A 129,907-nucleotide genomic window follows, 5' to 3' on the forward strand; every position below is an offset into this window, starting at 1 on the left:
TAGGGATATATATTATATGGGTTAGGGTTATACATTATATAAGATAGGGTTAGGGTTATACATTATATAGGATAGGGTTAGGGTTATACATTATATAGGATAGGGTTAGGGTTATACATTATATATGATAGGGTTAGGATTATACATTATATAGGATAGGGATATATATTATATGGGTTAGGGTTATACATTATATAAGATAGGGTTAGGGTTATACATTATATAGGATAGGGTTAGGGTTATACATTATATATGATAGGGTTAGGATTATACATTATATAGGATAGGGATATATATTATATGGGTTAGGGTTATACATTATATAAGATAGGGTTAGGGTTATATATTATATAGGATAGGGTTAGGGTTATATATTATATAGGATAGGGTTAGGATTAGGGTTATAGTCATAGTATATGTAGAAAAAAAGTCATAGTATAGTGTGTCGAAAAAATTAACAAGTCACAGTATAGCATATTCAGAAAAAGGCATAATATAGTATGTCGAAAAAGTAAAAAACAAGTCCTAGTATGCTATGTCGAAAAAGAAAATCATAGTATAGTATGTTGAAAAAAAAAATGTTATAATATAGTATGTCAGAAAGAAAAATTAATTAAATAGTATGTCGAAAAATAAAAAAAAAGTCATAGTATAGTATGTTGAAAAAAAGTCATAGTATAGTATGACTGATCTAGTTTCATATGATACCAATATATAGGATAAAGTGAGCTCGTTACAGCCTCTGAAAAACAGTAAAGTCGGTCGGGATCGCCGGCTAACACGTGGGTTTCAGAGCGTTTGGAATAAAGCCCTCCATGCTCACACTGAGGTACATTATCAATAAACAGAGGGCCTCGTTCAGCTTTCCCTGCAGAGTTTCATTGCCCAATAAACAGCTTTCTTGTCTCTGACTGTGGGTGAAGTTTATCATCTTCACTTATGTAGACTGACCTGTGCACAGGACATGATTGATGCTTTTCTTTTTCCGATGTAAATAAAAAGCAGATGCAAACGTTTCAGTCTGAACAAGTTGCAGGCAGTCAGAGAGAACATCAGAAAGATTTAGGAGATGTGGAAGGAAAGATGTTCAAAGAAATAAATCAACTCACCTCACAGAAGAAAGCTGAGGCCAGGGAAACTTCTCCAGCTATTTCGGGCTGCATCTGCGAATATGACACAGCAGGGTATTCCCACAACAGGCCTGTACTGGCTTGGCATGGAGGAGATTAGCGCAATTTCACTGTACCTGAGTAAAATGACAATAAAGATCATCAAGATAATAAGTTATGACTTATCATAATTTGTGTTAGGAAATTTTTCTGAGGGGAGGCAATGAAAACAAAAGCAGCAGATCTCAGTGATTGTCAGATGGAAGACAGGTGTGTTTCCTCTGAGTGAGGAGGCTGAAAAGAGGAGATGTCTTTGGGGTACACACATGCGCAGTAACATCTGTTCTGCAGCTACAGTCACACTGCGCATGTGTCACACCACCGATACCCAGACCTGTGTCCTAGCCTCTTTCAACAGGCCTTGTGAGTGGGTGCCCTATTAAATTCACATCTAAAATAGGTTAGCAGCACTCTGGTCTCATTTAAAAATTGTATTTCTTAGGCTGACTGAAGGTTTGTTTGCTGAAACAAGCATCAACCTAAGAAATAAAAAGGTAAAATTAGTCTTTTTGTGTGTTTTGGGGAGTTTTGTTACCCTAATTTAGATGTTAGTGATTGCATTTGTAGAGACGGAGATACTGGAAATAAACATTAGTGACAGAAGGGTGGTAACAGAAATAGAAGTGAGGTCACAAATGATGAAAATCAGCATAAGGCTTCAACTGCCCTCCTTCTCTCTGCCTCTCACACACAACTTAATGTGAGAGATCATGTCTAACACTGGCAATTAATGTTGGAAAATGTCTCTGGAAACCCTGGTGCCATGGAAAATCCTGGAATGTATCTGTAAAAATAACTAATTAAACTGTTTATTCATTCTTCTGCTGTCTTTTGGCAATAAAATGATGCTTTCACTGCAGAGTGCATAAACTATCTGGTATTTTACTGCAAATCTGTTTACATGAGAGAGAGAGAGAGAAGGAAGGAGGGGGAGAGGTATGGAGAAATGTGCTTTAAAAGGAATTCACTTTGGCAAAAATACAGGAATACAACTGAGCTAGATATTTCACACATTTGATCCCATTAACACATCAACAGATGACGTGCACACTTTCAGCTATCATGACCAAAGAATGAGCCAGTCACATCATTAAATTACTTAAGACATGTTTAATAGTTCTGTGTAGCAAACAGAATGACTATGTGCATTATTCTGTATACATAGAGCAAAAAAGAAAAAATCTTGTCGCCATTCAAATACATTAAAATAATCAACTGTAAAAATTCACTTAGAAAACAATCTCTTTTTAAAAAAAAATTAATGAGCAAAAAGGAATGACTCGAATTAGAAAACAACAAATATTCCAGTGTTGTTCTGATATTCTTTTCATTTCTTAAAATCGTTCTCTCCGTAATGTTGAAATCAGCAAAACGTTCAGTATCTGGTACACACTATCACCTGGCACTGTCCACCTGGAAAGACGGGCAGGATAATAAAACAGCTTGTCGTGTGTCTGGTTTAACTACAGCTACGACTTTTGTACTTGAGAGCTAATTATGCTCAGTGTTAATTGGATTATAATGCAGCACCAGCACTTGATCGCGTCAAGGATCTCTACACCTACTGTACTTGAAGAACCTCTTTTCTAATGTTGTTTAAGTGCCAGTTCTTCCAAGTCCAAAAACAAATTTGTATGGAAGATGTCATATAAACACTGGTGTTGTTGAGAAAAAAATCTGTTGTTTTTATTCCTGACATGCTGAACCTTTGGAGATATAAAGATTTTCCTCAATCAGGCAAAATGAAGCACTGATCTTGAATCAGTGGGTTGATAAAGACCGCTGGAGTCCACCCAGTAGTTTTTTACATCCTGAGGCTGGCTGGGTATCAGGGCGGGAGTACACACTACAGTATTGTGTTTGCATAGTTATAAATATTGCATGGAGCAGCTGACATCACCTCTCAGGATTCCTGTCAGATATTACACCACAACATCATGGCAACATGTATGCTGATGGCTACTGAATACAAATAAGAGCATGGCCAGACATTCAGCAACTACTGTTGCAGTTCAGTGGGAGGGAGGGGAAGTGGGTGAACAACACAAACACACACGTGAACAACTTGTCTCAGCAGTTTTTGGGCAGTTTTCCAGTGTGCTGTATCCTCAGCAGAAAGACCACAAAGCTGTTTATGAAACCTAGGATTTATGACAGCATGGTCGGTACCGTACAGTAATTACAGATGGCAACACGCACGCATGCACTCAAACCTAAAAGCACAAACACAAGTCGAGTGTGCACATAAAACTAAATATAGGCGGCTTACTTCACACACTCATTCTCATACATATAAACACACAGGCATGTAAACTACTTAGGCTAGCTTTTGTATGGAAACACCCTTTTAAAAAGCAATGTATTTTTTGGTTTAACCGACTGCGGAAGAACTTTCTCCTCAAATCCAACTCCATTTCCCGTCTGGGGTTCGAAGGAATGTTCATGTTCATGTAAGCAGGTTTTCTTCATATAGCTGTTGTGGGCACGTGTGGTATTTCAGACAAGTTTGTGTAAATTATCTCCATTTTTATGTGAAATCTAACTTATGCATGCACACCAGTGAACTATGTCCCTTCTCATTGTAAAAAAAACAAAACACACTGACACACCCGGGTGATGACGGGCGTTGGACTGGTCCAAACAGCAGTCCCCAGTGCGAACCGTGACTGGACAAAACCTGGGAGTGAAATGACAAGACTGGATTTCTATTGGTTGGCACTTCTTTCAATAATTGATTAACATTTACAAACAGTAACATATATCAGGCAAATACAAAGCAATATGTTTCATAGATGAAAAAAAAAAAAAAAAAAGGTGAAAAAGCGCAAAGCGGTCTTGGCCTGGAACATCCAGAGAAAACTTTATGAATCACCTGCAGGATGTGACAAATTCCAGACATTTCCAATCTAAATTTGGAAATAACCGCAAAAAAAAAAAAGAGTGGATCCCTCCTGAGTAAGTCTTTGGAATCGCTCAAGATGCCCTTTGATAAATGATAGGTGAATCAAGTGAAACAGACAAAAAATACATGAACAGATATGTACACATGCCGAATAAAGCAAATTATAAATTTTTATGACAATGGCAAAGATCCAAAGGTTGATGAGGGACATCCAGGAGTTGTGGCTGAGGTGAGAGCCCCGCCCTCATCCTCTGCCGCTCCCTGTGCTCCCAGAAGACGCAGTCAATGCTACCCTAAAAGATGTTCCAGTTAAGACGAGGGTCGGAGAAACACAGGGCTGTTGTTGTCTGTGAGCTAATCTCAGATTGATATTGGCCCCTGGAATGGCTATGAAATACATCTGTGTTTGGATATCACTGACTCTGTGAGTAAAAAAAAACTTTCTGCCCTGGCTTGCCTAATTGGACCGAGAAAGAGTAGCGTCCAGTAACTCCTCTAATGACTCCGCGCCTTCTTGTTTAGGCTCTTCCTTCTCCTCTGTCTTTTTCTTCTTTGCGGGCATTTTGCTGGCTGAAGGCTTGTCTTCCTGCATCAGCTCTTTGGCCAGGATGTTGGTCACTGCATGACCAGCTCGTCGGTGGTTGGCTTAAAAAGAGAAAAGACAGAGTGAGTGAGATAAACAAATAAAGAGGCCATAATGAATTAGATGCTTATGTTATAGCAAGTCCATACAGATATGTCAGTGCATGCCATGAAGTGACATATCTGATGCAAAAAAGAAAAATATGTCAGTTAGCCAAACAACAACAACAACACAGATACTGAACCTTTTCACTCTTCACAAGTATGTGCCTCCAAGAACATCATAGACTTGTGTTGTGAATGATAAAACACAAAAAGGATGCTCCCTTTCTTTCCAACATACACACATACATGCGTTACCATGACACACAAACACGATAATGGCTTAATGGTGTGGCTGCGTATGTGTGTGGATTACTGCGACATCTGGAGCAACTCACTGCTAATGTCAGATTAGACTCAACTTGATCTTGACAAAGTGAGGAAAAATGAGGAAAAGAGAAAAAAAAACGAGGCCTAAGAGACATTTCGAGGGAAGAGGAAGTGGGACTGGTGGGATGGAGGAATGGTGAGTGTGTGAACGCAAACAAGACGAAGGGTGAGCCACCATGGAGAGCGGGATGATTCATGACGCTGTGGGAACATTACAGAGGCAGGGATGAATGAAAATGAGACGAACATGGATGGAGAGGAGGGATGAGCTGTAAGGCATGACGGGAGGAAGTAGTAAAATAGATCACAGACAAATAGAGGATGCAGTGAGGAGAGACGAGAGATGCACAGGGATGCAGAGAAACAGAGTGAGTGTGACAGATTGTAGCCCGAGGATGCTGTCCTTTTTATTCTTCTACCTGTTATTTCCTCCTCCTCCTCCTACACACACACCAGCAGCAGCCTTGTCTTTATCTCTCATCCCCTTCCTCTATCCTTTACCATTCTCCTGCGTGGGAGGACAGCTGTGCAGCAGCGGACATTTTGAATTATATAGGTCAGTGGGAGATTGTGTGTGTTTGCTGCTATGTTATGCATAGTGTATGTTCACAACTCAGAGGTTATTAATAAAAAGGTTAACATCAGTACAGGACAGTTAATAATGTAATGTGTTCCTGCTCCTACTGATGACAAAAACACAAATCAATCCAACAACGTCATGATGCAAACCAACAGCAATACACATGCAAATGAACCATGGAAACACAAACAACAAACTCATATTTGACACATGGTTATGATGGAGCAAAAACACACACACACACAAAGGCATGATTTACCGAACAGGTCTCCAGAACTAGCTGTGACAAAGACACAATTGAGTCTGGGGAGAAAGAGGAGAAGGAGGTTTTGGAGATTTAGAGTCATGTTCACAGTTGATTTGTCTTCTTTGTATGTGAGCCTCAGCTGGACTGATCAGCACAGACAGCTGGGGTGTCAAATTATCATTTCACACACATTTTCCTTGGAGAGGCAGACACACATCACTCTTCCTCTCTTCTTAACACCCAAACATGCCACTTTCTCTCTCTCTCAGTCAACTTTTAAACGTGTCCTCATATCTATTTTCGTCCCTTTCCAGCCCTCTTCTCCCTTACTCATAAACTTACTAATTAGAAATTATGCAAATGACCCAGAAACCGAGAGAAAGAGTGTGCGGGACCGTGGGTGTTATTCTATGTGTACTGTGCCGAGCTTGTCCTAAAAAAGAAAAATCCAACCCGCAGAGAAAAGCTCTTCAAAGGCCGTCAACCCAGCTCCTCTCCTCTCTCATCCTCCTCCTCCTCTCCCTCTTGAGAGAGAAGAGAGAGGGGGTTACGAGTCGGGAACAGAGGGTTGTTGCATCGGAGGCAGCATGGGAAAAAGATGAATTTAGAAAGAAACCTGCAGGTTAAAGTAATGAGAGGAAGATTCTCAGAGAGGATGTGCAAATGTTCTCTGTATTTAGATATAGTTTAAATACAGGAACTCAAACAGTGTCAGAAGCAAATACGTCACCCGACCAGTTTCACTGAGCATATCAAGTTAATATCAAATATCACATTACATAGATAACATCAGAAACTAAAGGACAAGGATGGAAACATTCTATATTTTTGTAATTGTCAACAAATCAAATCAAAATACCAAAACCAACGCTGTGTGAGTCCACCTCTCTCAGTTCCCTGTGTCCCTCAGTTCTAATCCTATCCATTTCTACTAACTACGTAAATCTTTAGGTATACAGAAATATATACTTTACATTTTTCATTTCATTCTTTCATTTTTTTAAAAAGGCAAAACTGTTTTCTAAAACAGGGCACTTTAGATTTTAGTTAATGTTACTCAGAGTGGGGGTTTCTCGCAGAACTTCCATCTATTTCCAAGGTGCATGGAGAAGGGAAAAAGTCTGAAGAGGTCAATAAGGTCTATCCTATTTAAATGTTGTTTATAATGTGTTTCAGGAAGACCCTGATGAAGGCCACAAGCCGAAACGCATCGGTCTTACAATGAAGATACTACAAATGTTGCTGGAGTTTCTCTCATCTCTTCAGTTAATGTTACTCAAACAGGTGTTAATAGTGCATGTATTGGGGACAAATAATCAAAAATATAGACTATCACCAGACTTGTGCTGCTTTAAGGGATTACGTCAGGGTAGATCAGCGCTTGTAAATTGCCAAGTTACCTTCCACTGGAAATGAAATGATCTTGTAGCTCGTAGCTTTCAGATGAAACTAACACAACAAAGAAATAATCTTGTGCGGATTGAAAACAGTTGTTAAATGACTTGTGTGGCTCTGGAAGGAGCTGTCTAAAGCCTGAGAAAACAACCCTGATCATGACACGTAGGATCCAGTGTTTTTTGGAACTTGACCCACACCAGGGACTAAAAGTCAGGATATCTCTGCTGCTTCGATTGTTGCTTGCAAGCCTCTCAACCTTGTGGAAATACAGCACTAAAATCGCTGGAGTGCCCCTTTAACACGTGGCGCTACAAACATAGGAAACACTCAGCATGTGTGTCCCGAAACTAGCTGTGATGTTGACTAAATTATCCCTGCACTTGGCATGAAGCCTGGTGTGTGCAGCAGTAGGAAATGAGACGCCGGGACTCACAACAAAGACTGTTTTGGGGTCTGTTTACTGGTGGGCGCGAGGTTGAATGAGTGTGTTTGCACATTGAGGGGCAATCAGTGGCATAAAGAGTGAAGTGAAAAGATCATCTGTAACACATTACACTCCAGGAGGCTAAATAATGGCTGCCTGATGAGGGAAAGAACGCTTTGTTGTACAGTATGTGTGTGTGCTGACCTTATGAGGGGAACATACAGAAACAGGGAGAAGTCATGGGAGATGTCGGGCAGCTTGAGATGAGAAGCTAATAAGAACTAGCTCAGTGGCTTTGTTAAAGCGTACACAGATAATGCCTACGATGCAACTGAATGAACAAAGTCTGCATGGTGTGATGCCAACGGTTGACAAGGAAGCAGCCATCTTTATTCTCTTAGCTTATTGCCAGTACAGCAGCTGCAGCAAAGTCCCGGTCACATGACAGCACGGTAACAGTGCCACGACTAGCATGATGGTGTATTTGCAGATGTAGGCTGCACCTCCATCAGTGTCTCCAGCTTAGCAGGGACTTGTATCGCCCTCTTCAGGCCACGCTGCGCAACACAACACACTGCTGCTCTGCACTAGAGGACTGTGGGAAACAGTGACGTCATCTAGCACCACTATTGGCTTGTGTCTGTGGCTTGGTTTTGATGTGCAAGCATGCCTTTCATGTCCCCGAATGGGCTCAACTGGTGCATATGTGTGGCTCGCTGGCATGTATTGTCCCCATGGGTGTTTAGTATGCATGTGACATCACTGCTGCTTCAGTAATGACTTGATTGATGAGTGCTCTCCTATTGGTCTGAATTATCTCCTCCTGTGTGTGTGTGTTTGTGTGAACATCTGTGACAGCACAGATCTCTATAGGGGTCTTAGCCAGCGTGTGCCTCTATTGTTGCTATCCCCTTTATCTCCGTCTCTCTGTTGTGATTGGTTCTTTGTCAACTAGTTGCTACTGCGATTGGTTGTTGTGGCAGGGGTCGTGACCCAGCAGATGGGTCTATAGTGAGTGTTTAGACACGTCATTCCTCTACACACGAGTGCCCTTAAATTGCTTTAAAGACACACAAATTAGCCTAATGTAGCCACACTTACAAGTCTGTACAGGACAGGACAGACCCTAACTTTCTATGTAAAGCACAGTGTGATAGTGTTTGAAAAACTATGCAATGCGGTCTGTCCTCTGGAACGCAAAGCGTCTGTTTGGGTGCATGTATTGGTATGCAAACATCAATGTGTCTTTGTATTGGTATGCAAGCATCTGGTGTGTGCGTGTGTGTGCGTTTTGTCTGCATGTGTTTAAAGGGGGCGGGGGGGTAGACAGACGGAGGGTAGACAGCTGAGGATACCCCATGCAGTCTGCTCATTCTACACAACCAGCACAAACACACAGTGAGCTGAGGTGCAGGTCAAAGGTGAGGAGATATATAGCCTCAGCAGCCTCGTGGCTTTCCATTCAGTCACAATGCTGTGACACAATAAGCACGACGACGCACTCAATGGGCCCTTTACACACAGAGTTGGTGACGTTTGCAGGCGCCACAGCTGTGAGGAGAGGAAAGGAAGAGGAGGGGAAGGGAAGGACACACTTGACGTAATGAAGACCATTACATGAACAATAGTGGTCACACGAAAACAATTAAATAGCAAATGTGTGTGCTGTTTTATATCAGCACATGGTAGATATAAAAATGTTGTCTATATTTTAAGGATACACACTAATAGCATGATTTTAAAACTACATAACATCTTTTTAAAACTACATAACACATCTATAATATAAGTTATAGTTATTACAAGTGTAACTTTTTAAGTGTTTGTTTGTGCTTGGCAGGGAGAGAAAGTGTCATTATAACAAGGGCTGCCACCTCTTATTAGATTAGTTGACTTATCGGTCGTTTTGGTTTTAGTAGACTAAAATTAGTCATTTTTTTATGCTTTTTCATGCAGAATGACTTACTTCTAAGAAACTTATGAGCACATCTCTGGTAAACATAAGACTTAAAGTGGTGCTTTTATGTGATTCTTCGTGGAGAAACTCAGTTTTACACATCTGTCTATTAAATCAACTAATCGATAAGTCGAAAAAATCATATGAATGTTAGTCAACTAAGAATTTCTTTGGTCAAGGACAGCACTAATTATAACGTACTGTAAATAAGGGGGTCATAGAATGTCAGTAGCAGTTATAGCTCTGACAACTGACAATTTCAAACTGTGATGACGTTCATTGTATGATGTCACACAGGCCATCCACACAGCACTGATAAAAATGCTTTTAGTTTTACAATACGTCACTTAGGTGTCATAAAGAAATTTGACTTTTGAAGTTGTATTTACAAGTCACACCTTCTTATGTTGATGGACATTACTTGTAAATATATTTGCAATAAATGTGAACATACAAATAATTCAGTAACCAGTATGTGTGCGGTACTGTGGCCCAAATTTGATGCAAGATTATCACTATAATATGATCAGTAGGCAACAACTCAATGAATTCTGAATTCTAAGTCTTGAGGCATTACGTATGTTGGTGCAGACGGTAATATGAGATGCCCTCTGATGAAACAGCGTCTGGAAGCCCAGCTCTATAGAGTAGCTGATCTGATTAGATGTTACATGCTGCAGTAGCTTGTTGCATAAATTAGCTTTTTGTTTTTTAAATAACCAAATTCCCTGAACATACTATACCACACATTGCAATTACAACTTGGACCCCACCAAAGTGGACATTACCTAAATCTCCTTTTCATTCAGTTTTTGCAGCTTAGCTCTGTATCACTTATTTTTTATTTCATTATTTCTGACCAAAACCTAATTGAGTATATAATAAGACTTTCAAAGTCTGAATTAGGAAGCTGTGAGAAGCACCTTAAGGCAGCGAGATTCTTCTACCAGATCAAAGATAGGGCACAAAGTCTGAGTGATAACTCTGGGCAATGGCAAAACCTGTTTGAAATTAATTTATGCATATTTTTAAATTTCTGGAACTATAATATAATATAATATGCTTATTGCCACTTGAGTTGTGTTAGAGGGGTGACAAAAACTGTGAAAGCTAACTTAGTTACCGCAGGTGTATCATCATGTCTTATGTGAAAATGGGCATCTTGACATTAACATTATTCCTGATGAATACTCCATTTACTCCAGCACCGGGTTTTAATGTATCACGGTGATTATGTCGGGATATCGAGCAACTGAAACTCTTATTTTAATGTATGGCTTCTTTGTGAAGTTGTATTTCCTTGCTAAGAGAAACCACGACTCTTCCTACACTGCTTTGCTTATTCATAGATCATTCAAGCGGATTGACCTTTGTTATGTGTTTGCACACTCCCTGACATCTGATCAGTAATACCATTGAACACAAGAGTAAAAAATCAATTGTATTTTATCTGCATGGAAAAGTAATTAGAATGGGATTAGATGAGCAACTGGTTCAACTGGCCTCGGGGCTAGTTACATATTATATCTCACAACCAGTGAGGGAGGGAGAGGGATTACGAAACATCTCACTAAAATGATGAAACTTTCATGACATCTTACAGCTTCAAATGTATTACCTCTATATAAGTGATATTTTTGACCTGAAAAATTCAAGAAAATTCATTACTTTTTTTCCTAGAGCTGTGGTTCCTTCCTAGATTGTGTCGGGTTACTATATAATTGGCACAGAACAAAATAAGTCTAGTTTTTTCCTCAAATCTAAATATATTTATCCACTTTTCTGCTCTGTACGCAGCAAATTGTATAGATGTATTACACATTATGGAGTAAAAATACTCTGCACGCATACATAAGCTGGATAGAGGAGTGTTTCTAGCCTGCTCATACAGGCTGCCTGTGGCCCCAGTGATGCCGGATATGTATCAGTAGAGCCAGAGTCAGGATGTGCCTCCTCCTACTTCAGCTCCACTAAATTAAGACCTCTGACTCAACCAACCAGTCAAAGACTCACTCCTATTGTGTGGGTGAAGGACTTCCCGGGTGTACGAAGCAAAGTGGGTATCTAGAAAGGAGCGGCCTTTAAACATATGTCAAGAAAATATAAACTAACAAAGATGAGATTGCCTAAAAACCACAGCAGGGCTTCACACCCTCCACATCAGCCATGGAAAACCCTGAACTTTGGCAAAAGAAAACAAAAATGACAAGACAGAGAGAGAAGAGGCGAGGGAGGAGGCACTGAGCAGATATGTGATACATACAACCACTTATATTTTCCTTCTCTTTCCTACCACAGACAAGTGTGCAGAGGGAGGACGGCTCTCTCTCCCTTTCTCTCTCGAACACACGTTGAGGTATTTCCTGTTAGGAGTGTGAGGTGGCCAAACAGTATTGTGGGTGACTGACTGAGCCCCAAGTGGGCCCCATTTTCTCTCATGCAGTGCTCCTTTCCCCTGCTCCGGCTTCTCCCTCCTATTCCTCTTTCCTCACTCAGTTTAGTGGTGATAAGCCCGAGCAGTTTGTGAATAAAGAAAGTTTGCTGCACTTAGTGATTTTCTCAGTGTGACTTAGTCGACCACTGAGGACCACTTGTTACAACCCTTGTTTAATTGCTATGGACAATTACTGCGAGGAAGAAAGATGAAAGACAGAAAGAAAGGCATAAAAAAGAAAGAAAGAAGGAGAGCAGTCTACCCTCCGGCTCTGTGCTATTCCACTCTGGAGCACCGCTTCACATCTGGCTTCTATTGAGAGAGGTATTGGGTTGCACACACTCTTCCCCGGCCTCTCTTATGTGTGAATACTCAACCCACACATGAGTGCATGTGAACAAACACACACACAGACTCTCTCTCTCTCTCTCTCTCTGTTAATGGGCACTGGACACTTTCCCACTCACATGGTTACACACTAGTTCCCTCACACAAGGTATCATATTACAAAGTTACGATACTAACAGCTCACACTGCCTCGTATTCATTTGCATGGTCTTACTACCAGGACATACTATCCACAGAACATGGTACGTGTATTATTTTAGAAACGGAAAACATAAAAGAGGGAAAAAATACTCTATTCAATAAGTGGGCAGTGGGACACACAGCAGAGTAAGTAGCTAACCAGATTACTGGCCAGCCTCTATGAGTTTACAGACTGAACAACATGCCCTGAATGAAAATCAATCCAGACTGGATTTGTGCTCAGGAGTATGTCCTCATATACAGGACACGGACTTCTGGCTGGCCTAGTAATGACAAAAACAGCGTTCCAATTTTTTGTTCCAAGATAAAATGGAAAATAGATTTTGAGCTGAATGATTTTGACACAATAGATTTTATGATATATTTTCATGTATACATTTACAGTGAGCTGAGACCATAAAACCATGTGAAAAAGGTGTTTACTACTTCCGTTATTCCATTCTCAGTATATATAGCGGGGCAGTTAAGCATAACAATTGTGCATTTTGCAATAAAAGCAAAACATTTTGCACAGATATTGGATATTGGGCCACCACAACTTTGGCCCCTGAGAGCCATGGCCGGCATTTTTCAAAAAATGGCTGCCAAATAGACGCCTAATATTCCTAAATGTTGCATAAAACTGATTTTATGACTCTTGATGATTTCCAAGGTGTGTTCAAGCTGATTAGATCAGATGTCAGAGGATAACAGACATTTTTTTTTCTCTCTTTATTTTTAAATAATTATTATTATTATTTATTATTTTTAATAATATGTGTGCTGGAAGTTTCAAGTTTTTCACATCACATTTGTGTAAGTTGCATATTGGATGATCGGCTTCCCCACTAGTTGTAACGTCACAAAATCATGCTCATAGATTTAGGGTGCTTTCACACCTTTAGTTCGGTTTATTTGGTCCGGACCAAGGGAAAAAATTATACATTGTTGCATCTTAGTTCTGGTCTGATTCCTGTTCACACTGACTTTTTACAAACCAGAGGAGTAAACATGAAGTTATACAGACTGACAGGTAACTCGATGATTTAACTGTTTTGTCAATTGTCATCTTGCATCATCAGGACCATTGTGGGGAAATCAAAGTCCGGTGAGTGACGATGTTTATGCAGCACTTTAACGCTCCCAGATGACTGGTGCGAACGCATAGTGCGAACGCATAGTGCGAACGCATAGTGCGAACGCATAGTGCGAACGCATAATGCGAACGCCGGGGAGTGTATGGACAGCATTGTCACACACTCTTTAATGGACTTAATGAACTGACAAAGTACACATAGTCGGATACAAGCACAGCTGTTTTAACAGCTTTTGACCTGTTAATCGGGGAAAAACCACGCTGAGATACTTCTATACATGGCTTTAAATACAGATCAGCAGATGGATTTATTAGTAGTTTAACTTTTGAAATCATGCCCGAGTTTATTTTACCCAAACCAAACAGGTTGGGTGTGAAAGCACCCTTAAGATGAGCACAAAAAACATTCCCTTTTCAGCAGAAGAATTTGAAAACAGTCTTCTAGTGTCAAACTATGCATATGCATCAGTCTGCATGATGTAACAATAGGGCAAAACGCAATTTTGAGTGGAGGGGGAAACGATTTTGTATTTTCTTCTAACTGTAGCAAGTTGATCAAAAATATTTTGCCTGTTGCCATCTCACTGATCCCACTTCCTTAAACTTTCTAACCACACTCTGGTTCATCCTCCTTAGCTCTACATTCATATTCCACTTCTATTTTCCTATTCCACAACCACACCCTCACCAGTTGTCCCTCTCTTAAGTGTCTTGCTGCCCACACCCTCCCCTTGGCACCCTCCCTCTTCTTTTGTTGTTGTGCCAGCCATTGGTGGAATTGGCTTTGCCCCCCCTGTAACCATACAACCACAACCCACAGTCTCTGAGCCATGCAACAGATGGAACAGAGACGCAGGGAACACAAACAAATCTGTTGTTGTGTGTTGACAGAAACATAGAGACAGAGAGGACGAGGGACATGGAACAAATGAGTCTCATATGCTCCACCTTTTTCAGTATAGTATGCATACCACAAAATGTGTGCGAAAGGAACCAGAAATCTGTAAATCAAGTAAGACATGACACTTTAAAACATCTGCATGTTTTGCTTGTGTGTGAGTACCTGCTTGCCGTGGTCCTCTCTTTCTCCTGAAAGCAGCGCCGGACTGCAACGCCTCCAACAGGCCATCCATGATACCAGTTTCATCACCCTCTGTAAACACAGCATCAAAACATCAGCAATGCATCAACGAACGCTGGATTAAACAAACATGAGGAGTCACATTTCAATGTTTAATTATGTCACACACACGCCACTCCATTATCACAACCATGTTATTTTAAATCAATACAACCCTGATATATACACTCATTTTCTTTCCCACCAACAGGGGAGTAATTGGTGTTTATCTTTAAACCCTCTACCTATTGCTGTTTCTCTCAGACACGCCAACACACACACGTGGGCAGGGAGGTTATATACCAGCCACGTGGCCATGTTGGCAAATTAGCTACATTAACCCAGATAGGCAGTGACCTAGTTCAGCTACTGTCTCTCCTAGGGGCTACATGCTGCACTTTCAGGGAGGTAACCTCTATAACACACACACACACACAGCCTTATTGGAAAGACACACCCACTGAAATCAAACCTCCTTGTAAACATTAAAATACTACATGAAAGTGGTTTACAGCTAAAAGGGTGCTGACTGGAAAGGAACCTTGTATCTGTATATGTGTATAGGTACAGTTTTTACAGGTGGTCTTGTTGTTTGTGTGTTTGTTTACATCCACATTGTTTGTTTAATGGTCTTAAATCAGGGATCAGGGGGCCAAATCAGGGGGGGTACTCCATGGCAATGTTGCTGTGTGCACAAGTGTGTGAGTTGCAGTGATTTATTGTGGGCAGGATTCAGTGGCACAACTCAGCACTCAGGCAGATGGTTTTAATTATTTCTATTTGAACCTGAATAGAGACAGCGGGGTCTGGGAAAGGGGGGCAGTGAGGTTGGGGGTTAAAGGTTTATGTCGTCACCTCCCCAACCCCCAAACACAAACACATACACACATATCTCTGCTCATACACACACACACATACATACACACAATATCTAATCCTGCAGTAAGCCATGAAGCAGATGGCCAGTGGTCTCGCCTGTCACGTCAGAGAAAGTCTCCCTCACACACTACACAGGCCGTCCACAGCTCACATACACCCCTCAATGTCCACGTCCTGGAACTGCACCGATGGATCAGAATGATGCAGGCCATGTTTTTCTCCTTCCGGGGAAACACATCTGGCACATTTCCACTCACACTAATCACATGCTTGGCTTAAACTAGTAGTGGGAGGCACACAAAGCTATTTATGAATGTGTACTGGAGGCAATAGAGGGACCAAACAATGACCTGGTTGTGTATAAAACAGGCTTATTGATGACAGAGTGAACTCTCATCTAAAATTACAGTGTCCTAGCCAGTGCACTGTATAGCATTATAAATGCAGCTCTGTAGTGTTTTTGTGTGGGTGTGGCCTAGGGCACTATCTCATAAAGCCAAATATGAGTCATTTTATCACAAGGCAGCTTTACAATGTTTGGTTTGTTAGAGATTAGTAATGGAGCTAATAATGGGGGAAAAACACACTTGTTGGGTTCAATCACTTGTTGAGAATCATGTGCTGTTGTTAATTCGCATGATTTAGCTGTTGGAACGGATATCTGGTTAATGGTGTGATTATTGACAATCAATACAAAATCAATATTGAAATGAAACTATAGTGGCAAAGTCAGACTCAGTACAACAATGACATGGACTGGGAGCAGCACAGGCACACACTCAATAGTGCATGATACAAACAGCAAGGTATTGCCTGAAGCAAGTAAGAACATAAGACGGATTAATTAGTGTAACAGCATCAGATCATGAGCTCTTAAAGATGTCTCTTTTGATCTGATCTACATGCACACACACATTGACAGAGTCTATCTGGTACACATACACACACACACACACACACAGAGGGAGGACAGCATCTTGTGTGGAGCAGGAGCACCCCTAATGGACGTTCACACAATAACAGATGAGGAGAATGGAAAAATTTACAGAGAAGAAGAGAAGAGAGGAGTAACAACAAAGAAAAGGAAGAAACAGAGAGAAAGATGGGGACAAAGGAGAAGAGCATGACAAAGAAAGATATAATTTATATATTCCTAATGTGTCATGATCGTGCCCCTCTTTCACAGTGGCCTGGAGTGAGGCAGGCTACCCAGGCTTATCCCATCTCATCCCCTCTTTCACCATGTGCTTTTCTCCTCCTCTTATCTCCTTTACTAAGAGACAACAACACAGTCTAATCCTAAAGAGAGCATCTGCTGCCCTACTACCCTCCTTCCCTTCCCCTCCCCCACACTACTCCCTCACTTGCTCTCTGTGTGGAGCACGAGCACTCCTAGTGGCAGTTCCCATACCAGCATATCTGTGTGGGTGTGTTAACCACACATGCGCACACCCTTTTCCACAAAAGCACACAGCCTCACACAATCTTTTACAGACAGCACTGACACCTAGCTGCAGTAATAAGAAAAAACACAGTTGCTAAGTAGTCTGGCATGTTTCCAAAGATGAGTGCATGAGAGCCAGGGATGTTTTTTCCATTAAAGTAGTAGACAGTATTTATCAGATCAAATTAGAGCAAAGATCTTAAAGCACAGATGGTGAATGTGGACTTTTGGGTGTGGCAGTCTGCTACCCTGAATCCTGAACTTCCATGTCTCACGAGAGCCAAACAAAGCCAAGTAACAGCAGTTAGTGATTTGATGATCAAAAATATTACATAAGTAATAATCTAAAGAATCTCAGAAGGATCAGTTATTCTAACTACCATCACATGTTGAGCACATGTGCAAAGGGAGGCTGCACTGAGTGAGCGTCTGTCTGTCTGACTCACAGAGGAATGACAAGGCCACAAAGTGCAAACACACTCTGACCTTCCAGGGTTTAACCAACAACTGGGATATTATGTTTACAAAAGGGACAGACAGTGAGAAAGAGGAACATTCATGAGATAGTGAGGGTGTGCGAGGTGACGGGTGGGTAATCAAAAGAAAAAAGGGAACAAGGAAGAAGTGAGCGTGCGAACGTGTAGCTGCTGAAAACAACCTTTGTGTAAAAGCCATCCAGTATGATGGCTATAAACAAATATAGAACAAAGACCAGGTGTGTGTATGCCAGATTTGTGAGTGGGTGAATTCAAATAGGGGGGTGTTGAATGACTCTGGGCTACAGGGGCAGTCAAATATGCCACCTGTATGTAAATGATCTCTGGCCCACTCATGCACACATCTTTGAAGCACTATTATGTTCCATTCATGCATGCCTTTAGAGGCTGAACATGAAATTTGACTAACTTACTTTCTACCATGCTCCATACTTTATACACAGAGACAAAATATTCCAAGTGGAGCCTCGGTGCTCGCTGTGTCTTTAAGTGCCCTTTAAATGAACGACAGGAGGAGGGAAAGGAAAAAAAGAAGAGGGAGTGATGGAACAAAAGCCAGAAAGAGAGGCGAGGGGAAGCCAGCTGGAACATGGAGCACTAGGAGAAAGGCTAGAAAGACTTTTTGTAAAAGAGGGTTACAAAGCAGACACAAAGTGCAGAAACACTTTGGCCAAGACAAGGGTTTTCAAACATAGCAAAACAGAAACATTTACAAGAAAAAAAAGCTAATATTGTAACACACATACAAATACACAGAGTGCACTGAGGCTGTTAGAGTCCCAGGAGAAGATGACTGGAGCCAGAGAGAGGAGGAATGTACTGAAACTAGGTCACAGTCTAAAGGGGGAAAAAGTGCCTGTGCATAAATGTGTGTCTGCAAGGCAGGATTTGAGTGTGTATACGAGGATGAGCGAGTGGGAATGTGTGTGTGTGTGTTACACAGGACAATATGCTGCTAGCATTTATCGAAGTATAACAGCAGCTCATGGAAGAGTTGAAATGTGTTTTTGGTGATAAAGAGATTTAGCCGTTCTTTCAGTTCTCTTTTATGGAAGCAAATCCCCCCGTTCACCAGAGGAGTGAAAAGAGGTCAGGCTGCTCCTTATACAGTATACATCCTTGTCCTCACTTTCTGTGGAGCTTATTGCTACTTCAAATCACAGGTCATCACCATTAGATTAACTCCGGTCTATAAATACTGATGGGTTGTTCTTTCACACACGCACACACACAAAGACACACACACAAATATTCCACAAAAGCGTGGACTCTGACTGCCCCCAACTGGAGTCTGAGGGAAATGCAAACTGAGAGACGTGGAGTGTTTCTCTCTCTTTCAGTCACACACACACACAAGTAAACAGATATGAGCCGGCAATTGTGACCTGCGTTGATGTCGAGATGCTGGTTCTTCTTGAGTTTCTCCTCCTTCTCCTTCTCTGCCTTTTCCCTGGCCAGCTTGGCCCTCTTGATCTTCTCTTCAGCCTCCTTCCTCTTCTGATTCTCCTTCACTGCTTGCTGGTGGAGGAACACAGAGAAAAAGGATAGCAGACAGTGCATGCAAATTAAGTTGGAGTTTTTGGTGTGGATAACTTAGTGTGAAAAGTACAAAAGTGAGTCTTAATACAGAATACAAGAAGACAGATGTATGATGGGTCTGATGGATGTCTGTGTATGTAAACATAACTTCAAAACCAGTGGATGGCAGTTACCCGCAGTAACTGGTAAAACAAGTTACCTCCTGCGGGAGCCCTCCCAAACGGCACATTTACAGTTTATGTATAAACTAACAATATAATGGAGTCACTCTCATTTGTTATTATGTCAATACAAACAGGTGTGCAGCCTTCTTTTCTCTTCCTGGTTTGCCTTTCATCTTTCATATACTTAATAGTTTTCGACTCCACTTGTGTGCATGTCTTTGTACTGTATATTTGATTTGCGGGTGGTCAGTAAAGACTGAAAACTGCACCTGCAGATCAGACCTGAGCTGGTTCATTCACATGCACAAAAACACACCTGGAACATGTTTTTAAAGGTGTTGAGATCCCCGAAGAATTCCTCTACGGAGATTTTTCTCGGGTCAAAGACAAAGTACTCTCCGATGTCGTTGTATTGCTTCTCCATATTCTTATGCAGCAGATACAGCTTCTCATACTGCTCTTTGGCGGTACCGACAAAACTGTGGAGACATGCTGTTAAGGAATAAAGAACATATATCTTTGTATTTTAACAAGACATAACAATTACAATTTATGATGACAAGATCTATGGCTTGAATATATTGGGGTCCTGAGGGACCCCAGTCAAAAGCACCCAATTGCAGCCTATGCAGTTAAAATAGATAAAATAGAATAGATATATAAAATGTTTGGCGTGGGTCTTAATTTAAAGTATCACACACTATCAGGGGGGTAGAGGCACTCTGTCAGTCATTGTGAAGGAGACAGCCACAGATTTCCTCATGTGCTCTGTTTTCATTTTACACAATATGCAAATTAACTGTAACTTTCCTAAAATAATAATAAAATGATTTTTTTTTCAGATGACATAATTACATAACTAATAATGTTTTGAGAAGAAATAAGTTAACATTTTGCTGGACCACAATAATATAGGTTGGTAGGGTGAGGGTTAAGCAATTGCTGAATATTAAATATGTAACTGAATAAATAGGATATGGACATCTTCTCCACGAAATGGTCCTTGTCATTTTGTGGAGGAGGGAAGGTTTCCAGATCTTTTTCCAGGTTCTTGATCTGACGGCCCATCAGCTCAAGGTTCTTCTGAATTGTCTCTGCCGAAACTGAAGGGAAAACATTAATGATGAAGAGCACATACATACATAGCATATAATGGACTGTTGTTTTCTTATATGACTGTAACAAGGAGAGCACACTGTATCAATAAGATGAATGCAATGTGTGACCAGGCGTTGCCATGGATGATACTATGTAGGGATGGAGATGTATGGAGATCAGTTAGATGTCCCATGTACCTCTGCTGGCCTTTTCCACATGGATGAGCTCGTCTCCAAAGCCCATGATCTCAGGATGCTGTTCCTGGCACACATCAGCGACAAAATGGAGCAGCGTCTGCTTCAGATCAGCTGTTTTGGTGTCACGCAGCTGATTGGGAGAAGGATTGATTGTAAAATGGCACACTGAAAAAGCAATCAATAAAAACTATTTAATGTCTGCATGTGCTGTTAGTGTTTCACACTTTTCTGTGTACATATATGTGTAAATGGCTGTACAAATTAAGGGTTTCCAAAATTTCAGCAGTTACTGATTCCACATTATAAAAGATAAAATACACTAAAATGAACAGTATAGACATCACTTGTTACACTAACTTGGTGTAGCATCACTGTACTGATGAAGCAGTTATATGACCATCTGTACCTGTGTTATAAATACTACATAGCTAAAGCCAATATTGAAAAGGCATAGGGGAAAACCTTTGATGTCTATGTACATGTGTTTTTATGTCACTCAACTATATAAAATGTAGTAATATGGCATAGGAACAGATAAAAAATAAAAATAAGTGAAGCCAAAGATACGGACAGTGAATTGATTTGGTGTTTTCTGTCACTGTGATTACACTGCAGGTAGGGCACTGTTAAGGTGAAAGCTTGAATTTTATGGGACCAGTTTTATGTTGTTTGCTATACGTCAGCATTTCCACACTTCAAAAAGTATACAAAAGGTGAGACTAAATGCCTTTCCAGTGCATTCATTCAGTTTTTATTGTGTGTATACTATACTAATACTATGTATTCAGCCAGGCTTTTGATTAAGACTGGTTATTATTTTTATTATTTTATTCATTAAAGTTGTAAAATTTCAATATGTGTTGTAGTTATTTTAATAATCACCTATTTTTATTGTATTCAATTTGCTATTTTATTAATCACTTATTTTATTTTATTTGTAAAATGTTATTCTATTTTATTTTATTCACACTGTTTTACTACTATAACTGTTATTGTAGCTTTTAAGTTTATTTAATACATTTATATAATTTCATTGTCTCGCGTGCATTGGTCTCAAATTATCTCATGGTTAAATTGTTGAATTATTTTTGTCTTTTCAGTTGTTTTCATGGTTCACACCTGTTCTGTCTTACTTTTTGCTTGTCAGTCATCTGTGAAGCACTTTGAACTGCACTTACCTGTATTAAAGGTGCTATACAAATAAAGTTTGATTGATTGATTGATATGTCTACACCTCATTTTACCTTGCACAGGTATGATATGGAGAAGCCGAATGACTTTCCATTGCGGGAGCCAGAATTCATGTAGTTTCCGACAAGGAGGATGATCTGTAGCAGCTTGGAGAAGGTCTCGCTTTTACTGAGCTCCTCGCAGGATGCTGTCACAGACACCACATCTGGCTTGATGTTGTTCAGCTGCTCCTCAAACTGCAGCTTGAACAGGATGGCCTGAAGCCGTGGCATCAGCCGCTTCACGCCGGACATCTGGAGACAGAAAAGATGGACCCATTCTGGTTTGTTCGTTGCCACATCGATTGTGCGTGTGTGTACGTGTGCGTGTGTGAATGAAGGGGATTTTTTCATTCATTACTCACATCCTCCCCAGTTGAACAAAGCCGTCTGTGTTTAACAGCATGAGGATTTTCTGTGTCTAATATATTGACAACGGTATGACTCTATCTCAGTATTTCAACATTATCTATGCCTCATTTCCCATGACACTGATTTCCGTGCTGTGTGTGTGGTTAGTCATGTCCAAGTCAGCTGGGAATTCAATCTATACCTATTTAACAAAAAACTAAATTGGCTGTTTTGTGTGTTTTCATTTGTGTGTGTGTGTGTAAGTTTTCTCACCACTACTCCAAACTGCTCGGACTCAGCCAAGTCCTCATATTCATCCTTCATCTCTCCCAGGACGTTCATCTGCTCTGGTGTCGGCAGTAGTTTGACCAGGCTCTATGTGACAATAAGAGCAAAACATACATGACCAACATTTATTATGACTTTTATTTATTTCATATTTGTTTTTTTAAAACAATCGCACCATCAGCCCAACAGAGTCTTAAACAGCTCTGTTGCTTGTAAATGTCTGTGCATATGTCTGTTTCCTGTCCTGTCCGGCGGACCCGGCCACTATTCTGTCATTCAGAGGTTGTAGCGGGGCTCAGTCTTCAAGCTAGAGTGAACATACTGGTATCATATGAAACTTGAAAACCAAAGGAATCGATTGGTACCATGTAACATGTTAACTTGTCTGGAAGAACGCTAAATCACGCACCAAAATTACACTACATTTTGGTGAGGAAAAGCTGGCATGGCCGTTTTCAAAGAGGTCCCTTGAACTCTGACCTCAAGATATGTGAATGAAAACGCTGAGATGAGCAGAGTGAAAACTGTATCTTATTACATAAAACAGATGTTGACAAACTGCATAATTTGCAGTTGCAAAAAGGTAATAAATTGCAGTATATCGCGATATATCTTATCGCAATACTCTGGTGATTCCCATCCCTACTATGTGCTTCATTTTAGTTGTTCATTATTCTACAAACAGCTAAATACACATTAAACTGATTTACTCAAAGCAACATAGAGAATAATACAAGGAAAACTAACTTTTCCCGGCAGACACTATACTGTTAGAACACATATGAAAGGTTGCACACACAGGACCTTATATAGCAACACTGGGGCAGATCTGAGCTCTGTACCTGAACCATGGACTCTGTGATGACCTTCTCATTAACCTCCAGGATGGCGGTTTTGAGCTCCTCATAAGGGACACGGCACGATCCCAGGAAAATGGCTGCATGAGCAAACACAATTAACAGCACTTATTAAAATCCAATAAGGATTCAGCTGAACACACTTTACTGTTTGCATTTCAATGAAGGTGTTCACTGAAAGCATTTAAAGAGCAAGGTCATTGGTGTGGTGGGGTATCAGGCTTTCAAACAGATGGACATCTGTGGACTTACAAAGGTTCTGTGCGCACTTTCCGTCAAGAATCTTCAGCTCCTTCACCTTCTTCTTCTGCAGCTGCTTCTTTTCGTCTCCGCCATCCTGCTCCTTTTTGGCTGGAGAGATGGATAGAGAAATGGGGCGTTTGGTGATAATATTCAGAGAAGGACAGAAGAAAGAGGAGATTGTTAGAAATCACATTTCTTGGTAACTTTAGTACAGTTGGATATGAAAAAAAAAGTAAAGTTGGAAAGAAGGGCAGTGGTTAATTCAGTGGCTTCTGTAATAGAGAGAGAAGTGGATAAGAGGGATGGACAGAGGGCCTATGTGATGGCTATAAAAAGTGACAGACTTGGCACAGCCTTCACTTTTTTCATTCCCTCCCAACTGTATGGTGTCATGGAGGTGTTAGGATTATTGTATCAGTGGCCTTGGGGTATGATGGAACTGCTATGAAATGGCTGTAACACTGGGGGAAAGACATCCCTGGTGTGTGCGTGGGTCTGATAAATACGGTCAGACGTTTGTCAGCTGTAAGGCATTTAAAGTTTTGCAATCAGCTTACACACATGCATACAGTACATTCTATCACACACAGACACACACTTGACAGAAACGCCTCACATTAACTTGCTCTGACAAGGTCAGGATTGTGACTGTAAGGATGTGTCAGCGTGTCGGGGGGGGGGAATGTGCACTGGATGAGAATTAGGAGTGAAAGATGAGCAAGCACATGGGTTTGACCACCTGATAGTCCTCTTTACACAAGGTCAGCAGACTGTACTGGATGTCACAGTTGCTCACTTGTTTTCTGAAAGTGTACTGTGAATGTGCAGTACAAATACTGTAGTTGATCAACAAAAAAATGTCATTGACAAAACTGATAATCAACCGTTTAGTCATTTAAGTCATTTAACAGTATGTAGAGCAAACGTTTTCTGGTTACAGATTCTCAAATGGGAATACTTTCTTTTATTTCTATTATGACTGTGGGTCAGAAAATGAATTTTGAGAGACTGTTCTTGGCTGAGGTAACTTGAGATGAGCACTTGACATGTTTCCTATACACAATCTGAATATTAATTTATATAAAACAGTATTTACCTTAGCTGTAATATACATAAATAACAATGGAACAGGTATTGGAAAAAAAAGAAGTATGTCTCTGTCTCAATGCCACAACTATTCCTGTTCACCCAGTACTAAAAATCGTATAAGAAACAATGGTCTCAACCAGTCCTCAACCATCAGTACTGTCTGTATACTGCAGCTAAAACTTTGATAAACAATGGGGGATCTATACTGCCCCATTTTTTTTTGCAGTCTCTCTTTATGTCTCTCTATGTGGCCTTGTCCATGTCTTATCTTTGTAAAAACCAGACAGTAACAGGAAACAAGAGTCACTGTCTGGAAAACAGCCAGGAAGAGTGCTGCTGGTTTAGCATGTACAGTACGAGAAGGCTGTCTCTTTGTCACTTCTGTCTGAAACACACAGACAAACAATACAAATCAAAATCATCTCCTGTGTGCTGGGAAGCCCACCTGTTTCCCGGTGATGACCTCATGTAATGACATCAGAAGCTAAAATTAAGTGCAAGGTTATCTGGACTGAAACTGCTGTAACTACTGTAAATGATGACTAAATGTTGTAGAGACAGACCTACATACGGCTGCTTGATTACCAGTGTTACTAATAATATTCATTATCCATTGTAATTTAGGTTTACCTAACCCCCAGCTCTCTGTACTGTATATGAGGCCTTATTTTTTCACTTCCACCATCTTGTCCCACAATCTGTCCACATTCAACTGCAGTCTGTTAGTGAAGTAGTCTCATTCATTCAATCAGCAACACTGTAAGTATTCTCCACACAGACACGGAGATAGCCACTACAGCATAACAACACATTCATCCATCTGCCCATCCTTCCATATGTCCAGTCAAACAGTGCTTTGTCTCTATGTGAGAGGCCAGTCAGTCGGACAGTCTGTTAACGAGTCCAGGCCTCTTAATGAGCTCCTCATCTCTCCATTTAGAACACACTTACACACACAAAACAGTCAGTCAGTCAGCCAGTCAGCCAGTCAGCGGCCTCAATAAGTCCCATTGTTTCACTCAGTATCAGCTTCAGCTTTATGAAACTCCTCTCTCACAATCATCCACCACTTGTGTCTAAATTTTGACTCAAACCGTAAAGCAATATGATCTGTTAAGTTTGTTCTCCTACCGATTGCAGACCATATGTGTTATATATCAGTATAATCAACTTTGTGTATCACTACCATGAATCAAAAATACTATTGTGTGTCCGACGCTACAGCCATAGTCCCTGCTGAGAGCAGGAAACCACAACAGGAAGTCACCCATTACACACACACAGGGTAGGAAAATCCTTCAGGACATCTGAGAGGAAACAACATAAATATCTCCACACAAACACATAAACACAGCAAGTCACAGCTGAAAGGTTAGGAACAGACTCAAAGGAAGTGACAAGCATCTACAAATAAACATCTCGGGGCAGAGACATGAACAGAGACTGATGACCGAAACTAATCCACTTCTTCAAGACAGAAAATTAGACCATTTAGCAGACGCTTTTGTCCAAAGCGACGTACATCTGAGTGTTCGTACAACACAAGCAAGGAGATACATATATCAAAATATCAGTACGAGCTTAATCTTGTTCACACTGTGTGTATACATATAATTATGAACATGCAGACTTGTGCAAAGACAGACAAGTACACATGCTACAGCCCAGATGAACGTCTAATCTATACTACTCTTATAGTATATAATCTCAAGGACTGGTAATCCAGTTAGTCTGGGACAAGACTGGTGACCTAGTGACGGCATCATGTCACTAGGTCAGTGTGTGCCTGTGTGTGTGTGTATCCCAGAGAGATGGAGAGCCTGTGAGGGAGCATGTGTGTGTGTGTGTGTGTGTGTGTGTGTGTGTGTGTGTGTGTACATCCGTGCTATAACAGCTACAGAGCCAGCTGCGCTCTAGCCAATGGAATCAGGCGCAGCTCTGTTGACATCATGGCTGATTCATAAAATGGGGTCTGGTGTGCAGATTGTAAAATGGCTGCTCTGTGGTTTCCACATGCACAGCCAGCCAGGCTCGATTCATTTGTGAGCCGATGGCACCTCTAGTGGCGGCTATGGAGCACTGCGCCATGTTGCACTTAGTCATAGTGGGGGAGGAGAAGAGATGACAGAGGCAGAACATGTGTGGCCAGACACGCACAAAATACATACACAAGCACATACAAACACACTAGTGGAGCGCTGGCATCTTTAACATCCACATGTTTTATCGTCCCAGATGTCTTTTTGTTATACCCTCACACAAAGAAGGCCCCTTTTGTGGAAACAAATCACTACCACCCCAACCACCACATACACACACACACTTCTCCTTTCCTGGAACACTCCCCCCCCCCGTCTCCCCAACAGCTGCTTGGCACTGAGAGATGAAGAGGGGGTAGGCCTCTGTGTGTGTGTGTGTGTGTGTGTGTGTGTGTGTGTGTGCCTGTGCACGCAGACAAGCATGTGTTCGTCATGAAAGAAAAACTAAATTCTTCCATTTCTGACTGCTGTTTCTAATTAAGTGGAAAGAGAGAAGCAGAGACGTGGAGGGGGAGAGGAGGCGAAGGAATCATGAGGAGCCAAGTCATGCAGAGGTCTCAGTCAATATATAACTAAGTGTGTGAGTGAGAGTGTGTGTTTGTGTGTGCATGTGTGCGTGTGTGTGTGTCTCTGTCTGCACAAAGAGGAGTCTGTTTATCAGTCAGCAGACCTGAGTGTGTCCTTCACCCCCCCCCCCTCCATCCTATTCCCTTCCTCTCTCGTTCCCTCACTCCTTAAAAGGAGAAAATGTGTGGTGGAGAAGTTGATGGGTGTCCAGGCTCAGAGAAAGGAAGGAAAAATAGAAAAACACGGATGGAGAGAAAGAAAAGAAGAACAAGATATACAGGAACACAAAGAGAGAGACAAACAAAAGAGGAAAAAATGTACACTCTTTCATCCCTGTCCACTCTGAACTCCACTCAAAGAATAGTTTCAGTCCTCTCTCAGAAAGCACATCCTCTCCTCTTTTCAATCTCTTCTCCTGTCTTTTCATGTGGTCTATTCATCCTCTCATCACCACTCCCTGTTTGTGGAGCGCGGCAGTTTATTTTTAACCCACTAAAAGCTTTCAGATGATGTGCTCTATTGTGTATCTGTGGCGCTGTGTGAATGTGTTTTTCATGGGCCCTCTTGTGGAAAGACAGGAGAAAAGCACCACATTAACTTTTATATAACTTCAAACTAACTTTTTTCCATTCAGCATTCCAGGGCTGGAGATTGTGTAAACTGAAACAGAGTGGGAGAGGGTTTAAAGTTTCAACATCAATATCTCGGGGGGTGAGCTGTTCTTTGGAAAAAGTTGCTGAGGTTGCCCAATTGAAAGAACCACACAGAGACACAAACAAATCTTTTGCCAACTTTTAACATCAACAAAGACCGAGCACATTTCAGGGAAACTTAATAAGAAAATGTTTTTGGTTTTAGAAGGTTTGCTTTAAAGTATTAACACTAACAGGGGAATGAGACAAAGAGAAAAAGAAAGGGAGGGGAGCATGAAGGTCTTTGTCTAAACTAAACAGAAGGGCAAAACTATGGCAGACAGAAGGACAGCTGTAGCCTTGGTCCCTTTAAACTTTAAATGTCCAACATGCTGTCACTCTCTATATAAGAGTGTGTGCGTGTGTGCTACAATGTGAGCAAGTTGGACAGAAGAAGAATAAGGGGGTTTCCACGGTAACCTGGGTCTGAAAGAGCCCCTTCATCCTGTTTTTCACTGTGAAAGGAAATGAGGAGAAAAAAAAAAATTCCTGACTGTGTGTGTATGTGTGAGTGTGTATGTGTCTGTGTGAAAAGGACCAGATGGCAGGGTGGGGCAGTGAGGAGGGGGGACGGGGGCAGGATGTGGGAGGGCCAGGATGCAGGGGGAGGGAATGTGGGAGGGGTTAGGACCGTGCTCACTTGCGCTCCCCTGGTGCATGAACAGTGTAACTGCAGCTTACATTTTCTGCTCTGAACTAAGTTGGGTATTATCACACTACATTTTGCTTTAAAAACATAAAAAAACAACCAATATATATAGCTAAAAATATACAGAGAATCTAGAATTTAGTTTTGTTTTACCATCTGCTGATTAGACTTGGCCTGATGGCTCTAACTAACACACTTTTTACAAAGACCAAAGGGCACCACACTTCTGAAATTTTGTTTTCAAAAGGAGGTGCCCAAAAAATATTTTTAATCTCCAGCATGTAAAAAATAAGAATGTAAGAATGTTTATTAGAATGTAAAAAAAACACTTGCTTATTTAATGGTCTACAAGTATAATAACTTATACATATATTCTTCTTGATTAAATTCAAAATTAACATCAAATAGCTCTGGGTCTTTGTCATTCAATGTTGGCAACATGGCATCTTGTATAAGGTCCAATCAGTAATGTTTTAACATATAGATTAAAGGTATATTTGAGGATTTTGACTGTTAAATTGTTAGACAGTGTATTAAATGGCTTGTCAATTAATCTCATGGAGAAAGCAGGTTCTGAAATTTGATTATTTGTTTACATTTGGATGGCAGACAACTTCAATATACTTTAAACTGGAAAAGCTCTATAGGTACAATAATCTACCACAGGCTTTGAATGCTGACTCGCTGAAAAATAAATTTTTCTATATTATCCTTGAACTCAAAAAATATAAAAATCACAATTTGAGATATTTATTATGCGTATTATTAAAAAGTAATATTCTAGTGTAGTGTTTTATATAGTAGCATGTCTTTTTAATCTAAATGTATTGACTACAGGAGGCACAAAGTGTGGGTCCTTCAGTGAGGTTACTGTTTATGTGTGGAGCCACAGTGCCCTCCATTGGACAAATTGGTGTACTGCTACTAGATGACATTGGGCTGACAAACCCCTACACCTGGATGCATTGTTTATTACCTTCAGACTCCATCTCATGCACCATCCCAGTTGTGTATGTGTGTGTAAGAGAGAGAGAGAGAGAGAGAGAGAGAGAGAGAGAGAGAGAGAGAGAGAGAGAGAGAGAGAGAGAGAGAGAGAGAGAGAGAGAGAGAGTGAACATGTGTGTGTGTGTGTTTTGTGAAAGAAAGAGAGAGGACAAAAGAAAGAACATATTGATTGTGTATGTGTGTGTGTGTGTGTATATGTGATGTTTTAGGGGGTACATACGAGGGAGGCGGAGGTGGAAAAAGTGTGTGGAAGTGTGAGAGGGGGCAGAGGTTTGGAAACCGTGGGTCTCTATGTGTGTGTGTGTGTTGGGTGTGTGCGTGCCAGTGTTGTTCTCTCAGGGCCAATCTGACCTCTCTATGCTCTTCTGGCCATGAAGGTCTTCAGCGATGACGCACACACGGCACGCAACGGCTTCGCTGATGAGACACACATACACACACACCCGGAGTATGCTGCCTGCATTGCTGATAAGGTGCATTACAGTCGGCACACCGACACAGCACTACCTTGAACTCGAATTCACACTTGCTGAAACCACACAAACAGCCCATAAATCCCCATAGCAAATAACAGAGGACACAGACAGAACCCCCCCCCACCACCTCACACACACACACACACACACACAAGGAGAGGTGAGCTGCTGGTGTGCTTATTAAATCAGTCCTATATCAGCCAGTCTCCTTGGGACAGCAGAAAAGATTTACTACAGCAATTACACAGGCTAATTACAAGGAGGAGAGAAAGAGGGAGCGAGGGAGAGCTACAGAGTGTAAAGGAGGAGAGAAGGAAATCAAATCAAAAGGAGCGAGAGCAAATAAAGGTGTGAAAACTGAGACGATGAGAAAGCAAATAACGGGGAGAGAGATAGAGAGAAGTTAGTTTAAAGGACAAAGACGATGAGGATGTGACCTTGGAGCCAGTCACAACACCTGAGCCTTGAATGGGGCATATGGAGACAACGCACAAGGTTCAAACTCATAAACCAGCTGTGTGTGTGTGTATGTGCCAGACTGACTAACTGAGTGACTCACTGAGTAAGTAGTTTTTCCTTGTGGTACTCTGGTAGTCTGTGTGGCGCTTTGGTGTTTGTTATTCACAGTGTGGATGTCCTTGACGCTGCACTGGCCTTCACAGCACAGTGCTCCCTCTACGGGGAGGAGAGTGAATTACATCATTAAGCAGGCTCGCTCACTGTTATGCTGGGTATCAATCAACCCCGATCCTCGTTTCTAGCGCTGTAGATGACATGCAGTGACATTTGCAGACACTTTACTTATGTGTGTGCGTGAAGACTGACGGATGAGATTAGAATTCTTACAGACAGCTATGTGTGAAGGTCTGACGATCTTTCATATTTGAATATAGCCTTGAAGAGTAGCAATTAAAAACTGCTAATAACTTGATACTTCATCATTCCCATTAGGGAAAGATGAGTTTGCACCCCCACCTTACCTTCACTCAACAGGGTGGGGGGTTTCAAAAGCGCTTGCTCGTGCACACTTCATCCTGTCAGATGCTTGAACTCAGGTCATGCAGTTGAATGTTACTCTCTCTATGTACAGTGCCAGCTGCCAGCCAAATGTACTGACATTTCCCTCCTTCTCAAGTGTACTGTCCATCCTGACCGCTTCTATGACATATGCACAACCATGCAGAAAGTCTCATTTACATGAGCACAGAGGTGGAAATGAAAACTTATAAATTGGGTTTCTATCTCAATTAAAAAGTTAGATGAACTGTAACACACATGCACCCCATGAGGCCCATTTTGCCCTGGGCAAAAAGGATTAGGTGCCGCGCTCCTGTCAGCCCTCAAATATTCATTATTACCTTATGGAGAGATAGCAGACAGAGAGCGAGTGGGAGCAAGACGGAGCTAGAAAAAGGGAGAGTGCAAAAAAAGAGTGCATGAGTAAGTGATAGAGAGGCACTTTATGAATACAAGCAGTTCTGACTTATGCAAAGCGGACTAGATGAAAGGAGGACGGAGAAAAATGGAGGTCTACACGGTGTCATGCCATGGAGGACAGTTAAAAGCTCGTTGCAGGACTGGAGCACACACTCATCCTCTGTTAATCCCTCAGTTTCTGTCCTCTCGTCTCCAACCATCCATCCCTTCACTCGTCTTTATCTCTGCTTCAGTGATGAGGACAAAGGAAAGCACTCACTCATTTGCTCCCTCCCTCCCCAGCGCTCTCCCTCCCTCCTTTCTCCTTCTCTTGGTCTCTTCAGGCGAGGCTCGCAGGCCTGATTAGCAATTGTGACTTGACCGCATGGTGGAAAGATTGGCACACATGCACAAACACACACAGGACACACATATGCGCACGCACACACACACATATGTGGCAAAGAGGAGCACAAGGGCCAGTTTTGCTAGGTCTAATTACCCCCTGAGCAAGGCCCGGAGACAATGATGATGCTGGAGAGGAGGAGGGAGTTTTGCCTTTTCTAATGTCAGCCATCGCTCGCAGGACATACACACTCACAGATACTTCAGAAAGTGTATCTGTCTGGAGGCAAAAAAAGATTGGGCTGTTTTCTGGTGCTTGTCACTATGGTGTGTTTTTTCAGCCAACATGTTAATATGACCAAGCCAAGGAAACTAGAGACGAGAGGAAAAAAATAAAAGGAAAAAGGGGATATGTGGAGAGCAATGCTGCAGGAGAGCTAAAGGGGATGAATAGCAAAGTGGAGAAATTGCGAGGGGAGGCAGTACTGTGAGGGAGCAAAAAGGATGAGAGACAAGCATGAGGAGAAAGACAGTGTGATACGGTCAACAGAGTAAGAAGAAAGAGCGTACGACAGCTCAGTTGATGATTAACACACTAGTCATCCATATACATGTAAACCCAAAGTTCCCCCTTTGAACTAGAATTTAGTGTATTTTATTCACAGCCTTGAATTACTAGAAAACCGGAAAGTATACCGATCCTGCAATCCACACTGCTGAGAACACGGCAAGCACTTCTGTGCATTTGTATATGTGAACCTTTCTCTTTGTTGCAAAAGCTTTGGGAAAACTACTGCAGGTGTTTGAAATACATCAATAACGCTGGATCATAGTCAAACTAAGTAGCTGGAGGGGGATGACAACCAGGATCTGGCAACCTCCACCTCTGCGTGGGAACCTGGGGAAAAGTCTCTCTCATCAAATATCTATTGGGGTGCTGCAGGGTTTCCAGTTTGTGAAATCAGTTTTACCCCCATCCCCAAAAGAGAAAAAAAACAACAACAAACCTCCAAATAAACTAAAGTAGAGAAACAGATATTTAAACAGAGAGACAGACGTGCAAATCCTCTCCTACAACATCTGTCTCCTGGCCTCTCTCAGGAATTGGCTGTAGTTAGGGCTAGACAAAAAGACACACATGCATGCACACAAATACACAAACCAAAAACGCACAAAAGTACACACCTAATCCCACCATGTGCTTAGTGAGCCATCAGGGGATGTGTTGCCAATCAGACGGCTATGTGAGGCTGGACGAATGAAAACAATCAAGGAACAACACACAATATGGCTAAGAGACTGGCACGTGTTTGTCCGAGTGACAAAGTGTGTGTACGTGTGTGTGCGTGTTTGTGTGTTTGTGTGATTGAGTTCGCAGATTCAAACACACATAATGCCAACCGGAGACCAGCCTCTGTGCTCACCCAAAGCATTCCTAGAGGGACTGTGTGTGTGTGTGTGTGTGGAGAGAAAGAATCAGTGTTTTAGGATTCACTGCAGCTGTGCACATGTTTGGACGAAAACGTTTGCAAAATGAATGTATTGTAAAGGCCTTTACACACCGGGGGTGTGACGAATAAACAAAATGGAAATGCGAAATACTCGCCTGCGAATACTTTTCATCAAACTATTAATACTGGCAGCGATGCAAATTTTCAACACATTTTCAATAAAAGGTTTGAATAGATTTGCACAGGCAGTGCATCCCAATTTGGGATCCCACTGACCCAAAGCAACATCTAGCAGTCTGTCTGAGGTAAATTGTTGTAAAGCCTAAACTACTGTAAGATATTTTAGTTTCCCTTTAGCAAAATGCTTTTATTGTGAAAGGTAAGAAGAGAAGTGGTGGATTTGGTAAGCGCTGCCTTTGTCAAGGTTGAAAGGAGTAATAAAGTTTGTCGTCTTGGGTTTGGACCGTGAATATGGATCAGACTACGGAGCCTTTGATGCCTTTATTCACGGTGTGAAAGCTCAGAAAAATTAACCTTGCTCAGAAAAAAAAATTGTGTCACTTTTTCGTGACGTAATATTCGCATTCTGTGTGAGAGTACAGTACTCATGAAAAAACAACAGTTCGGAAAAATAATGTATATTGACGTGTGAATTAATCGCACGGAAAAAGCACCCTAATGTGTAAAGGCTGCCGTCTTAATCAATATCAGTTTAAGTGTACGCTATATTTAGAATATTTTTGCCAGTTTACCTTGCCGTGAGACAGCTATACAGTGTATGTTACAGACGGGGAACTGAAGCCGTTATCTATGCTCTCCCCATGGCAACCTGACTCCATCGAAAGAAACTGTAATTTTACCTCAAAGAGCATGGGAGTTGCTGGTCTATCACTGCCTTGATTGGTTAGTTTGTTTTGTGACTTTGGTTAGTTTGGACACACCAAAGTCACACAATAGCACAAACAAACTAACCGATCGAGGCAGCAGTACAACAGCAACCCCCGTGATCTGCGAGGTAAAATTATAGGTTTTTGTCAATGTAGTCTGGTGGCATTGAAGAGAGCATTGATAGATACAACAGCTTGAGGTCCCTGAAGTGTCTGACGGCAAGGTAAAGCAGTGAAAATATTTTATATAAAGCGTACACTGTTGCTTTTTTGTGACGTAATATTCGCGTTCCGTGTACACTGCGTGTTCCACTGTACATTACTTATGACAAAAACAACAGCTCGAAAAAATATAAATACGTGTGAATTAATCGCATGGAAAAACACCCCTAGTGTGTAAAGGCCTTACGGATTAGCTGTGCTGCCCTGCAGAGCTACTGCATGTTCAACTTGCAGGTTGACCTGGACGTCATTTTTTTTTCTTTAATTATTTAAACAATAGGACAGTAGAGCACTCGTATCCACAATCTCTTCAATAACAGTGCAATGTTATGCTTTAAGTATAGTAGCCAAAACTATGACAATAAGACACAAGCTGTAAACAACTATAATTTGCCTTTAAGGTTTGTCAGTAAGTCAACAGATTGCTCCCCAAAATACTGTAACACAAGACTTTTCTTTATTCTACCTGTTGTTTGTGCTGTGCACTTGTTAGCTAGCATGTGTGTGTGTGTCTTACGAGCGATTGCTCCTCTCTCTGTCTTGTCTTTTCTCACGGCTCAGTGAGTATGTCAGACTGCATTGGCCCTCTTTCAGGAGCTACTGAGAGATGGCAGCACCATTAAAATTTAACCCACTATCTCACCACTCACCACACACTGACAAGAAAGGGGGGGAGCAGATGGCAGAGATCGCCAGGCAGGCATACAAGGATATACAGGCATGTATCTAACCACAGATATGCACACACACACAACCGCACACAAACACACACACCGAGGAGTTTGTGAGATGTGATAGCAAGAGATGGGGAGCGACGGAGCGAAAGATCCTATACAGATGGAAAGTAAAGAATAAGATGGAGCAGATTACCGCTTGGAAACCACACACGAACACACACATCTGATGCATAGACGGCCGCGGAAATGAGTGACATCAATTCAGCGGAGGAAATGGAGAATGTGTATGGGCCTTGCGTCCTATCAGTCTACACTATCCCTCTCTCTAAATCCACATTTCCACACTTTCTATTACTTTCTCCCTCATCAGCTCTGGCTTCTCACTCCCTCGCAGGCAATCCGTCTTTTAGTTTCCCTCCCTCTCCCTTTCTAAATCTATCACTCTTTTTGTTCAATATTTTTTTGACACATTGCTTTTTCATTTTTCTGTCTTCTCTCTCCGTCTCCAGTTTTTGTACCGCTCCCTCTCTCTCTCTCTCTCTTTCTGTTCCTGTCCTTTTCTGCCCCAGTGGAGTGTGGGATAGCAGGCAGTGCTGGGAGGCCTACGGTCTCTTAATTAAGAAGCAAGGCGGAACGAGGCCACAGTTAACAAGGACACACACACAGAGAGAGACAGTTTGCATTGCTTTACTTGTAAGGACCCACATTGTCTACAGGCCCCAGCGTCAAAGTTAACCATCAGCACCACATGCCCGACCTGAGCCCGTGCCCTCTAGCACTAATCTAGACCTGATTCATATCCAAGTCCTAACCCTTAATTTGTACCTTGAAAAAGCTGAGAAATAGACAAAATGTCTGCCTCACAAAGATAGAAGCACAAAAATAGATACACAAGCACTCAGTACATGCACACAAAGAGGAGCAACAGACACTGTTAAAAACTATTGTGCTCAGGTCACACACACACACACTTGCACACACACACACGATTTCCTCTTTCACACATCACAACACCTAATCAGAGGCTGAGGACCTGGGTCGAAATCTGCGGGACTAGGACTCAATCAGCAGCGCAATCAGACACAGGACACACACACACAGCTACAATTACACACAGGGCAGACACACACGTAATAAGCCCTGAGCTGACGGACGAGAGGAAGGCCATTACATTATTCAGTCTACCTCATCACCACTGTAACCAACGCACATACACACGCACAGAGGAGGCGGGATGGAAGCAGCTATTTTGAGAGTGTGTGCGTCCGTTCTCTGCGAAGGTGACTTTGGGCTGGCTGGAGTGGTAATTGGGTACACATACAAATGCCTTTTTCTTTCTCTTCCCCACGTTCGCTTCAAAGTCTCTCTCCCCCCCCTTTTCCTCGCACCATGATCCCTCTCTTTCCCTCACCGCAGCCCCCGAACGTGATTACATTTCCGACATGAGTGAGGGGTGAAGAGAGAGAGAGAGCAGTGGAATGAAGAAAAAGTGAGAGAGACAGATGATTGACTTGGAAAAACAAAGAGAGGGTAGAAAACAGCTCTTGCACTGGACTGAAAAAAAAAAAAAAATCCAAATGCACACACGTACATACATTAGCATTTACCCCCTGCACACTAAAACGCACACCTATATATACATATATATCATTTACTCGGCAGGGGAGCAAGGCAAAGCGGGGGGGAAAATACACGAAATGTCACTCAGACTGTCATCCTGATCTTTTCTATTGAGACGCACGCTCACACACACACACTCACACAAACACACAGTGCAATGGCCATCTCATTTCCGCTCAGACGAGTGACATTTTCTCTCTCTCTTTTTCTATCTCTCCTTCTGCCCTCCGTCGCTGTGGTGATAAAATTAGCATTCCTTTCCCTCCTCTGCTTCTCCCTCCCTCGACGGCTGGACAAGAGGTGAGGACCACAGGGACGGAAGAAAGGAGAGAGAAAGAGAAACAAGAAGTAAGATGGGAACAAAAGAAGACATTAAGAGAAAGAGAGGAAAAAAAGCCTGAGCGAGACGTGAAAGACAAAGAAGCAAACAGAGAGCAGAGTGCGACGGGCAGAGAAAGACAAGGGGTGGTGAGACAAAGACAGTAAGATGCAATGAGAGGGAGCAAGAGAGGAGAAGAAAAATACAGCAAGTGGACAGGATGCAGACTTGTGGAGAGAATGAGGGGGGAAATATACCCTCGAGGGATTCTTATCGCCATGACAACCCTCTCCTGTCTCCTTTGCTGTCCAGTTATATGATGAACTCCTGCTACTTTCGTGGACCTCACCACGGACAAAATATCCTCTTAATATCGCACCCCGATAATCAATTAATTAGCGGTAATAAGTTCCAACATACATTTAATAACTCATTTCAAACTAGGTGTGTATGAAGGAACAACATCAACAGCTGGACAATCATGGTTGAGCTTACTTTGTTTACTCTGCGCACGTCTGCGCAACGTGCGTGCATGTGGGAAGGTGCATAAACCTGCATGTGTGCATGTTTCTACAGGGACAAGGTAGAGGGCCCACAGAGTATAATTAAAAGCCAGAGACACGGAGTCCTTGGGAGCGACTGCAGCAAGAACTTTATGGGGAGAAGGGAAAAAAAGAGGGAGGGAGAAACAGAAAAAAAAAGAAAACTGACCTTTAAAAACACAGTGAGACGGAGAGAAACGGTGAGAGATGAGAGAGGTGTAATGGAAGATGGGACAGTGGGAGATGGACTGAATTAGATTATGCCGAATTGAATGCGGCAAAGAAAGACAGAAAAAAGAAAGTGAGAGAACGAGCAGGAAAGGTAACATTATTGGACTGAGTTGTTTGTGGGGGAGGGCCGGAGGAAGAAGAGGGAGACAAAGAGTGGCAGAGGGACCAAGACAGAGAGAAAGAGAGAGAACGAGAGAATCCTAATCAGAAACCTGAAGAACAAAATAATAAGGCTGCCTGACAGCAAATGTCAGCTCAGGGAGGGTAGCAGATGGAGGTAGAGAGAGAGAGAGACAGAGTGAGATACAGGAAGAAGGGAAGAGGGAGGAGGAGGAGGAGGAAAAGAGGAGAAACAAAACATTCAGAAGGAGACAGGTGGGGCTGGAGTGATGGAGACACTTCCCCATCATTGCTCCCTCCAGGAGGAAGGAATACAATCTTTCTGATGCTAAGAAGCAACACATCGCCAGGAAAGATATTCCCCATCTCCCACTGGAGGGAAACAGAGCCGCCAGGTCAGGCGGGTGAATCCTCATATGATGGTGTATACGTGCGTGCGTAAATGTGTGTGCTTGTACACTAACACATTCACTGCCTGGCTGGGAAATGTTGCCCTTGAGCCAACCTTGACTGCTGTTTCACTCTAGCTAAGCTTTGCTTTAATTCCCAAATCAAAAGCCATCTCTTTCTCGCTGCAATGTTACTTCTTCATCACGACTTGATGATGAGACAGGACCCTGACGGTCTCCAACAACGCTCTTGTAGCTTTCCTCTTTAGCTGTTCAGTACTAGTACTTTAGTCTTTTCCCCAGTACAAGTTCTTCAGTCTTTGCCCGAGTACTAGTACTTCAGTGTTTTTCCCATAGAGATGCAACGCAAACTCATTGATTTATTTAATATCTCCAGTTAAAGGTACAGTGTGTAGGATTTGGTGGCATTTAGTGGTGTGGTTGCAGATGGTTGCAACCAACTGAGCATCTCACTCCTCCCTTTCCAAGACCGCAGTAACGTTAGCTGCCACTTGAAAAACCGTGGTAACGCCGTTCGCCTCGCTAAAGAGGCCATCCTTACCATAATAACACTACTTTGGGAACAACAGAAGACAGACGGCGGCTGACGGTACCACAGGTTTTGCACTCTGTGGCTCACATTACTGCAGTTTCACGAGCATGTCGGAGAACTGCGGCGGCCTTATGGTAACGTAAAAACGCAAAAAGGCTCTTACTAGAGCCAGAGTTTGGTTTGTCTGTTCCGGGCTGCTGTGGAAACATGGCGGAGCAACATGACGGACTATGTAGATATGAAGGGCTCAGGGCTCTAAGGTAACGAAAACACAACAATTCGTAGTTTCAGGTGATTATACACTAATGAAAACATAGTTATGAATATTATATTCCATTTCTGCTGATAGATCCCCCGAAATGTTACACACATAATATATTGGAGAATTTCAATAAGTTTTAAGAACCCGGAGATTGACCAACCACTAATGCTGGAAAAAACAGAAATATGTCTGTTTCTAATCTAAAATGTATTATTCTATTATTAAAGTACTGAACTTTGGCCACAGTCTTTAAAATTTAAACACTCAACAGTGTCAAAAAGCCATGCATTAGTCAGTAGTGAATTAGATAATATATGCATTCTGTTAGGGTGAACATGAGCAATGTGAATGTTAAAAGGAAATACAACTTTAATGAGTTTAACAGTTCTTTCAAGTTAACCTAAGGTCAATGGGGTAGATCCAGGGTTATTCACAGACTCCACTAAAGTGGAACAGATACAGATAATGCACAACATGAAGTTTTAAAACAGCAGTCTAATTGGTCAAAGATGTGTTGTATATGTTGTTATAATTCCCATAAAGCAGAACTGGCCATCAATTGCTATGCCAACTCTTTTATAGATGGGCCATTTTTAGATATAGATAGCAGCTATTAAGGTAATATTCTGGTGTAAATGACCAACAGGTGGCAGATAAAGTTTTAAGCAGCACATATCAATGTTTTATGCTTAACTGAGATTTCCAGGATTCAGAGCTGTGAAGCAGCTTGTCCTGTCAGACTATGAAGCTAACGCTTTCTCAATCTGTTAACATTAGCAATTACTTACCAGTAACTTGTCACTATCAGGGGAAGAACATATGTAGTTGTCAAAAATAAACTTTTGTATGTCATGATCATATTTTCACTTTGAAGTTGAGTTCAATTATACAACTGGATGGATAATTTCCTATTTAATTGTTATTTTCTGTAGTTTTTTACTTAGTTTTGAAAATGAGAACCCTGAGAGCTGACCCTATTGTTTTGGCTTTATAATAAACAATGTATTCCAGTGGGACAAATAAACATAATAAAGTATGTTTATTTGTTTCATGTTAAATGTTGTTGCTAAAAATAAATAAAGACATTTTGGAGGCCACGATGAAAAAGAGAAAACAAAAATCAGTAATTACCCAGATAACTTTTAGAAACTGTCGGGGAATCTTGGAGGAAACAAAATGATATTTGAGGATAGGTTAAAGAGATTTTATTGGGCTCTACATACAAAGTTAGAGTATAGATGTTTAGTTAGTTAAGTTAACTCTAGCTAGGTGGAAATGTCTCCTTTTAACATTAAAGGAACAGTGTTGAGCATTTAGGGGGATCTATTGGCAGAAATGGAATATAATATAATATAATATAATATTAATAAACACATTTACTTTAATGTATCAACACCTGAAAATATGAATCGTTGTGTTTTTGTTAACATAGAATGAGCCGTTTATATCTACATATGGAGGGGGTCCTCTTCACGGAGCCGGCCGCCATGTTTCTACAGTAGCCCAGAACAGACAAACCAAACACCGGCTCTAGAGAGGGAAATTAGCGCTTTCGGATATCCGTAATGTGAACGGTGTTACGGATATCTAAAATTAGAGTTTTGCCTAGTCAAAATAGGATAAGGGATATCTTGAATTCGAGTTTTGACTAGGGAAAAAAGACATTGCAGATATCTCTATTGAATATCCTGTCTAGCTATTAAATGTTAAAACGGCTTGCCATAGCAGCCGCAACATTTAGGAAAGATTTTCACTAGCCGCCACTGGAGTGGCATGACAGTTCCCCAAAAGTGAAGACAAGATATGTATCTTTATCGCCCCCTGGTGGCCGGCTCTTAGTTTAGGGAAGCGCTTGATTTGATATGCAGCGGAGTTTTCTATGAGCGGAGCACGCATTTTAAACGTCAATATCACAGTTGATTATGTTCATTTAATTGTGGGCAGTCAGAATTGTGATCGCAATTAATATTCGATTAACTGTGCAGCCCCAAAATAAAGTACATCTGCTATTTCAACCATCATTGTAAACTATCACAAGTTATGTGACAAATTCAAATGATTCATGCAACATTACATGACGTTACATCACCATTAGAGATTGAAATATCTGAAGAACCATAGCACTCACATTTCCTTTGTAACTGTATAGAGATATTATAAAATCTACACCTAGATATCTTAATCCAAGTATAATAACTGTGCAGTAGATGTTCACATTTGGATTATACTTTAAGGATTAAATGTGAATGGGTATTGCAAATTTCAACCAGGGATGGAAGTCTTGACAATTATCTAAACTTCCCCCTGGGATAATACTGTAGCAGGCATTCATCCCTGAGCTATATCTCTATAAGAAGGTCAAAAAGAGATAGAGGTTATCAACTACTTAAAAAGCTGTCCCCGTATTTCCCCATAAACCACGGTTTCACCATCACACCTAAACCGTCCTCCTCAGTAAGGACATCTTCCCAATCACTTGTTCTCCCGTTCTCTCCCTCCCCTCATCTCTCTCTCTCGCTACACCCAGTGAGTAATGGCGGGAGCAAAGGATAGTGGCAGAGAGCTATAAAAGTGTAATTTGCTCCATTTTCCTTGGGAAACCAAATTCACTTTCTGTCCTGCGTTACAATCTGTTAACATTCAGATGGCCAGCATTGCAGACAGCGCATTACCCGCCTACACTCGCTACTAATGACCCTCCCACAGAGTGCAAACATACACACCCTCACAAGCGAGGAGAGCAAGGACACACAAGCCATGAGTGTATAAAAAGTATATGCGCGTACACACGCCAACACACAACTCTGGTTGTAATGGACTGAGAAAGGGCAAGAGGGGGAGGGAGAAGGGAGAGAGAGAGAGAGGGAGGGATTATAAAGAGAAAAGGTAGATGAAACTCTGTGTAGAGAGGCTAAGTATGTTTCTCTGAATTAAATTAAATAACTTGTTCAAGCTCACTTTTTGCTCCCGAAGGAGGAAAAACAGAGCTATCTCTGCTGCCCCACAAGCCTTTCTCCTCCTCTAATCTGTCCGTCCTCCTCTAATTCTCTCAAAGTCTTGTTCACATGTTCTTTCTCCAGCTTTTCCTTCACTTCTTCCTCCTCCTCTGAGTAAATCTCCCAAACTCTCGCTCTCTAACTCCATCTCTTTGTCTCCTTGTTCACTTCTTCCATGCCTGTCTCTCTCCTTCCCTCACTGATTCGCCAATTCGCTCTCACACTCTCATAGCAATCCTTTCTCTCTCTCTCTCTGTCTCTCTCTCTATCCCTCTCCTCCATTTCCACCACTCCTCTCTCAGGGAGCTAATAGCCTCCTCCTTTGTTCTTGGAGAACAGCGGGGAACAATGGCGGAGTGGGGCTTGTCGTTGTGGCAACAGGCATGAGACAAGAGAGAGAGAGGGAGGGAGACAAAGAAGAAAGGCAGAGAGAGAAAGAGCAAGCACAGAGGGGATGCTGGTTGTTAGCCGGGCGGCAGGGAAGCGAGCGCTGGCTAATTACACTCGTTTCTATGCACACCGCAATTAAACCCTGATGCACACACATACGCCGCCCGCGCTCAGAATATCCATCGCCAGCCACACATGCACACACACACACACACGCTCGCTCTGCAACATCAGAGAGAAAGAGCGAGCAAGAGAGGAGGTGGCAGAGAGGCAAAAAGGGGGAGTTTGGGAAGGAAAAGAAAAGAAATGACAAGAAAAGACTGAGGCTATTTTAAATCAATGCTACGGTTCTCTCAAGTAGCAGACAGTAAAAGTTCATTAAACTTCTAGCTCAAACACAATCAGCCTCATCAAATCTATTTAAAAACTGTACGCTGACATTTAGGTATGAGATGGCACAGTGACCTCTTCACACCCACACCCGCCACCATCTATCCATCGATCTAATAGTCAAACACCACATACCAGCTAACCAACAGATGCTGTATTGTCACCAGCTGGCTCAGTTTCAATACTCATATATATATTAACTCTCCCGCTTTCTTTTAACAGTTGTTTTCTCTCTCACTCTGCATCTACCATCAGTTAATCAGCTCATCTGGCTCCATCTCTTCACAGGATGATCTCCCCTCTCTCCAGAGATGAAGAGCTTTAACTTCACACAAATTAACAAAGCGGGGAATGGTGGAGGGAGTGAAGGAGAAAATGTCAAGAGAGAAAGAGCAAGAGAGGTGGAAATGGGGAGACTTGCATCCAGGTCACACCACCCTGTAGGGTAGAATTTATCCTCTGCCTCATAAACACCCCTTCCCAGCTTCCTTCATCCTTCTATCCATGCCCTAACACTCTTTTCCATTAACGCACGTCTCGGAAAAACATGTGTTCCACGCTGTCTGCCTGTCCGTTCTATTATTCATGCAGTTTAATGCTTGCCCAAAGTGTGTGCATGTGTGCCTTAAGAGCGCTGGAAGTTCACGTTAAAGAGCAGGAACGTGTCGGTACATGTCTGAAGACCAGCTGATGTGTTGGTCGCATTGAGCATTCAAAGAGCAGCCAAAGAATGTGCACGTGTGTGTGTGCACGGCACACGCATACCAATATGCACACTAAAAGCACAACTTCACACAGCAGCATGAACACACACACACACACAGACGCAGGGTGCCAATGAGGCAGATGAGGAGTGAAAGGAGTCACATTAAACAGCCAAACTTGTCCTGTTTCGCTTTCATAGCCCCAGTCCATTTTCATAATGCATTAAAAACCACCGCTGAGAAGAGAGGGAGACATGGAAAGGAGTGGAGAAAGATGAGGAGGGTAGGGGGGGGTAGAGGAGGGATGGAGACAGAGAGAGAGAGATGGAAAAGAGGGGAGAGGGGACAAGAAACATTCTCAAAGTAATCTAAAGCTGGTGGATGTATGGGGGTGCGAGGAAACAAGATAAGGATGAAGGGAATGGAGGAGTAAGAAAAGAGAGCTCGTCTCAGAGGCAAGATATGGGAATAGAAAGTGTCTGATAGAGGCACAGACAGATTAGGGAGGTGGATAAAAGCAGATGGGATGCACTGATAAAACAAGTAAGGATGACGGCGAGAGATGGGGAACATGATTTAGTCACAAACTTTGATTGTGTGTGTTATGAATGCATGTGGGTTTCTTTTTGTGTGTGTGTTTGTAGCGCTCTATGATGTGTGTGTGGTTGTACAGTGGCAAGGGGCAGAAGGTTCTCTGTTTCAGCACCAGCAGGCTGATGAGAGTTTGGGGCCAAACAGCCTGGAGGCAGAGCTGGCCTTGTTACTCTCGCTCTCTCTTTTTCTCTCTCTCTTTCACACAAACAAACACACAATCACAAATTTAACACAGCTACGGCCACTGTAACAAACCAAGCATTTTGAACCTCAGTTCAGAACGATATGGCTTACACAAAAAAATGTTAAAATATTTACTATGAATATCCACTTGTTTTATGAATAACTGTTAACTGCATTTTAGTGACATATATTTTGATATCGCACAAGTATTTACTGTACCATTTGATACTTAAAATCCCATATATGTGAGTTTGCATGTTTTAGCCTGTTAAAGCTCCATTGTATGATATTCTTGATATTAATACTAAATCCCGTGATCCCTATAATATAAAATTATTTCTAGTACTGTTGATCCAACTAAAGAATTAACACTCCATTCCAGAGCTAAGTGCAGCTTTCAGCTCAATGACTACATGCACACTAATATCCCACTATTATTCATAAATATGACAATATTCTGAATTCGTTACGTGCCATTTAAACAGCAAAATGTGTTTGGATATTCTAAATATAATATAGGTACGTCATGTTTTTTTTTACGTTAATCGGAGTATGCATGGCTGCATGTTAACAGAAATATTAGTGTAATATTAATTTGCATTAGCTATGTAAACAGCTTAATAAGAACATTGGACCTCATGCAAGAACCACTCGTATGAACGGATTCGATCTTAAGTGGCTTGTACGAGTGATTTAGGAGAACTTGTCGCATTCACCAATTTTCTCGTATTTTGAATTTTCTCTTAGGTACAAACACAATTTACGAGTAGTCCAGACCTGTCGTAGGAGTCATGCTATTAGTCATATGCATATTAGTCTGCTGTTATCCAAACCTAAGTTTTTCACTAATTAATTATATATTTCATTACAAACAATCAAAAAATAAATTACACCTCGTAATTATGTTGAAGTTTGACACTGCAATTCAAATTATAATATAATTATAACTGTATTCATATAGACTAACAATATCAGCATTAGTTTAAATTGGCCATTGATGCTATTGTATAACACCACAATATCAATATGACTTACTTCTGTTGGATGCGAGTCAGGCTCTTGGAAGAGAGCATGTCGCTGTGCTGATATATCGGCAGAGACAGATGAATGGGTCAGGACACGTAGCCTTATATGGGATCATTGGGGCATTAATTATGCTAATTTACAATTCTCATGAACAGGTGCTCATGTATGCACAGGTGGCATTCATCATGTTTATGCAGGTCATTTACACGGTTATCTGAAGTTTTACTGAAACTGACGTGGCAAATTCGTACGACCCCATGGTATGAAAAAAGTAAATGAAAGTTAAGATAAGAATATGAAAATGTTCGTGCATGAGGGCCATAGTCTTTTTCAGAATAAGGGCAAAAAACGGAATACTTTGTGCATGAAAACATAGTCAATGTTGTGGTTCACCGGGTTGTACCGTTGTGTCCTAGCAGCTCTCCGTTTAAAGCTGGGGCAGCAAAGTAAATGAGTAGCTGAACAAAGTCAAATATCTGACATGCTAAAAAGACAATATATTTATTTTTTGCGTGAGGGGTCCTGGGGCAAAAGGTAGGTAAATGTTGAACATACGCACGTCATGTGGGCAGAAACGTGACTTGAAATTCCCATGTTTCTCTGTGTTTGCTGCATGTGTAAATATGCAACTGTTTGCCAACATGTTAGCCATAAGAATCTGATAAGCTGACAGTATACCAACGACTGCTGTTTGCTGCAGAGTTGGTTTCGGAAACTTTTTTGGATTCAGTACAGGATGAACGTCAACTTGCTGGAACTTGAAACTTGCTTGAGGTACATAATCCATCACAGCTATAACTCTGTGCCTGCTTTTTTCCCTCTTTGACAAAGTTACGTTATTGTCATCAGTGAAACTGCCATGAAACAGCAAGTGTAATGTGTTTATGACCTGGAGAGAAGCTATCTAACTCACATCGACTCAAATAATCCTTACATTATGCTTATACTGTTCTTGCCTCCAAGTTTTGATTTTCTGACAACCGATATGTAATGAATATATTAATGTGTAGCAGCCAACTCTCACACCATCTTTCACTAACATTACTATACAAAAACAACTCTGGCTGAAATAAAGTCATGAAGTTTACTTAAAATCTTTACACCTTGATTTCTACACCATGCTGAAATGAGCAGAAACAAAAAGATGCCTAGAGGGTTAGAAAAAAGCAATGAAACATAAAAAAAAAGACATTGAAAATGGATGGTGGCAATTTATGGTACATGATTTGCAGTGAGCTAAAACACGCCGTGCACCCAGTAAGATCTATTAAATGTCTAACAACCTTCAATCAAATCTACAGAGAGTGACAAGAACAAGTGATTTCTTGTTATCGGTTGGGAAGGGAAGAGTTAAGGAACAAGTCGAATAGAGGCTGAGGCATCCAAAAGCCTATCTCCTCCAAGTCAATGGCGTGAAGGCTATCTCACACACACCTGACAGAGACAGAATGCTGCCAATAGTGCCAGAGGGAACAAGAGAGAGGGAGGGCGGCAGACAGCGAGAAAGAAGAGTGGAAGGAGGGAGCAGAAGAAAGGAGACAAAGAGAGAGAGAGCATAAACCAGAGGCATGAAAAGAGAGGTGGATGAATATGAGCACAGTGGTCAGAGGATGACTATTGCTTGTTTTGATTTGAACGCTTGTTGCTCATTATGGGAGAAACTGACAGAGGGGAAGTTGGAGAGGCAGCACTTTGTATTTGTGTGTTAAAAGGGCTGACTACTGATAGAGGCAGTGTTATAAAAGCACTAAGAGCTCCAGCAGCCACGCTAAAACTTTAATCAGGCATTAATAAAAACAATATCATTACTGTCTGCCTGAGGAAGTATCAACACACACCTCACTGAATGTGGCAGGCAGGGACACACACACAATTACAGTCCAGGAAATATGCAGACATAAACAACCTCATCACTCATCACATTTTTTTCTGTTTTTACTCCGTCTCCATTCCCCCCCTCCTCTTCATCCTCCCGTTTTTTTATTGCCTTTTTATTGCCTTTCATCTATCAATCTACCTTTACAATCATTGTGTAAGATAAAGCACAAACAGAGTATGGGCATATACGAGAGCACACACATCCACAAATGAGCATCTAGATGAGTGGAGGAGCGAAAAAAAAGACTGAAAGCATCGTCTCAAGGACAAAGGTAAGCCACTCAACTCGTGTCTGAAAGCAGAGCTGCTTCATACAGCAAAGGGGGCTGCGACTTGAGTCGAGCAATTGTAAGTAGCGTGGCTCCCTAGTCGTACTATTCACCGCAGAAATAAAGACAAACTATGAAAAATAGGAAGCACAGACACAAAATGGACACCCAGAGAGGCACACCTGAATGCCGTAGCCTTCTTGAAAGAGTAGCAGAGCTATAGAAATCTCGCTCGCACTCTTTCTCTCTTTGACAAAGCTAGGCTGGAAGGATGAAAGCGTTGAATGAAAGCCTACACAGGACCTTAAGGGACAGGATAATGGTGGCACGGAAAGCAGAAAGGAGTAGCAGAAAACAAGGGCGAAGAGAAGACTGAAAGTAATTTTATGGATGTTCCTAGAAGATGGGAAGGAAGTTGAAGCGAACAAGAGTGTGAGGAGGATGGATGAAGAGTAGGAGAGGGTAATAAGGAACAGAGGATAATAAGTAAGGCAGTCAGAGAAGGAGGGAGACAGGGAAAGTGAAGAGGAAAAAAAGGAGAAAGTAATAAAGTCAGAAAAATCATAAAAAATTACTTTACTTTTCTTTCTTAGTTCTGAATGATCCTTGCCCTACATACGCACTCAAACAGAATGAGATATGTGTACGGGCACGGGTGTGCACGCTTGTGAACGGATCACGCACCGATAACATTACACTCCTTAATTCCTAATTAATCCCTCTAAACTGGATTATGGCGCAGAGCATGACAAGCCCAGGATTCCACCCTTCGCCCTGATGACTGTGTGCGTGTGCGTGTGTGTGTGTGTGTGTGTGTGTGTGTGTGTGTGTGTGTGTGTGTATGTGTGTGTGTGTAATGTCACTTTACTGTTTTTCAGCTTGAGGTCTCATAAGGCCGGCCTGTCCTCGCTTACATGATGTTGGGAAATGAAGCTGACTGTCTGCGGTCCCCGATGACACAAACACATTCACTCATTCACTTACACTCTCTCACACACAACGCCTCACGTACACACACACACACACACAAACGCGCAAGCAGTCCCTAGACTACAGGTCTTGAAACGCTTACGAATTATTGTGGTGAGTGGCAAGAACTCGTAGCATAACTTTACACATTTTTAAGTGAGGACTCATGGGGGATATGTGCTTACTCACATAACAGACACGGGTCCCCTGACACACACACTTGTCCTCGTTTGAAAGCTGCCACACAAACTGCCCCATGTGATGTTTTATTCTGCATTACACTGTAGTCTGGAATAAAAACCAGAGGGCTTTACAGATACCAGTACTAATGAATTCATTTTATGTTCTGTTGTACTTTGTAGATGAGCTGAGAAGTGTGTTTTATAGTGAAAAAAAGCTTCCATTTCTGTTCGCTCCTGTCTTTTTTTGGGGAAACACTTGAGCTATAAACCACCAAGAGTAGACTCTAGGTAGTTAATGTCATAAGTAAATGGAAAATAAGGAATGTACACAGTTTTTGGATACCTAAATGGATTTAGTACTATTTGATTGATGTAGTAGTGATTGCAGCATGATGCACAAATGTGGGGTTAACACTAGAGTATGACATACACACAACATATGCTATGACACATTTCATATAACCACAAAATTGTTGTGGAGTTTGAATCTGGCCTTTGTTGCACACCACCCCACACCCTATCTGCACTTCCCATGTTCTCCACATCCAACTTTGGACTATAACTATCACTTTTGGTAAAAAAAAAAACATGAATAAAAACTACAGTGAAATCCGACTGCTTTCTGAACCTCGTATGATGGAACGGGCAGAGAGGTAAGGAAACAGACACTTTGCACCAAATAGACACCAGTGCAAATGTTTGTTTTATGCTCTTAAATAACCAAGACGATATAATCAGTACCAAAATGTTTTGCTGTAACATACATTGTATAACCATTAGCCTGTTGTAAACAAACTACTATAACGATCCAACCGTGTGATGTTACTGTAACTGTGTTATTTATACTGTAAGAGTCAGCTGTTTAGGCAGTGGAGGGCACTTTTTAGAGGATTTTCACATTAGCAGAGGTAACCATGATTAGACTAGACTGATAGCTGTGAAATGCACAGTATGACCGAGCAGCTAATTCTTTTAACTCAAATGGACTTTCCTTTGCACCCAAAACTTAACTACACTTATCTTCATGTGGTCACTGATGATGAACATGCATAAAAGCAAGAAATGCATGGGCATTTGAGCACATTAGATACGAATAATAGCCTCCGGAAAGTCTGGAGAAAAACAAGCTCCATTTGGACCACAACAGTGTGAATTAATAACGTGTAACATATTGTACTGCGTGTTACTGTGCGTACAGTGTTGTGTTTTCTGTGCTCATTAAACCATGCTGGCTGAGAAGATTAGGGAGCAGAAAAGGGAAGTAGTGTGATGGATGGATGGATAGATGGATGGAGGGGGGGTCACAAAGGGATACATGGAGTGAGTTGGGGGGGGAATTAGCATGCTTTCATGCGTTCTACACCTCAGTGGAGCACTATGGGGCTTGTTGATGCCTCTAAGTGCTATGCAGTATTAAGCAGACAATCTCTAAGGAAGCCCGGTGGTATGTGCATGTGTGCGTGTTCTTACTGACCGCTAACTGTGTACAGTTAAGTACTAAGCCTTAAATAACCTATTTGGAGAACAGAAAGAGGAAAGGGAAGTGGAGAGATTCAGTGGAGAGCCAGACATTGTCAGAAGAGCGAGGCATTAAAATGCTTGCTGGGACGTTTTCCACTCCTCAGAGAGGAAAAAGCAGAGAGGAAGGTCTCTGTCCATCTGTTCGCTCACATAGTGTATACTGAGAGGAAAAGGCATGCAGGACACACATGTTGATCAAGTCATCTATTGTTAAGAGCAGCAGTGTCTAGGGATGTCACGAGAACCGATACTTCAGTACAAAGTCGATGCCAAAATTCTGAAAACGTGACGGTACTCGTTTTTCTACAGTACCGCAGCTACTGTAAGCTTTCGGCGTCTAATATCCAAAAGGACGCAGTAAACTCACTACCGACTTGTCCAGGGGACGCTATCTTTTTTCCCCTGATAACGCTACATTCTGAACAACAAATCTGTGTTTAAATCAGCAGGACGAGAGCTAGTTAACGTAAATTGTTAGCAGCCGGTGGGCAGCACAGTCCTGTGGAGCTAACAGCTAACGTTAACGGAAGTTGCATAGCAATATAAAATAGATATTAGAGAAGGAATTAGGACCTGTTTAACTTCCTAACACTAGCTCAAAAGGGTTTATTGTTTGTTTGTTTTGTGGTATCAAATTGGGTATCGAGAATCATGGAATTTCACTGGTATTGGTATCGACTACTAAATTTCTGATATCGTGACATCCCTAGCGGTGTCATCTCTCCTGCAGCTATAACAGCAGCCAGCAACGCAGTACGTCACTATGACCAGCCTGAACACCTCAACTCTCCGTCCAGCTCTCTCATTTCACCTTTTCTCACTCATATGCTCTCACCGCTAACTTTACTCGGTTTCCTCATTTTACCTCGCCTCAATCTCCATCTCCTCAATCACTCTTGTCGCTTCATGTCTCTCCACCTTTTGATCATTTGTCATTCCTTCATTCCCTCCCTCAGTGCGCTCGTCAGTCGTACACAGATCACTCCTGCCTCTATTCGTCCTTCTCCGAGCCTCATTCATTCTGTGCCTCTCTCCTTCACTCCACCCTCAATAACGCCATCCGTCTTCACGTCTACTGAACCAAGATTAGTCTCCATCCATCTGCATCTTTGACAGTGATCTCTCCTACTTTCTTCTAAATAGTACCGGCAGGTTTCGAACTTAAGAGTAATTTAACAAGTAAATTAAATAAACAAACAAACAAACTTATTATTAAACCTTACTATTGACAAATACTGATCTATTGGCTTCTCATAGCAGTCTTGAGTTTCAAAATGCACGTTTAAACCTGCTACTCTCATCCGCCACTGTATGTTAATTTTCATTTTTTTTCTGGCAAACAGTGCAGTGGCCTTCATGTTTGTTTCCTTCAGCTGGCTTCAATCAAGCAGCATACTTGTTATCATCAATCCAGCTCCCAAAAAATTTGCACTTTCCCATAGTGGCGGTAAGCTTTTATCTTTCTTGGGTTAGCCAACTACCTCGTGAGCCAACAGACAACAACATTTTTAGCAACTTTCTCCCATAAAAGCTGCAGCGCTGCATCAAGTGCTACCCACATTTTTCAGAGTCAGGAAGAAAGGGAAAGCAGCATGTTTGTAGTTTGACGCAGGCAGCTTTACAGCCCTGAATATCCTTAAAACATACTGCCAATAACACTGTGTCATTTTAGATTATTAAAATGAAATTTGCTAGAAAAGAAACTTGTCTTCATATGGAGAATACATCACTCTAATGATTTGAGATATTTTCAAGGACCGCCAATACTTGATTTATGTTGATTTCATTACTAGTAGTATCATTTGCAATGCTGTTGTGGTCTGTTGCTCTTGCCGTTTTAAATTGCTATATTCTTTGAGGCTAGAAACAAAGAAACCGGCGAGGAAGGTAAAGCTTCAGAGCGAAAATCAACATGAAACTTTGAAAGCAAAAAAAAAAAAAAAAAACTCTGGGTTCTTCAAAAAAAACTTTCCAGAACAGACTTAAAAAAAACATTCTTGGAGAGATCTTTAGAAGTCTCTGGCGTACCACTCCATTCACCCAAACAGACAGCAGTTGCTGCTGATGCCAAGTGCATGCACAACAAGTCCTGAAAGGTTCGCTCTGCTCGCTGCACATCTACAGTGTAACGGTTCTAGCATACAAAGCACTTCTAAGCACAATACATACAAAACAAAAGACAGAGACAGTACACATGCAAAACCTGTGACTCGCATTAGTTATAGGTACCGTATGCTTGTTATGAATGCTGTAGTTTAAGCTCAGTTGAAATGGCACTGCTTCAAGTCCTACTTTCTGCCATCACTACACATTAAGGTTGCACTGTGTCTACACTGATATTTCGTATTCTTGCCCCGAGAGGACCAGGCAGATTAGGGGTTAGGCAGGGATGGTTTTGTGTCTGAAAGTTGTATAAAACAAGCAGACAAATGATTAAAGAATTCATTGGTTTTACTCACACCACAGGCTTTGTTCAAGCTAAGATAGAATTTGTTTGTTTTGTTTGGGTGAAGTCTGACTCCAATTTCCAGGCCCAGTCAAGCTCTACAGCCACTCTGAGATGGTGCAACTTCAAAGCCCACTCAGATCAATACTTAAAGCAGTATCTCCATTCACACGATGACAAATTACTCATCTGCTTTCTCTCTCTCCTTCTTTTACTGTTAGTCCCTGATGCCCTGCTACCATCACCCTGCTTTGCCAGTCTCAGTTTCACCCTGCAGTTAATCTGCTGGGTGGAGTGATGAGCGCTTGGGGAACCAACGAGAGGAAGATGAAGGAGATGAAGGACGAAGGGGAATGAGAGGAGGGGGGGAATGGGGAATAGGAGTGAGCGATGGCCATGCATTATTGAGCATACAGAGTGGAGTTTTTAGGGGATAAATGTGAAAGCATGTTTAGGGACAACCTTTTCCCTTCTGCCTCCCCCGCCTTCCCCCTTCCTTCATTTCTTGCCCTCCCTCCAACTTTCCTTTCCCCACGAGGATGGCCACATCTCTTATTCAGTGGGGAGGTTAAAAATTCAAAGCTAGGAGGGAGGAGGTGCAGGGAGGAAAGAGAGTACCTGAAAATGGTCAAAATGAAGGAATGTCTTTAGGGAGTTTTCTCAAGTGCTAATCTAGAGAGCTCCTTGCTTTGATTAGGCGCGTGTGTGTGTGTGTGTGTGTGTGTGTGTGTGTGTGTGTGTGTGTGTGTGGTGAGAGGTGGGTGGTGGGAGAGTACGAGGACGGGGGAGGTAGATGAATAGAGAGAGAGAGGAAGCGAGAGCAGGAGAGGGTGTAGACGTACACTTTCATGCGGCGCAGTGTAGTGTAGCACACAGCATGGTGAAAAATTAAGGTGCCTGCAGGGCGAAGCAGAACCCACGTCTCACAGAACACGACACATGCAGATACTGAGTAATGGAGCAAGGGCTTCAGCATGCAAACACACACACACACACACACACACACACACACACACACACACACACACACACACACACACACACACACACACACACACACACACACACACACACACACACACAGGCATCTATGAATTCAGAGACAAACCAACTATAACTGACCAGCATATACACACACAGGCATTATTGTACTCACATAAACTACAAGTTCTTGTGCCTACATATCCATGACACAAACACATAAATTTGAGTCCACACACACACTGTCGCATGGTTACTGGTAGCAAATTAAGGTCAGAAAGTGGAGCATGGCCTGGTCCACCAAGCTTTGTAAATACCACTGGTGTCGGGTGTAAATGCCACTGGGTTATCCATATTACACACAGCCTCCACAGCTAGGGACCAGGGGACATGTTACCCCAGCGGCAATAAAAGCTGGGCAGGTTACAACACGGACACAGAGCTCACACAAACACACACCCTAGCCAAGCACAAAGTGCGTGCACACTGCACACACACACACACAAGGAAATAAACAAGATAATGTGTAAGAAAGTTGGTGCAAGTGTGTGCAAAGTTTGGGTGAAATTGATAGTTTTAATATGTGTGATTGTGCAAGAACCCTGAAGATACGGTCTGAGCCATCAGCATAATGGGGAAGATAGTCTAATAGCACCCTAATAACTCACAAGCTAGCTAACGCGGCATCAGTAGCAGCTTAAGGCTACTGTTAAACAATTCGACTGAGATAGGGGCTTTGGACTTTAAAGGACACTTTCAAATGCCTCTGTTGCCGCCATCTATCTTGCCTTTTCTCATTTTACAGCTTGTTTTATCTTCACCCCCCCCCCCACCCCCCCACCAGCCTTCCGTCATTTTTCTGGTTCCATCCCTTGTTCATTGTCTCTTTTCATAAGAACCCTTTTATCGGGCGGAGATAAGAGAAGAGAGATGAGGAAATCACGAGAGAGAAGAGGAACGGAGGATGGGAGATGAGGGTTAATGCTCCTATCTTGTCAACTCCATCTTTGAAGTTGTTGCTCTTTACCGCTCCATTTTTTTTATTTATGCTATCAGTGACATCAAAGTGGGCTAAGTCTCCTGTGCGTGTCTATGTGCGTTTGTGTGTGTGTGTGTCACTGCCCTAAGGGATAGGTAGCTAATATTGCGAAAAAATAAACAGAGAGAGTCGCTGAGGCGGGGAAGCGCAGACATCCACAGTCAATCTGCACTTTTAGCTGCGCCGCACTTTGACTTTTTCTTCTCTTCTCTTTATCTCTCCCCCCGTTCTCATGATTAACACGCTTTCTAATCATAGACACAGCCTCAGTATGACTTCCCTTCCTCAACCTATCAATGCGAAAGTTAAAGCACCTCTACCTCCACGAACACTTTGACACCTCAGTGACGCAGGCACTCACACATGTAAGTCCACACACACACACACATACACAAAGCATACATATATAAGAAATACAGGAGGGGGAGGAAAAGGAGTATGCTGCTGTTACCAAGAGGAGCAAAACAGGAAGGAAGAGTGGGTGGAAGGAGTGTAGGTGTGCATACATATATCCCTTCATCCCCACATCCTTCCATCTCTGTTCATGTTTTTTTTTTCCCTCTTGGCCTGGGTGAAAAGAGACAGAATCACCAACACTGGGGATACTTAGCATCTGTAACAAGCTTTTGAGTTTATCAGCCAATCCCTCAATTAAAGACACACACTCACAAAGATTACAAACACACACACACACACACACACACATACACACATACACACATACACACATACACACATACACACACACACACATACACACAGAGGTTGTCTCAGTCCCTGCACAGCTGTCATATCACTGGGAACATTGAAATGGTAATGGTGTTAGGATGAGACACTGGGACGCTGGCTGGCTGGCTGGCTGGCTGGCTGGCTGACCGACTGGCTGGCTGGGAGAGGAGCCGAGTGAAGCGAAGAAAGCCTATTCCGTTTAAAAACAGGATAATCTCCAGGAAAGAGAAAAGGCAGCAAGGAGATTAGGCACACACAGCGGTAATGCTCCAGCATGAGTACACTTAGCTCATTTGCATGTAAAACAGAGGAGAGAGATATAACGAGGGAGGGATGGAATGAAGAGAATGAGCGGGACAAAAGCGTGTGTGAGTGTGTGTGTGAGCGCGCTTTACATGTGTATGCATAAGTGTACGCTTCTGCTTGTGCATGTGAGTGAGCTGTTGCATTTGGCAGTGAGAGCCAATGTGAGCGCACACAGATGTGTTTGAACCTGATAAGGCCTGATGAATGAGCGGCGTTTTGCGGCTGTTCCTCAACCATAAAGAGACGGTGAATGAGGGAACGCTTGCTATTGCCGCACTGAGAATACACACCAAGGCTTAGGGAGCGAGCAGAGCCAACCTAATGCAACGCTACTGTTGAGGGCTTAAGAGGTATAGTTAGGATTTCAACTTAAGCACTGGTACACATAAATGTATACACACACAACACGAGCTATAAACATCAAATCTTTCATTTACAGGTCATCCCTGCATGTTGAAATGCCAGTCTATATATGGGCTATAGGTGCCGTTTCGATTTACGTCTCTCACAGACAGCACTGTGCAGACTCATAGTTATCCAATTGTGCGGTCATTTGTTGTTGGCAAAAAAGTGGGGGTGGAGAGGGGAGAGAAAATAGGTAAGTGGAGAAATGGCTGCATCCAGAAATGGAACGAACAAGAGAATAGAAGGAAAGAATAGTATGATATTTTCCCCAGCTCTTTCTACAGCATTAGTGACCCTTGCATTAACCTGCTTCTCTTTCTACGGCCCGAGCCTGAACACTGCATGATTTATTAACAAGGCCTGCTTCTGTGCGCTACACAAGTACAAACATACACACACACAAATATACACACACGCTCACAAGAGAACTTAAAAACACGTCACACACAAGCTTTTTAAAGCCAATACTAATTTAGCACATGCGCGCACAAACACTCTTACGGCTTAATAAAGTGTGCCCATTCCTCATTTAGTCATCTAAGTGCTTTATTAGTACATATTCTAAACAGTCTCCGGAGACTGCAGCTCCGAGTCTACACATCCCATAAACTGTTATCTAAAACTCCCCCTTAATTATGCACAATCATGCACGCAAATGTACGCACAAACACACACACAACTCACAAATGTTTCTTGGCAGTGACCTAGAGGGGATCCAACAGTGGAAAAACAAACATCTTCTAGAAGTGGGTTGTGTGGGGATTATGAAACTGGGATGGAAGAGGAGGAGGAGGAGGAGATGAAGGGAGGCAAGAAAGGAGACCATTGAAGTAAAAAGCTGTGTCATCCCCTTTCTCACCTGTGGTCATTTCCAACTAAAACTTAATTTATCAGGCCTGTCAAATGCGGAGCAGACACTAGACTGCATTATTTTTTCACATGATTGATGATGATTTCACGTGTATTGTCTATGAACTGTGCCTCATGAATGACTAAAGGGTAAATCTACAGTACAGTGTCAATATATCACACAGCTGACATTTTTTGCAACAGCCCTGTAATCAGTCTGCTGGAATTTAAAAATTAAAACAGTGCCAGGAGACATGTGTTTGCCTAAGTTATTTCATTAGTATGGAAATATTCCTTTGGCTGACAATGACCTTGAGCCAGTGTACTGTAACAAAAACAAGTCACCAAATGTTGTGAACTCGGTTTAGCAGAAGATGTAACGACCTAATCAACAACACTGCGCCATAATTCTCCGTGCCTCTTGGTGCTAATATATGACATATCGCACCCCTTTAACTGATTGGTGTACAACCTGAGAGAGGCCCCAGGCAAGCATGAGCACACACACATATACACACATATACACACATATACACACACACACACGGCACTTTCGTACTGATTGGTGGCTCATTAAGGTGAAAAGTGAATGGAACAGACCTAAGAGGAAACACAAATACACGTACATGCACACACGTACCTACAGAGAAGGAAATTGATTTCTTGAGAACACAGGGAGATCAAAAGGCTTATTATAATTGGTTTGTAAATGTGGTTGAGCTCACCCACCCACTCTCTCTCTCTCGAGCACATACACCAGCGTACGGGCACCCTTGCACTGACAAACATGCATTCATCTGCAATAAACTTGTCTGTATTTTGTAGGAAGCGAATGTGATATGGGAAGGTGCTGTTGCATGTGGTTGGGGGGGGGGGGGATCTCCACCAGAAAAGAAAAATGAGGTCGCCGTGCTACAACAGACCACAGAAACACAGCAACAGAGACCGAGATACAGGAGAGGGACGGGTGTAAAGGCTGGAGAATTGGGATATGAAAATGATCCTCACATTATGAGGATTAATAATCATATATGCTCCTGGCCCTTTCTCTCCTTTTCTCTCCCGAATCAAATTAATCACCACCGTTCCCCCTAGCCCAGCCTTTCCCTCTGCTCGCTCTTCTTTTTTTTCCACCCTCCTCCTCCTCCTCCTCTCCCCATCTCTCTCTCTCATTCTTTTGCTAATTGGGCTATCTGAGGTGCCGACTTCAAAAGGCACCTGCTATCAAACACAGTCTGAAAAAAGGAGAAAAGGACAGTTCAGGATATCTACACCCATATTAGATGAACAGGGTATGAATTCTAGCCTCGTGCACTTTCCAAAAAATGGGTAACCACATAAAAATGACCTGTTTTTGGATTCACGTGTTATTATCGGTAGTTATTATTATTATTACCATTATTATTATTATTATTATTATTATTAGTATTAAAAGAAAGACTGAACAAAACAAATACTAAAAAGAAGAAAGCAGACACAAGCACTTCAAAGTGAGGAATTGAGAACCAGTAGCTTAAGGGAGAATGTGGGGATAAGCTTGCCGTCTGAAACCTTAAACACTACACTACACTACACTAACCGCTTTACAGCCACACATACTCGCTCATCTAAACAATTTGGGTGTTTACAATTGCAAATAGTCATTTCAGTTCTCTGATTATAAGCCCTGACAACCGCAAAGCACAACAATGGAAAAAAATAATCTTTTCCACACGTCTGCAGGAAGAAGATAGCAGAATAATAACATGGTTTCTCCGTTACAAGTATCGCAGTAAAATTTGGCTAGTTACGTCATAATTAGGGCTGTCAATGAAATGTCAATGAAAATATATTATCACAATTGATCACATGATTGTCCATGATTAATTGCAATTAATCACACATTTTTTATCTGTTCAACATGTACCTTAAAGGGAGATTTGTCAAGTATTTAATACTCATATCAACATGGGAGTGGTCAAATATGCTTGTTTTATGCAAATGCATGTATATATTTATTATTGGAAATCAATTTGCAACAGAAAACAATGACAGATATTGTCCAGAAACCCTCACAGGTACTGCATTTAGCATAAAGAAATATGCTCAAATCATAACATGGCAAACTGCAGCCCAACAGGCAACAACAGCTGTCAGTGTGTCAGTGTGCTGACTTGACTATGACTTGCCCCAAACTGCACGTGATTGTCATAAAGTGGACATGTCTGTAAAGGGGAGACTCGTGGGTACCAATAGAACCCATTTTCATTCACATATCTAGAGGTCAGAGGCTAAGGGACCCCTTTGAAAATGGCCATGACAGTTTTTCCTCGCCAAAATTTAGCATAAGTTTGGCGCGTTATCTTCATAGTAACTTCACTCTAGCTTTAAAACTGAGCCCGCTACAATCTAAAAATCACAAGCTGCGTCAATGCGTTAAAGAAATTAGTGGCGTTAAAACGAATTTGCGTTAACGTGTTATTAACGCGTTAACTTTGACAGCCCCAGTCATAATAAATTAATGTGAATGTCAAGCTGTACCATTGTCATCAAGCTGTACAAATGTACAGTGTAACAAGTCTGAGCTCCGAGTGGTGGTGCAATTTCCTAAAACCTTGAAAGTTTGCATCCTCAATAAGCCAACTCTATTTATTGACCGACTATATAATGCATACTTCTCATTTCCCATGTTGACAGCTTAATTTTGAATTTCCATCGGGGCAAATAAGATGTTGACCAGTAGAGTACTACTAACGGTGGTCGATTGGCTGCAATGGTTGTTCGCAAGGCAAGTTAAGTAGTTTGAGAGGAGAAAGGTGAAAGTCTTGAGGTAAAGAAGGCTCGGCTGGAATAAATCAAGCAAGGTGAAGCTTTTCTCAAATAGTAGTCTGGGCATGTTGTACTCTTGCCTGACCTCAGAACCACTGTTGAAAAAATTTACTCAATGCAGGAATACAATTGTATCAGGCAGAAGGAAGTCTGTGAGTGTATGTGAAGTTAATAGATCGGATGCATTACTATATTTAAAAAAAACACAACAAAGAAATCAACCAAACACCACAGAATTTAGGAAACTTTTAGGAAATGCTCTATAATAGATTTGCTGTAGAAGCTAATAGATTCTTTACACATACATATACAAATCAAAAATTGATGCTCGGTGTCTGATAACAGCTTCAGTGCCTTATGGGGATGCCTACTGAAGTAGGATTTCACACGATCTGCTCTTGTTAAGGGAAAATCCATCTTAACATAACAAAAGTAATATCACTTAAACTAATAACAATAAAGGTTTTAATTATCATCTCTGCAGTTTGTCCAGGATTTGTTTAGTTAAATTCGGACATGCTAAACAGCTGAAGGGAAATAGGAGCATGAAAAAAAACTGGTCTGAGAGAAAACAGGTTGAGATACATAGCTAGAGATATACTGTACACACTGAAAATGGAAATAACTACATAGATAAACAGCAAAATATAAAATATATGTACACTTGTGTTTGCGTCAAAGTGTGAAATCGTGTCCATGAGAGCCATGTGCAGCCAGAGGGCGTGTCTCCAACCATCAGCTCTTTGCTCTTCCAACGAGCCTCAGAGGTCAACACCCCTGACCCTGAGCACACTGCCCCCCCCCCGCACGGCTTTTTTCTGTGTGGGTGTGTGCGTGTGTGCTACCCAAGCAGTGCTGCTGGGCAGCTGATGGAGAGGAAGAAGAAAGGTCAGGAAGGGTCAGCGGTGGCTCGATGTGTTGCCTTTATGTTTGCTGGGTAACGAGGAATGGGAGGCGCAAGAGGAGGAGGAGGAACAGGAAGATGAGGAAGAGTGAAGCCGGGCTTCCAGAGGTGAGGGATTAGGAGAAGGAGAGGGAGGTCAGGAGGAATGCATCACGCCTTGAGCGGTGTGTTTAAGCAAGAGAAGGAAGGACAAGGGGTGAAGGGTCAATCTGCACAAGCAGAGCTGGTTGCTTATTGGACATGTATGCATGCACAGACACACAGACATGTCCTGTATACACAACACAGTGTGGATTAAACCACACATGCGCACCCGCAAAAACATAAGATGCTTACACAACAGCTCAATAAAATCCCAATTCTGTTTTGAAGAATGTGTTATTCCTAACTACCAAACTTCAACAGATTCAAGAAACACACACATACAGAGTAATAAACCTATTATGGACCTGGTCTCTCTCTCTCTCTCTCTCACACACATACAGTACATCCACACAGGCAGACATACAGACAGGTGTGGGGCTATGAAAAGGCCACGGTGTCTTTATAGTCAGCTCTCAGAAAAGGTTATTAGACATCAACCGGAACAGGCGGCTGTCTCAGCCAATAAAAAGTGGAGGAGTGGGTGCACGGGCCAAGGGGGTGGAGGGGTCAAATCAAGGAGTGACAGGCGGACGTTAGGACTCGCCATACAGGTGAATGCAGATGGGACAGCTGCCAGCACTGACATTTAACTGACATCAACAGCTAGCATCAGCCATGTGTGCATGCGCACTTCTGTTTATGTATATGACATGAGCAAGAGTCAGTGTGTGTGTGTCTGAATCTGAAGGTCAGATAGAATTATATACACACCCACACACACTGTCTGTCTGTGATTTCCTGGTGTCCTGGATATGATATGAATATGGAGGAGTTAGAGCAGAAGGCTCAGTGACACTGGGACAAGGTGATAGGAGTGGACAGGTGTGCGTGTGCGAGCGTACGCCCGTGTGTCAGCGCTTTGTGCCAGGACAGCAGGTGGCTAGTCAAAGGACATCAGTGACCTTCTCCTTATCCCTCCCTCCACCCTCCTCTCTTTGTCCATCTCTCCCCCTGTCCCCCAAGTCCCAATTCATCTCACCCGGCCGGCGCTCTGTCTCCGCACAACAAGTCACGGGCACGTTGAGGAGATGAACACATACACAAACACATCTGTGGGTGGTTTATTCATGAACTTGTGTGAGATGCTGTTTTGACACGGTGTTGCTGAATAATGTAAATGTGCAGCGTGTCCTCCAAGCAGAGGAGGAGAAGGGTGAGGAAGGCTGGAGAGGATGTGTGAAAAAAGAACTAAATGGAAGTGTGTGTGTGATATTCTTACCTTTAGTGGCTGATGGAGGCAGAGGAGGAGGATTGAAATAGACATGGAACCGGGGAGAGAGGGGAGGGATGTGGGAGAGGCGAGAAAGACATTGCTCATTACTGTGAAACACAACATGATAACAGCAAGTAGTAAAAACACACAAGCTACACACTCACTCTTTGTCTGTGAGGAGAAGGCCAAGGTGAGTTTGGCGAAGAGCTCATTGTTTTCAAATTGGTCCTCTTTTGCCTTGGTCCAGAAACTATTCTCAGAGAGGTCCTCAGGTGAGATCTAAGAGAGAGAAACGCCAGCATGTGCAGAGAGAGAAAGAGGGAGAGAGGGAGAGATAAAAATAAAGGAGAGAGAGATGTATTGTATCTGTTAGATAACCGTATCATCAAATTGACTCAATTTTCCCAAAATGGTCATCTGTGCACCTGGCAAACAATGAGATGAGCGGATAAAGTAGTCGGCAGAACAAAAGAAACAGCCGGGCTGTAAAAGGAAGAGGCAGGGGTATGATAGTAGAGGGAGTAGAGAAGGGTGAAGGAAGGAAGGAAGGAAGGCACAAAGAGGAAAGAAAGAGGAGGAAACAGGTAGTTATTTTCTCTAATCTTCGCACACTGTCTCTACCACAAAGCATCTGGAGCGTCACACACAGAAATGCTTTCTTCACCCTTACTCTCTTCTGTATCCCTCCCTTTGTCTTGGTGTTGCTCTCCCGCTCTCTATTCTGGTCACAAGTCACAATTAACTTTGTATGGTTTTCCTTCACTTTCCGAGTGTTCTCATTAAAGGAAAAGAGAAAGAGAGAAAGTGAAACAGAAAGAGGGAGAGGGAAAGCAGTGGTAGTAAATTTACAGATATCAGTCCTTTCATTATGGACAAAGCCTCAGGGATGGCAGCGTAGGACAGAAAAGACAGAGAGTAGGGAAAGGAAATGTGATATGGGGATGAGCTGAAGGAGCAAGAAAGAAAAGCAAGAGAGCACGCAAAAAGGAGGATGAGACCGAGCCAGGGAGAAAAAAAAGTTAATTTAAATTACAAAAGAATACTGTCCTTTCTAGCAGCAATTTAATTATCTTTCAGTGGCGCAGTTAAAAGAAGAAGGCTTATTAAAAAGCAATTTCTGTGACATCCTCGTCAAACACTCTCACCAGCCCGAGAGAGAGAGGGAGAGAGAGGGAGAGAGAGAGAGAAGCTAAATGCTGATGAAGTCTGCTGAAGCCATTAAACAGTAGCTTTAGGCTAAAGAAAGACAGAGGGCCGTTTTGATGTTTTAACCATCACAGATGAGAGGGTGGAGAAGAACATGAAGCACATAGTCATGAGATACACGTATGCATTCAAGTCACTTTAGGTCAGAATCTCACCATTAAAAGCTCCATCTCACATTTCTTTCACACTGTTGCACACACTAAAGAACACCCTGAGCTATTTCCAATACTATTGTAAAACTTAACACAGTAAACTACATACAAACTTTAAATTACATTAGAATGATTTACAATAAAATCCCTCCCTGTTTTTACATGGGCATTATGCTCATGTGATAATGAGGAGCTGAAATGCAATATGTTATATTAGCTGACAACCGCCTCATCAACACTGGCGTAATTTTTGGCATCAAGACAGATTGTCACAATAACAAGCAGATGCAACTTCTTCTAATTGAAAAAAATAAAATAAAAAAAAAATAAGTTGAGAAGTTTCTCAAGATGCTGTTGCAGGAAGTACCCACCAAAAATGACTGAATATATGGCCTATCAAGCATTCAAACTAAGTATTCAAGCCAAGTATCTACATGGTGTTATATAAAGTGTTAAATCAGTGATTCTTAAAGTGGGATCCAGGGACCCCTAGAGATCTGTGGCACTCTGTCAGGGGGGCCGCAAAATAATTTGCTCTAAATTTTAAAATTGTGCCGTATTATTAAAAAGTGCATATCTACAGATGGGGACCATTTGCACCAATAAAACAAGCATATTATGTCCATTAGTCACTCCCACGTTCGCTTTGTGGAAACTCTGATATGATTGTGACACACAGCAATGAGTTCATTATTTTTAAGTTGAAGCCCTTAATGAAAGTCAGCTTTAGACTGGTAAATTCAAATATCTGGATTTATTAGGACTATGCCAGTCTTGCTACTAAGATCCATTACTTGAAATGTAGGTTATAAATGCTGTCAAGTTCAGTCCAAATGCAATGTGAATAATATCACAGTGGTATTAACATTCAATAACATTGCAAATTTCCCCATTGTGGGACTAATAAAGGATTATCTCATCTTATCTTAACATGATTCAATTGAAATGCATTTCTGTTTCTCACTATGAAACAGGTCTGAAGTATTTAGGGTGAAATAGAAAAACGAATGGTTCCAATGGCATCTAAGAGTACAAATAAAAGTAAGCATACACTAAATCGGTGTTATGATTAAGAGGGGGTCCTTGGAAATTTGTCTCCCCTGTAAGGGGTCCCTGGCCCCAAAAAGTTTGATAACCCCCGAGTTAAAACATAAGATAAATGAAAAAACGTAGAACATAAATTTGAATAAGCAAGAAAATTGCACATTTCTTTTTTCCACAATATTTTTACATCACCAGGTAACTAAATAACTGACAATTTTATTTTCACTCTTTGAAAATTGATAATGTATTGAACCATCTATCGTAGGACTGACCTTGCTCCAGTTGGCTCTCTTCAGCTGGACCTCGGGCTTGTACTCCTTCTTAGGCTGGAGCCCAAAAGGCAGTGTGGGTGCTGCGGGGGCACCCCAGCCCCCCATGCCAAATGGTGGAGGTGGAGGCATGCCTGGGGCCGGTGGTGGAGGAGGCATACCAGGAAACCCAGGCAGTGGTGGTGGTGGTGGAGGTCCCATCCCAGGTAAAGGTGGAGGGGGTGGTGGTCCCATCATGCCAGGGAGGGGCGGGGGTGGTGGAATTCCTGACATGCCAGGGAGGGGTGGCGGTGGTGGAATTCCGGCCATGCCTGGTAAAGGAGGTGGGGGAGGAATACCGGCCTGACCCGGTAAAGTAGGTGGGGGACCAAACATGCATGCATGGCCTGGTATGGGTGGGGGCGGAGGTGGAGGGGGCATACCTGCATTTTGGCCAGGGAGAGGAGGGGCAGGTGGTGGAGGGGGCACACCGGGTGTTGGCACAGGAACAGTAACCGTGACAACTTTGGTCTTGGCCTCTTTCAGATCTTTAGAGAGCTTTTCATTCTGCAGGGAAGAAAGGATACAGTATGTTATCATAAATATTGATTGAATTGAAAATTAGGGCTGTCAACCTGATAATAACGTGCAAACACAAATTATTTTTAACGCCACTAATTTCATTAACACATTAACGCAACTTGCAATTTTTAGGTCGTAGTGGGTTGAGTTTTAAAGCTAGAGTGAAGATTACCTAAGGAATACATTGGTAGCAACCATGTCCACTACCGTGGCGCAAAGGAGGCTAAATAACATTCCAAACTTGCACCAAATTTTGGCAAGAAAAAACTGGCATGGCCAAGGGGTCCCTTGACCTCTGACCTCTAGATATGTGAATGAAAATGGGTTCTATGGGTACCCACGAGTCTCCCCTTTACAGACATGCCCACTTTATGATAATCACATGCAGTTTGGGGCAAGTCATAGTCAAATCAGCACACTGACACACTGACAGCTGTTGTTGCCCGTTGGGCTCGAGTTTGTCATGTTATGATTTGAGCATATTTTTATGCTAAATGCAGTACCTGAGAGGGTTTCTGGACAATATTTGTCATTGTTTTGTGTTGTGAATTTATTTCCAATAATAAATATATACATACATTTGCATAAAGCAAGCATATTTGTCCACTTCCATGTTGATAAGTGTATTAAATACTTGACAAATCTCCCTTTAAGGTATATTTTGAACCGATAAAAATGTGTGATTAATTTGCAATTAATCACAATTAACTATGGACAATCATGCCATTAAAAGCAATTAAATATTTTAATTGATTGACAGCCCTAATTAAAATACTACTGGACATACTAATGTAAATATTCACACCATATACAGTAATTTATCATATTGGCATAAGTTGATTGTTTATCGTTTATTTCTTGAATTGACATTAATGTTGTATAACTTTGGCAATCACCACCATTTCCAATGAATAGCCATGCCAACAGAGTGATTAGATTTGAGAGGAAAAAAAGCAGAACAAAAGAGGGGAAAGAGCGATATAGAAAGGGATTAAAGCCTGGGCAGGATTGAGTTTTGGGAGAGATGGGGAGAGAATGGAGGACGAGGCGCAACATAACAGGGGGGAATTAAGTCCACAGAGGAATTCAAAAGAAAAAAGTTTTAAAGAGGAGGACTAACTTCTAAATTAGAAGTGAGGGTGAAATCATTTTTTTTATGTCAACACTGAAAGACTAATCTCAGTATTTACATCAGCGAGGTGCCAATTCTTGAGAAAAACTGTCCAAGTCATTAAAGTCAGCCAGCTAATACTGGCCTATGAGAGAGGACTGGGCTTTGAATGGGGATATACTTTATGTGATTTAAAGCGTACAAGTATGAGAATTTTTTTGTACTGTATGTGTTCTTAGGTGTGTAAACGGTGTGAGTGTCTGTATGCGGCGTAACAAATTGTTTGTGTCGTTTCCTCGGACTTTGAAAAGAAGACAGTAACAGACATAAAGGGCCTCCGAGGCAGGCTTTCTTAGTGAGGCAGCAGATGAAGAGTTGGGCACCGCATCACACGGAGGGAGAGCGAGAGATCTCTACATGTGAAGAAATCTTCGATGGGCAGCGCCTCAAACACAGAAAAAGTGAGCCATCTTAGTATGAGAAGCTTGTCTGATGCCTGGCTGGTGATGCCGTTCATGCGTTGGACAACTGTGTGTGCATATGCGTGTTTGGGCTTTCGCGTGGTGAGACGATGACTCTGCTGGCATCCGCCGCTTTGGATGAAGCTCATTTTGGAGTCTGTGTAGTTCTCTTACTGACAGACACACACACATAGAGGAACATCTTCATGTGGTCATGAGCACACATGCACAGAGGCAGACTGTTCTGGGTCACTTGGTGTGTTTGTGAGTTTGGGTGTCACTGTGAGGCAGAGTCCAGCTGGTGTGGCAGCAGGACACTGACAGCTAAACAATCCTCATCTTTGCCTCCCTACTGTATGAGTGTACACACACGCACGCACACACACACAAAACACCATGCGTGTGTATCTTGGCCTTAAAAAATTCTGTTTGTTCCATCTCCATCCTTTCACTTTCTTCATCTTTCTTCTCCCTTTAGTCACTCTTTATACTCCCATTCTCCCACTTTCCACGTTTTTATTGAGTTTCTTAATCTCTGAAGGATTTGGCTTCTCACGATATCCTTTTACTTTTTTTTTTTTTTTTTACTTTTTCCAAGCAGTTGGCCATTTAAGGCCAGGGGGCTTCTGTGTTTGTGTGGGTGTGCATAGATGTTGGACAACTTTTTGGTGCTTAGACTTCTGCAATATTGTATTTATCTAAGCCTCAAAATATTTGACTTCTTGCAGCTTTAGCAGAAGTTTCTGTTTTGTGTGTATGTGTTTTCCGGGACATTAAAACAAGACTGATTCAATTGTCTGACTAAATCTTTATTGATTCTGTCTTAATGTTCTGGTTCTTATATATTGACATTAAGCAATGATGGCCGTACTGTATGAAGTCTGTTTGAGCTTGTGAACTTGCTAAACAGATTTCTGGAAGTGTCATACTGGGTTCAACTCGATTTTATTTCACTGAATTCAGGAGCTTACTTTAAAGGGATAGTTTGGGTGTTTCAATCAGCTAAAGCTTCTCTCAATAAGTTTTAGATGTGTGAATTAATCCTAAAGGGATAGTTCGGTTGTTTTGCTTCCTGAACTCCTGTCTGTTTCTCCAAATTCAGGGCATATCGACCGTCATCTACACTAGGTAATACATTGACTATGGATAAATACCTCATACAACTCTACTTCAAAACACCCAAACTATCCCTTTAAGGTTAATTCCCACATCAAAACCTTACTGAGAGAAGTTTTAGCTTATTGAATCACATTTTACTCCACAGTAAAAAAATCACACTAAAATGCAAACAGCTCAGCTTCTATTTAGACTTTGAGTTATTTGAATTAAAAAGGCATTGAGCCCCACATAGACAGGTGGGTGGGTGCATGTGCTTAGGTGTACCTGCTGTTGCATAGTGCTGAGCTGTTGTTGTAGTCCCTGGTTCTCCTTTTCTCGGTCCAGCTTAGAAATGGCCAGCTGTTCCTTCTCTTGGCTCAAGTCCTGCAGCTTCTGCTCATAGTCGCCCTCCAGTTTCTTCAGCTCCACCTGCAACTCGTGGCGTGCTGTCAACTCTGCATCCAGCTAAGGGTCATAGAGAGGGACAGACTCAGTTACAGTATCCTAAAAGTGCTAGGTAGACTTTTTATTGACTAACACATTTTTTTGTAGAGGTCAAGAGGGCAGTAAACAATGTTTTCTCAGACAGGCACTAACAGAAGATCCCACTGGCACCAGGACTGCACAGATACTGTCCCTTTTTGTGAAAATGGTGTTCCTAATATGTTTGTGTACTGAATATTCAGCTAATCGTATGGAACTTTTTCTTATGCAGTTATGCAATCAGTGACAGCCACATCCAAGTGGGCATTTCTGTAAAGAGGAGACTCTTGGGTACCCATAGAACCCATTTTCATTCACATATCTTGAGGTCAGAGGTCAAGGGACCCCTTTGAAAATGACCATGCAACTTTTTCCTCGCTAAAATTTAGCGTAAATTTGGAGCGTTATTTAATCTCCTTCACGACAAACTAGTATGATGCCAGCATATTCACTGTAGCTTTAAAACTGAGCCCGCTACAGCTTAAAAATTGCAAGTTGCGTTAAAACAAATTTGCGTTATTATTGTATAATGCTGTGTAAAATGAACAAAGAATGGATACGGTGTTGTTGCAATTCAGAGGGGGCACAACTACAGGATTAAGGTTGAGTGGGAAATGCTCAATGGCTATATCATTTTATAAACAGTTTCATTTAAAGGATGTTTTAAGAACAGTAAAACAATTTAAATACACCGCATAAATATCAACCCTGCAGCTACCAAAACAACAGGGTACTCCAGTGAAATATGGGAGCAGAGTGTGTTTGCATGCACAAGCTTTTAGCCTCCCTCCTGAAGCTGCAGCAGTTTCCGTATCTCAAAGACCTGTAGAATCCATTTCCTGCAGTCTAGTGCTTTCAGTTTCATTGTATAATTTACACTGCAAATTAGAGTCAATTATTGAGTTAGGATGCTTCAGTGCACTTGTATGAGCTCACTTCTCACTTCCATTTTATTTTTAAAGCCTTCACATCCATTAAAAAAAAAAAAGAGAGAAACATTTTACCCCCAATTTTAATTTTCTCACTTTCATAAATTTTCAAGGATTTTCCTTCTAGGACACTTGACAAACAGGATAAGAGTATTTAAAATACATGAACACACACGGCTGTTTAATTTGCCGACAGCAGATCCGTTACTCTCGCTGTCAGCATCCTGACAGCCTCATCCCTAATTCCTGCCAGAGAGACTGCCTGCAATTACCCCATCATAGACGACTAGCACTATGGTATGTATGTGTGTGTGTGTGTGTGTGTGTGTGTGTGTGTGTGTGTGTGTGTGTGTGGTCAACGAAAAATGAATCCAAGTGTGTTCATGTGTGGATGTGCGCGTGTTCAGTGGATATGATCCCATGTGTGTCTTTATGCGTGCCTGAATGAAGGCTAGTTTCAGCTCCCTCTTTGCAATTATCCTGTCAAAGGGACAGAAACATCAGGGCAGCAGCACACCGCAATCAAGGCATTTAGCCCCTTGTGTGGATGTGTGTGTGTGCTGCGTATAGCCTGTAAGAGCATTTGTCTGTCAGACATGTGTATGCTCATTCTCGTAGTCACCCTTTGTTCCTCCCTTTCTCTCATTTGTCATCCCGTGTCAGACAAACACAGGTCGCGCAGAATTTAATTACGATCCCAATGTGTATGTGTGCGTGAGGGGGAATGTATGACTTTCTTTTGTGTCTAAATTATTGTAATAGCTTCTGGGATGACATGTAAATACGTCTGTGTATATGTGGCATTGTTATGTGAGTGAATTTGTCACCTTCTTCTCCAGCTCAGTTGCCTTGGCCTCGCTGGTTTCCACCTTGGTCTGATCCACCATGTTGTCTGTGGACAAACAGAGGGCAGAAGAAAGGAAAAGAGAAAAGAGGAAAAAAAAAAAGAATAGGTGGTGTATAAGATAAGGGTTTCAGACAACGCACCTGCGCACACGTCTGGCCGTGAAGACATCGCACCCTTCAGTCTGGCACACGCTGTGCGCCCACATACATTCACAAACAGATGCGTACACACAGAGCAAGCATCCTATCTGTCTCCCTATTTTTCCCTTATCGCACTGCTCAAAGTCAAGATCCGTGAGAAGATTGTGGAGGCATCTCATTACAACAGGATGCCATCTGTTGCACGCTGCTTCTCCACATCATTACCTTTTAAGCCTCCAATACCTACACCTTTGTCTGACTGTGAGAGAGGTGGAAGCACACTAATTTCCCCTTATGCAAAATACATCTCACAGCAATTTATATCAAATTCTTGTATTCGAAAAAGAAAGACCACATAACAGTCTGGAAGAAATCCATTATAAGACAAGGTGAGAAGGACACAGGCTGACCAACAGGGTACTTTTACAGAATAATTGCAGGGCCTACAGGTGGTTCAGTGCCCAAGGGCTTACCGAGCATGTGCAGTAAAAGAACTAATTAGCATGAAGATGAATGCCACAAAGTCACTGGATCAAAGACGGCTAATCATGATGCCCAGGAGAGGGATCAAACGCAGAGATGGCAGAGATAGAAGAGCTGCGTAAAGCTAAAATAGAAAATGAAGAACTTGTATAAACTTGTAGAAAGCGAATTCTACATATTGTGAAGAGATAAAGTTTGAGCCTTCAGTTGCATCGAATATATGGCTGGTAGAAAAAAGGAGTTGGAACTATATACGATTCCTTATATCTAGATAAGCTAGTGAGCAAGGCAGAGCAAAATGAGAAATCTATTTGTGAAAGGGAAGATTTTCCCATATGAAAGAACTTCAGAATAATATGCCAACCCACATACAATCTCCGAGTGTGCATTTGTGTATGAGTTTACATGGTTATTGGTTGTGTAATGGAGGAGGGGGAGGGGGGGTGGTGTTACTTCTGTCATGGTGGCTAGGCTAAATGGGACACACTTCGAATGGAGAGCACTAAGGGAGCCAGAATGTAGAGGAAGAAACTGTGCTGAATTTCAGAGTTCAAAGAAAAACACTAAATAATGCATGCAGGGCAGAATTGGGCTGCTTTCCACCGATAATAACTCTGGCAGCCTTAAAGGAGGCCAGCCAGCCTGTGTGTGTGTCAGGACGCATTTAGAAGCAGTGCAATTAGAGCCTCCTGCGGTGAGCAACGGAGACCTGCCATAAAGGAGTATTGAACTCTTGAGACATGGCCTACACCTCCATTATGCTCTGGTTTAGTTAGCAGGTGTTTCCTAGTCAACATTTAGTGCTGTCACTCAAGTCCACATGCACGTATACCAGTATGCACCACTTTGCTCCATAAATTCAGCAATTCCTATAATAGAGTGACAGGAAATGACAAGGATCAGTGGCCATCATGATACTTCTTTGATCCACCTAGAAATGTCTGTGTTACCCCTCTAGCTGGTAAGAATTCTGTGTCTCGCTCAGGGCACTTAGACGAACCTTTCAAGTCTGTCTTAAAACTATACTCAGGTTCCCATATGCAAGTCAAAACAGTTTTAGCTCGCTGTTATCGTTCCTCTTTTTCATACCGGCCAGTAAAAGATCCTTTCCTAATGCGCTTCCAATGGGAAAACTCTACAGTCCTCGATCTGCTCACAAATGTATTCCAAAGTTTATCTGATGCCAATATGAGACTTCAGCAGTCTGAGTTAATCAAATGAATTGAGTATCCTCCAAAGTCTTTTTAGAATTCCCTTTTTCTGTTTCCCCCAACACTGTTTTCTTGCTGAGCTGCAGTGGAGGCACATTAACACAAATAGAGGACTTTGTACTGAACAGACAGTAACTTTGGAAGGTACTCAACTTGATTTGATTAACTCAAACTGCTGAAGGCTCATGTTAGCTTCAGATAAACTTTGGGATATATTTGGGATATGCTGGTCTTGTTCATCCCCGTTTTAAAGAATTTATAAAACTGCCCTGGGGAAGACACTATAGATCCGCCGCAGCTACCAAGAACTTTTACAACAAGTCTTTCATACCAATTGCAATAACTTTACTAAATTCGTAAACACAATTCACACTGGGACCTTGTCCGTGAAGCCGAAGGAAAAGTTCCATATTTGTGGAGAATAAACATTATTATTATGTAGGGCTGTCAAAGTTTAGGCGATAATAACATGTTAACGCAAATTACTTTTAATGCTATTAATTTCTTAGATGCATTAAAGCAACTTTAGATTTTTAGATTGTTGCGGGCTCAGTTTTAAAGCTAGAGTGAAGACTACTGGCATCATATGAAACTAGAAAACCTAAGGAATCCATTGGTAGCAACCATGTCATACGAGCTTGTCGCTAAGGAGGCTAAATAAATAACGCTCGAAACTTACGCTAAATTTTGGCGAGGAAAAACTGGGGTCCCTTGACATCTGACCTCAAGATATGTGAATGAAAATGTGTTCTATGGGTACCCATGAGTCTGCCCTTTACAGACATGCCCACTTTATGATAATCACATGCAGTTTGGAGCAAGCCAGTCAAGTCAGCACACTGACAGCTGTTTGTTTTACATTTGCATAAACTAGCATATTTGCCCACTCCCATGTTGGTATTAAAGTATTAAATACTGGACAAATCTTCCTTTAGGGTACATTTTAAACAGATATAAAAATGTGTGATTAATTTGTGAATAATCATGATTAACTATGGACAATCATGCAATTAATCGTGATTAAATATTTGAATCGATTAACCTATTGACCCTATTATTATTATTATTATTATTGCACAGAACGAGGACTGTAGATTTAGTTCCTCATCACTCCCACTGGAAGCGCTTTAGGAAAGGATCTTTTAATGGCCGGTATGGAAAAGAGGAACGATCACAGCAAGCAAAACCAGTTTCAATGTTTATATGGGCACCTGACTTGAAAAATTGTGAAGCTATCCTTTAAACATAGGGGATGCTTGCAGACCCATGTTATTATATTAATACATTCAACACCAGCGCCTGAGGGTTACCATCTAACCCATCTATCATTGTGTGTCAGGGATCAAACATTGGAGGAGGACAAAGAAATGTCACCTACTATATTGTGAAATCTGATTCTGGGATTGCTAAGTTTGAGATAAAGCCTTTATCCTCTAGATAAAGTTCATTTTATACCACCGACCTACAGTATGACTATAAAACCTGTAGCACAACACAGCCCACACTAATACACACTCCCTCTCTGGCTCCACCCTGTGGTGTTCCTGGGCCACTGCGCATTTGTCAACCATGGTTACAAATTGGATTATACATTATTGCATTATGTCCAAATTGAGGTGAAATTACAAAGGGCAGGTATAATGGCATTAACAGTGACACAGCAATTGTGTCAGTGATTAGAGTGGGGTAGGCCAGAAGTGAAATATGGTTGAAAGTTTCAACCTGCACAGCACTGTGCCACAATGTTTGATTTTTCTGTGGTCTATGTGAATTTGATGTTGATTTGGTCTTTAATGCTTGTGAAAATGCATGAATATAGCTCTAAATTTGAAGGGTCGATGGGCAAGAAGGCCTCATGTACACTAAGGAAAAACTTGATCATGTGTGTTCTGGTCTAAAAACTCACCTATCAAGCCTTCAATGTTGAGGCTGAGATTACGGCACTTGAAGTCAGGGTCCGCTCCATTCCTGTGAAGCACGATCTGAGCGATACACTCGTCGATCAACTTGTAGTACTGAGGCCTGCAGGAAGGAGGCAGTGACAGATTTACAGAGAGATGGATTAGGAGACGGAGCGAAAGAAGTGGAGAGAGACAGGGGGAAGATAAGATGAGAAAGATGGAAGGAGGGTAACGATGGAGAAGGAGAGTTAATATGTGGTGCTGTAGAAAAAAGAGAATGTGTCACTCTCTACAACATACTTTGCACGTCGTCCCCACAATGACAATAATAGCAAATGTAGTCTGCATTAATAACAAACCTGGCACATTATGTGAGCAGAGAATGAGACTGACAAAGAGCAAGTAGGTTCGTTTGTTCAGACAAATGTGTGAACACACATGCTTTGTCGCTTTGTCTTTGTCTGCAGCTGAGATTGGCTGTCTGTGTGAGCATGACAGTTTGAGTTTCTTGTCACCAAGATTGATTGTGTGCAACTGTGCTCGCGAGGGTGTGTTGGTGTATGTCCAGCGCCCCGTGTCTGATCAAGCCAGCTTCACACAGACACTCAATTTTGGAGGTGTCTTATTCCCTGACCCCATTAGATGCAGCCAGAGTCACAAACTCAATACTTTATTTATTCGGTGTCCCTCCCTCCCCTGTCTCTCTTAGTCACTCTGCCTTTGTCTAACACTTATTCCACTCCTTCAATATACTTCAAGGTTTTCTTTTTTTTTCTAAAGCTTAGATTTATCCGTGGAGCGAGAGAGACATCTAGTGTCCTTCTGGAAAAGTGAGACAAAGTGAAATTCTTCACGAAACTGAACACATTAAATTTAGACATTAGGTATATTAGGAAAAAAGGTTGTTGGTAGGCCTAAGGCTATATACATTTCACTAAAACATAAAATGAATATACATGTGTCATTGCATTTTTAAACTACATCTATTAAGCCCTGTAAAGTCTACGTCTATGCACAGTATGTGCATGAGTAGAGGTATGCCCATTCACATGAGTGCATTTGTTGTAAATTCTATGGCCTCTATCTCCACTTGAGATTGAAACACAGTGTGTAATGTAAAGAGAATGTAAAAAGAGCGAATTAGCAGGTACTCTTTCATTCATTCCCACACAAATGCTGCCAACCCGTCTATTCCCTGTACGTCCCTCCCTCATTCTCTCCACATCTACCTAGCAATTTACCTCAACTCTCAATTTCTTCTTCATTATTGTCTCGCCCTCCACCTCCCTTCTCTCCTCATCTCTGTAATTATCAAGCTGTATTTTCTGCCACTATCCAGCTCTCCCACCCACCCTCACTTCCTGTCTCTCTGTGGAGTCCATTACAGACCACTTCTATTGTGTTCCACTGAATCATCTGGATGGAGAAAGAGGGAGGGATGGAAGAGAGGGGAGGTAAAAAAAAGACTACAGCTGGAACCATTTGTTTGGGACAAGCCACCTTTTCCATCCTCACAATGTTTCCCCCATAATGTGCATATGTTGTGTGTTTTCTGTAATATTAAAGTGGAAGTAGGCGGTATATTTTTGGCATCATTGGGAAAAAAATTCCATAATAACCTTTCAGCATATTGTAATTCATGTGTTCTGAGAGATAACTAGACTTCTGCACCTCCTCATGGCTCTGTTTTCAGGCTTTAAAAAATCTAGCCGGTGACGGGAGACTTTGACCAATCACAGGTCATTTAATTGAGAGAGCGTTCCTATTGGCTGTGCTCCGGTCATCAGACCAGATCTTGATGTTCCTTCACCAGATTTCACAATGGCGGCGGCGTCACAAACTTTCTCATTTTACAGCTAAACCGTACACTACAAGATGACTCTGAAAACATTTGAGGTGAGAAATAGGCATTAACGTAACAGAATGTTGATTCATATTTGATCAGCGCTGCCTAGTTTGACTGTTTGGTCGGAGTTTGCGACTGATTGGCAGCTGGCTCTTATAGATAGCAGATGGACAGCAGACCTCAGATCAGCTCTTACTGATTGTTTTCCTCCGGTCTGTGAAATCTTGCAGATGCTGTTAGGAGCACCGGAGGACACCGGAAGACACGGGACATGATTTTTTTCAGGTAATCTGTTTCATGTACTACTGTCACGATATAGCGACTGTTTTATCATATTTTTTAACCATATTTGCCCCAATCTCGCCTACTTCAGCTTTAAATAAAGCAAAGAATTCCTTCCTTTTGTGTTGCCGAGCGTGAAAGTGGACATGCGTGTGTAAATGTGCACGCACTATGCCGTACAACTCTTGACTTGTCCTTAACATTATTCTACCCCCGTCTTGTCATTCAATTATTCACTCCTCCTCTCTCCTCTGTTTCCCTAGCTAAACCCCCGAGGGCTTTGGAAGACACAGGGAGGGACATTAGCATATTTCTGGTGATAAGAGGTGATGGCGTTCATTTCTATTAAAATGGAATTGGACTTCTTTGCATGTATTAATTTCTCAGCCTTTGAACGGGGCTCCAGAAAACAAACAGCAAGTGGAGGACAGGGCTGAGAGGAGGGAGAGGAGGATGAAGAGAGGGAACTGAAGAAAAGCAAGAAACTACTTCTTCTTGAGTTTTCCTTTGGTCTTGTTATTTTGTCTTTGTTTCTATAAGACTGCATTGGGTCTCGGGGCTCCAGACTGCGACCATTTAGGCACATTTTGTGCCGTTTTTGGAGACAGTTCTCCTGAATTTTATAACTAGGAGCACCAGTATGACTTGCAAATATGCCCCCCCCCCATTTATTTTTTTCAAATCATCATCTATCATGTGAAACACCAGGAGGGAGCGAGTGTGTATGTCCCGTCCACACCAATATCAGGGGACGGGTTTACGATGACGCTAACGGCATTCATTGCGTACTTAAAAAGTAACAATTCCGATTTATCGACGGTGCACAGATTTATTTTGTGAGTGCAACTGAAGGTGGACACTAGGGCTGTCACAAGCAATCCCAAAACAATTATTGACATCAGTTTGGGTAGATATTGCCTCCGGACAGCGCACACCCAAGAGAGAGAGTCAGGGAGAGAGCGAGTGTGTGTGAGAGAGAGGAACGTACTTTTACAGTCTATGGAACGCACTCTTTTCTGGCGAAAGAACGTCATAAATTGATAAGATTACAGACATCCTTTTATCCGGAATGGTGAGCTTGCGTAGCTGGTTTTGTGCTCATGATTTGATCAGTTTGGTTGACTCAATCTGCTCAGCACTCAGTCAAGAGGCAGAGAGGAAAAGATAGATAGGCTGTGATGTGCAGCGAGAGCGCACAGGGAGCAACATGCCTGAATATTAATTAATTTCAATTTTGAATTCAAACACATCATTACAGTTTGATCAGTTCAAATTATAGTACTTTTATAGGAGTAGCCCATTAGACTCCATCCATCCATCCATTATCTGTAATTGCTTATCCTATTCAGGGTCACGGGGCAGGAGACGATCCCAGCTGACTTTGGGCAAAGGCGGGGTAAATCCTGAACAGGTCGCCAGACTATCACAGGGCTGACACATAGAGACAGACAACCATTCACACTCACGTTCACACCTACGGGCAATTAACTGCACTTAACTTGCATGTCTTTGGACTGTGGGAGGAAACCGGAGAACCCGGAGAAAACCCACGATCACATGGGAAGAACATGAGAACTCCACACACACTCCTATGTGTCTTTGTTTCAAAAAGCACTATTTCACATGACTTTCTCTTAAAGCACACTACTTCACTTTGTGACTTTTCCTTTAAAATAAAACAGCACATTATTTCTGTAAATTGTCTATTATTACCAAAGCATTTAACAGTAATACAGTTAAAATAGAAAACAATAAGAATGTGCAGCGTTGCATGTCGATTAAGTGGCGCTTCAAAAATGTTTAGTAGGGAACACCACTGCTCCTAGTGGAAAAAGTTAGTCTGGAGCCCTGGTACTGCAAAATAAATTCCCAGTGACAATAACATAAGTACTTTCCTGTATATATATATATATATATATATATATATATATATATGATATAGCTGTATGATGCTGCAATAAGGACTCTGAATTATGCCTCTTAATTTGAATTCTAGAGTACACCTCTGCATATTTGCCCTGTGCCACATGCAGCTTTTCTCTTCAATCATTCAGAACATTTTAACAATTAGCCTTATTACCGCTTATCAATAAATGACAATTCATGTATTACAATGATATAACACCAGTGATCAGTAAATCCCAGATGATACACTTTCCAGTTTCTTATCACAAAATAATATATCAGCACTAATATGTGAATGTGTGGGAGAGTATCAACATGTATGAGTGTGTATATGCTGATGTGCTACCTGGCCAAGTAGTCATTACGGATCAGCAGCAGGTGCTGCATCACGGACAGGAAGTGGGTTTCGCCCTTGGAGTCCTTCACAGTGTTGACTAGGATCTCAAACACTTCCCTCACATCAGTGAAGCAAAAGCAGTTAAGGCTTATTTAACACAAAGAGTTTAACACAAATATTAAAAACTACACACAAAACATCTTCAACAATAAGCGACAACTCTGAATAGTCTCACACCAACTTTTGCTGCATATATGACATATACAAGGATAGGAGCAACACAGCTGAACACTGCCCTTCAGAATTACAGTGAAATACAAGTCAAACAGAGTCCAGATTTGTAGTGTATCTGATTATCTTTGTTGTATAGGGACAGTGTGATGTAATTTCAACATGTCTTGTCCAACTACCACAATCAGCTCGATCTCACACGTATGTTTATGTTTTCAAAATCAATTTGACCTCTGTGTTCATTCAGTGTTGCAGTGATGAAGGCAGACTGTGTTTACACTGTATTCGTTGCCCCTGGGAGACACCTGGTGTTGAAAATTATAACTGCATTTCAAAAGCAGCAAAGACAATTACAGCAGTTGGTGAAATTCCTTTTTTTGAGCTGTTTCTGTTACAATAAGAGTGACTTGCTTTTTATCAAAATCCTGTCCATCCTGGATGTCACACCAAAGTCAAAGAGCCTAAAACAGTATGTGTTGTGTGATAAAGATAAATATGTGAATATGTATCTTTGTCAAATCAGGACAAAATCATTACAGACATTCAGGTTTTCTATAGACGGACCATATTTGTACAGACTAAAGCTATTAAGGGACTCATTTCAGGTCTAGTTGTCCCACCACAAAGTGGTCAGATATGCATGTGTTCACAATGATATCAATGTGTAGTACAATGAACCATCAAGTCTAGGGTTGCAACTAACGATTATTTTCATTGTCGATTAATCTGTTGATTATTTTCTCGATTAATCGATTAGTTGTTTGGTCTGTAAAATGTTAGAAAATTGTGAAAAATGTCGATCAGTGTTTCCCAAACCCCAATATGACGTCCACAAATGTCTTGTTTTGTCCACAACTCAAATATATTCTGTTTACTGTCATAAGAAACCAGAAAATATTCACATTTAAGAAGCTGGAATCAAAGGATTTTTACTTCTTTTCTTAAAAAATTACTCTGATTATTTTAATAGTTGACAACTAATCGATTAATCGTTGCAGCTCTAATCAAGTCCACATACAACAACAGAAATGAACACTTAAAGTAGTTTTCTTGTTGTGTACGTAATTGGGCTGACTCTTATCTGTATAACAAACACAGATAATTCAGAGTCGCAACATGTCAAAGTCCACCAGTGGTCAGATGTTTTGCTGTTCTTTACTGCACTGCAAATGAGTAGCAAATGTCTGTGAGGAGCTAATTGGCAAAGACGGATTTTGAATGTAAAAAAAGTCCACACAGGGTTGCAATGTCCCTAGAGCCTGAAAGATTATGCTTATCAAGTATGAAAATATTAATTTTGCATCAGTCTTGGAAGAAAGTAAGTTGTGAGGCTGATAACTGGGAAGAAAGGAGCAATCTGATTGTGTAGATTGTTCCTTGTCGACTCATTGTTATAATGAAGGGAATGAATCATAGACTGTATATACAATGAATAAATGCATATAATTCTATGTCCTATCATATTCCTTCATTATAAAAGAAACATGACAGTTATTCCTTTCCGCTCATCAAACTAGCAAAGAAAACGCAAAATCACGAGCATGCAAAGTTATGTTGTCACCAGCTATATGGATTTTCAAGGTCAAAAAGTAGACCCTGACAATTTCTACAAAGGGACAATTTTGCCCAGTGGAAGGATATTCCATCTCGATGCGGATGTCTTCAAGACGTACTTTGAGGTCCTCGGAGTCATCTTCAGCCTGCTCATCAAACACTGTGAGTTGCACCTTCAGCTCTTCGTTCTCTATCATCCGCACCTCCTGCAGGGAGAGCGATGGGATGTAGGCGGAGGGATGAAAAGGAGAGGGGGGAGAATGACAGGAAGAGTGTGACAAACATTGAGTTTGGACAGTTGAGAGAAAATGTTCACAGCATATGAATGTGTGTCAGCCAGTCAGCAACACAGAAGCATCAAGAGAGAGAGAGACATGAAAAGTAAGGATTTGCAAATGTGTGTGTTGTTAGAGAGTCACTTTGAGCGAACATCAAAAGAGAATGTTTTCTGTACCGTCAGCAGGTCTCTGAGTCCCAATCTTAGCAGCTCAGAGCGAATATGGATCCTGAAGTCCAACTCTTCTCCTCGGCTTATCAAGGCGTTGATTAGCTGCATGCAGCCACCCTGAAAAAAAAACACACTGGAAAGTCAGCTTCACAATTTAGACTAACTAGATAACTATAATACAAAACACAATATATGTCAGCTGGGGAATACTTTCACACTGCAGATTACATCGAGTAGTGCGGTCTATCTAATGCAACAGTGTTGGTGTCATTTGTCAACAAAAACACACGTGGGGATTTTCAATTGTTAAAGTGTGTGTGTGCATATGCACCTTAAGAGCAACACTGTGATTTTTCATGCCAGCAATGAGAGGCTGGAACCTCTCAATATCCCGTCTTTCTGCCTCTTCTGTGATGGCCTCCAAAACACGCTCATGACTGCAAAAAAAACAGACAGTTACACACATCATATGAAATGTTGCTACATGTTGTTAAATCAAATAACAATACATAAATACTACATAATTTTACTATGAAAAAATGTATGCAGGATTAAAAAGTACATTCTGTTGCTTTATTCGACAGTTTTTATTGAAACCGGACATGGTGTCAGCATTTCCCTAATGCTTACAGGTTCTCAGGATGTTCCAATATGGAGATGGCAGAAAGCAGCTTGACAGCATCCACCATCATAGAAGGCATCCGGGGGTCGATGGCTTTGACCAGCAGAGGAATTCCCTCAACTGACTCCAGCATGGATTTTAGACCGTACTAAAAGGGAGAGAAAGCAGAATGAGGTAACGTCCTTTAAGGTGTATTTTCTGCAGCAAAGCAAAGACCAGGCTTTAGTGTTTAGATCATAAGATCCACAATCAATTTGTCTTTAGCAGGCAGCACGTCATTGATACTCAATTACTGGTGTGTAATTATTAAATGTGATAGATTTTAAAGAGATTTATACTAATTATCTAGGGTTCGATCCATCACCACACTGAAAACTCAAAGCACTCTCAAAGATTATCAGTGACTGCATTCATTGTAATGAACTGACCAAAGTTGGTCAAATGATGCCCTCTAGAGGACGAATTACTACACTACAACAAGGACACAAAACGGAATAAAAATGATTTTATTACTAGTTCTATTACTTATAAATACAAGCAACAACTACGTACAATCATACAAAAGAAAGGATTATGTTGTTTAATGAAACTTTTAATTTATTTATATATTTTCTTACCTTGTTGTTCATAAAGGCTTTTAGACAGCGAATGATCTCGTGTTGACATTTCACTCCCATCATTCTAGATGATCTGAGAGAGAAGACAGATACAGAAAGACATTACAGACTCATTGCTAAAGAGAAGAATTGACCAATTGTGTGGTTTAAGTGTCTTACGAATACTCTTCTTTGTCCTCCTGTAGTCTTTTAAGCAAATCCAGCAGCAGTTTCAGCCCCTCATCTCCAAAGTTCTGCACCCAACTGGAAGTGACAAGACCACATGATTAGCACACTGTGCTTTTGACATTTTCACATTTTATAGCACGCTTTTCCCCATTGCCACTCTCTTGGAATATATTTTGTTTATAATTTAATTTTCCCATTTCAGTTTAAAGATTTTTCTTGGTATGCCTCAACTTACTGAATAAGAGATATGCACTTGTTACATTTTTTGGCCTTAAAAGGAATACTTCACCCGATAAATGATCATTTGTATATCAATTACCCGCGTTACCTTGAACTTATGAAGAAAACCTTACACAACATTATAAAACGTACATATGCATCTTCGCTAAAACCTTACTATTTAAAACACATCGGCATAAACAAGCACATGCTTGCGCAGGTGCGCTATTCGTCCGTGTGAGTACTGTTTATGCAGAAGTGTTTTAAAAGGTAAGGTTACATGGTGATCATGAAAGATCAGTCAAGTCTCAATTGGATTGAGGCCTGCTCTCCACACCAGGAGGTTGACACAGTTCATTTCTTGCATTTATCTGGTTCAATGTTGTATTTTCATAGGTGCTGTATGTGTCTGTATATGCTTGTATTACCTGACAGGGTTGTTATTGAGTGAGACTCGCAGCGATTCCAGACAGCTCAGCAGCTGTGTGTCTCGGTAGTCTGACTTTAACTCCTGGATGTACATCATGGCTGATTTGGAGCTCTCCTTCTGGTTTTGACCCTGATCAACAAACACAGAAAAAACACTTTGTCTTTTGCATTTATATTTGTCTTCTTACGGGTTGTAATTGGTGTCATTTCCACAAGAAAGCACAACGGCAGGGCGCCGAGGGCAACAGTCAAGCCTTATTTGAAATTTTCATTTGCAGAATTAAAGGGCACTGTGTGTAGGATTTTCTCTTTATCGGCTTATTTCACAGTTAAATGAACTGTGCTAGCAACCATCTGTGCTCTGTTATGAAGGTCCTTTGAGCTACTCGCTTTCACCATATTTGATTATATCACACCTGCTGCTTTTATTCACCTTACTACTAGAAGGGTAGCTGCTTAACACAGATAGTCAAGGAAAAGGCCTTTGAGTGCACATCTGTCTGAACAATCAGTCCAAGATAATAGTGTCACTGTTTGATCTGATCACTTTTTTAATTTGGCCTTGAAAACACTTTAGTCTGGCTTCATTCAAATTTTCAATTAAAAGTGAATATGACAAAAACAATATAGCAATTAAAGGACCAAAATGCTTTGTAACTTGTACTGATTTTAGCCAGAGCTGAAAAAAAAAAAAAAAAAACTTGCATGCAGCATACTGTATTAGCAACACTTATTTTGGTACTGACAGCTTTGGACGTGTGGAGGTACTGGGAGACCATCTCTCGTTTGATCATAATGTCTTTTTCCCTTAGAGGCTGTTGCTTCTCTCCATTCAGGTTCATATCCACCTGAAGAAAAGACAGGAGAAGGAAGGAGGTAAGGAGAAAAAGAAGTAGGATGGAGGGATAAATAAAGTATTTTAAGAAAAGGAGCATGATGAAAAATCTGCAGACTCAAGCAATTAATAAACAGAAAATACATAATAAAATAGAACTCGTATTGTATTTATAAACATGAAGACATTAACGCATTTCAACTAGTCTCTCCTGAATTAGAAGCAGGGAATATAAAGCCCCCAGTGAGAAACTAACTAACAGATGCTCAGTTTAAAAGTGCGAACATGGGTGGTTTTGATGTGTTAAGATACTGGGCATAATTATTACATAATACTGCATTACTCAGAAACACTTTCAATTTAGAATTTCAAACATTGCAGTCTCAGGAGATTTGTCCTTTGTGCTGTAAGCTAGTCCTTCACATTTTTGTCAAAGCATACCTATTTGGAGCAAACACAGAGAAAGAATTAAAGGTCTTATTGATAACATTTTTGTAGACAAATCATTTTCCTAAAAAAAAAAATACTATGATTGTGAATTAATCATTTAAAATATTTTGGTGGGTCCAACATGAATGTTTTGTTTATCTCTGTGGAAAAAATCTGATGTTTGGTTCCCACTTCTAACAAGGTTTGTGAGCCAATAGCATAACAACATTGCTATCACGTGGCGTCAGCGATCAAGTCGTCAGTTAGTGTGGAAAAAAAACTGGGTTTTTGACGGTAAGTGCCTGGCAACCACTTGTTGTGAAGTGAATACAATGGAACAGGGAAGGGAGAATGAGACATCTAGCAGCTGAATGTTATCAATGTTATCAATAGTGCCTTTAACTCTTTCACAATTAAGGTTTTTTCTTTTAAAGGTATTGTTAATTCTACATGAAGGGTTTTTAATCAAAGAGTGATTAAGTATTTGTGAGTAGAATATATCCAGTACAAGTTTCCATGGCTGTTCAGGGGAAATGATGAATAGATGATTCTCCCAAAAGCTGAATCTTTCACACACACACACACACACACACACACACACACACACACACACACACACACACACACACACACACACACACACACACACACACACACACACACACACACACACACACACACACACACACACACACACACACACACACACACACACACACACACACACACACACACACACACACACACACACACACACACACACACACACACACACACACACACACACACACACACACACACACACACACACACACACACACACACACACACACACACTCAAGACACTTTTACTGTCTTTCTCACCAGCATCTGTTCAAAGAGTTCCAGGACGTATTCATCAGAGTGATCATGCAGCATAGCGCTCTGAGCGCTGATCTCATAGCTGGCAGCTGAAGAGTGTCGCTGACCCGGCGCATGGCTGGGCTTCTCCTTGTCCTTTTTCATCCTCATGCTGGTGAAACGCTCCAACTGGATTAGCAGACAACATGACACGGGTTAGAGGAAGGAGGTCAGAGAGGAAAAACCTGACAAGTGCAATCATGACTGTAAGGCTGTATTCACACCAGAGAGAGGGTTGTGCGCCTGTGTGGGAGAGTCACTTTAATGGCCCATTAACTGCAACGATAAACGTCTTTTGTTCCCTAATGGCTCGGTTGTACAGCTCTGGATCACCAGTTACGCGATTGGCCACCGCAGCGTGACTTTGGGTTGCATCTCTCAAAAAGTTGATTCTTTTTCTACTTTTCCACCGCAGGCTGCTGCGTTTTTTCGGCATCCCCTGCGGCCGCCGCAGCCATAATGCATGACCCACATTTAAAATGAATTGGAAGATGTTTTCGTCGCCTGATCTGGTGTGAATGAAGCCTTAGGCTACAAAACAAGGTAACAATCCCTAATCAGCTCACAGTTTGAAAACAGGCCTACTCCTTTAACACCAAAGTTAAATAATTGAACAATTATAAAATACATAAAGTCTATTTCTCCCTTAATTTAGGGGTATTAGATTTTCTACAACAGTAGAAACGTTTCAACAATGTGAGACAGTGATTAGGGATTAGATACGTCAACGTTTTTTGCCAACAAACATTAACACATAAAGTCAACATGCAGTCAACACTGGCAGACGCAGAACATAAGACTCCATTTTAACAAACAATGGGGGATTTCCTTCCCTCTGGTTTTAATGACTTTGTGTGGTAAATTGCCAAAATTCGTTTTTATCATTTATTGCCAAAATGAAAAACACTTAAGAGCAGAAACTTTTTGGATACATGTAATCTTGGCACATATTGATCCTCCATAATGAGTTATGAATAATAATCTGTCAATATGTATGATTCTGGCATCCTCCTGTGGCAGGCCCATGAGGGTATCACCAGTGTATGTGCCAAACATTTCATGCCGTCAGTGTGCATCTCCAAAGCATGCACATCCAACGTGAGTGCGGCACAGGACAAAAAACACAGAACAACATTTGTGTTACGGTGAATTAGGTTTGTGTGGCAGACGGTGACGTGACATGACATTAAATGCATAAATGGTGAGTTGGTTTATCAAAGATCACAATGACAGGTGGACGGGTCAAGCACAGCACGCAGGGGGACGGTTGAAAGCAGTAACAAACCTACCTCGTCAGGAATCAGGCGTTTGAGTTTCTGTAAAAGGATTGAATTGATGAAAGGGAGCGAAATGGAACGGAAGGGTGGAACAAACCAAACAGACGGCGGGGAAAAGCGGTGAAAAGAGGGGAGGCAGATGGAGGGAGAAAAAGAGAAAGACTCAATTAGACAGAAATCAATTATGACCGGAAACGGATCCAGGAAACTGTCTACAGAGTTCATGAGTGATTCGCAGCACGACAGAGGGAAACACTGTAAATAAATCACTGTTATAACTCAATGCAGTCATTGATACACATCTCTAGAGAACTAACACATTTAAATTAGTTGTGGTAATTAAGACAGTAATTACATGTGTGTGACCTATTAGTAGAAGATCAGCAGTAAACACTCAAACAGTCAAAGAAAGGCAGAGAGACATCCATACATCTTTAAAGAGGGGAAAGTGGCATCAATAGATATGATATACACTTGCATGTCTTGGCCACTAAGTGTCAGGCTACGTCCAATAATGTCCCCATAGGAAACCTACTGTTGGCAGTACCACTTACAAACTGAAATACATGCCCTTACAAAGTCCATGCAGAGCAAATAACATCAAAATGTCTCTAATAAGAATAATCAGAGCATCACAAAGGAGAAGGGGAAAAATCCAAAATGAAAATACTGCTCAAGAATCTTATCAAAGTTAAAGAAGGACAATATCAACATTTTGTCCTTGATTGCAAATTTGCCTAGTATTCAAATTTATAGGCAAGCTGTTTTCCATGTTTTTTGACAGAAGGAAGCGAAAGTCATGACAAACCCCCAAGTGCTACACTATGTCAACAACCTACAAGACACATCAAATAGCATGTACTGTAACCTTGGGGGTTGCTCTCAGTTGCAGGGGTCAGCGGGTCAAAGGGTCACAAGATCACACACAGAACAGCGTCTCAAGACATTTAACTTGTTTGATCCCAGATTACGAATACTTCACAAAATTCACCCAAAAATAAAGGAATCTTGCTATATTGTGAAAGCAGGTTGCTAAAGGGTTTGTCAAAGCGGATTCTTAGCATTTTTAAATTAAAAAAAGGAGGCAGTATGGAAGCTGTTAGTACCATCACCATATATTTTAGACACAATGAGAAATGCTGGAAATAATCTTCTCTGAAAAAAATAGTTCTCTTCTCTGGGGTTCATATTACTGTTAAAATGTATGAACCAATATTGTGAAAAACAGCTTTTCAACAGCCTTGAATTTTCCATTGGGTTATTTGTAATTGTAGTGAAAACTCCACTTATTTTTGGCCGAGAGAGTGAACCCATTTTTTCAATTTATCTTTGACCACCAGATGTTGCCGTTTGCCTCTAAGCTCTACATAAAAGTCTTGAGTGATTTACCGTTCATGTGAAATACTAAAGAGCAAAATAGCTTTGTCTCTTGTTGGTCGTGCTGGTGTGAATGAACGTCTTGCCTACTAGGTGTCAGGCTACACCCAATAATGTCCCACTAGGAAACCCAGCAGAGACGCTTATAAGTCATACAAAATCTTCACACATGACATGCACTAAAAAGTTAAAGCTAGTTCAAGGGAGCACATACTGCAACATCAAAAAGTCTTTCATTAGTAAAATTAGAACTCACATTAGAATAATTTCCCATGTCATTACTAAGTCAATGGACAATGAAGGACTCAGGTTTTGCAGTTTTCTAATTATGTTGAATTTTCTTCCATGTTTTAATCACCTGCTACTTTCACATGGCATTTAATTAGGGGGACATGTTGCGAATCTTGTTTGTTGTTTCATTGTTCTACAACTAGCAAAGGTATGGAGTATTTTTTTAAAACATTATTTACTGTATACTGTGTATTTACGACCTCGGTGTAGTTAAGACTTCCTGTGCCCTTGTCAAGGGACGTCTGTACACCTACATCAAGGGACGTCTGTACACCTACAACAAGGTGAGCTGTCCTTTTACTACTGCTGACACAAATGGATAAGTTAATTGGACATGTAGGTAAAGAGGAGGGAGAAAGACAGAAAGAAAGAGAGAGAGAGTGAAAAAGGGCACTCTGATTACGGGGAGAGCACTCAAGAGAAGGATGTTTCCGCTTACACAGCTGCTATTAAACAACAGCTCCTTAACCTGTGCACGCAGACAGGGCAGAAACACACGCACACATGTTGTGGTGCTGTTCAGCCCACAGAGCGGAAGTATACAGCTGACAGTAGGCACAGTGGATTGTGGGTAATCGCACAGGAAACTGAACATGACGCGTCAGGAAGACAGCGTAAGAGATAGATGTGGAGGAAGAGACAAAAAACATTCAACAAACTGTAAGCGTAAAGTTCCGCTTTTCAACCTACGAGTAGAGTTGATAATATGCACTCGTATACAAATTTAAACAGTGTCTGAGCCAGGATTGTCTTTGAGGGGGTGAGATGGGCCTATAAGTACTGTCTCTCTGTCTGAAGGGAACCATAAAAGCATCAGTGAAGCGCTTTAGAATCACTTTCAGAACGGCTCTGAGTACCAAGGCCTCCGTTAAATGAGTGTGAGCCGATGCCAGCTATGATCCAAGTACTAACTTGTTATTCATACAGCTTGGCAATGTAGCTGGATTTAATACAGCAATGGTAATAAGAATATGTTTCAGATACACAGCATATCACAGTATGGCGATGAATGCAAAATGATGTATCAAATAATCTAATTGTTGTTCAGTGCAATGAACTGATTTTCACTGCTAAGCAGTCTTTAAAACAATAGCTACTCTCAGTAATATATTACCAACTAGGGCTGTCACAATATCAGATTTACACTGCACGATTATCGTGGCCAAAAGAATTCACGATAACAATATCATCGCCATATCTATAGAACATTTTTAAAAATAATAATGCTATCAGTCAAATTCATCTTTAACTTTGTTTATTGTGCATTTTATCTAAGGGGATGTAATACTGGGAAAACCAGTCATACAAGTAGAACAAGAGCACATAATCTAATAAAAATAAATATATAATAGCCTGATTATGACTAATGTTTGGCGTTGAATCTACACACCACCACTTTGTTCACAGTGGAAGTGTTTGGCAGTTTTCTTAATTTGGTCCTAACACAATGAAAAGTCGATTAATGGAATTAGTGACAGTTGATCAACAAACAAATAATCACAATTACTTTGATGATGGATCAAACCATTTATCAATCTACCAAACGTGCTTTGTCCAGCTACACAAATGTAATGATTGGCTGCTCTTGACTGTTTAATGTCATTGTAAACTAAATACCTTTGGGTTTGGGACTGTTGGTTGGACAAAACAAGCGATTCAATTACATCTCTTTGGGATCTGTGAAATTGTGATGGCCATTTTTCACAATTTTGAATAGAATCTATATCTTACAGGCCAAATGATTAGATCCTTTGTTTCGTAAAAGTAACTGACAGATTAATGGATAATGAAAGGCCCCCTCCACTTGGCCTCAGAAGGTTTTTCACAGATTTTGACCAAATACTAAACTCACAAAACTCCTCAATTATAATGCAGGGGTCTCCACAAGCACAGGCTGCCAACTGAATGAGGCGATTCATCTAATCAGCCACAATGAGCGGATTATATGAAGTCGTGCATGTGACAGACTCGCTCTTATTACTGTTTGGGTGAACATCAATCCACCTCACCAGGGTAGGCAACTTTTACATAGTGCCTAATTTGATTGTGTTAAAGGCCGACAAAAAGCTTCAGAAAAGTTTCCCCAAATTCAGTCGGTTATGATATCATGATCATTTTAATAAGGGCTAGGTTGAAAAATGCAATGGGAGGGGATATTTACAAAAGTAAGAAATCAAGAGTAGTGCACTGATTGCTGCTTTGTAATTTCTGTGCAGGACAAACCCTCTCCAGTGCCCCGACACAAAACCCTTTACAAAACACCCACACACACACACATACAGCCACACATACAGTACATATACGTGCTCCAAAGGGACTGTTATTACACAGCCTTGAAAGCAGCTGGAAAAATAAGGAGGATGGAGAATGGGCTCCGTCTGTCTCTATGACCAGACAGCCGAAGAGAACGCAAATTAGCAGCTGCATTTGGATTGTGACAGCGATATAATGAGACAGTTACACACTGTCGCTGATGTCTCTCTGTGTGTGTGTGCGTACCTGTACCTGCACCTGCCTGTGTGCATACATATTTAAGTAGCAGGTCCTAAGAGTGGTGAGAGAGATTATGTAAATGACAGCAAGAATGAAAACTCAATGCAGACAGACAGAAAGCAGAGTGGCCACTTTCACAGGCAAATGAGTGGCTCACTGACACTTCTGTCAGATGATCACTTGATTGATGCACACTCGGCTGGGCTGCACAATAGGGAGAAAATGTGATATTTTGACAGATATTGCAAATGTGTAAGGATGTGACATATTTTGTATTTGTCTTGGGGCTGGATTTACAAATTAAGTGAATAATATCCTTTCTTTATTGTATTATGTCAATCTTATATCCTGTATTATCTTCATTCCTGAGGATACTAATACCGGTAATACCGATTTTATATAATTATACAAGGAAAGTTTGTTTTAGTCCTGAATATATCCTGCAGGTGACAGCTTTCTATTAAAGTTACTACAAGGAACTTTCATTTTGTATTGATTCTGGTGGCCTATGTGGACAAAAGCGCTAGGACCATTGGAGCAGTGAGGCAAAGCTCTGCTCCTGGCCGGAGGAGGAGCCGCTGCTGCCAGGTGTGGAGCTCTCCACCTCCCGCCGGAGCTCCAACTGCAGGTTGAAGGGGGGGGCAGCAAAGCCGGATCTGGGTCTGTCTGTGGCAGGCTTGTTGCTGCTGGAGGCCCCGCTGGAGTCTGAGCGAAAGGAGTTTCTGTTGAACCTGTATGATTTCATCTGATTTCGTCAGAATCGGACATGGTGTTACTGTGGCATCAAGTCATTAATAATAACTATATAGAAATAGCCAATAGTCTCACTGATGGTCTCGTTTGGTTATGCAGATCATATAGAGGCATCAGTATTAAATTCAGACTGTTATATAACCAGATAAAAGTTTCTTGAAGTAACTTTAATCATATAGGCCTATACAGCAATGACATGAACAAACTAAAATATATTGTCATGCCAGCAGAGATTGAACTGAGATCAGCTATGATGCTGACCAATTAGAGTCTAGTATAGTTGGTTGGGAGCGTTCAGATTTTCTTATCAAAGTAGGATTATAGCCACTGGAGGCCTTTGCAATAAACTGTGTTCAAATGAATCGACTGGAGGTCTTAAAGTCAAACTTAAGCTGGATTTACATACATTTTTGTTTTGTCAGCATGAGTCACTTATCAGTGATCTCGAGAATTTGTGTCAAGCCCGGCCTATTAGTGTACCACATCTTAATGGTTTTGATTCTGTCTCGGCCTTGCCTGCAGTTTCACTTGGTCTTAGCTTCCCACACAAACATCCATTTGCCAGTGCTAAAAAAAGAAATCATGAGTAGCAGCCAGGGACTGGTCAGGGAACCTTTGTTATAAAGGCAAAATGGCAAAAACAAAAAAAGCTGAATTAAAATATGACAGAAATGCAATAAAGAAAGAATCGCAATAAAAGGGCAATTGCCAATAAATAGATGCTTTACACAGCTTTCTATATAGGCTCTAAAAAAACATTTTGTCTTTGGCTATCAAATGTATAAAGCATGAAATAATCCCATAGAAATCACTTTGGTCTTATGCAGGGCAGGAATTTCCCTGGTGGCCACGGCGGCCATCCCTCTGTTTGGCTATGATGCTCTTCTGAAAATTGTATGCTCCGCGGCCACAGTGGCTTTCATGTCCCGCCCGCATTGCCCCAGCTGATTTCGCCGTTTTGTCCTCTGCCTCTTTCCTGTTTTTAGACACCAGTGTCTTGTTGAGATTCAGAATTTTTGTTGGGCAACATCAAGTGAATCGCTGCGCTTATAACCAGTGGTGGGTTTGATTTCGAGCCTGGTATGAACCGCTGGAAAACCGGGCTATTTATGACAATAGTTTGACACCGGGCATAGCTGCGCCATGTTTCGGCTGTAACACAGCCACTGGAGCTGATCATGGCTAATCTAGACAATGCTTGTGATTCCACCAGATGCACAAAAGTGTCTCTTTGTTCTGCTCCACTAAAACTACGTGCCTAGTCTAGTGTGTCTCCTCAACAAGCTCTCACCCCAACTCGTCACATACCGCTGCTTTGTCACACCCCATAGCCACTTCTGAAGGCAAGTGTTTGGGGGCGGCAGTAGCACAGTCTGTAGGGAAGTGGCTTGGGAAAAAAAATAAAACGGATCAAAAATAAAATCATCCTTAATTACCTTTAAGTTAAATTCATTATTTCCGCGGATTTAAAATCATTGTTTTATTTGATGGCTTTGCTGGCCTGGCATTTGTGCCCTCGTAAAATTGACAACACCAAAGGCCAAGTGGCTTTCACCAAGTATTCATAGAAATAGAGAGAAAACAATTGACCTTAACATGGATGTCGGGTTATTGCATTCATATATCTGTTTGTGTTCTGTTATTTGCAATGCCAGGTAACATGTGGTATTGGCGTTGTAAAATTTCTGGATATTAATAACGTGTGAATAGAGACAGAGTTGGGTGGGAGAGGGGAGTATAATAGGTGAGGAAGAGGGGTATGATTGTGTGGAGGGGGACAGGTGAGGTCTTGAGTGTATGTTGTGGTAATGGAAGCGGGAAAGAATGCATGTTATTCCTTCTGTTTATGTTCTGAGGAAAGATAGTTGTAATAATATCTTGATTGTGCATATGAAAACCTCTGACCACTGAACATTAAAGGCTGTGGAGTTACGGAGCGGTATGTGTATCATTATATTGCTTGCACTGTTGCCATGGCTACATACAGAGTGTACTTCTGATATCGCAGAGGGGGAAGCAGCACTTGTGCAGGCACACCCTGACACAGCTGAAAAGTTTCTTATGAATACAGTCCAAGCAGGAAATTACCAACAACCCTGACGTATTGCACACACACACACACACACACACAAAGCTGTTTGGTTAACAGGGTTCTTATAAGTAAAATCCTTCCCTCACACTTTTAAGAGCTTACTTTGCCCTAAGCTGATCACAGATGCTCATTTGAGCATTATATTAAAAGAGCAGGGTATGATGATGTTGTAGTCACTTTTTCAGAGAAACCCTGCCTGTTGACACATGCCAGGTTAGTTACAACTTCTAAGCAACCTGCTGTGACAAGGAGAAATACACTCTCACAAAAAGAGCACAATAAGAGAGTCCCCAAAACAGCAAATGTTATACTATAACTAAGCTGTGAGGTCAAACCCTCAGAGGCCTCCTCTCCTCTCCCTACGCCCTAGACTGCATACAAGAAGTGGATGTAGTCATCATGACATCACCAATTGGTTTGTGGACTTCCTTTTTGAAGCCTCAAGTTCAGCATTTTGGCTGGTTGGTTTTTTGCAACCAGAAGTGACACAAGAGAGTGGAGCTAAGTACAACCAAACACAGAATGAGACCATTTTTGGGGACCAAAATGTTACAATTCAATTTCATGAACTCAAAACACACTGTGAAAGGGCTAAAGTTATAAGACGAAAACACAGACAACTCCCAGACCGGACAAAGCCGTGGTAGCGACCTGTCAATCACACTGTAGCAGCGCCCTAAAGCATACCCTGCTTCATGGTCTATTTGACTCTAAGGGCCTTTTTCACACCTGTAGTTCGTTTGCTCTGGTCCGAATCAGGGACCAATTTGTTACAATGTTGCATATTGCCTTGAGTTTGGTTTGTGTTCACACGGCAGCATTTACAAGCGGACCATAATTTAGGTGCGCAAAGAAACTGCTCTCTAATTGGTCAGAATTTCCATGCTGGGAAACTCCCGGAAGTAAACAATGTATTGATGCACTGGAGTCGCCGAAGGCGCATATCAAGACGTACGGAGGATGGAGGAGGAGGCGTGCATTAACCCTTCTAAACTGTGACTTGCTCATCGGCCGAAAATATTTCCGAAGATCCATCAGGTATGCCCATGGTCTTCAAAACAGCCTGACGTTACACCTGTTTAGTACTGGTGTGAATAGCAAGGGCAAGTGTAGGCTCTTCTGTAGTAATGTTGTTTACTGAGGTAATAAATCAAGTGAGAAGTAGGATAATTTTCTCATAGACTTCTATACAATCAGACTTCTTTTTGCAACCAGAGGAGTCGCCCCCTGCTGGCTATTAGAAAGAATACAAGTTTAAGGCACTTCAGCATTGGCTTCACTTTTCAGTGAAGGTTGCAACCTGCCTTACGTTGAATTGGACGTCTTCCAATTCTTTCACATCTGATCTTCTCTATGCTGCACTTTTTAATACTCCTAATACATGCCTCACTGAACTACTGACTCAAGGTGCATTTGAGTGCACTGACAGGCTATATGTGAGAGACAGTATGATTGTATGTCAGCCCAAGTGGGGCATGTTTGCTGCATGACTGCTCCTCGTCCTTGGTCTACTGTTGTTAATGGAGACACAAAACCCAAACACCCCCCGCCCACCTCTACGTAAAACAAGGGAAGCCACTGTTGTCATGTCTCTCTTTTTGCATCCCTTCTTGTCGGTCTTCTAAAACTGACTGAATAAACTGTAATATTCAAATTTCAATAAAATGTCAAAAGAATAACATTCAGTAAATTAACATAAGTCCCAGATAGGTTCTTGTGTCCACAATAAAATAGCATTTTAGATGCATTTGTATTGTGCCCTGTAAAGGACTTCAGGGCTCTGGCAAATGGTTTAATGGTCCTGTTTATTCAATTTATGATTAATACAATCATAATTAATCATAACTTAAAAAAAATTATAAATTCACCCATCAATTAAGAGCTGTAAAGCAATTCATTTCAGTGCTTTTAGTGCAGCAAGAGAGGAGGCACCACCAGCACTAGGGATGCACCGATCCAACTTTTTCAGTCCCGATACCGATACAAGGGCTTTGGGTATCAGCCGATACCGAGTACCGATCAGATACTTTAATTTAATTATAAGCTGTATGCCACACTGTGTGGAAGTGATTGAGATCATTCTTTCATGTATAAAACAACATAATGCTTGACTTAAACGTTGCTTTCCTAACTTTGTAAAACAAAATGTAACAAATAAATACAGAGATATAAATTTACTGAATTGTTATTTATTATTAAAATAATAAATTGCAATCTAATGCCTTGAAAATGTTTGGTTAATATTAGTCAAAACTGGAAAAGAATTCTCAATTTTATAATACCTTTCAAATTATTCTGGTCTGATTTTGTTGCGAAAATTAGACAATCTTTCGTCCCCGTCTAAATGTAGCTTTCAGATAATTCAAAAAGTACAATAGATCTAACCTAACCCAGCACCCCACCCCTTTTCCTGACTACAAAGAAACTCATTGTGCAAGACAATGCAAAATCTTGTTTAAAAAAAGTGGTGAAAGATTTCTCCTCATGAGCTGTCTCATTACAATGTATGCATGTGACATTCCTGCCTGCAGCCAGCCTTCAACCTGAAAAAGTACTTCCAGATTAGATTCCAAAACACATCACTGATGGTTCTACAGCATATCTCTCTTTCTACGTATTTTATCCTGAGTTAAAGTTCTGTGTTGTTCCACACGGAGCACCAGTCAAAAACTAAATGTAAAGGTTAGGTTTTTGCATTCATCTAGGGCTGTCGCAATAACCGCAATATTGCAATACTATTACAACATTACAACACTATTGACAAGCTAACCGCAGGCGAGGGCTAGCAACCGCCTCAACCGCTATGTTCATGTTTTTCTTTTTTTAAATTCTTTGCAATGGGAGTGCGGCATATTTACACTATGCTACAAACACCAGCAGCATAACGAGGAGCTTCTATCCTGCACTGAGCAGTGCATATTTGGTGGGGTTCTATTCTGGTCGCCGAGAGTTGAAAAATTTTCAACTTTGGGTAAAACGCTACACTTTCGTTACACGTCACTGTCACATTTTTACCAGCCGTCCAATCATAATGGAGGAGGGGCGGGACAAATACCACAAAGATCAACCGTCAACACACACTCCCTACATGTTTCAGCCTTCCCTTCATCCGGAGCAAGCACTCAACCTTGTGCCGACATTTTTACTTCAGTGGATATTCTGTATCATAGCAACCAAAGCGTCTCAGCTGAAAAAAATGTTGCACCTCATTGCCCTTCTGTGTTCTGCATTAAACAATAAATTTAGTTTTAAAACTGTGATCTTTGTCATTTAAAAAGCAACAATAAACCTAAACATTTTCTAACAATAAAGCTTATTTATATAGCACTAAAGTCAGGATAAATTATGTAAATTGCAATAATACTGCATATTGCACTGTTGAGCCAATCATTATCACCGTAGGGGAAATGATATCATCGCGACAGCCCTGCATTCATCTTCACTTGCACATCTGCAAAAGCAACTGGCCTCTATATCAGCTCTTTGTTGTATACACCGTTTTTAATTACCTGTTACCTTAACAACCAGCACCATGACGCAGATGGGATGTGGATACATTTTTGGTCTCCTGAATGGCAACGGGCCTTAGAAGTGATCCACCAGCTGGTCACAAAATATTGTGTTATGAAGAAAATGGAGAGGGCTTTTTACTCCCAGGCCCCTAGACAATCAAACAAACTTTCTCACTCTATGGGGATTACCAATAAATAACACCAAATCACAAACACATAGGGTTAGGGTTGGGTTTACATTTTAAACAGGAATAAAATGTGTGATTAATCGCGATTAAATATTTTAATCGATTGACAGCCCTAATTTAGATATTATATATTGTCCAATAATATAATAAAAAAAAACTAAAATATGACTTTAAGGTAATACCACTCACCCCTAGAATGAGTGCTTGTGGGAGAGCAAAACCAAGGAGAGAGAGAAACAAACCAACAAAGATAAAACATCACACACCAACAACCGCACACAGCAGTGTGTAGGAAATAAAAAGGGGGAGGGAGATTAAACAACACAAGTCCTAAGGCTAAGCCTATAATTTGGAGAAGAGCAGGATTTTACGAATGGGTTTCACAGAGCACTCACAGAGATATTTAAAGGAAGCAGATCTGAAACACAGACACTAATAGCACACAATTCAATTATAGTCACAGAAGGCAGAGAGAGGGGTTAGGGGATGTCTCATACGGGTCAGGAAAAAACAAAAGCAGCACTAAAATAATAAGGTCAAACCACAACATCTCCCTCTCCCTGCAATATCAACAGCACAGTTCATGTTAATCAGCATCACCAACAACAAAGCTTGAAAGAGGTTGTTTTATCCTTGTAACTTCACATTTGATATTCACAAATCATATTCTGTTGGCTATTTTCAAATTCAAAGACAAGCATGACATTAAAAAAAACACTTTACAAGCAATGTCTTGCCATAGTTTAAACATAATAACTTTATACATCCATCTGGCATGTCACCAACACAAAAAAAAAATACAAAATGATGAAGCTATCAAGATTATTAGACTGGGTTACTCAGTTACTCTTTAAGTTTCCTTTTAATTTGTGGCAGTAGTGGGTTATGCAACAGCCAATTTTAGATTTCCTGATAGTGTCATTTCCTTGAGGGCTTGTAAAGTTTTCCACTGGTTCACTTCCAAATGCTGTCACCTAGCCTGATGCCATAATGCCGGCAGACAAACTTTACCTTTTGTAGGCAGTTTTGTTTCATGACTGCACGCTTCACAGACCTCAGCTTGCTTTGCACATGCACTTTGAACAGTCATAACTGGTGGTGGGGTGTTCAGCCTTCAGAGTCATTTAAATAACGTCTGTATCCTGATGCCTAGAGTCTTAGAAGTGATGAGCACTTTCAAACTCTTCCACCTACACACATCGTCTGCTCACAAGCGGAGCGGAGCCTCCATCAGCACAATTCGCAGAAACATCCCTCATACACACATACAAGATCACATACTGTATACAAATCTCAAACTTTCACCTCCACATTACCACAAGAGCTGGTAAGTGTCTCCCACCACACAAATTCTCAGTACCTCCCTCGGACCCTCACATACTCAGTCCACTGTAACAGCACACAGAGACTTGGCTGATATGCGTGCATCATTGACTGCTCCTACGGATGATTGCAACCTTCTGAGTCAACAGAAACAGAGGCAGGGTTTGTTCCTATGGTGGCTTAGAGGCCCCACAACAACCACTAGCTCATTACATACCTATGACCTAAGGCAGGCGTACACTGCAAGTAATGAGAACCGCCTAAAAAAGAAACGGCACAAAGCTACAGAGGGAGGGCACAGGAAGTCTCTCTGTCTCTCTTTATGAGTTTTGGTGTGTCCCTGTGTGTATCGCCACAATATGAACTCAGGCAGAAGCTGAACGCCATGAATCACAGGCTGTGAGCATAGCTGAGTAAGATATACTAGTATACTGTAAATTATTATTAAACACAAGCCAGTCCCCAAATAACAACCGGGAATGTGAACAGAACAAATACAATCTGGGGGGAAAAAAAGGGGAGGTAATAACAAAATAACTATATGTCCCAGTAGATCAGCAGTTTTTTTAAATACTCAGACCAGCCCGTCTGGCTCCAACAACCATGCCACGTTCAAAGTCAATTAAATCCCCTTCCTTCCCCATGCTGATGCTCGGTTTGAACTTCAGCATGTCGTCTTCACCACCTCTAGATGCCTAAATGCATTGAGTTGCTGCCATGTGATTGGCGGATTAGCTATTTGTGTTAACAAGCAATTGAACAGGTGTGCCTAATAAAGTGGCCGGTGAGTGTATTTATTATTGGAAATCAATTAACAACACAAAACAATGACATATATGTCCAGAAACCCTCACATGTACTGCATTTAGCATAAAACATATGCTCAAATCATAACATGGCAAACTCAAGCCCAACAGGCAACCACAGCTGTCAGTGTGTCAGTGTGCTGACTTGACTATGACCTGCCCCAAACTGCATGTGATTATCATAAAGTGGGCATGTATGTAAAAGGGAGACTCGTGAGTACCCATAGAACCCATTTTCATTCACATATCTTGAGGTCAGAGGTCAAGGGACCCCTGTGAAAAATATGCATTAACACGTTATTATCATCACGTTAACTTTGCCCTAGCCCTAGTACCTACATTACATTGGCTCACATGTCAATGTAGAAATGATTTTATTTCCATTTCGGAGCTTTTCTTTTTAACACAAATCTGTTGCTTCATCTGTACAATGTATTTTCGTGGATATGTTCTAGGCACATATCCAACCGGACACTTGGAGACTCCAAATGGATACCAATAACCAAATGTTACTCTGAGTCATTGGAAATGTATTTAGGTATTTCCAGCAAAGATACTCACAAATCTGATTTAATCAGTTTAGTTTTCTACTTTTATTTTTTAAATGTAAGTTACCATTGGCTGTTGTCAGTAGATTTTAAAGACAGTTGTTTGGGCAAAACTCAAAACTTCAACACACATAATAAACGCATCTTCCAATGCCAGTGATGTCCCATCCCACCCAACTATACCTGTTATAGGTATCACCTTCAGTTAATGCTGAGCCATGAAAAATCTTGTATTCAAACATATGGTGTCTCCAATCCTTATTACCTATGATACCCAACAGCACTTCTCCTAGCCAATTTGGCAGTAGACTATTAGTATTATGGATCTATGTGCATTTTTTTCTTTAAGGTCTATGAAAAACACTTTACAGATAAAGCCACAGAGTAAAGCCACTGTTGAAAAGAGAACCTTAATGAAATATCCATATTTAACATTACTGCTATTGCCAGTGGTCTGACACAGTTCCATCTACTTGTTACTGGACTATGTGCACCAAAGCCTCAGCTATACATCAGCTCACATAGTGATTATAATGTGAAGTAATGACAGATTTCAGGTTAAGCTCAGTTTCCTACACTCCTTGCCAAGACACCGCAGGGTGTGCATGTGTGTCCAGACGCTGAATTTCTTTCACAGCCTTGAACGTCTTAATGCCGCCTTGCTCCATTCCTACAGGAATAGACTGCTGTCCTACAGACTAGAGCTGCAACGATTAATTGATTAGTTGTCAACCACTAAATTAATTGCCAACTATTTAGATTACTGATTGAACTATTTATAGTTCAAACAACTAATTGATCAATCGAGAAAATAATCAACAGATTAATAGACAATGAAAATAACCGTTAGCTGCAGCCGTACTCCAGACACTCAGAGAGCGACAGGTAGGCCCATGCTGTTTACAGTCATGGTGTTGAGATACACACTGCAGTCTGAGATTAGCTTTAATCTGTCAAGGGGAGACTGGGGAGAGTCACAGAGGAGGATCGACACTGTAATCCTGACTAAGCCCCCCATACACAACTTAGGTAGCACAGTCAAGAGCATTCATATCTGTGAGCATCAGTCTACAGGTCTGCTTACAAGTGACACGAGAGAGTAGTAGTGCATATAAATATACTGGGAAAGTCTCTTGACAACACTGCCCGTCCCTGAGTACTAGAGCATCACCCTGTATGAGCGTATCCATTGATGACTGAAAGATCACCATAATGGTTAAGGAGAGACAATGATCAGCGTAACCAAGTGTTTTACCATCATCTATGATGTTTTTAATACAGTGGGCAGTCTCATAAAGTAACAAGATTATAGCCCCCCTAATCCGACGTCAGACAGGTATGGGGGGGGGGGGGTGGTGTTTCCAAAGCTATTCGACCATCCGATAAGCACTTCTGAGGAAGTACATTAGCAGCTTAAGAAGCAACATATCTTAGCCAGCTCAGCCAGCCTTATTTTACATTATACACACAAAACTTTGTCAGACACACACAGAAACACAGGTAAATGGCTGACTGGCTAACTGGTCTAGTAATCATAAAGCTATTAACAGAAATGCAAGAAACTTGAAGGTAGCTGACCATGTGACAATAACAACATGTTTTATAAGGTTTTTAACATGAAATTAGCAAAACGCCCCGACTCACCCTGGAAGAATGAGACTGATAAAAAGAAATATGATACAATGAAGTCATAGCCGTTAAGCAGAAACTCAAAAGCCTACCATGCTGCTTTGTAGCAGTTTTGTCAGATCAGAGATGATGCAGTTAGAAAGCACAAAGCAAATTCTGTTGCAAGCTTGACCATTATAAAATGGGGAATTCAAAATAATGTGTCCAGTCAGTGGCATGAAAATCTACTGATAAAGCAGTGTTTAGACCGCATTTCACCTTTACGGGAAAGGTGACAGTGAAGAGGCAGACAGGAAATGGGGGAGAGAGAGGAAGGTATAACAACAAAGGTCCTCGGTTGGAATCAAACCGGCGACATTGCGGTTATGTGTCATTTACTGTAACCTTTCAGCTACCGAGGCGCTCCAGCGTGTATCTTTTTCAATCAAAAATGCCAAACATTCCCTACAGTAGTTCTTTCTCAAAAGGGAGGATTTTGCCATGTGAGATTTCTATCTCTACCCCATTACAATAGAGGTGAATGACATTTAATTGGCTGTGCTCAAAGTGTTAAAAAATTCAATTTGAAAAACGCAACAGCAGAGACAATGTCCTGATTTACGAAGTTACTCTCCATCTCCAGTCTGGAATGTTTCAAGCCTGTCCATTAGGCTCTAATGATAAAACCCTGCTCTAAATGTTATGTCATCCAGGCCTCTAAAGCATCCAGACCTCCAAAGATTTAATAGTGGGCTGTGTGTAAACATATTTAGTAGACCACTGGTACCTCCTTGCACAATGGATGGAAAGGAGGGAAGGAAAGAGATAAGGGTAAGCAGTAATGGGGACAAATAAGGAAGCATACTGTTCGTTATTTTTGCACAACTTCCTGCCACAGCCCTCAGAATTTGAGAAATAATAATAGGGTGGACGCAGTGACATATCTGTATGCGTGTAAATGTGTGTTCACAACTACAAAATGTTAGAAGGAAGAAAAAGAGAAGTAGGATTGAACAGCAGACAAAATGAGCATGTGAATAATAGGTGAACACCCAGGATGTCAGAGTAGTTTGAACGCAAAATGAATATGCTGCTACATATTTTCATCTCCTTCCACTGAAGATCAGACAACTGCTGCTGAAAAGAAGAGCCAGATTTCTCTAAATTCGTCATAAAGTGCCAGAAATGCACAGAAGTGGCAGTTTATTTTAAGTAAGAGACATGAGAGTGAACTAAACAAATGAAACAGCACTGTCTGGACTGTTTATTCCCTCTAACTGAACGGACTTTATACCTAGTGGAGGCCTTCGACAAACATCTGAGCAGTTGAAAGTGACTGTGGTAAATATTCAATAGCTCAAGGCGACATATGCACACAGGCATTTGTTGAAAGTTTTTTTCTGAGTAGGCCGAAGGGGAAATAAGTGTGACAAAGCATGACATGCAGAGAAACACAATGCTGTTTCCTCTGTGGCCTCTCTGTATCACACTAAACAGTAAACAACACATGCATGGTAGAATATGACACACTACTAAACAAACACAGACTGCAAGATGTGATTTATGCACAAACAACACACAGGTAACTCGGGCTGGATGATGTGGCCTAAAAATAAATTCTCACATCATCACATCCAATTTACTATTTTTATCTTTTTTTTTCTTGAAAACAAACTAGGCCTACAAAGACAAATGAATTATTAACTTTCACCACACTTCATTTTATTTATAAATAAATAAAAGATGCCTCTTGAAAAAAATGTATTGTATTTCTGAGGAAAAAAAACAAGATTAAACATAAACACACACTAAAGGCGTGGAGAGGTATTTCTTGGCCAGATTAGAGTGAATGTGCGTTACCATGTTGGATGCGTTTCCAGTCACATACCAACAACAGTGGAGCAACGCCAACACACCGTCCTTGTCTTATACACAACTCTCTCTCTCTCCGTTGCTGTCGTCGCTAAGGCTGACCCGAATGCTTCGAAGCTTCGACCATTGCCATGGTAATCAACCCCGAAATCAGTATTCGAATACTTCTGTTTTTTTTTTTTATATAAGTATGTAATAATAATGTATACATTTCAAAATAGCCCATGAAATAAAGAATAATTCCACAACATTATTCATTATTTATATTCAACATTAATTATTATTTGTTATTCTCCGACAGCTATCGCTGTTTGTTGTGTGTAGAGGTGTGTGTGTGTGTACAGTAGTGCAGCAGCGGCGCTGTCCCGGACGCTAAAGTGGGGGAGCTGACAGGGAACCAGCAGGCAGGTCTTCAGGGTTCAGCGTTTCCATTTGCGCTCGCATTCTTCTCATATTGGAAAGGCTACTATGAGAAAATGATTCCGCTGATGTTACCTGCTTTATAGCAGGTGTTTTAGAGCTGTCGCCGTCTTGTGCAACTCCCAGTGCCACACACTTCTCCCCCTCGGCTGCATGCCTCTGTTTGAGATGCTGGAATATATTAGTCGGGCTGCTGCTTTTAGTTGCACACCGACTTTAGACAAACTTTACAACGGACAGTGTTTTGCTCGAGGTTGTTGAGGAGACGGTGCCTTTTTTGGGAACAAACTTGTCACTTTTTATTAGCGCATGCTGCCATGTTGATATTTTACCTGTGTCTGAAGAGAACTCATGCATTAACTATGAACTATGGGAGCTCAGGGAAGCGGTGGCATTTCAGTTCCAAACCGATTTTCATTTTTAAACATGATCCTAAACCATAAATTAAAAGTAATGATCAAATTGATTAATCTCCCAGCTCTACAAGCAACACAGAAATACTCAGCTGCACCCTCTGACAAGGACAGGGGAGAGTTGTGACACTGACAGTTTTCAATTGAGAGTATAAGTTAGCTGCCGACTGACCCAACTCTTCTCTTACCCTCAACTATCATTCCTGTCTGTCTGATGTCATGCCTTGCCACTGTACAACTTAACTATGCACAGCAGCCTAAAAATAACACATCTGATCAGTTGTCTTATTAAGTGACAGTATGACAGCAGTAGAAAAAAAACACTTCCCCCTCAAACCTCCTCGAGCATGCGGAAAGCTGTTAAAGTGGTTTTGGACTAGACAGCAACTCATCGGTCATGGTGACATGAAGCAGAAAAGTTACTGACTGGCTGCTATTTCAGACAGTCAGTCAGTTAAGTTAGTCACAATGGGCATGCATTAAGTCTTCCATCACAAAATATTGAACATTACTAGGCCTGCAACTGCTGATTATTTTATGTATTTATTTATGATGATTAATCGACTATCATCTCAGCCCTAAATTTTACATTGCGATATAGATATACATTATATTGTAACATTTCCTTTAAAAAAAGGTTTATAGATAAAATGTCACGTGGGAACGTCTCTTTTTAGCAGAATGAAATACCTGACATTGTCTAGAGAGGGGTTCTTTGTCTCAGTAATGCTCTTATTTACAGTTGCCATAACACACTAACTCCATAGTGCCAGTTCAATGTAAGAAACAGGGGAGAACATGAATTCAATTAATGTGACTCTTCAGCAGTTTAAGTCCATTAAAGTGGGTATTTTGTGACAGTCTTGTTACTAGGAAAATTCCCTGTTTGTGTTTGCGGTGGTGGAGGGATTAATCACTGGAAGTGTTTAGACTTTGTTTCCTGAAGCAACATGCTAGGTCGTGTCTAGAAGGTAACCCACAATTTGGGAAACTCCTGCGGGATGGTTAAGGTTAAGAGAAGTCCTCAGGCAGCAAGTCTCACGAGAGTTTTTGCAAGTTTTCGCAATTTGCGGGTTACCTTCTAGACATGACCAACATGCTAGGACCACCTCCATTACATAGACCTAGTGATTACCCATCTGTGAGATGTCTGAAAACTATGCAGCCATCAGGTACTTGATGTACTCTTATCAGAAAACATAGGCTCGAAGCCAACTGGGAAGTCTGTCTTAAAAAAACACATCTGACAGAAAAAACAACGCAGGTGAAGGTGAGATTCTACTCTCAGTCTGGTATGTCAGTGGTGTAGTGACTTTGCATTCCTCTGTGTGCCTGTGCGAGCAACTTTTATTACACCACTCAGCTCTTACATCCAGTCAGAACAGGCTTCAGAGCAGACCAACCCCAGACTTCAGCTGAGCCAACATGTTCCTTTCCGATCTGTAAAGTACAGTAAGGACAGAGCGAACAGAGACCACTTTGCAAGCATGGTAATCATTATGCTCATCCGTGGCAGATTAATCCAACAAGTGTCTTTATTCTAGCTAATCACTGATGTCTGGACAGGATATTAGTCAAAACTTGAGAGTAAATGACAACAGCTGTGAGCTAGGTATTTTAAGTTGCTACAAGAAATCAATTCCAAAGTATCTTAGGAAGAAAGTCTCTGCATGTTAATCTATCATGCGTCTCATTAAGTTAACGATTTATAGGACCTCATTGAATCGCAATGGCAGACAACATTAAAACTCATGTTGAACTTCTGTCACTCATCAGTTATGTCAACTGCTATTAAATCACTGACTTGGGGTGTGACCACAGGAGCATTATGCTTTAACGTTTCAACCAGAGAATTACCCTTAAACCCTCTGAGACCCGTGGGATTGACTTTACTGTCTTTCAGAGGCTGTAGCAGGCTCAGTTTTAGAGCTAGAGTGAAGGTCATGCTAGCTTGTTGGAAAAGAAGCTAAATAACGCTCCAAAGTTAGGCCAAATTCTGGCATGGAAAACTGGCATGGCCATTTTCAAAAGGGGTCCCTTGACCTCTGACCTCACAATATGTGAATGAAAATGGGTTCTATGGGTACCCATGAGTCTCCCCTTTAAAGACTTGCCAACTTTATGATAATCACATGCAGTTTTGGGCAAAAACCATGCAATTTTTGAATGCAGAATAAATGTGTTATTTATTCTAAAATGGTGTATTTGAATATTTCTGCATACTGGGGTCCCTAAACAGTCTTTGAATTACAAAAACTGGGTATGACTGGAAAGCTGAGACTCTAGTGGATCCAATGAGCCCAATATTCATGTATGATGATGTTAGTCCCCATAGTAACCATTTCATTGTAGAGATCTATTTTTTTTAATTTTATCCCACTGTATAAAATGACCTGTGACTTCTAGGATACTCACAGCCTCGTGAACCTTTACAGCCACAAACTAGATACCTAGGGGATTCAGAGGATGGATGGCTTTTCTAGGTAGATTGACAATAAGTGGGTTTCTGAGCAGTTTCCAGAACAGAAGTGCTCGCCATCTAATTGCCGAAAAATGCAATTCTAGCAGAAATCTCCAAATGTCAAAAGTTTTTGATACCAAATCACAGCATGGCTTTTTCTATGGTGTTCTTCAAGGTCTTTGTGTCTTAATGTGGTATTTTGGAGGGATTAATGATCATTTTTATCAAATCTCGAGTGGTAAAAAATTGTTAAATTTAGCACCAAATCTGTGTAACAAATGGTATCAACCCAAAAACTGCTGCAACAACTTATAAGACATAATAGAGCATGGGAATGGAAATCATATACTTCTATCATAATGTTTTAAGGCCTTATACTCTTTTAAAATGTATTTTTAATTTATTAATTAAATATTCTATGTTTATTTCTGATTTATGACTAGAACAATTTGACACACAATACAGCTGCATCTCAAATTATTCTTCGGGTTCCCACCTTTCAGATGATGTACAGCACTTCTATGTGACATCTACTGTTAACCTGCTATCTCCCCCTAAAAACCCCCTATACCCCCTTAAAAAAGACAAAAATGGGTCTATTGTGGATCTCAGAGGGTTAACTGTGTTTTTAGAATCCACCACAGTAATTTAAGCTTCCCATACCCATCACACCACCTGTAACTTGTTATTATCACTGACTGCACCCTCCACTCCTGCACATTTTCTACCTTCCTTAATCTCCTTATCTGCATTTCTATTTTCTAGCTCCTTTTCTTTCCCACTCTCTTTTGCTTTCTGTCACACACTCTTCTGCCTCCCCCAGTTCCGGCACACTGATGGCTCACTTGCTTTCCCTTGCTCAGCCTTGCTCTCTAAAATACTCCCGTTCACTGTGAGCCAAGAGGCCCCTGCCACTCGCAGTCCATTAACAACTCCAGTTTCACGCTGGCACTCGGTCATCCTATTCTTCAGCTCACAGTATGCTCCTCTTCCCCTGAGATGTATAGTACAGGAAACTGTGCGCGCATGTGTGTGCCTAGGTGTGTGTGTGTGTGTGTGTGTGTGTGTGTTGAGGGACGAGAACAGACATAAAAACGAAAAGGGCAAAAGAGACCGACTGTGCCACAAAGACAATTTGTAACTGCTCTACTTGACATCGACTCTGTGACTAAAGAGTAGTGACCTAACTGGCTTAATTCATGGCCTTACTTTATTTCAAGCCTTTGCTGAGGTGGTTCCCCCAGGAAGTAGGTGCACTGCTGCACATGCAAGCACAAGATTGTATGCTTGAAGGAAGGTGCACTTATCTTTGCTATGAATCATGATAAACACCAATATGATATTGTGTATTCAGCACACAAACCCGTGCCCACTGGCGATACTGCAGATAAAACACTGCATATAAGTCAAAAACGCAGACGGAAACAACTGCCCCATAATTTAATTTAGTGTTTTTGGTTGCTCTTGTTGTGACTGATAGTGCTTGAATGTATTGTGGTTTTCCCTCTGAAGCTACAACACAAATGCATTGCTACTAGAAGTGTCACGATTCGATTTGACTTTCGATTTCAAGGTCACCATACGATTTGATTTTCGATAAAAACATGCCATTGTTAGACTATGGAGTCTTGATTAGTAAAGATCAACAGATCATGGTTTTATGCCCTGACAACTGTCATTTACACTTTCAAATTCTTCTTTAAAAAGAGAACTGAACTCCCTTTTTCTTTAGAAAGTGTTTCAAAAATTAGACTACAACAGTCTAAAAAGCTGCATCTTTTCAATATCAGTATGTGTGTGGCCCACCTCAGTACACAATCATAACAAAAACAACACACAAATCCTTCTGCAGTGCAGTACAAGTGTGCTATAATCTGCAAAAACATGGTTTTGTCATTAACTGTGGCACTCGTTTCTCTCCTCTCGTCTGATCGCTGTGTGTCACCGAGGGCGAAGGCGGAGCTATGGACACAGTCTGTGTTCACTGAGAGATGGCACTCAGCAGTCCGGTTAACTTGTTGCTACCAATATCAGCTGCTCTGATTCAACAACGTTGAGTTGAAAAAACGTGCATGTAGGCTGAAATTCAATCGTGGTGTTGACTTAATGTTAAACCAAGTAAGAGTAGAAGAGTTAGTACGGAAAGTAAGGAAAAATAACTAACTAACGTACTAAAGTCTGCAAGCGGCTAGGCTAATTCATGTAGTGTAAAATGCCACAGGCATGCAGGAAGTGCCCTGAGTATCATAGCGACAGGGACATTTCCCATCATGCCTGCCTAGTCTCGAGTGCTGGACTGAGTAGTTTAAGTTTGCTGTTTTATGTTCCAAAATGCAAATGTTAGTGTTTATAATGTAATTGTGTTTGATTTTTATGTTGGTTTATAGTTTTAACCATGAGTGATGTGCCTGTTACATTTCTTCAGTACGGCTGTATTTTCCTTCATACGGACGTGATTGGGCGGGGCAAGGCAGAGGAAAACGTAATAATCGCCGTTCTTGCTCTTGATTTCGATGGTCAAGATCGCAGGCTAATATCGATCATTTTCGATTTAGAATCAAAATCGTGGCACCCCTAATTACTACAGTTAAGGGGTGGGACAAATAATCAATATGGCAATATACTGTATCTTGATATGTTCTGTATCAAGACACTAAAACTGTTAAAAATTTCATTTTGATTCATGGAGCTACAATCCAATTACTGTCCAAACAATTCTTCATGCATCTAAATGTTTTATATTTCCATAGATTTCCTTATTGTAAGTCCACACACACAATATCATCATTACCATCATAGAAAAGTCAGATGAGATCATTACCATATCATTTGCTAACACAAAAGAAGTAATCCAACTGGTAGGTTGAGGTTGCATGCACAAGCAAGTCAGCATATTTTCCATCTCTATATTGAACTAGAGAGGAAAATATGTGCTGCGTAGACACATGTTAGACACAGATTTAAAAAGCTACAAATACTTTATGAAGATAATTAGAATTTCCCCAATTATGAGAATGAGCAATATTCTTTCCAATTAGAGTGCAATTTTATGTAATGTAAGCTATCCGACACAGTTTCAAGTGTCTGAAAGGAATGTTGTGTAATGCTGGCTGAAAATCCAGCCCATGGTATTATCACATTGATTGAAATTACAATATGAAATGCCAATAACTAGTAAATGACTAATGAAGCTCTGAGAGAAATGTCCCTGAAGCCCCAGAACAACATGTTCAAGTTACACAACCAAATCTTGGTTATTGGTCTCCTCATTTTCCTTATCAGGGCCGGAAAAAAAGTCCACTTCTACATGGGTGGATTCAGCAAACCTTTCACCTACAAAACAGATAACCTTCCATACTCAACAAGATGTTCCAGAGCCACAATCTGTGATCTAAAATTGACCTTGTATCATAAAACAACTGTCCAAGGCAGTGATCCCTGGCTAATCCACAGCCAGCCTGTTTATGTCAACAGCATTCATGGATGCTGATCCTTTCTCTCTGGGCCTGAAGAACACAGATAACGCTTCAGGGAGCACCGCTAAAATGATGACCTGCTTTTGGCTTCAAACTAAATACATGGATCATGCTCAGTTACAGAGGTACCTGTCGGCACAGCGAATCCTGTTAAGCATTCCTGTCAAGGTCACAAAAAAACACAGTGTGTGAACTGAGACACCGACGGTTTACAGACATGCTTACACACAGCATTAGAACATTAAACCAATACATGTTTTCGTGGGGTTGAGCTATAGAAAAAACATTACAGGGGGACGTGATTTAGGGGTTAAGCAACATTTCATGCACTGAATGGTGATTGGGCAGAACATAAAGATACTTGGTGATTTAAAAAAGTACAAAAATTACCATCTGTCATAAATATGTCATGCTGAAAACAGCCATTTGTCTTAATGCCAAACCTAGTTGATGTTACTGACATTATTCCAACTGCACTTTAAAAAAATCCACAGTCATCTAAAAACTGTGACTCGTGCCTAGAAAAAGAGATGATGTCTAAAAGTGGATAGCCCACCACCCACACTGCTTCATTCAGTCCCAGACAGCACATTCACACAAGGATAATTTTGGTTACCAAACACCAAGCTGGCCTGGAGACAATACACACATCAGTCAGTCGTACATCATGTTATAATCTCTGGCATGTCTGATGAGAGGCGAAAGCGGAGAGTGATGAAGTCATAGATAAGTTAATGCCACAGACAAAATAGTTGAGAGAGACAATGTCACGCTGTGGATCAAATACTCCACACACACACACGCATAATTCTACACCATTTGACCTCTTTTTGAACTCTGACAGGGGTGTTAAAAAACTGCCAAAATGGGTTCAAATTTCAGAGTTAGTGGTGGCTCTTTCTAAGGTTGGCACTAGTCTAGCTGCACACACAGTCTCAAACTATCAGGCAGAATGACGCTCAAACACAGACTCATGTATCCTACTGTATGCAGCGGTATCTCAGGACACATTGCACAACTGATTTCTGTCTGTGACTCATGTTTGCTTATAGCCCTACCAAAACCTGTGCATACAACAGCACTACTGTAATAATAAGCCATTTATCAAATACCTTCGTTATTCAATTTCATCTATTTCTGTCTGTTTTTTCAAAGGCTGAAAAAGGTAGGAAGGAAGTCAGGTACACAATATGCTTGGCGTTCAAGTGGTTAAGTTACGAGGAAGGAAGTCGTGTACACAATATGCTCGGTGTTCAAGTGGTAAAGTTGCGAGAACACCGCTGCTAAGCAACAGCAATAGTAACGTTACTGTCGGCGTCTAGAAGCCACAGATATATATATGCAAAATGAACATAACAGTTTTTAGTGAAATTATAGAGAAAAAATAAATAAATATTGGCCTAGCCTATATCCCGATGGAAATGATATAGAATATGACTCGAACGCTTCAAAGTTTCGAGTGTTGCCATGGTAATCAACCTCCAAATCACTATTTGAGTGCTTTGTTTTTACATTTCTTTTGTTATATACAAATATGTAATAATAATGTATAAATCCCATTGAAACGGGGGGGATGGAGACAGACAGACGGAAGAACATGCCAGCCTACTGCGCCACGTTGTGAAGCTTCGAATACCTTTGAATAGTTCTCACCGAAGCTTCAAAGCCCAAAAAATGGTATTCAGAACAGCCCTATAGAATATATACGATGGACATCTTTATATAATTTTGACAATATATATCATCATATTGCCCAGCCCTAGTTGTAAGAAACTGTTTGTGTTCATTCCTGTCCGCAGGATATAAAACACCTTGTATAAAGAGCCTGAAAATGCTCTGAAAGTAATTGTGCATGCATGTGCGAAGGAATTGTTTACTCAGTGACCACATGTTGTCTTCTGTGGATCCTCTATGGTTACCGCTTGTCAGTGTGTACAATATCAGTTTTCACCTGTTGCTAGACATGGCCAAGGCCGGGTTATGTTACGCAACAGTTTGTGTTGGCTGATGACATACAGTGACTCTTAGTGCTGCTCTGCTCCCATCAAGACACCACACTGACTCACACATGCTGAGGCAGCCAGGTAAACACCACATGATGTCATCATTAATAAGTCACCTTGTGAAAAAGGCCATGTGCCAATGCCACACCTTACCATAGACAGTTAGGTTGATCATTTGACACAATTAAAAAAAAAAACATTTTTTATAGTGTTTAAAAATACATGCAGTCCTCTCTGTACAAAAAAAAAAACCAACAAGCATAACTGAGTCTAATAATGATTTAATAATGAACTATTTGTCAGACAGGACAAAAAAAAAAAAAAAAAAACTGTTTTTCAACCGCACAGCAGGTCTTTCTGTTCTCTGGGGAAAAAGGGATACAGTTGTGCTGTACTGACACTTAACCCCAAATTGCTCCCAAAGGCATAGCCATCGGTGTGTGAATGAGTATTTAGATTAGATCCTGATGGGCAAAGTTGGCACCTTAGTAGCCTCTGCCATCAGTATATAAATGTGTTTGAATGGGTGAATGCTGACATGTAGTGTAAAGCGCTTTGAGTGGTCAGAAGACTAGAAAAGCGCTATATAAATGCAAGTCCATTTACCATTTACTCATTTTGTTAAGTAAGATATCAGGTGTACTATATTTATTATTTCATATCACTTGACTTTACAGCTGAAAACCTGCTATATTACCATTACCAGCAATGGTCCTTGAAGATACTACTATTTAGCTTCTTGAATAGAGAAGCCACAACAAACTGATCTACCTACAGTACATAGTGGTATGATGGGTCTTTAAATGTTGTTAAAAAACAATCATGAAACTTCTGTTGATGTTTTGCAATTTGTCAGTACTGCATTTCTTACTGCATGTCTTCATAGTAGGGAGAGCCAGCTACTTCCTCACATGTTGACACCTCCTTTGACCTGAGGTCATGAATCCTACAGGGCAACATTTCTGTCTCTTATTGACAGCTGGTCCACAGCTTTAGGGGGTGAAAGTAATTACAGGTATGGTGGGACGTTTGTAGCTTCACTTGAAACATGAGAAGCTACAAAATACAGATTTCTTAAGGCACTTTGTCTGAGACACAAAAAGGACATGAGGGAGACAGAGCTCTTACACCTCATAACAACAATTATACAGTACATAAATTAAGGTAATTAACATAATACACATTATAAAACATGTACTCCATCTGTGGAGAGTTAGGGTGCAACACTTTTTAGAGCCCAACAGATCATAACAATAAGTTGAAACCAGTGTGGGATACTCACAAACTTCTTCTTCCCATCTCCATCCTCGAGGTTCTTCTTTGACTTCTTGTCCTTCTTAGGACCAGCAGCAGCAGCAGCAGCTGAGGCGGAGTTACCATTGTTTGGATCCATATTTATAACTTAATCCCCGTACTCAAACGTAAAAATGTGTCTTAACTTTAAGCACAGAGTGCTGTTAATTCCCTTGTGGCCTAAGCTAGTGCTGCTGGCTAACCTTAGCCACAATTAGCACAACGTTGCTAATGACTTGGTGGAGAGCCAACAGCCCAACGAGCCCCTCTCTGTAAGCCGCCTGTCTGGATCAGAGAAGGAGGGAAATTCAAAGCACAAACCCCAAGTCCTCCTGTCGAAAAAGTACAAAAATAACCTGTTGCGTTTATAAAAACACAATTATTCTACCAGTATCCACATGTGAGACACTCCGAAAGCTTTAAACTATGTGAGTTTTAAGTCCGGAAAAGTAAAGCGGTTAGCTGTAGCTAGGCTAGCTCGTCAGTTGGTAAAGTCTAAAATAAACTCTCTCACTTCCACGACTTGTTTTAGGCGACTACAACACTTGCGACGGGTTGGTGTTACGGATGACTTGGCTCGATGGTGTCTCCCAAATTAGTTTCCATGACTGCAAGAAGTTTAGTTAACTTTTTAACCCCTGAATGACAGAAAGAGAGGGAGGAAGCGTCTGTAGAGAGAGGAGTTCAGTCTTCCTGTTCTTCTGTCTGACAGTCAGTCCGCTCTGAGCTGAGCTCGTGGGAGGAGTCTGCAGCTCTGCAGCAGCTACACCTGAGAGAGGATTTAGATCACTGTTCTTCAGCCAAGACTCACTGCACACCAGAGCATCAGAAAGCTCCATGAAAAACCACATGAAACACAACATGAAAGAGTTACAGGCGTCTCCACTATTTGTTGTCCTGGCTCAAAGGTGGCAGCAGAAACTCTACACATCTGAAAACTCATCTGTACAGACAGACTGCACCTTGGCCCATAAAAACCTCTTTCTCCATCTCTTATTGTCTTTAAATGTAGGCTAGCACTACTTTATATACATATATATAAATATATGTATATAAATGTATATAAATGTATATACATATATATACATATATTTATATACATTTATAAACATATATTTATATACATATATAAATATATATATATACATATATATATATATACACACACATAAATATATATATACATAAATATATATATATATACATATATACATAAATATATATACATAAATATACATATACATAAATATATATATATATACATACATAAATATACATATACATAAATATATATATATAGATATATATATACATACATAAATATATATATATGTAAAGTAGTCTACTTATTGGATATATATACACATAAATAAATATATATATACATATATACATAAATATATATACATAAATATATATATATACATATATATACATATATAAATATATGTATTTATACATAAATATATATATATATACATATATATACATAAATATATATACATATACATATATATATATTTATATATATATATGTATATATATAAAGTAGTGTACTTCAAGTGCTAGTCTACATTTAGAGACAATAAGAGAAATATTTATATATACATATATACATATATATATATGTATATATATATACGCACATACCCATCTTACCCATGTTGACATGCAAAATTATTACTAAATAATGTGATTTCATATAATGTATGATGACTGAGCCTCCTTATTTGTTTTGTTGGATTGGTGTTGTTACTTTTATTTAATTTTCTTTATTTTGTGTTTATATGTGTATTGTGTGTGTTTTATTATTTCATGTGCGTAGTGTGTTTCTAAAAAAAAAAATAGAAGACTACTTATGTGCTCTGTAATTTATATATGCCTTGCAATGTTCTTCCAATTAAAATAAATAAATAATAAAATAAAACTTATGAAGCATTTTATGGGTCCAAACAACACTTTTCTTCATGTCCCACAGTTGTGGTCTCAATGTTGAGATACGTAAAATGAGCCAATTCAATTATAATATGACAATTATTTCAGAGAACAAGTGATGAGAACCATAAAAAATAAACATGTTACAGATTAAAATCTTAACCATTATATATAATTTGTGTACTTGTTTATATGTATTGCATACTCTATTGGTTAAAATTCATAGAGGTTGATTTTTTTTATTTATTTGGAAGCATCAAAAGTGACTGTCAAAAGTGACTGTAGTTGCAGAAACACCCATATATATACACATATGTGTATCTAATATGCATTCAAGGGGAACATCACCTAAATTAAGAATTCCAATATTTATATACTATATCTCCATGGCCTAAAAAAGTTCAATCAGTATCTGTGAGCATAAGATACTCTCTCTCAAAGTCATAAACCAGAGAAGTAAGTCTCACACTTGTGATGTCATAGGGTATAAAGTCTGGAGCTGCTCCATAGCCATATAGCCATATACCCAAATGAGCTTTATTCTAATGTAGTGTTCAGTTGTGAAATAGAAAATGTTCCCATATACTCAAAACATTCCCCTGGCTGCTCTCAGTGTCATCTATAACACATTTCCCCATTAATTGTCTATGTCGCAGCTCCAGACTTTATATCCTATGACATCACAAGAGTTTTAGCACTCTAGTTTTTTGGATTTTGGAGAGAGTTGTTTAAGTTTACTAATATTTTTGCACTGTCTTGAATAACATGTATGATGTTCTCCTTTAAACCTGACGTGTGAATGGTGATGCAACTGTACTGTGTCATAACTGTGTCATAATCTAAAAGAGGAAGAAAAAACACAGACGGTCAATTCAAAAGTCAAATGAGCAGTGTAGTGGAATAACCCACCAGCAGCAGGCGGCACAGGCCATTCATCTGAATATTAATACAACTTGTTTCCAAGTATTACTGGTAGGTACTACTGTACTGTGGAGTTATGAAGTTAACAACTTATATCTCAGGTGTTTCAGTTCAACAGTAACCTCTGGCATCCAAATCCTTATACACTGAAGTTTAACCAATAGTTCATACTGGAAATAGCCAAGTAAAATCAGATGAAGGGAGACTGGGTTCTGAGGGCAATTTGAAGAATATTCTTTTTTTTCATTGCAGGTAGCATAAAAGCTATGTATCTATCTGTCTATATAGATATAATATATTGCCTGCAGTTAAAGACCGCTGTAGTTTGATCTCTCCTACAGGACTTATTGCAAAAATCATCTCTTTGTGACACACATTTTTCCGTCCTTGACTCTTAAGTTTGGATGTAAGTTTGCCCAGAAAACCTCTATTGAAACATCTAAGGTTGCACCAATATTACACATATCTCCCATATCTGGAAAGGGATTCAGCTGATGTAGCTGAGTGAGATCTTACTTGTGCAAATGTTACATTTATTATTAGTATATGTATATAAAATGTAGGTCATCATTAGTAACCTTCCCTTCCTTATGGGACTAACATAAGATCTGTTTTGTGCAGGTGTTTTTTTTTTTTTTTATACCTTGTAAATGTGAAGTTAGTGGGCACTTTGCCATTAATAATCACACTGCTGTGCAAACAAATAATCGGACTTGGGGCGCCACCAAGCGGTGGCAGCGAGGCGCTGCAGTGTCACCAGAGTTAATAAAGCATGTCCTGCAAAGTTAATGTACCACTAGGAAGCAATTGAGATGTTTTTGTTCTCTAAAAATGATTTCTTTGCATTCACAAAGATGCAATTTGCACTGGGCGGCTGGGAAAGAACATTAGAATATGCAAGACAATTGCAGAAAATGATTGAATCAAGAAGGCACATATTGTTCTGAATGTGCTGACTAAATTGAACCAATTCTGATTGGAAAGTCTTCCAAAAAAACAGCATGTTTTTCTTTTTTGCCATTATAAGTTCAACCATCCAGATGTGGCCTTCTGTCCCCAAATTTCAAGATTTTGAATACGCACCACAGGCAACAATAATCACTGTGTTTTTATAAGATATAATGTCTTGAAATGCAGTGTTTCTCTTACCTCTCAGACGTACACACACACACACACACACACACACATACAGGATTACAGAGATAGGCTCATCAATCTGTCTCTTGGTATGTGAGGGATGTTTTCCAACAACAAGATTGGAGAGGATTTGCAGGTCACCAGTGGCACTGAAACCGACAACAGTTTGGTTTATCGTGCAGGTCTCGTCATAAACTTCAGCCTCAAGTCTTCATTCTCTTGGATATTGGCGCAATAAATTGTGGAGGGAGAGGTTAATTAAAATTGAAAGTGCACGGTAAGGATAGCAGCCCTTAAAACGCCTTTATGAACGCATTAAATGATAAACAGCTGGCCCCTTCACATCTGCAGCTGCAGCATCACCATTCATAAACAGAGACTGAAGTACATTTGAATATCTTTATGTGACGATATAGGCCTACACTTAATCAGCATTTTACAATGGGTGGGGGAGTTGATTGCTTCATTTCACAAGAACAAGACAGTTAAGTTACAGTCATACAAAATATTTTATATACAATCTAGACTCTTTCTGTTGCCATAAATCTCGTTTTTCCATGAAAAAAAAAGATGAATTTTTATCAGGTCTATAGTTTGAAATACTGTGAATTTGGATCAAATTTGTAAGCAATAAATACAAGCTTGTATACTGTACAAGGAATACATAATTTGTTTTCCAAAGTGCAGTGCTGGGACTAAAGGAGAGGGGGTGGCAGCAGGGGGATGATGGATTGTTTCACATTTTATTCATTCATTACCAGAAAATAGGCTATATGACTCACTAATTTGATCAGAGGGTTATCTATCCACCTGCAGTGGGAAGATTACCACCTGCAGTGGGAAGATGACTTCTGCAGTGGAAAGATAACACACCATCCATCTTCTCAAATGGTCTGGAGAGCTATATGGTGCACCTTAGAGTGAGAGATGTGGGCAACATTTGGTCTAATCGACTAATAGGATTTATTTAGGGCCTTTCCAATGTGTCAACTGATAAATGCAATCCAGTACGTGCAGCAGCAGTTCAGGGGGTGACCAGGTATTAAGTCAGGAGTCGCACTAATAAGACCCAGAGTCCTGGTTGGGTTGGGGGGTCTAGCCTACTTGTAGGAGGTCCTGGCCTCTCGCAGAGACCTGTCATATGGCATGGAGGCGAAGAAAGAGTTCCTCAGCTGACAGTTGATGAAGAACACGATGAGCAGCACCAAGAGGAAGAGCAGCAGGCACATGACTATGTAGGTGGTCAGGTCCGGTTTGTGGAGCTCGCCCTCCCGGAGCCCGGCTCCACCTCGCCCCGTGGTGGGCCTCAGGAGAGCGGCCACGCTCACCGAGGAGCCGCCGCCGTGGGAGGCGTTCATGGACGAGGGGCCGTGCGTGGAGGACTGGCCCAGGAGCACCAGGTCGAAGTCCGGGGCCTCGGTGGAGTTGAGGAGGATCTGCCTCAGCATGGTGATCACCGGCTGCTGTGTCTGTCGACTGGAAGGAGGGAAAAGAGACACAGGAGAAGGTTATGTAGCCTACTGGTGGTTTAGGGCCAAAATACATTTCTGATCTTCTGCTGTGTTATGAAGCATCCAGACCTCTCAGGTTCATCTGGATCAGGTCTGCTTAGTGTCCCCAGAGTCAGAACTAAACATGCAGAAGAAGCAGCGTTCAGTTTTTATGCACCAAATATTTGGAACAAGCTCCCAGAAACCTGCAGGACCAACTCCAACTCTGAGGTCTTTTAAATCAAAGCTTAAAACTTTCCTGTTTGCTGCTGCTGCCTTTTATTGAACCAGATAATGATCTTATACTGCACTAGAGCTTTTACTCTTGTGTGTTATACTCTATTTTAGCTTCTATCCTATAGCTTTTATTTTTAGCTCGTTTTTATTTTGTAATCTTTAATGTTTTTATAACTGTTTTAATGATGTCTTAATGTTCTTTTGCACTTTGTCAAAATGTTCTTGAATGTTTATGTAAAGCACTTTGAATTGCCCTGTTGTTGAAATGTGCTATACAAATAAAGCTGCCTTGCCTTGCCTTGCTGACTCCCTGTGTCTGTTCAGTCTGGGTGATTCAAGATTCCAGATGTTTATTGTCACGCCGGTTATACAGGTACAATCGTGTGAAATGCTTTTTCCTGGGAAGCTCCATTAAAATAATAAGTTATATTACAATTATAAAAGGGAATTCTTTGTACAAGGGCACATTAAGAACACATACATTAAGAACATATACAGTATAAGATATATTTTTGTGTGAGAAGGTGTCGTATGAATTATGTATTTAAAAGTCTGATGGCCGGGGGGGGAACTGTTCCTCAGTTTGCTGGTAAGAGTCCTGCTGGGATGTGGGGGGGGGGGTGTGATGCACCTTTTTATGATACGAATAGCCTATAACACTTACTGTTTTTATTATTTTTGTATACCTTTACCTCTCCTGTGTTTCACTCTGTTTGCTGATGTTGCTGCTTTGACACCTGAATTTCCCTCTGGGGATTAATAAAGGTTAATTTTATCTTATCTTATCTTATCTTATCTTATAAAACATCCAGTCATCCCATTGCACCCTATAATGTCTGACAAGGTCACTGATAAAACATCCATGATAATCTATATGCGCAAATCAGGTGATGCCATAATAAGTGAAAAGTATAGGCTGGAGTCACAGTTAAGTAATAGATTCCTATGAAATACCACAGGAACTTGTAAAGGGTGGATGACTTACTTTGGTTTGCGCTGCGAAGAGTTCCGCAGGTGAGCTGGAGAAGACTAAATCCCGGATCCGCATTCCTCTCTGTTCCTCCGGCTCTCTGTGCACTCCAGCCGCGCCGAGGACGCGCACTGGAGGAGGAGAAGGAGAAGAAGCGCGTCTATAGCTTCAGAAATCTGCACCCACAGAAACCATATGTATGTGTATGCGTGGGATATTAACAGAGCGTCTTCACCTCACTCACATTAAACACAACACTACTCAAATCCACGTGTCAGTGCAGATCAGGGCACATTTCCACTTGTTGTTTTGCGCTTAAATCCAAATCGTCCTGCCACGCGTGGTGTGGTTGAGCACCGATTTGGAGAGATATCCAAAATGACTAGGGTATGTCAGAGGTCGCTGGTGCGCATACATGTCCTCCAGAGCGTCTTGGTGTGCGCAGTACAACAAGATCTCCTCTGCTGTCTGTGCGCAAAGGGCGCAGAGAGGATTTCTCCAACCCCTCCGCTTGTTCTTTTATCCAGTAAAAAGAAAAGGGCCGATACGTGTCGGATAGATGCCACCGACGGTCTGCCCTCACGGGATTATCGATCCAGTATGACTAAAAATGAGACGAAGGGAGGAGATCAATGAAGGACAAAACACAGCAGCAGCAGCAGCACACCGGGTCGTGAACAGCTTCCCATCTTCGCCCTGGGTTTCGTACTGTCTGACAAAGCAAGAGAGAGAGAGAGAGATGAGGGAGAGAGGGAGAGAGAGAGAGAGAGAGAGAGAGAGAGAGAGAAGGAGAGAGAGAGAGAGAAGGAGGGAGAGTGGGAGAGAGAGAGAGGGGGAATTGCAGATCAGGAGAGAGGAAGGAGGACTGGAGGCACGTCACCAAACAGGGATGTGTGTTACTGTAAAGAGAGTCACAAAATAAACATCTATCTATCTATCTATCTATCTATCTATCTATCTACTGTATCTATCTATCTATCTATCTATCTATCTATCTATCTATCCATCCATCCATCCATCCATCCATCCATCCATCCATCTATCCATCTATCTATCCATCTATCCATCCATCTATCCATCTATCTATCCATCCATCCATCTATCTATCTATCTATCTATCTATCTATCTATCTATCTATCTATCTATCTATCTATCTATCTACTGTATCTATCTATCTATCTATCTATCTATCTATCTATCTATCTATCCATCCATCCATCCATCCATCCATCCATCTATCCATCTATCCATCTATCTATCCATCTATCCATCCATCTATCTATCCATCTATCTATCCATCTATCCATCCATCTATCTATCCATCCATCTATCTATCTATCTATCTATCTATCTATCTATCTATCTATCTGGGGGAAATATCTGTCAATTTATTTTCAAAGTGATGAGAGAAAGTTAGACTCATTTCTGGGTCAGTGTGGGCCGGGGAATGTCTCACAGTGGGGCGATGAGAGAACAGGAAAAGGGTGTGAGATTGGTGAGTGTGTGTAAGAACTCATACGGGCTGATTACATTTTTAGAAAAGATCTACTATACCAGGTAAGTCTTTTGTCTGAGTCATCCAGCAGTCCATTTCCTTCAGGAAAGACTTAAAGATCAACAAAACTGCTCTACATCTGCACCTCACACGACCTTGCCTGTGTGTTTAGAGCATACATGTGTATGTGTGTGTGTGTGTGTGTGTGTGTGTGTGTGTGTCTGTGAAACAGATTTGACATTGGTGCTCGACTGGTGCTAAAACGAAGGTGCTAAGGGTGGAGATTGGAAGCTTACACGATGCTTTGGACATGAGCATGCATACTAAAGGGCCAGACCCCTAAAAGCTCTGCCGAACTGTTTCATATTCATCTGCACCTGTTCTGTCACAATAGAATGGCTGGCAGGCATAGAGAGCAAGGACGGGGACACACACACAGACACACACACACACAGACACACACACACACACACACACACACACACATTGCAGCAAACAATACTTTACATAAACCCATCCCCAAATTGGAAACTTTGGTGCAACATGCCCATTATACACAAACAGACAATGAAAAGTTTGAGGCAAACTACAAATAACAGACAAACACCTGGCGGTGTCCTGGTGCCCCACATCAACTGTACTCAACAATAGAAGAGGATTACAGTGGACCAATGTGCAATGTCACATGGGAAATCTAAATACAGCCTGAAGCCTTGTTTACATACGTGGAGGGACAGCAATAATTGTGACGGCTAAGGAGATTACTGGTTATTATTGCTTTTTGGAAATGATGCTTGTTCCCAGCTTGGCTACGGGCTTGTGGCTATCCTCATCCCCATCACACACACACACACACACACACACACACACATAAAGACAAATCCAAAGACAAACAAAGGAAATTTGACCCATTTTGCCAAAATATGTGCGAGTGCCTTCGAGTGGTGATCTGTGTTATATTTGAAAAACTCCACTGCGATGTTGGTAACAGACCCAAGTCACCCATTATTATCAGGTGATGGGGTTCAGTTGATGTTCCGTGACGTGCATGTCGATTGATGCCTTGCTCTGTGACTGATTGTGAGAGTTATTAGGCTTTGCTTGTTAGCTGTAACCCGCGACAATGGGACTTTGATTAGACATGGTGAATTGTGATTCTCCACCACTGTTGACTTCATTAAAGCAGCAGTGGGTAGAGTTGGAGCAAATATGATTAAAAAAAAGTTATTTTTTATAAACTATATCCTGACAGTAGTGCATGAGACAGGGAATCTGAAAAAAAATAATGTGCCTTTGTGTCCTCCGGTGCTCCTAATGGCATCTGCAAGATTTCACAGACAGGAGGAAAACAACCAATCAGAGCCGAGCTGCAGCCTTGCCCTCTCTGAGCAGCTGTCAATCACCCGCAAACTCCGATCAAACGGTCAAACTAGGCAGCGCTGATCAAATATGAATCAATATTCTGTAACTGTAATGCCTATTTATATTTATATATTTATATTTAGCTGTAAAATTAGAAAGTTTGTGACCCGGCAGCCATGTTGAGATAAGTTGAGGAAATACGAAGCACCGCACACCAGCCGGAGCAAACTTTCTCATTTTACAGCTAAACAGTACACTACAAGATGTTTCTGAAAACATTTGAGGCAAGAAATAGGTATTACAGTAACAGAATATTAATTCATATTTGATCAGCGCTGCCTGGTTTGACTGTTGGATCAGAGTTTGACGAGTGATTGACAGCTGCCTCCGTTGAATGAACAGCCAATAGGAACGCTCTCTCTCTGAAATGATCAGTGATTGGCCAAAGTGACGGGCTAGATTTTTTAAAGCCTGAAAACAGAGCCATGAGGAGGTGCAGAAATCTAGTTTTCTCTCAGAACACTTGAATTACAATATGCTGAAAGGTTATTATGGCATTTTTGCCTAATGATGCCAAAAATATACTGCCTACTGCAGATTTAAGGGTGTCAACCAACTGGAGTCCCTTTCACCCTCCTCAAGCATCATGTCGCACAAAAGAATGACCTCTCACCTTCTATGTGTTTGTGTTATACATGTACACACACACACACACACACACACACACTGACTCTTCCACTCTCTAATTCCCTCATGTTTCTTTTCCATTTCTCTGCTGTGTGGTCCATTTCTCTCACTTCTCTTCATGTCTTCCCGCCTTCTCCTTTTCTCTCTCTCTCTACACCCCTTTCTCCATCTCTTTCTTAATCCTTTTAATCCATAAAAAATGAAAAAAAGACAAGTCATCCATGAAGCACTGTGAGCTCAAACTGTAGATAAACAAGAAAACTAAAAGTTCTTTTTCTAAGTTTAATCATTTTATTTTACAGGATGGAAATAAAGGAGACGGAGAGGTGCTTAAAAGAAGCTTAATGTTCCCGCTGATGAGACATAACCAAAGCAAATGGCAGGCCTGCAAGTCAACAGGGATTATGTATGTGTATAGCCTACACACACCAGCCACTCTCTCATTCATATGCACACACACTGATAAAACACACACTTCTCTCCACTGTCAGCTAACTGGAGATTTGGGTCTGCTCAGGGGTTGTTATTTTATTACGCATATTCTCCAATATTTCCAGGAGGAGAAGTATCAACGCTCTGAAAATCTTCCCTAAAAGCCTTCTGCCACAGTTTTACACCATTAGGTTTCCGTCACCTCAAATTATGCCATGTCAAGTGAGGGTGAAGTAAAGAGCACAAACAAAAGCTATGGTAATTTGCACTCACAGCAGTGCTTTTCCTCAGCCATTATTGCCGATCCCTTAGAGACAAAATATCTCGAGTCTACTGAGTTTACTTTATTTTTGCTTCATGAAAGAGTAATATTGTTGTGTTGCTTTCCTCAGAATGAGCTCCGCGGTGCAGTGGAGTCATTCGCCTCACTGGCGGGAGTCCAAAAGCCACCCAGATATACTGTCTATAGAGTCTATCCATCTCTTCCTATTCACTGCTCCACTGGCAGACTGTGAAGCCTCGTATAAAACAATGCAACCAGAAGCTCCAAAATCATTAATGATGAATATTTCCAAACAATGAAACTATCCCCATCTTGCTCGCTAAGACAGACACACATACACACACAGTAGCATCTGATAGCAGTGAAACTCCCAGACAGACTCTCGGGACAAAAACACAAAGAGAGACAGATTATGAGACCCGAAAACACACCCACAGGAGACATTCGACATGTGCAAACCACAAGCACACACACTGCCACACACTTACATAAGCAGAGACAGACAGAGAAAGAGAGACAACACACTTAAATACACACAATACACCCTACACTAGCACACACGCGCACACACACACACACACACACACACACACACACAGCACAGACAGTGTGATCACCAATGGCTACACAAGCAGCCAGGACTCCTTTATCTCTTGTGTCAATACAACTCCATTTTCTGTCTGACCGATTTCCGACACGAATCGTCAACAAACAAAAAGCTGTGACACGCAAACGTCTCCCCTCCTCTCATTTTGTGTAATCGTGTTCATTTTCTTTAAACCATCTCCTCTTTAACCTCCATGGGAAAAAAAATCAGAAGCGGGCAGAATAGGATTTCTCCCTGCCAGCGCCGTCAAACGCCCCCATTGGCAAAAATCAGACGCTCTACAATTAGTCACTTGATTATCTCGCCAGAACACCAAATGCTGCTCCTCATTTCAGGGAGGAATTAAAGGAGAGGCTTTTACTTTCTCTCACAGAAAATTATGATAAAATGGATACTCGACATGAGCGGGAGTTGTCATGTATTCACTGAAACAAACAAAGAGAACTACCACTTAAATTATAGGCCTGCAAACAGTGAATATGCATGTTTTGCATGTTTTGCATATTCATTCAAATCATGTTTTGTGAGGCCAAAATATATCAAAACCTGCAGATAAATAGTCACAGAAAAATAAAATGAAAAGAAACTATCAGGTAGAAAACATCTAACAGGTAAATTCTAGAGCTGTCAAAGTTAACGCTATAAGAACGTGTTAACGCAAAGTCGTTTTAACGTCACTAATTTCTTCAACTGATTAATGCAACTTGCGATTTTTTTGGTTGTAGCGGACTGAGTTTTAAAGCTAGAGTGAAGATACTGACATCACATGAAACTAGAAAAACCTAAAGAATCTATTGGTACCAACCATCTCATACTAGCTCGTCAACAAGGAGGCTAAATAACGCTCCAAACTTACGCTAAATTTTGGCGAGGAAAAACTGGCGTGGCCATTTTCAAAGGGGTCCCTTGACCTCTGACCTCAAGATATGTGAATGAAAATGGGTTTTATGGGTACCCACGAGTCTCCCCTTTACAGACATGCCCACTTTATGATAATCACATGCAGTTTTGGGGCAAGTCATAGTCAAGTCAGCACACTGACACACTGACAGCTGTTGTTGCCTGTTGGGCTGCAGTTTGCCATGTTATGATTTGAGCATATTTTTTATGCTAAATGCAGTACCTGTGAGGGTTTCTGGACAATATTTGTCATATGTGTTGCTAATTGACTTCCAATAATACAAATATACATACATTTGCATAAAGAAAGCATACAGTATTTCCCACTCCCATGTTGATAAGTCTCCCAAATCTCCCTTTAAGCTACATTTTGAACAGATAAAAAATGTGCGATTAATTGTGATTACATTTTTTTAATCGATTAACAGCCCTAGTAAATTCACATTTTTGTTGCATGTTTGACACATTTTGCAAATGTATGTTCCTATTTATACTCTATTTTATTGCAGTATAGGTTAAAATACACACTGAGCGTATAGCCTCAGCTCTCAGTGCAGGTCAAGTGGCCTCTCATCTCTATAGCAAACAGGGCAGACTCAGCCAGTACGGGCCACTGGGGTATTTCACAATGTGATCTTCAGGACAGTAAACAAACAACAAGAGGGGAGCAGAGAGAAGCTGTGCCTCAGCTAGCTTCTCTGTTTCCTTCTTGTTCTTCTGCATTTCAACGGTGAATAATTTCGGGGATGTTGTGTTCAGGATCAGTGAAGGAGGTCTTGAGGGAGGGGCCCCGGGTAAACAGGTGCTTGTTTGAGCTTAGGGAGGGTCTCTGGTCCAGTAGCTGTGTGATCGAGCAGAGACTCACCTCAGAAGCCCTGGGAGGGCAGGAGGTGTGTAGGAGAAAAGAGGGGGAGTGAGGAGGGAAACTAAATAGATCAAGAGGGAAATAACAGAACCAGTGTTCCCTGTAAGACACAGTGGAGTTCTGCTGTCTGTCGGCTGATGAAGAGAGGAGCGGGAAAAACAGACAGAAACAGCTAATTACTCAGTACCATACGGTTCAGGGTCACCAAGGTCACGGCCACCTGTGAGTCAGACGAAACGGAGTATGAGGAAGAGCCGAACAGACAAGTAAAACGTGAGAAGAATATAGATGAAGACAGCGGCAGGACGGAGACAAATAGAAAGTGACGGAGCATAAAATAATTGCTGGGACGGACAGAAACAAACAGCAGATTTAAAAAAAGAGACGGAGAAACAATCAGGAGGGCGGGTGAGTGAGAGGTAAAACAAACAGAACACAGAGCAGAACAAAGGGACAGAAAGGCATCATGAGTCAGAAGATGAATGGTGGTGCCGCAGCTATGGTTAGCCCATAAAAGGGAAACTATGTTGCAGGTACATAAATACACTGAGGGGAAATGTTGCTGTATATGACGAGCAGCAGCAGAAGCACTGAGGTTGATATAAACATAACTTGTGTCTCACTCATTCTCCCTTCACACTCACACACACAGTGAATGGGAGAGTGTTTGCAATCTAGTCAATGTTGTAGCAATTCCTGTACAGCGTATCATATCCATTACTCACTGTTGTTAGGAATACTGAGATAAAAATGCAAAAAGCGGATGTGATAGCAACACTGAGGAGGACACTGGTGCTGTCGCAATGAGCCGACTGCTGCTAATAAAAGATGACGTCAAGCATGATGAGGATGATGAATGCTGTGACACAAAGGTGATGCTTGTTGTTAGATTACCTGCATTTTGTACGAGAGTTTCTGGAGTGGATTTTTCTGCTCACTTTATTCAATTGGTTTCCAATTAGCTGAATGCACATCCTCTGGGTTTTCACACGATACAGCTGTGATGTAAGATTTTGAAATGTTGTACTATTAGGTGAAATTCTCATGTGTTTCTGGAATATTGTTGAATATTTGTTAGTTACAATGTTCAGGTTTTAAGATGCTGTGTCATCTCTACTGATGATGTCCGGATCAATTGTTCTCAGTTGGAGTTAATTAGTCTGTTGACTTTTTGGACCAATCGAGACAGAAACTGTTGCTGACCTGTAACTTTTCATTTTACATGGAAAACTGTTGCAAATTTGGAAAAACGGGAAAGAGTGCCACTAAATGGTGAATGGACTTTCATATATATTGCGCTTTTCTAGTCTTCCGACCACTCAAAGTACTTTTCATGTCAGCATTCACACACACAATCGACACAGATGGCAGAGGCTGCCATACAAAGTTGCCACCTGCTCATCAGGATCTAATCTAAATACTCATTCACACACCGACGGCACAGCCTTCGGGAGCAATTTGGGGTTCAGTATCTTACCCAAGGACACTTCGACATGTGGACTGGAGGAGCCGGGGATCGAACCACCGACCTTCCAATTGGTGCATGACCCTGGATGACTCTGTAGGAGGATTCAGAAGCAGAGTAAAACTTCAGTGCCAGTTAAGAAATACATCCTTTCACACTGATTTGGCGAAAATCAGGAAGGCGTATTCACAAAGGAATTCAAATAAATTCCTTAGATTAGGTTAAACGGCAGGTCAAATACTGCATGCTTGATTAAGCTACATGGTGCACCAGGGAGCATGGATCCTTCTAATAATCAGGCTCTATTAATCGCTCTGCAAAACACCCCATAGACCTCGAACAGGGTGAGTAGAAACTATTCTATGACACCAGTTACAATACAGAAAACTCAAGTTGTTTTTATGTATTGTGATGAAAGTGAAGATTTTCTATAAAACCATTATTTGAGATGGATGCACACCTGACACATTTGTCTTGCGTGTGTGGTTTCATGCGCTTCACTTGCAATTATGAGTTCACTGCGTGCTCGGCGCGGCCTCGAGGGCCGGTTGAGCCACCTGGAGGCTTGTCAGGGAGTTGTCATATCAATCTCTCCATCCATCTTGAACCAGCGCACCGTGGCTTTGACAAATCAAACGAGTCTTTTCTTCTCAAAGCCCACCCGATAGCCTCTTCCTACTCCACTCCATTAGCCCTCTGACTGCTCCAGAAATTAGATATCGGCGTTTCACCGATGATGGAGGCTCAAGACAGTCTCAGCTCTGTGGATTTGTGATTTCTTTATAGGCTGTCATGTCAGAGAAGTGAAAAAAAAATGGGTTGGAGAAGGTCATATGACGCTCTTATGACTGTAATCAAAGTTGTATTTTAGTGATGAATGGGCGGCTTTATGCTCTACAATTGTCCTTTAGTTTGTTTAAGAGGTTTGTCCTGATGAGATTCTCTCCAGAGAGCTTTCTCCTAATGAGATACTGAGATGAGAGACTGAGATGGCTCAAGGGCGTGATTGATGCCTCAGATAGGAGCTGTATCTGTGTGCAAAAATGATGAGTGGCACATGCTCGTCTGCGAGAGTTAAGAGCATCAGAGAGACTTTTGAGTTTAAGAATGCTTTTGTGTTAACGCATCCATTAATATGTGAGTGTGAAGCGTTTATTTGTTTCTGTACAAACAAGTTAGCATTCACCGTTTAAATGTGTTTATGACAGACAGTCTGGTGTGTGAGCGCGCATGCATATGCGAGTATTCACGCCTGAGTGACTGCGTAATGTGTGTGCCGATTTTTTGGCAGAGAGGGAGCTTGAGCCCACCTACGTGTTCAAGCTTCTAATAATATACCAGGGAGGGTAAGCTGCTGTGTATGTGTGTGTTTATACAAGCAACAAAGCATATTTCTTTTTTTATATGTGTGTGGGTGCCTGCTGCTAAGTTTGTCTCCTGAGGGGGCTTCCAGGCAGTAGGCGGGAGGCGCGTTGGAGAGGGAGTCTAATCTCTCCTCCAAATCCCTGGAATCCCTGTCTTTCGGAGGCGGGAGGTCACATCGCTCACTACTGCTCCGCCGCCAGGAGAGACAGAAACAGAGGAAGACAGATGGAGGAGGCGAGAGGGATGGAGAGAGAGGGAGGATGGAGAGGAGGAGAGGAGGAGGTTCTGGAAACACTTCCTTGCCTTGGGCCTCGGGGACAAATTACACCAGAGAAGGAATGTCAGTTATACTGTGGTGCTCTAACACACACTTCAGGGTTTTCTATGAAAGCACACAGGCTCACAGGTCAAACACAAATGAGCAGATACAATTTTATCTCGTGATTAAAACTGACAAAACACAAACACCTGTACAACACACACACACACACACATTAAGAGAGCGTGTTATTGAGTAATGCCCTTAAGGCCAAAACTCATATCAGAAGACAGCGGGAGACCACTGAAGGAAGTCAGATAAACGAATTTCCTGTGAACTTCCAAAAGCACATCTCACTCAGACTGACTTTGTTGCTATGGAGATAGTCCAGAAGGGGTCCCTGCTGCGGTGTATGTGTGCCGTACAACGTTTTGAGTTCA

General features: G+C 41.2%; 2 protein-coding genes across 4 annotated transcripts; both read right to left on the reverse strand.

Annotated features, from left to right (window-relative positions):
• Positions 1 to 2,259: 2,259 nt before the first annotated feature.
• Positions 2,260 to 113,875, reverse strand: LOC119494089 (protein diaphanous homolog 1-like). Of its 3 annotated transcripts, XM_037779703.1 has the most exons (29): positions 113,046 to 113,875; positions 86,140 to 86,166; positions 84,815 to 84,979; positions 83,433 to 83,534; positions 82,686 to 82,816; positions 82,030 to 82,113; positions 81,871 to 81,943; positions 81,262 to 81,401; positions 80,963 to 81,068; positions 80,638 to 80,748; positions 80,271 to 80,389; positions 78,408 to 78,524; positions 74,034 to 74,149; positions 70,274 to 70,338; positions 68,320 to 68,499; positions 64,807 to 65,349; positions 62,297 to 62,411; positions 62,139 to 62,147; positions 23,665 to 23,763; positions 23,398 to 23,492; positions 22,541 to 22,642; positions 21,932 to 22,171; positions 20,688 to 20,817; positions 20,371 to 20,495; positions 19,709 to 19,873; positions 19,075 to 19,207; positions 14,813 to 14,902; positions 5,925 to 5,968; positions 4,535 to 4,716 (listed from the first exon to the last, which is right to left on the reverse strand). In XM_037779703.1, exons 1-29 carry the CDS (start codon positions 113,154 to 113,156, stop codon positions 4,687 to 4,689), a joined length of 3,567 nt encoding a protein of 1,188 aa, XP_037635631.1. In that variant the 5' UTR covers positions 113,157 to 113,875; the 3' UTR covers positions 4,535 to 4,686. The 3 variants fall into 3 exon arrangements, with proteins under 3 accessions (XP_037635629.1, XP_037635630.1, XP_037635631.1); XM_037779701.1 differs by lacking the exon at positions 5,925 to 5,968 and having other exon boundaries at positions 2,260 to 4,716; positions 113,046 to 113,872; XM_037779702.1 differs by lacking the exons at positions 5,925 to 5,968; positions 86,140 to 86,166 and having other exon boundaries at positions 2,260 to 4,716; positions 113,046 to 113,872.
• A 3,559-nt stretch (positions 113,876 to 117,434) lies between these two features.
• On the reverse strand, positions 117,435 to 119,997 carry LOC119493817 (small integral membrane protein 32-like). The gene is made up of 4 exons (XM_037779283.1): positions 119,991 to 119,997; positions 119,762 to 119,877; positions 118,630 to 118,678; positions 117,435 to 118,525 (listed from the first exon to the last, which is right to left on the reverse strand). Exon 4 carries the CDS (start codon positions 118,495 to 118,497, stop codon positions 118,150 to 118,152), a length of 348 nt encoding a protein of 115 aa, XP_037635211.1. The 5' UTR covers positions 118,498 to 118,525; positions 118,630 to 118,678; positions 119,762 to 119,877; positions 119,991 to 119,997; the 3' UTR covers positions 117,435 to 118,149.
• Between the last annotated feature and the right edge of the window lie 9,910 nt (positions 119,998 to 129,907).

This window comes from Sebastes umbrosus, chromosome 9, assembly GCF_015220745.1.
Source record: "Sebastes umbrosus isolate fSebUmb1 chromosome 9, fSebUmb1.pri, whole genome shotgun sequence".
Classification (NCBI taxonomy): Eukaryota; Metazoa; Chordata; class Actinopteri; order Perciformes; family Sebastidae; genus Sebastes; species Sebastes umbrosus.

Excerpts from the sequence above, each read along its gene's own strand:
- LOC119494089 (XM_037779701.1), bottom strand. The coding sequence starts at position 113,156 with ATGGATCCAAACAATGGTAACTCCGCCTCAGCTGCTGCTGCTGCTGCT. Across the intron at positions 84,980-86,139 it reads AACGCCTGATTCCTGACGAG|TTGGAGCGTTTCACCAGCAT; the intron begins GTAGGTTTGTTA and ends CTGCTAATCCAG. Across the intron at positions 19,874-20,370 it reads ATTTCGTGGAGAAGATGTCC|AGTTTTGTCGGTACCGCCAA; the intron begins ATATCCTATTTA and ends GCATGTCTCCAC.
- LOC119493817 (XM_037779283.1), bottom strand. The coding sequence starts at position 118,497 with ATGCTGAGGCAGATCCTCCTCAACTCCACCGAGGCCCCGGACTTCGAC.